This window comes from Macrosteles quadrilineatus, unplaced genomic scaffold, assembly GCF_028750875.1.
Source record: "Macrosteles quadrilineatus isolate MER2022 unplaced genomic scaffold, UCM_ALF_1.0 Scaffold_8__2_contigs__length_117827958, whole genome shotgun sequence".
Lineage (NCBI taxonomy): Eukaryota > Metazoa > Arthropoda > Insecta > Hemiptera > Cicadellidae > Macrosteles > Macrosteles quadrilineatus.
The window spans coordinates 98,042,823-98,187,001 of record NW_026542601.1 but is presented as its reverse complement, the minus strand read 5'-3'; the positions used below and the strand labels follow the sequence as shown (position 1 = coordinate 98,187,001).

Genomic DNA, 144,179 nt, shown 5'->3' with positions numbered 1-144,179 from the left:
ATTAGTTGAAGTTAGAAGCATCCGAGTTTTACTTGTTCTTTGCGAAAGTAAATAAAATAGACGTCCTATAACACTTAAAAATATATATATACGCTTATACTGTTACTCACAAGACGGAAAATATACAAAAAAGATGGTAAGTAGTGATCGATTTCTATTTGACACTCCAATCGTCATCAGACCCAATAGACGAATGACGTCTTGTAAGTAACAGTATAAGCGTAAATATATGTTTTAAGTGTTATAATACGTATCTTTTATTTACTTTCCGCAAATTTAATAACACGTACAATGCTGATCAAGAAGTTATTTACTTTTTCTTTCCCAATCCTTGAACCTCATTGGTCCGTTAAGTAAAACTTTTTGCGCTTTTTTAATGGTGGCTAAAACAAATTTCTAACTGAACCGTACTATATATGACATTGAAGAAATAATTTAAAGACTTATTTACCCTTAATACTTTTACACTAAACTTAGTAGTTTGGAAGCTACGTGATGCGGAATTAACAGGAAGTATTTTTTTCCAACGTTTGCCAAGCTCCTAACGAGTAGCTTTAGAAAAATAGCGGATGAAAGCTGTTTAAAACTGCATTTATATTCTATATCCATTGTGAAACACAATATATTCCATTATAAATGTTAAAGATATCCGCCATTCTAAAAAACGGTTGTCACTTTTGAGAAAAAGTCAAATTGACATTATAATTTCATAACAAATAGTTTAAGTTATCCAATTTATGTTTTCTCCAAATACAGTTGTTTTTAAGATACCAATGGTGGCACAGTTTAGTTGTTCACTCTGCATATTTTTAAGTTGGCTAACAGTGCAAAAATGCAGATACTTCTCACTGACGAATCTTGTAGTAAGACAAGAATTCAATATTAAATTTAAATATGAAAATTATTTACTAAATACATAATTCATGAATGTTAGTATGATCTCATTTCGAGCCAAATTTACCGTTCTAAGCCACGTTTGTCGAATATGAACACAAAATAACAAAGTGTGAGTGAGTACCAGGAGTTTTGTTTCCTCAGTCTTTAACATTATTATTGGCTTCCAGTAATATATCACAACAGACATTTCTCGTGCTGTTTTGATGCCCCAACAACGCTGCGTATTTGACCATGGAAGACAAAACTTGTCTCCAGCTCATGTGATATTCAACGCCCGCACGACGAGTTAGAACATGTCAAAGTCTTCTGGAGATGTCACAGGGCTTGAACTAACTTGGTAAGAGAATCTGAGAGGTAAAACTTAACTAAGTTACAGCCAATGACATAACTGTAGGAGAGTTCGGTGCTTTCTTTGTCAATATTATTGATAGTATGAAAAACACTTTCCAACATAACATCTGGTACGAATTTTGTATAACAGATAATGTACAAGAAAAAAATAAGCATACAATTTGTTTCCGCGTTGTAACTATTCAAATTAAGAGCCGTACAGTTATGAATATAGCTGTTTATAGTCTATGGTTGGATGATAGGAATATCGCATTAAGCTTCAAATGTTTTTTTTTTTTTTATTATCTGTAACTATGTTTTATTTAGTCAATAATTAGCGCGTTAATTGATGTAAATACAATGAATTATGGAACAAGTAAAAATTAGAACTGTTATGCATTATAAGTTATTGATTTCTTTACATTGTGCCCTGACTAACAATAATAGTGGTTGGCTTTCTAACTAAACGAAATACAAGTTGGCCATTATTTTATTTTTCCTTACTGTGATATTTACATAATAAACAAAGATTCCTGACAAAAATAACATTAGTTACTAAAACATATGAACAGTTCGTATTGTACAGTATTTTCATATATGTATAAGCGCCTCATATAATTCTTACTAGGTAGCCTTTTAAGAGTTAGCCTAGCTTTAAAAAAAGAACTTTTTTCATACTAAGAGGTCAAATCACATTAATTTTGTTCCTCAAACAAAAAGCTGTTGTGTAACTTTTTATGCAACAGGTATAAGATCAATAGTTATTTATCTTCAGTGACCTCTCGTTGCGAACTAAAGGTACAGCAGCTAGTCACTAATTTGGTTGCAACATGTTATTATAAATAAATAATCTGACATAAACTTATTGTTTACATTACTGTAACACTTTTGAACGGGTTTAAACCAAACTTAAGTTTTATGTTTATAAACAAATTTACTTAATTTAAAACCATAAACTTATTGTACAAAATGCACACTGACAGTGTTGTATACACACTGCGATGTGTCCTTTATGATTGATATACTATGACAATCCATTCAATATAGACAGCTGATAGACGGATAGATAAACAGCTGATTAAGTGACGTCACATACATGTCAGCTGATCCCGTGACGTCACATGCATGTCAGCTAAATCCCCGAATGACATATGTGTCAAAGTTAACTGTTTGTATACGTAAAAAATTGTATCGTTGTTACAGCATGGTTTTGAATACAGAATACGTTTATTACTTTATTAATAAAACCGTATTATAATTAGATTTTTTGCAATACTGTAGCAACAACGGCCCTTTTTAATGTATGATTTAAGGGTTAAAAGTAGCATTTTTACTCTTTAGGAAACCAAAATGGTGTTTAGCCTCTAGGGAGTAAAAATTAGCTGTTGTCAACTTAGTTGTAAGTTTCGATTGTAAACAACGCATTTAACGAAAGTATGTATTGGTTGTTTAATCGAGTGGAGCTTATTGTTACTTTATTGTAAAATAGTTCAACATATCGATAATATAATGTACAATGTACACTACCACAACCGTAATTGACGAAATGATTGAATACGAAACAGCTGCTTGTTTCCATAAGCAAATTAAATTGAAAACAAGTTAGAAGTAGTTTTGAGAGGTTACTTTATATTAAGAATATTTAGTTTTACATCATAGTTTGGTCAAATTATGGTGCAATATGACGAAAAATATAGTTCATCACACCGGCAGAAAGTGTCTTTTCAACCCTCGGCTTCGCCTCGATCATAATACTTGACTTCGGATCGAAAAAAGTCACTTTAGGCCATAGTGATGAAATATACTATAATATTTGGTTAATGATAGGAGATGTAGACGAACATACCTGTTGCTGCAAAACATTGTTTAAGCAATTTATTCGTAAATCTTTTTGAGAATGTGTTTGCAACTACTGTTACACCATGTAGCGTTCGTAAAAATGTAGTAGTTCCTAAAGTAGGGGTAAATAACTATCAATAAATCCCTTTGTTTTAATCAACAACCATTAAACCCTTTAAGTATTGTATATAAACTTATATTGATTGTACATAAATATTGTATATACATTTTATAGTATATACATTTATACACAAAAGTTATATATAATTAAATTTATTCTAAATACATTTTGTTGTTGTTGAATATTTGTAGAATTAACAAATCTTGCCTTGATTATTGTATATGAATCAATGTCAGGGGATTTTTGGTTGAAAATAAATAAATAAATAATGTGATTATGAACGTGTTTACAATAAATATTGCTAAATAATAAATAAATATTATTAATAAATATTTCAAACACTTTCTCGTACTATTAGATTTTTATAATATACATTTACGTATGTCAAACGGAGAAAGAAAAACGTTTGAGAAAAGAAAGCCCTTACTAAGTTATGAAAATAATAAACCGCTTTCACAATGAAGGCAGTAAATTGGTTCTGAAAACCACCGCAGTCAAATTAGCCTCTGGTGTTGTAAATGACCTTCTGCTTGCTCAAAATTAAAGTTCTCCAAACTCATACTGGATTCCAGTGCCTTGTGCAATAATTTTACACTTTAAAATTAGTAGTAAGCATTTCATGTATGTAATGTTGGTAGTAATTAAACCTTATTCTTAACTGAATAACAATAAAAATAATAATGATAATTAAAAAAATATATTTTCGGCAATAAAAATGACGACAGTCAATCTTGCAAGAAGATTTTGCTATGTGAGGTTTTACAGAATATGCTGTAAATACAGAACTCAATATCGGATCCTATTGGATTCAGCTACTTTTACGTCTTTTGTCGTAATGGGGTGATGTTTCACAGTAACACATTGTAAGGACTATAAATACATTAATATGGCTCATGAGCATGATTATGGATGTAATAGTGACTCTTTGAACGATAAAATTTGAAAATTAGTAACCAAGAGGCAGTCAACAGATGAAAAGCAGTAACCAAAAGGTAATTTTCAATCCACATGCAAAATATGACAACAGAAAAAAATCTTTTATATTACTATATGAAACCCCCTGTAGTAGTTTGCAACAGGGGGTATTTGTTGGGGAAAACTACTACCCATACTGTAATTTTAACAACACCTCTAAATAGGTTTTGTGGAGTGCCACTGATAGGAAGATCAGAAGAAGTTAGTGTTAAACTTTTAAAACTATGTGGGAGTGTCCCATACGTTACATCGAGAGACAAAAATAATAATAGACCAATACTGTAATTGGTTTACTTAAACATTTCGAACAAAACACAAGCATCCCAGTGTCGTACAGGAGCTGGGAACTCAATGAATATCCCTCCCTGCCTTCGTTGGAAGAATAATCGTGGGTGGTCTAAGACTGCTTCTGGACTAGAAAAACCTAGGCACGTTATAATATCATTCCAGCAGGAACGAAAGAACAAAAGCAAAATAATATCAGAGAAAACATTTACTAACTGAATATGACATTGATAATATAAACTCGAACATCCTTTAGCCAAACATCTTGCCGAAGGAGGGTTCATGGGGATGCCGAGTTTTAAAGGATATAAATAATGTATTTAAAGGATACTGCCCATTAGAGTGGTTTAAATACCTGTAATGCTGATAATCCAAATGGTTGTGTTACAACTAGTTTCGGATCACAAAGGAGCCTTCTTCAGGTTTTCCCAAGGACACTGCTGATTCTTCTGAGTTCGTAAATATTTACAAAACGTAGGACACATTTTACGTCTAGACGTAAACTCCCGTCGGTCACATCTTCAAAGCTAGTCATAGTCATGCATGTTGTGTGTTTTAAATGTTTTCTATGTTATTTGCTTGACTTTTTTCTGTTGTTTTGTTTTTGCCTAACATTTACTTTATATTTGTAGTTCATTCTTGTAGTACAATATGGAATTTTATTTTATCTTCATTTTTATTATATAAATAAGGCTACAGACATGTCGTCGATCAATCCTATATTTTCTAGTGGATGACTAGTTTGGAGTTTCAACCCCACTTCTAAATCATTTTCTTGACAAAAATAATAAATAAGTTACCGTTGCCAAATATAAATCATACACGAGGACACATTTACTTTTCAATATTTAAAAACACGTTAGGCCGCCAAGGAACAGATCCGAAATTCATTAGTATTGCTAAAATGTATACAGAACCACCTTCAGTAACTAATACCTAAGGGTGTTTGGTCGCAAATTTTCATGTCTGATTTTTTGTTATTGTTTAATTGTACTAAAAATTAGAGATACAAATATAGAGGAAAAAAATTATTTTAAATATTAAGCGAGATATGGAGCTTGAAAGTAGTAAATTTTTCATCTTTGGTACCAATTCACAGGGAGAATGGGTAATGCGATTCTCACCAAAATTTGCATTCAGGTGTGGAAAAATAAGATAATAATCACTAGCTATTTAAAATTAAAAATTAAAAAAAAATTTAAATTTTATTTTTTATAAACTTTTAAAAAAATTAAAAATTAAAAAAAAATTAAAAATAGCTGTTTGTTTTTAGGAAAAATGTATCTGTATGTTGGAATAAAAATAAATGTGATATGTTAACTCGTTTGGGCTGTGAATTCGTACCTTTGATGCCTTGCACTGTCGGAGCACTACTCGTTGAGAGTTTGTACACTAACACCGGGGCTTTATAATACTTTAACATCACGTAATTATTAACATTCTTTAACATTGAAAAAATACGTTTATCGTTGTATTCTAAAGCCCCGGTGTTAGTGTACAGACTCTCAACGAGTAGTGCTCCGACAGCGCAAGGCATCAAAGGTATGACTTCACAGCCCAAACGAGTTACCATATAACTTTTTTTTTATTCCAACATACAGATACATTTTTCCCAAAAACAAACAGCTATTTAAAAAAATATATATATATTTTTTAAAAATTTTTATAAAAAATCAAATTTAAAGTTTTTTTTAATTTTTAATTTTAAATAGCTAGAGATTATTATCTTATTTTTCCACACCTGAATGCAAATTTTAGTGAGAATCGCATTACCCATTCTCCCTGTGAACTGGTACCAAAGATTAAAAATTTACTACTTTCAAGCTCCATATCTCGCTTAATATTCAAAATAAATAATTTTGTCTTTTATATTTGTATTTCTAATTTTTTAGTAAAATTGAACAATAACAAAAAATAAGACATCAAACTTTTGACCAAACACCCTTAAGCTGACTGGACGAGTCGTAAAGTTTATAATAATAGATTTGGTAAGGATTTCCTCATAAAAAAAAGAAAGTTGATCCACGAAACAAATAAGGTACGTCCATAAACTACTGATTAACAAAATTTCATTTAGTTTCAAAGCAACGCCTTATATTATTTCAGTACATAACCATAATCGAAGTAATCAAACTAAATACATTGAATTTTTACAAAAGTATCAAACCATCATTACTATTTTTATTTGTGGTATTACAAGTAATATAACAACAAATATTACAACAACTATTACATTATTATTATTGTAACACATATTACAGATAACAAATGATTATCTATAATGGCCCTTTTTATTGTACCAAATTCATATAAATAAACCGTCTTCTTTTTGAAAAACATATGTTATAAGCACGTATGCTTACAACTATAAGCCAATGACAAATATTCGCTGAGTTTAAAGTTAGATAAATGGAATGTAAACAAGCGTTTGCAATAATGACAAATATCTGCAGTAACAGAACAGTTAGTGGCGTGCTCTAACCGTGGAAGGTTCAGTTTTACATCCCGTGATGTTTCTTGTTGTATTATGTTTAGTGTTGAACTTGACTTTAATAATAGGTTATGACGGAAAAGAAGGTGAACTCCGCGTTGGTCCTACACCCATTGTTTTGTGGAACGGCAAGATAAATTCTTGTGAATCAGACGAAATAACAGTTGCAACTACGACTATAAAAATGGAAACATCGTTGTCTTCTGCTTACATTAAGTGTTTAAAGTGGAAATCCAATAGGTTTTTGAAAGCAATCAAATCTGTGTTTAGGCCTATTAGTAAAAGTAAACTGGTGGACATGGCTTGCAAGATGATCGCTGAAGACAAGAAATTACAACGGGGCTACCATGCAGTGGGGTTTGGCAAAGGTGGGTTGTATTTGAGAGCAGTAGCACAAAAATGCTCAGACCCTCCTATCTTTAATCTGATAACCCTAGGAACACAACACCAAGGAAAGTTTGGCAAAGCCGAAGATGACAAGTTCTTAGCGGACATAAATAATGAAGATATAAATAACCCTAATGAACTCTACAGGACAAACCTCATCAAACTTAAAAACCTAGTACTTTACCGATTTCAATTTGACTCACAGATTGATCCACCAGAATCTTCATGGTTTGGGTTTTACGGAAAGGATTATGAACTAAGATCAATGGTCGATTCGGAACTGTACAAAGAGGACAGAATAGGGCTGAAAACCTTGAATGAGGGTAATAGGATTCATACAATAGAAGGGATGGGTGTACATCTTCAGGTTTTAGACAACCTGTTCATGAAAAGCATAGTGAAACCGTATTTGACTGAGAACTACTGGGTGGACACTGACAAGAAGTCCTCATCGTAAAGAAGAAAATTCATTTGGAGTAAGCTTATAATTATATTGACACTATTATTGTCTCCAGACAAGCTATTAGTTTTTGGATTAAAAATGTATTTAAAAAATCATTATTTTTATGCTTTTTATTTTAAAAACAATAAGATTCAAAATTATGATTTAACTGCTAAAATTTTTTTATCACCAATTTTCTTAGAATGTATTTTTTACAAATGTCATTTAAAGTCCTTTAAATAAGCAATAAATAATCGTAGGTTGTTATTGATTTTTAATTCTTTCAAAATACTTTAGTTTTTATATTTTTATTTGAATTTAAACTTTTTAGTGATTTCTTTTTGTAAATCTTTATTCGCCACCATTATTAATAAGTTCTATAAAATCAATTATAGGATACTAGCAAAGTGCCTGTTCTTCGTACGGGGTTGGCGTATAACTATAAAATGCTTATTGTAGTTATACCTGTGCTTTGCGTTTGCAATGGGGAAGGATAAGGTTTGAGAATATTTGGTTCTTTATATTATGGTATGCTATAGTACACATCTAGCATAGCCATACTGTTCTACCACTGCACCTAAACAAAAGTAAAAAGGTAACTTATCAAACATTCGAACAATATCAAGAATTATTTATTAAATTAAAAACATTAAAATGACTGTAAACAATCCTACTTTTACAGTTCTCATTGTGTATCACAGTTTTTTGATGATGCTTACTTAACATTATATGAACACTGATTCTGTTCATATGATATCTAGTATAACCTAAAATACTCCCTCCGCAGCAAACCTGCATACAAAAATAATTTTTATTTCTGAATTGATTTTCCTATAAATCTATTTAAATGACATTAGGTTTAACGAGTAACTAGGTTTGCTGCTACAAAGAATCTAAAAAAAGTGTGTTTTTTAGTAAAATATTAAAAGCCTGTATACAAATTTAAAACGAATGGTGTGTTTGGCCTCTGGGCATACCAAAAATGAAAAAGTAAATTGGTCCCGGGCCTAGGTCTTACCGTGCCACACACGGTAATAACATTGACTATATGGTATAGCCAATGTAATGTTGGTCAATGGTAATAGCTACTCCCCTATAGGGAAATTCAATAAAATTAAGTTTTCATGTAGTTAAACATAAACTCGAAACATACTTCTAACTTATTCTGTAAAATAACTCCACATAGTTTATATAATAGCATTTACGGCACGTGTGGGATTCACTCACAAAACAATTAAGATGCCAAAAAACTAACCAAGTTTACAAAGTTTTGACTCCTGGAATAAACCACAAATTAAATATGCTATATCGTTACCTATGAATAAACGCTACATTAGTAGGGTTCACCATGACTTTGATAAATTTTGTTGCTATCTACCTTCAACATTTGACAAATAGAAGGCAGCAAAAGTATGTCACAAGTGTTACCAATTGGAGTGATTAATGGCAAACATCAAACCTATTTTCGTCATCAATTGACTAGGTATTTACATATAACCTTCATGATGGTTTAGTGATGGATTTACTTCAGCAACACTGCTGAAAAACACATACCGTGCTTGTAGAATTACAGCATTGCTGCTGCAGGATCAAGCATGCCCATATTTTTTTAGTTTTTTTATAATGGTATCCTGGGTAGGCTACATACTATTTCGTGGCTTATAAGTTTTATCTTTCAAGTTAATTATACAGATTGTCACAAACATTGCGTAGCGAGCTCTACAGAATCACATTATACAGTGCATACAATATTTATATACAATAAATAGTGGTCTCAGGGTAGTTCACGAATTTGGTGTTTTTTTATCACATTGAGTATACTGTACCTCATCATCTTATCATCTGCATAATGGCCTACCCCTGCATAATTAAACCCTTTAAAAAACATTCCCAGTTTGTGGTGGCACTGAAAAATCCTTAGTTTAAAAAAATAGTCTCTACTGGCCTGTTCAAGGGATTCTGTGTCTGATTCCTGATGCGTGTGCGTGTGAAATTTGTGTACGTATTTTTTTACAGTATTTACATTTTTTTAAATAATGAAAATACCTAAACATAATAAATAAACATAAGATTAAGTTATATCTTTGTAATTTGTCCTTTGTATATAGTTTGTCAAGTGAAGTGTAAGAAAGGGCTATGTGGCCCTAACATTGCCTGAAAAAATGAGGATTTATTAATTACATGATCTTATTTTCATTTCAATGTTTTAATTTTCCAAATGACCCTAACCCTATAAACTTAACTTCGTCTGTTTATTTTCCAAATAGTAATGTGAAATAAATTAACACTGTTACTACAGGGTGACTCAAAAGTAACTAGCAGTCTAGATTTTTAACCCTTTGAGATATTTGAAATCGGTTTGCTGCAACTTTCTTGGAGGGACAAGAATAATGATGGTTAACTGTTTAAACTTTTGCCCTTAGGTAGCGGTAGGGGTTAGGCTCAACATTTTCAAACAGGAACTTTGTTTTTTGAGAAAATTAAACAATTGACTAAATAAAACACATATCGGACCACAAATAACAAAATGACACTCTAATACAATTCAAACCCAATCAATCATGAGCCCTCTAGAGCCACCCGGCTAGAAAGTAACTTGCATCCTCCTTAGCTTATTAACAATTTGAGATATTGAAATCAGTTTGCAGAAACCTTCTTAGATACAAGGGGCTACACCTTTGATGGCTATTTGTAAAAATCTTACCCTAGGGTTAGGGGACAGGCTAGCTCACGCTTTTAAAATTAGAAGTATAGTCGGATTTCATAACCTTTTTTTAGGTCTTGACAAAACTACAAAAATAACTTAAAGAAATTAGAAATCATACCACTAATCACAAAATGGCAGCTAAAAACTACTTTTAATAACCAGCGTCATAACATTTTTAGCATCTATTTTGTTATTAGTGGTCTGATTTCAATTTTATTTAAGTCAATTGTTTATTTTCGTCAAGACCTGTACGCTGATGTGAAAGTCCACTATAATGTCCATTTGAAAATTGTTAGCTTGCACCTAACTCCACTAAGGGGAAAATTTTTAAAATTAACTATTATTATTATTTACAACTTTGTATTTCTGCTGCCTATCATTCTGTATAGACAGGTGCCTGCCACAAATCTCCATTGAATTAGTAGTGCTAGAAACATTTTTTGCAAAAAAGAAAACATAAAGAAAAATATAAAATTAGGCCAGTTACTTTTTGTGTATCAATTGGACCTCGCCGACAACTTTTGTAAACTTGGCGAGGCTAAGATGTTGTATTATCATACATAAATGTTTTTGAATTTTGAATCTTTTAAATTGGATTTTTTTTATTATGCCCTTCTATGGGTAAGATTTTAAATATATCCATCATAAAATTGTAGCCCCTCATATCTAAGAAGACCAACCGATTTCAAAAATGTCTCAAATCGATAAAAATTCAAAGTGGTTTGTAAGTTACTTTTCACTCACCCTGTATAACATATCAGCAGATAGATTATTTACTACACACCGGATATCCGCTGCAGTGTAGGACAATGTGTCACAGATGGTTGGACGGTATTGTTATAACCTTCCTTCCTGTGTTATATCATAGTGATTTACAACTGGTAAAATATACACGTTTCAGTATTTCACGATACATAAACAGATGTGTATTGAGAATTTTGTTATTATTTATTTTGATACCACTTCAACCTCTTATGAAATTAAATATATACCAACTTACAACTATGAACAGTGGTTAACTTACTCAGCAGTTCAGGGGCTACAAAATGGAATTAAGTTCAATTATCTTTACTATTATATAAAAATCTAATGGTGTCTGTCTGTATGTGTGTTACTAATAGGTGCAAAAACTACTGAACCAACTGGGCTTAAATTTTACAAAAATATAGTTACCATACCAAGGAACATTATAGGACTATTCACATTTCGATACTGACCGTAGACTTTGCCCCTTTGGCTTTAAAAGTTCTGAGGTGAACATTTTAAAAGTAAATATTGATTGGTCTCCATGGCTGCGATGAGAACACTAACAATGTTTGTTTACATTTGCTTTGACATTTAAATGTAAACAAGAAGAACTGCTAAACTGCATATTTCACCATTTCAGACAGCTGATACAAAGAAATTAAATATAATATTTTCCATAAGGTAGGTTTATCTAACCTTTTATCATGGATTATTTATTCTAAAACCATGTCAATGATTATAGAAAAAAATATTCTATAACCGTTGCTGTATCAACTCCGGCTCTGCTTTGGATTTTTTAAAGCGTCTAAGTTATGAAAATAATGTTATTGATACGTTTTCATGGAAACAGTATGAAAATTACAATGTATAGATGTTTTGTATGAATTTGGAGGCTTTTTTAAATAAATTTTAACTGCTTAACATGTGTTAGATTAACTTAACATATCTTGCACATCACATTGTTTTTTATATGTATATTTAGTTAAATTAAGTTATTGTGTTTTGCTAAACCTATGCTTAAATTAAACTAAAGAATAGCATCAATAACTAAATTGTACGTTGATTTTTGTTTTCTAAAGTCTGTTGTATATGTATAACTATATTTAATTATCAAATGGTAATACATAATACTCTTATTTTATCTTAACATAGCTTTCAGTTCACATTTACTTTATTATTTGTATTTTGTCACACCACTGATTAAATTAAACCAAGGAAAATATCATAAAACTAAGCAGTACACAGTGTTTTTTTTGTTTCTAAAATCGTTTAAATATCTGTTACTATGTTTACAAATGGTAAGTGTGAAAATGTAAAGGCAATGGATGATGGAACTGATTAAAAGAACTGGTTTGTACAAAAGGTGTATATTAAGTTGTATTAAGTTGAGGTGTATATTAAGTTGTTGTTTGTTGATATTTTTGTAGAGTAGAATCAGTAATGCAATGAAACATATTCTGTATTTGCTATTACATTTTTTAGTCCTTGATGCTTTGATAATCATAATAGTTTTGTCTGCTGTCTTTAATGCTAAATTATTTGTTTGAAATTTTTATAGTACGTATGGATATAGTTTCTTAAATATTTCAAAAGACTGTATTGATAAGGCACAGCAATATTTCTAAAGTTTATAACCGCTGACTTAGTTTTGCTAATGATTTATTGTGAGTGAAGAAACTGAAGATGGAAGGATTTGTGATTTAATATAATAAGAGTGAAAAAATAAATAAATTTAATAATTAGTATTTTTGCAACTTCAAAATTGAAATTTAAAATGTCAGTAATAAATTAAAATATATGTAACTAAGGGAGATGAAGGTAAATCATGTATGTCAAAGTTTTATTCGAAGATTTGGTCAGTTTTTCTCATATCAGCCTACACAAGATTTAAAATTAATCAAAACCAAAATGGTGGTATCCACTACTTACCAGATTTATAAGTCATAACTTAAACGATTATATTAAGGCTATAAAAGTTGAATTTTGTTTCTAAAAGCATTGGCGGATGTGTAACTATTATATACAACAGATGTAAAGATTAAAATGTTTCTATTTTGTGTCCTCTTCCCGTTGCAAAGCATGGGTACAACAGCTAGTATTTATTAAAGGAGGTATATGTTGTATGTTAAATAAAACATAAACGTCTAAACCAACGTTAGTCCAAGTTGATTACGTACAATCAAGCTCTACAATAAAATAGCTTGTGATCAAAGGGACAAACACAATGCACCTTCATATTACTCACTTCACTGTATTTCCCAAACTATTCCGGAGTCGAACCACTTTAGCCAAGATTGTCGGATGCTTCGATCTGATGACTTACAAAAAACGAGGAGGTTACTTATAAAGTTCCATACGAAAGAATTTATGAAAGTCTAACATTGATTCAATATATTTCCTAAGACATCAATAGTAAGGTTTGTACAACGCATACATAAAAATATCCTTCCTATTTGGTTTCGCGTTTATAGAAATTTTTGTTTTCTATAGACGTTGTTAACATTAGCCTATTTTGTTTAACACGATAAAATTATCGGTTAGCGTACTTCAAATGATGACAAATTTAAAGAACATAGTATTTTAAAGAAATTTGGAATTCCAATCAGCTCATGGGGGAGACAAAAGTGATGAACAGAGCAATAGTGATCAGCAATCCGGTAAACGTGAAACATCCTTTCTTACCTACGTAATTTCCATTGAATTTTAATGTTGACAGAAAAATCTATTGGTGACTAAATTTGACGTCATCTTATTGTATGGTAAAAAGTACTGTTGACGCATTGGTCTGCAAACTATAGAGATATATACATTGACTCAACCTTTTGGGGTATTTTTTTTTGTTTACGTGTGAATGCTGAGTTCATGTTGGTTAAATTTTGAATATTATACCAAGTTTAAAATGAATTGGTTACAGCAGTTGGGCAACATAATTACTTTTCCTGTGGAGATAAGTAATGGGACAACTCTGTGCAAGTATTGTATGGTGTTGCTCTGTTAGGTTCTTTGTCAATTCAATCAGCTGTACTTCATTCAACTGTGTTTTATGTAAGTAAACGGCCGAAACCACAATAAAACCACAATTAAATCCCACAATATTCAATTAAATCCCACAATATTCATTGAAGAAAACTTAATAGATCAATTAGAGAAAACAACTTTTTTGGGATTAGTTATTGATGAAAACCTAACGTGGAACGACAATGTAAATCTTGTAGTTAAAAAAACAACAAGTGGTTTATATGCTCTTCGGAAAATGGCAACCTCTTGCAATATTGAAACTTTAAAAACAATATATTTTGCCTTAATCTATTCACATGTGTCTTATGGTATCTGCATCTATGGGTCAACCTCTAAATTAAACATGGATAGAATATTACTACAACAGAAAAGGGCATTAACGGTAATTTTGAATCTAAAAAAAAAAAATCTGATGTAGTTAAAAATGATTTTTCCAAATTGAAAATATTTACAGTTTACAGCCTCTTTATTTTTGAAACAATAAAATTTGTAGTATCTAACAATAAACTAACATTTGGTAATACTGTCCATAGCTATAATACAAGACCCCATCGATTGGTTGAACATCATAAATTAGAGCTTTTTAAAAAAAAAATCACCTATAAAGGAAACAAATATTTTGATCTTTTGCCACAAAATATCAAAAAAGAAATAAATAATACAAACAGATTTTTAAATTTGGCAAAAGCATTTCTAATCCAATCAGCTTTCTTTTCTATCGGGGAGTTTTGTTCTTGACTCTTTTGATTTTGACTCTCTCTTAATAATTTAGAATACAATTTAACCTTATGTATTTTTTGAATAACCATCTCACTTAGTTTTAGTTCCCATGACTCTATTTGAGGGGTTGAGAGGCCAAGGGAGATAAGTGACTTTTTAAAAAATGTCATTGTATTTTTTTCAGAGTCATAACAAATAAAATAAAAATAAAAATAAATTCACTTATACCCCTTGGCTTCCAACTCTTAGGTGTTTAGTTTGGAGGCCATGGGATATAAATGAATTATTTGTTGAAATTCCACCCTTTTTTTTAACAAAACCCGTTACCATGACAACATTTTTTAAAAAGTCACATATCTCCCTTGGCCTCTCAACCCCTCATTTCATGTACCTATATGTTTGCATATTATGAAATAAAGATATTTTGATTGATTGATTGATTGATTGAAACTCTGGTCTTGTTACTATCTCGTTGACCTGTCGTTAGAAAGCATCATTAATTGATATCAAAATGGCAAATAATGGCAACTGGGTCTGGTTATGGTCTTCCTTGGAATAAAACCAGTGATATTCAAATTTGAAGGTGAACCCTATAACCTATAATTATTTAACTATAGTTCTACCACTAAAGTTATTATAGTACATACTTTAATAGTGGAATCCAATTGGAATCGTCGATCATTTGAATACCTTGAATGAAAAACAATAGTAGGAACATAGTCTTATGATGATTATTGTTCTTAATAAATTGTTTATTATAAATTTAATCTTACGCCCAAATTTAAAAAATCTCAAAATCATTATTTCAGTGGTTAAGTGCGTAATATTAAGATATTGGTTTTAATTTTTCACTAACGACAGTATGAATGTCATCCCTGAGTTATAGTACGTGTGTGTCGTGAAAGCGGTGCATGGAAAAAGTCAAGTGTTGTTAAGGAATATAAACAACACCGTTATGTTAATTGAATGGAGTTTCATTCGGTTTTAAGATTTATTTTTGTGCCTATGGCACGACATGATTTCCATATTCCATATTCCAAAATGTTCCTATATATTTAATTCATAAAACAACTATTTAAAGCTAAATAAGGTTACTTAAATGCAATTTTATTTTAGAAAAACTTGATTATGTAAACAAATATATTAATGCATCCCATACCTTCAGGTGCCCATTGACACTATATCCCTGGCACTTGGTCTTCAATCGCTGGAGGAACGTAGACTCATTGCTGACACGGTCCTGCTGCACAAGATTATCAACGGAAGAGTCGACTGTCCTGACATGCTCCGCCAAATCCATTTCAAGACTCCTTCCAACACAAGGTCGACTGATCTGTTTATCAAGCAACAGCACCGCACTAGCTACTCAGCAAACAGCACGATGGTTCGAGTCCAGGGAGCTGGCAACAAAGTGACAAGGCATGTCGACTTTTTTCAAGACAGCGTAACTACACTGAAAAAGAAGATCATCAGTCTCAGTCAGTCCTAACTAAAAATTGTTTTTCGTTGTACCATTCAAACTAATACTACTTGTCTGTTAAAAATTTCACTTTTGTCTTTGCATTTAACTTTAGGTTTGTCGTTGCTCTTTTATCAATTTAATTTTATATTAGTCAATTTAATTTAATTTATTTTTTAATCTATATATTTATCTTTCTCATTTGTTATTGTTGTTAGTTGGTTTGTTGTTATTGTTTCATATTTTTTATTTATTGTTGTTGTTTTAAATTATTTATTTATTAGTATACCTTTTGTTATTTTGTCAGTTTTTGTTTTGTTTGGCTAGGTTTGGCATTCTTACTGTTGTTTGTTATTAGATCATTATATATTGTTGATTTTATTTCTAATATATAAGCACAACATTTGTTATTATCAATTAAGTCATCCTGAGTTTAATGTTTTGTTTTGTATGCTGTAAAATGGAGATGTCCGTTGTAAATAAATAAAAAAATTAAACCATTTAATTTACCTTAGACTTCTTAGTACAAGAAAGGCCAAATTCTCCATTTCCATGTTGAGCCTTTTATTTTGTAAGCCAATCTAAGGGTTTCTTCGATTAAGCAAATTATGTAATGATTACACATTTGCATCTGATGTCAATCTACTGATTATTAATTAGTATACATATTATTTTACCTAAAATAATTAATTATTCAATTATCTTATTAATTTGCCTCTTAGAGTTATTAAAATATTTTTACAAGAAACATTAAACCTGGCAAGCACTGGTATCAAAAACCCATTAAGTGCTTCGCCAAGGAAACAAAGTCACAGACCATTAACACTGTCAACAATAGATGTATTACCAAGGGGCACTTAGCTTCTGACTTGATCAAACTAACTATAATACTAAGTCAATAAATTCTCTCGTCTAAAATAAACATGATATTAATTCCAGTCCAAAAAACATTGTTGACTTTTGTGATTTCGTTTGCAATTTTTTTATATACTAGCTGTACTGAATATTAAAATGAATATTTTAAATTGGTCCTAAGTTTTGAGACTTTTAAAATTACTAGACAAATATTGGTCATTTTTTATTAACATTCATATTTTACTCGACAATATAGATTTAATGCGATTTTGACGATATAACTGTTATTCGTATTAAACCGAGAAATAAAATAAATTGTATTCATGATGCTTTTAAAATAAATAATACTCATAATACTTGTAAAATAAATTGCCTATTTCTACATATCAATTCCTGGAAATTAAACTCTTTGACTAACGTCAAAGGGAATTTTAAAATATAAATATATTAGCTGATTTAAGTCGCCTATTTAGACAAACTTATTTAGACTTTTATTTATTAGACTTATTTAAACTTATTTAGACAAACAAAAGTAGTAATGTATCTGACATTATTTAATAATTAATAGACTGAAGCACGCAAATATTACATTATCTTTCGTAGTATTGTGAAATATAAGTCGTCTTTGAGTGCTTTATTTCCGGTTAGCCTCTATTGGTTCATTGACGGTGGTTTACCGTTTCCGGTTAGTCTTTGAAGCGCATTGACTATGGTTAGTAGCAATTTTTTGAGTTTATTTCATTATGCACGTTATTAAGAATCCCTGGAGGCTTGAGGCCATCTTGGATAGTTTAAAACAGCTGCTAAAGAGTTATTTATTGTTAAATTTTTTTCCAAACACCAAAGTGATTATAATATTAATATTTAGTATACTGTGGGTTTAGAAATTGTCTTTGTAGTTCTGTAATTGTTTTGTGAGTTAGAATGTCTAGGCTCCAAGGACTCTAAATGCAATATGAAAAGCAGTAGTTTGCAAATACAAGGTCGATAAATTAAATTTGTTTGGAATGGGATGACGGTACATTAAGTTTTGATCTAAACGTACACTCTATAATCATACCTAGAATGGGGTGGATAAATACCCTTAATTTATCTGTGGCCATTCTAAAGGGATGACAGACCTATTAGTGAATATTTTAAATCGATGATACAATCGAAAAAAATCAGTGTCATAAGTTTGTACAATAGTACATGCTGTACTTAAATTAAATATTTTTGTATTTGAGAAAGGATTTAATAGTCATCTCCATTGATTCAGGATAACTTAAACGCAAAAATTAATTGCTTACCTTTCTTTATAGCATAGCAATAAAAGAGGGTTTAGTTGTCTAGAATATAAAATAAGATATTTTAAGTGTACATAATCAATTGTATGACGCAGTTTTTGGTTAGATAACAATTTTAGGGATTGTGAAAACAAGAATAACTTGCCTTTGTAAATAAAGCTGTAGCAACTAACAATACCTTAAATCCAATCAATGTCCAAGCAGCCATGTTACAGCTAAACCTTAACCTTTGAAATGTCTGGATTACCTAATCCCAAATCAACCTTGTACCTACATGAGATTGAAGGGATTTTAAATAGTTTGAAATGCAAAATGTTTCAATCCGTCTATTTTTATAACAGGTCGACGTTTATTTATATTTTATAAACTATCGATATGTTATTTAGTGTGGTTTGGTTTAGATTTATGTGGATACTTATTAATACGTTATTAGATCATAGTGAAGTGGTATAGTTAATTTACAATGTCTCTATAAAGTGAATACAGTTTAATAATGAATGACAAAATATAGCTAATGGTTTCCTTATTACATCACATTCACATTGCATTACATTCGTTCACATTTGTATTACAATTATTGGTAATCTAGTATATAATGTTTTTCTTATATTATCCATCTACAGATTATCGTATTAATTACTCACAGTTGCTTTGGTGGATATTTAAAATCTGATAACGATTATTTTTATAATCTTAAGAGTGGTGTAAGATATAGTTATAATTCGTTTAAAAAAAAGACTTCAACTACCATGGACTATACCTGTTTTATTAGTATTAAAAAGGAGGTTCAGAACTTTAAGAATTGCAGTTATAATACCTATTATGTAATTACCAAGTTGTAACACGTAATATGTAAAAGCCACTTTTAGTTTTAAAAAGGTAATGCTTTTAACATTGTCTTTTCACAAACAGTTCTAAATGATATTTTCCAAACATTATTATATTCGATGTAATTAATTGTTCATTACATAGATTGAACATATAGTGTAAAATTTGTTAGATCATAATACCTTGACAACTCACACTAAATATTGGTCAAGTATTACAATGAGTTTCATCGAGTTAAGCTAAGTGGACTACCGTAACATATCCCTTGTTGACAGTGGTAATGGTCTGTGACTTTTGTTTCTTAGAGCTCCTAATGGCTTTATAAATGTTTGTTGTTTATGGCTATAACCATACCCTCTCCGGAAATTTTATGATGATAAGGTAGTACTGTGATGGTTGGAATAGATCAATAAATGAAGACAAATATTAAAGAATTTTTTTTTTGTAGAGCAATAAAATATCTGACAAAATGTAATTATGCTGAAGAGATTCTTGATTGGAGATTATTGAGTTATTATCCATGGATGCCCAGAAAAATGATATTCACTTGATAAACTTAAAAATCAAATACTACACGTTTCTTAAATTAACATATGGGCCCTATTTTGTAATTATGCTTATTTACGATTGGTTATTCTTTACATTGCCGTATGAATGAAAATTAAAATTAAAGTTTCAAAGTACGACAGTTGGATAAAAAGCACGATAACAAATTATAAATTTACCACTGTATAAGAAAAGGTTGTTTGCGATAAATCTATGATATTTTTTAGTAGGCTACATGGCTAAAAATTAAGCTAGCACACATTAAATAAACTAAATTAATTAAATTGTTTTAGAGGTATTTTTTTCTGTTGGTAAACCCTCCAATACTATACTAATCAGATCCAAAAGAAGTATAAAAGAGAATAAAAACACCAAAACATTATACACTTATTTAGTCTTACATAGGTTAGTAACCCCTCTATAGAGCAAGTAATGTCCCCATTATTTGCACATAAGTGTATTTCATGTCATGTAATTATTTGTTTATTATTGTTGTAATTCCAAAATTGCTTTGTACGATTGAATGTTGTAAAGTGATATAATTATTACAAGTTCATTCGGGAACAACACTAGAACAGTAAAACACACATTACTCAACGTTGTTTTATATCTCCAGTCACGATCATGTCCTTCGTCCGATTGTCTTCTTCTTTACGTGACTTGTCCTAAGTATAATCGGCAAGTAACCTCAGATTTTTTATATTTAGTTACTACTAAATTGAACTAAATATAATAATTTGATGTAAATTTAATATTTAAAAAAGTATCGACCCTAGAAGATCTTTACAGAATATTTGAGAACAAGATATCGTCGTTACCTATTTTTCTTACCAAATGCAGTAATTTGGAGAATCTAGGATTGAAATGAAATGAAATGAAATGAAATGAAAAATGTCTTTATTTAAGAGGCGAAGTTAGGACTTGCAAGTCTTCTCTACCACTTAACCTCTAAAACATAAATAAAAAAAAACTTATTCACTTATATAAGTAAATTTAAATAATCTAAAGTCATACATTAAATTTGTAAACATGAAAAAATAAGTTAAGTAATCCTAAAAAAAAATACCATTCACACAAGCCGCCAACAACCCCTCACACCAGCGCCAGAGACTCACTCAAGCCTGCTGCTCAATATAATAGATTTAATCTCTGCCCCAAACCTCGCACGGTTACCTATGGATTTGATATGGTCAGGAAAAGAATTCCACAATCAAATTGCAGATACCAAGAAGGATTTGTTAAAAACTGTTGACCGGTGAATTGGTGTAGATAAAAGGTGAGAGCCTCTACGAGTGGCACGGGTACTGATGTCAGAAATAAAATGGAAGTTTATTGATGATGTTTATTGAGGATTGATGACTTTACTTACTACATGAACAGTAAAATGCCTTTTATAAGGTTTCAGAGAATATACCTAAAAATATTCTTGAGAGTTCAAGGCTTTTGTTTGTTGTCCGGACGAAACGACTATCTCAAGACTTGAATTGTCTTTTATCTGGTCAGGAATAAGATTTACGTATATTCAAATTGTTGTGCAGTATTTTCATTGTGTATACTTTACTTCAACTCAGTCCTGTATTTTTTATATTTATACTCCTATTCCTACACAAAATGTAGGCCTACTTTCTTATTGTATGAGTTGCAGAATAATAACGTAACAATGAGGTCTTAATAAATAAGATTATAATGTAATCACAGTTAGAAAGTAAGATATATCGTCAGGCAAACCAATAGTACAGTACACAAAATAATATAAATGTTAGCTTTCTTAATAAATAGATTTATTTAATGTATAATACTAGAATTTGCCATTGTATTCGTCCTAAACAGTAAATATCAAAGGGTGGGTTTTCTTTATCACGAGAATAATTTATTGAGGCCATTTGTTGCTGGCAAGGTCTGAGATTTCTCTTGTAGACTTTAACGAGCAAACAAACTACAATTGCTTTATATACGAAAATCAAGCCATAATTTTTCAATTGAGCTAAAAAATATACAATCGTAAATCAAATAATATTTCAATGATTTGATGAGTACTGGTTTATTTTCTTCCCACTCCCAATTTATATTAGTTAAAACACGCGTTCCTAATTTATTATGTGTACGATAACAAATATTATATGAGGTTATTCAAACAATGCTGATTAATCGAATTAGAAAAGAGCTTGTTTCCGACGTATCATTTGCTTAATTGATCGGAAGAATAAATAAGATTTTTTAGGTTAAGATGCCAAGTCGCTCAATCTGGGTTGTAAGGCTGTCTAAATAAATTTCATTTTACTGACCTATATTCTGGCAATTTACAGTAACTGTACTGTACGTCTTTAGAGTTAAATTTTTCAATTACTTAAATATTGTTGATAAAACAACAATATCTAGCATTAACAATATTAACTCATTTACATGTACCATAATTTAAAAAACCTATGTATATCTCCTTTGCAATATTTATAGAGCTAGCTACAAATTTCAGTTTATATCCGTGTGACTTTCTTAAAACTTACCTCTCACTAACTAACGTAATACTTTTTATATAAGAAAAATATAAGTGTAATGTTTACATTACTACTAATACGAGTAGGAAATAATTTTAATGATGATATATTATTGAATTAGACCATTATTTATTTTTCCAAACCCTAGTTTGAACAAAAAGCGTTGATTCAGAAAGGCTTCTTGTCTGTAGAAGAAACATTTACAGATCTTCTTTGTTTTTTCCCTTCTGAATCCCGACTTTTGGTTTCCCCAGGTAGAGTTTAACGAGTTTGCTTATCATGCTTAGCTCTTAGAACACACGTGGGGTTATTCAGTTTTGGTCAACCAAGAACTAGTGGTGGTTGTACACTTTTGATGTTACTTACGATGTACTTACGATGTTTGATGTTACGTTTGATGTACACTTTTGATGCAAATTGAATGACCCTGTAGTATGTGTGAACCCAGGCGTAGAGTTACTAGTTGTATAGTAATGGTACTGCCCTCTGGGTAATGCAGTTGGTCGATCTATAGTATCACAGTAGGTAGAGTTACATACACAGATTTGGCCTTGTCCTGGATCTCCTGCTCGGGGAGAACATGGTACATCCTCCGCTACTGACTTGCCTACAAATATTAATACTGTACTGTAAGGTACCAAATTTTAAGGGGGGTAAAAACGTACTACGAATAAATGAACACCAGAACTTACCCGATTTTTAACCACAATAGCCTACTCCGAGGCCTATGTGTTGGCCATAGCTTGGGCTATGGGCCAAAGAACGTAGGCCTATTTTTATTCACAGTGAAGTACACAAACACATCCACAACTACATATTTATTCATAATATCACTTCGTTTCACATAATAAAGTTAAACCGGCCGATTTTACAAGTATCTAACACCGACGACGACATAACCCCAAACTGGTGTTTATTTGTTGACAGACGACAGACGAAACTAGACTAGCTCAACAAGTGAATTCGATCAGCTGTTATCTAGTAGTACTAAAGTTCGCCGCTTGAGCGCGTAAGCCTCAAGCGGACAGGAACGAAGGATTTTACTCCAAGACAGGATTATTCGTTCGTACGCCGTCTTCGAAGTAACTTCGTCGTTACATTCGCCCGTTGTCAACGCTTGCACGATCATCGATAATTTGTTTACCGAAGGTTAGCTATATTAGTTAATCACATTGCTACGATTTACGTTTAAATTTCCGTTTAACATTTGCATTCCCGTTTCCAAATTCGATTTTCAATAACTAAATTTAATAACATAAATTTCGCCGACTTGATTCTCGACCCGCCAGTTCCTGCTTGCCAGTGACTAGCGGTGATTATCGTTTGGTTTGATTTAAACCAATTAGTTTCAAAATTACGATTTCTACGAATGATTATTACGTACGTTTATTCTAATTAGTTCGCCGTTTTAATGCCCCGAGACTTGTCGTCTGCGTTCTAAACCCCGTCTTTGGCGGGCGAGAGAACCTAGTCTTGGGAGTAGGCTGATTTGAACAATCAAACAGTCACGAATATTAATATTAAACCTATTTTAAATCATCCCACGATAAATTATCCGTCCAATTATATTAATTAGGCCCCGACGACTCTGTAGGGATTGGGTTTTACATTATATTCGATTCTATATTATTTACCTAGGCCTTTAGCTAATTATTTTAAAGTTCATTACGAGTAATTGAATCATATTGGCTTAAGATTGAATACTCGTCGGCCCTACAGAGTCATTCAAAAAGTTAGGCAAAATTCTCCACAACACGTTAACGAAGGCTGGGAGGATATAACTCCAACTGAGCGTCTGCAGGATTTCCTGAGCGCTTCTGGAGCTCTGAGCCTTCGATAGAATTTTAATAAATTGATCAGTCAAAGCCGTGACAACTTCGTATCGACCCCTGGATTTTTCTCGGCTCCTTCTGAGCACTCCGGGGAAGAAATTTGAGTGTGGCCAGTTCTAGGGGTAGGCCTAGCCTGACTTGGTGAATACTAGTTTATTCCCCCCCTAGAATTTTGCGTCACATCTCTGGCGCCCGAACAGGGACTCGAAAACACGGTTTTGACTTCGACATTTAAACGAAATTACGAGATAAACTAAATCTACGACGACTTCGACTACTACGACGACCATTACTCGACCCGATACGTTATCTATTAGCCACGTAACGATAGACACGGTGGAAATTCAAACGTCGACGACTACAACTACGACGAAGTTTCCGAAATAATGCCTTCGACGATGGAGAGCCTACCGAGATCGCCGATAGACACCCCGCGCGTCGGTTGGATCCACACTTTGAGCGGACGGTAATAGCTGAGATGACGAAGTATCAGCTGGGAATTGGGAGTAGCGTCGCCGAGCTTCACAAACGCTTTTGCGAGTCTTTGAGAAACCCGTTGGGAAGCATCGGTCAGCCGATGAACCCGACGGTGATTACGATATCGTGGACTACCGCCTCTGCGGCCCATGATATCCGAATTCGACCTCAATTGCTGGAACCTCCAACGCACCAGGAGACGGCCAGCATGCGAGATATACTCGGACTCCCACCGAACGTTCTTCACCCGTTCGACGAACCCTCAAAGTGTTGGTAAAGCTGCCAGCCAACATCCCGTCGCCCTGGCAAGATATTCCGTCGCGCATCACGATCTCCGGTCCAACGACGGAACACGATCACCACGTAACGTTCGATAGACGCAACGATTTACCCGACGCCGTACGACCTCCGAGTGGAGCCGTTTGCTCCATTTCATAACGCAATTCACGGGAACCGTCAGCCGCGAACGCGACCCCCAGAGATGGCCGACCCTTCGTCGACGCGGTCATCTCAGGTGAGACGTTCAGCGCCCTCGTCGATACCGGCTCGTCAGTCAGTCTGATTGGAGATCGTACGTCACCTTCGGACGTGCGGCGTCGTACCCGACCAGACTGACGTCAACCAACGAATGGACAACGCAGCGTGTGTTTCGGATCGATACCGAGTAGACGACGATTGCTGGCCAACCTTATTCGCGGGATATCCACGTCCCGGGCCTAAGTGTGGAGGTGGTACTCGGCATTCGGTGTACTGCTGACCTCGCTCTAGTCAGAGTACACACCGTAGTACGAAACCTCCACAACGACGATGTCCCCCCGCCCTTTCCGGTCAACAACATCAACCACGAAATTAAAATTTTCAAAATTACACGGAAAACAAACACGAAATTCGCAGAATTTCTGGAACACGAAATACCGCTGTTTGACAACGATTAGGGGTAGTCGGCGTTGACTGAGCAGACGCAGTGGCTCAGGGCAATTGCAACCCCAGTCAAACAGAGGTATCCCAGAAATCCTGTAACGCAATTTATCGTAAAGGACGCTTTCCCGAGGCAACCCGTGGCAAACGATGGCCAAACGGGCCTGGCCACGGTGAGTCACCTCACATCGGAGGTGGCCGACGTGCCTCGTGAACGTCCCAACGTACTAATTCGCCGAGACCGGAAAGACGACGCATCGAGGCTACCGCGACGAACGACGGCCATACGGGCCTTGTCGTGGTGAGTCACCTCACATCGGAGTCATTCAAAAAGTTAGGCAAAATTCTCCACAACACGTTAACGAAGGCTGGGAGGATATAACTCCAACTGAGCGTCTGCAGGATTTCCTGAGCGCTTCTAGAGCTCTGAGCCTTCGATAGAATTTTAATAAATTGATCAGTCAAAGCCGTGACAACTTCGTATCGACCCCTGGATTTTTCTCGGCTCCTTCTGAGCACTCCGGGGAAGAAATTTGAGTGTGGCCAGTTCTAGGGGTAGGCCTAGCCTGACTTGGTGAATACTAGTTTATTCCCCCCCTAGAATTTTGCGTCACAGTACATATGAATATGTCAGGCACTCGTTTTGAATTTACTTTGCAAATAAAAAAAATTCAAAGTGGCCTCTTTGAAAAATGATTTTCATTAACTGTCTCAACAGGGAACCTAAAGGTGAACCACACACATCCTTATAAATTTTAATTTACATTAATGTTATACTTAACACATTATTTGGCCATAAACAGAAAGTTTACCATATGGATCGTAAAATGTGAGCTGGAAATAAACTTTACCCCACTTTCAACCTTAAACTGCTGTAATAATAGATACTTCTCTCTTGCTGACACTCGTTCTCACTTATGTAAACAAAATACAGTATCTAATCTATCAACTACTACTGTACAGTAAGATCACTGTAAGTGAGAACAAGTCTCTACAAGACAGACATAAATTTTTTCAACAGTTTAAGGTTTAAAGTGAAGTAAGGTTTTTTCTTGTGTAACTTAAACCTAGAAAAATTATTCCTGGTGTAATAAAAAAAAACACCACATTATGCAATAGTGAAGCCATTTTTTTTTAGAATCTCAAAACATACTATAAAGTTTGCCTTCTTAGTCACTAGCATACGAAATTAATACACTATATTATATTGGTATATGTTAAAAGCAAAGATATACATTTTTACCCAATTTAAATATTCTAATTCCAAAATACAATTACTATCAATCTGTAAAAAGTAATAATATTTTCCATTTAACATCCTCGTATGGTTATTCAATTCACAATTATTTACTGTATTAAAACTCAGGTTTCAAATGACAAGCTTATAAGCATAAAAATACTTACATATTATAGCAACCCCTACAAGAAGTCTTTTAAAAATACGCATGAAGTAAGTTGAAGTTCCTAAAACTCTCCACAACTGAAATCACAGCAGACTAATATTTTGCACGTCTCTGATTACAACTGATAAGTTCAAGTTCAAACATTAATGCATCGAAGAGTGTTTATCTTATTTGACAAGATAATTTATATCAGTAACGTAGCTTCCTATGCATTGATTAACTTATTCAGTTTGAGTTAACAGTGATTAAATCCGATACAATCGTTCTCCAATTAATCGGCCAGATAATCAGCTATTAGGTTTAAGATTAACACAATGTAATTTAAATTTAGTCATGATCATCCGTGACGTTAAACTTTTTTTTAACAAACATACAGTTATACGTTTTATAGTTTAGAGGTCAGTCATAACTAACGTTTAATTTTTTTCTTTTCTAGAGGTTGGCGGCCGCTTTTAACCTTGCATTTGCCCGTCCACATAGACTACAGATCTGTGCGTGGAACGTATCCAGCAAAGCAAGGGGTGAGCCGGTACAGTACAAAGGTGAACTGTACTGATAAAAGTTTGTGGCAGTGACCAAGATCCGAACCCCCGACACTACTGCCTTGGGCCCGAAGTCCGCGACGCTACCAACTGAGCCACCGACTCACCAAAAAAATACAAGTTAACACACTGCAACTACAAGTTAACTTCCAATTTACTGTACTCACTACCCATTTTGCTGATTGTAATTCAACGACACAGCTTAAGAAAATGTTTCTAAGTTACAGAATGGAGCAGATAATTTTAATAAATATGAGTAGATCTTTTCAGTATTTTTTTTGCTTATGTTGTTTCTATGTATTAAGAAAGGTGTAAAGTGAAACTACCAATGTCAGAGTTTAATCCCGCACACCATCCCTCTGCCACACAATGGAGGCCATGAGTCATCACTTTCGTGTCATAAAACATTGTCATTACAGCTTCACCACTTTAGTTGTCCATTTCATGTTTCTATTGGTGATCCCCTTCAGGTAAAGTTTTATTTTACCTAAATATCGTCCGTATAGTTTGTTTTACTTTGTAAACAAATCTTTAAAAATTAATTAATTAGTGACGACTGGAATCACGTCATAAACATTTTCTGCGATTTCTGAAGATTGTGTTCGCAATCATGTAATATTGCACGGAAAATAATAACATTAAACGTTGTAAAAAAGTGTTTTAAGCGGATTATTATATAAGTTATGAAAATATAGAGGGGAAGATTGTAAGCTAATGGTTAAACGTGTAATTAAATTGCGATCTTTTGGTATTTACGTTTTGCACGTTCAAGTGGTACTCACCATATTTTCTTGTTATTTTATATCGCTAACTATAATATCAGATTTCATAAAAAAAATTAACCAACGGTAATCTTTTAAGGAAACCTAAACTTCTGCTTAACTTCATCTTCCAGATTTTGTATTTTTTACAAAAGGCTTAAAACCTATTAGGTTTTCATTATACGGTGTTTCAGAAAGGGGTAAGAAATTGCGTGCAATGCAAAACATCAGAATCTATTAGTCTGTCATGTCGTGCAATGGATCCACTTTAGCTAAAATGATAGGTGTTAAAACACGCCAATCTATCAACGCTCACGCCTGGCAAACAACACGAAAACCTGCGATAGCAGCGTTACATATACAGGCTGAATAAAAAGTCAAGACCCCCCCATCTAATATTTTTCCAAGTAAATATACAGAAATATACTTTTGGTGGTCGAGCAATCTTAGCAGGAAGTTTCATTTTATCATTTTGAAATTTTTTAGTGTCCCCCAAAAGGGGGGATTTGGGGAGCAACTCAAATATTTTAAATGTAAACCCCTTCAAATGGCACTCATTTTAAAGTGTTTACAAAAACTTAAAGAATGGTGAAAACTAGAGGTCACTATCTCTTCTCTATCCAAAATGGTAGCCCGTCAAATGTTGTGGAAAATCAATGGTAAAATTGTTAATATTGGCTGCCATTTTGGATAGAGAAGAGATAGTGAGCTCTGGTTTTCACCATTCTTTAAGTTTGTTTAAACACTTAAAAATGAGGTGTCACTTGAAGGGGGTTTACATTTAAAATATTTGAGTTGCCCCCCAAATCCCCCCTTTTGGGGGGCACTCAAAAATTTCAAAATGATAAAATGAAACTTTCTGCTAAGATTGCTTGACCACCAAAAGGATATCTCTGTATATTTACTTGGAAAAATATTAGAGGGGGGGGGGTCTTGACTTTTTATTCACCCTGTACACATAGCATCCATAACCTTTTTATTCAATCTTCATCCATTGTACATTTTTCTAGTTCAATTGACTGTTTATTTAATCTCGGATTGTTTTAATTGTATCCTATTATTTGTGACCTATTTGTATCAATATGCGTATCTTGACTTATTATTTGTATTTTTTTTTATTCGCCCCTCAAATGGCGTAGCTCAATTAATCCTTTATATGCATTACTCGTATTTACGTATTTTTTCCCAGGTCGATTTTTTATTGCATGCCCCGTTTTTTTTATAATTTTAAATTTAACTTTTTGAAACATTTTTAAAATGAATTTAACCGAGCAATTTTATATCTAAGTTATTGATAACCATATTTACATAGTTACATAGTTACACATGTTAGAATCAACAAATAGTTCTTACTAAATAATATATAAAAACTATTTATTGATGGCTTATTTTGCTGGTATAAAAAGTAAAAAAAAAAATATTTTACGAAATTAAACAACTTTAAATTGTTTATTGGAATGATAAAAAGAGGACGCATAGAGTATTTAGATGGCATAGAATTATGTGATAACCATTAAAGTTTTCACCTTTAAAATATTCTGCACACAAATATTTTATAACATAGTTTTCGGACATAAGGGACTAGAAAGGTTTTTCTATGATATTATTATAATGTTTTATTTTGTGAAATAGATATAAATACAATAGACTTGGAGTTAAAATGGTAATGAACTTTAGTCATTTTACGATCATAAGATATTTACAATCCTATAATTAGTTAGCGGTTTAGGTTTAGGTTAAGAGGAAGTGCTGCTCAATCTGGTTAACAAGGATCTATTATTCTAATTCCGTAAGGAATTTCTTGTGCACAGCAAACTTTTATTTATGGACCGATTTTGATGATTAAGGTGTCAAATTAAAGGGAATTCTATGTAGAAGTCATGGAATAACTTTTGGCACGGTCAGTTCAATGTGCTTTGCTCCATTTTGCTTTAAAGTTGTCATGTATTTTAAATATCCAAGTCCTAATTTGTTAAGGTTACCTAACATATGATTCATTTCTTAAAAGAGAAAACCTGTCTTCATAAAAATAGCCCGTTTCCCTTCTGTCATTTTAATATTTACTTTTTCTGTTTACTTATCAGTTTACTTTCAAATACAATGATAACTTATGAGATGGGATAGTTTATTGATGCAGTTTCCTTCATAGGGAGTAAAAACCAGTCTATTTCATTATGTGATTGTATTTTATTTTCAGATAATGGAGTGTTTAACGTTTTCATAGATATTTTTATGTGTCGAGTTTTCCAATTTTTAATTTTGATTATCATAAAATTCTACCTATAAGAAACAATCCCGTGTTTGTGATTCGGCGACGTATTAACAACAGAGATGGAATTATAATAAATTGTAAAAAGTTACCTATGCTGGTTTTTGAAGTTCAAAGAAATGTTATGCGACCGCTTGATTTTTTTTATATTGCACGGACAGATGCTGTCACAAAACAGACTATTTTGAGTTAGGAGATCTTAGCATACAGTACAAAACAGATTTAAATTGCCAATAAAATTAAATGAGTCAGTCTCAGTCTCTGAAATAAAATCCAATAGCAACGAAGGTAAATATTTGTAAAATAATATTATAGGATGAAGCTTCTATGTCCAATAAGTATGCTTTATCTTCTGCAGAATGATTATTGCGATATATCGCCAGAAGAGAAGGCCAAGCAAAACCTTTTGGTGGAAAGGTTTTGGAGGTAATTTCCAGCAATGAGCTATCATAGTCTCTGGTGCGAGTCGCTGTGAAATGGTAGAAAATTCAATAATTATACCACCTTTATGGTCAATGTTTAAAAATGTTTCACTTGCTAAAAACATGAGAGCAAATCCAAGGAAATCAATATTTGCTGAATATCTTTTACGAATAAGGAATGGCCAAGAGAGCTACCCTAATGGTCTTTGTGAGACATTGACAAGTCTTCCACTACAATGTATTGCGAATCAAAATATCATTGACGAGATCTTCAGTGAAGGATTCTCTGAAGTTGCTTAAAAAAAGACAAAAATCATGCAATAATTTAACTAAAGAATTAACATGGTGACCAAATTAATAATAAAATAGCAAAGCAACTAAATAATGACAGTAGAGTTTTCTACTCAGTGGACACTTTGATTCAAGAAGAGGAAGACCGGTTACATGTCCCTGATGAATTTCTCCACACTTTAGCACCAAGTGGTTATTTCTCACAAGTTATGTTTATAAAAAGGTGGAATTGTAATTTTACTAAGAAATTTAAGTCCATAAAAAGGACTGGTTAATGGAACCAGAATAATGGTGAAAGAGATTAATGACAAAGTTTTAAATATGAAAATGATTACTGCAAGTTCGGCTGGAATGCGAGTATTATTATTCCAATTAAGTTTTAATCGTTAGAGGGAAATGTTCTCCTGAAATCCAAACATCTGCAGTTCCAATGCCAAATTGCTTTTGCCATGACCATCACAAAAATTCAAGGACAGACACTTGAACAAGTTGGTCTTATCTGCCATAGCCCTGCTTTCAACATGGGGCATTGTACGTACCGCACTTTTGATTAACTAAAAATAATGGTGAAAAAACAACGAAACCAAGGTCTTCTGGTTAAAGACGTTATTAGAGTGTTTGCGGAAAAAAATCGTATGGAAAGAGTTTCACCTTTAACATGTCAAAAGTAAGATGTAAATGTTAACTGTTCTGTCAGGCAGTATTGGGTACTCTGTTAAAACCTTTATTAAAACAGTAGCCTATTGAGTATTGACTTTTGATTTATTATGTAGTGACAAGGTAACATTTTATTTAAACTATTAAAATGACTTTTAAATGTAGTTAATATTTTTAACTGGAAACAGATAGTATACTATATAAATGCAATTTTTACTGGTGAAGGGCTATTTACAATAACGGTATGTTATGACTTTAGTGAATTAATAAATTATCTAAAATATTTTTAAATTAAAAATACAAAAGTATGACATTCACATTATAAATTGCATTTGAATTTTACCATCATCCCAAAACGACATCGTTTTAGCAATATGTATAGTGTAAGGTCCCAAATCGGACCTCTCTTAAATTTTAAATTAGAGCGGGAAATGTTACCGGCAGTGTCCACCCGCCGCACTAGTAGCGTCTTAAGGTCGTAGTGGTGTCGTCGATCAACTGGCACTCGATCTGCCGGCGTGTAGCTGGTCACTTCTCTCCTCTACTGCCTCTAAACTAAGGCAGGAACCCACGTTGGTCTAACCCACAGAGTGGAATAGTAAAGGTTAAACATAGTCGTCGTCACTATTCCAGATATTGAACAGTAAGGCCCCTATTACACGAGGTAGCCTGGCGATGTCGCCAGCGGCAGTAGCTGGCGACGCACTGGCCACCAAACCTATAACCAGTTGAGTAGCCAGTTGAGTAGCCAGAATTTTACCGCCGTGGCGCCGTTGTTGTGAGTGCTTGTCTTGCACTTGTACTTGTTATGAGCGGTGTTTACAGTGAATAATGAGTGATTATAAGTATCTTCTCCTTCTGTTACTTCTGAAGAAAAGGAGGCAAAGGAAGAGAAAAATGCACGTTCATCCAATGCTTAGTGCAAGAGAATCAAAAGGGTTATATTACACCCTTTTTGATGAGCTCTGTGCGGACAATAAAAAATGTTTCAATTATTTTCGTATGTCACAATCCAGTTTCTTCGAGTCATAGAAGATGATATAGACATTTTATCAACTGAAGTGAACAATTCACACACTCACAACACAACAGAACGCAACACAACAGTGTGCAAGTACCCCCGTGATATGAACTAACCGAGTGGCGACGTGATACTGGCGACCTAGTGTAATAAGCTCCATATGCTACAACGCAGCGTCGCCAATATGGGTAGCCAGTGGCTACCACAGTGGCGACGGGGCTCGGTAGCCAGTCGGTCGCCAAAGTGTGGCTGCGTCGCTGGCTACCCTCGTGTAATAACATCCATAAGAATCAATGCCCCATGACAAGCTGAGTAGCCAGTTTGGTCGCTGGCGACGTCGCCAGGCTACCTCGTGTAATAGGGGCCTAAGTACTCCGGTATTATTTTTTCTAAATATAATATTATTATAGTAGTAGCTTTTGTCATTCCTTTTTGGTGGAAATCTTAGGTTGGCTAGGCTACGATAGTTCAATCTAAATAGGTTAAACCCTTAACAGGACTACTCAGTATTATTGCTAGTTGTGGCTGGAGCTTCAATTGTTTCTTGGCGTAGACTAATAGGGGTCTACTACAATATTTGTATTAAAAATATATTGTTAGGGGACGGGCGAAACAGCTTACGTCCATCAATAGTAGCTTAGCTCTGCACTTGCCACTCATAACCATAAATTATAGTGGTTATAGAACGTATTTAATTTTTTTGGCATTAAATCGAATTGTTAGAGGACGGGCGGAATAGCCTTGTCAACGAAATTAAATCCTAGTTCACACGACTTTCACACTATATATATTTTTACTAAATATATCGTTAGGGGCGGGCGAAAAAGCCCAGCCAATTAATAATATAACTTGAACCCTAGACACACCTGACTGTTAGCAGATTCGAGGCATTTAAGGTGTAGTTTTACCCCTCCCCCCCTCAGAATTAACACCATACAAATTGGCGCCCGAACGAAAGGACTTAATTAATTAATTATACAGTATTGTTGTAGAATCTTAAACTTTCAAAATGAGAATTTGGCGTTTGTTTTTGAAATTTTTGTTCCAGCTATTTTGGCCTACATTTTACATAAATACCCCGGATAAGAACAAGGGTGATAAGGGTGATAAGACCCTGAAAGTCGTTTCAAGTACAGCAAGTACTGTAGTACTTTGACTAGGACCAGTACTACTAGTACTGGGACAATACCAAAAGTTGTCAAACAAGCCCAGTCTGTCTAGTAGTTTTTACTATTTTGAATAACACTCATATATACAGACACCATGAGATTGTTATATAATAGTATAGATTATCAAATTAACAAAGGAAATATGTAAAGTACATCTATTTCCAGAATTTATCGTACTTACAATACATGCAACAAAAGAAATTATGTTTGTATTTTTAGTTTTATACATATTGTGGTATGGTGCAATTTTTCACTAAATAAATAAAACCTAGATTCTAATTTGTCTATTTTACCATACCCTAAAATCCACTAAAATATCTAATTTAAATACTTTCATTCAATTATACAGAGCAGCAATACTCTCATTGATGTTTATAGCCTAGTACAAGTATCGGACCCAGGCGGCGGGTGAGTGCGGCGTTGCCAGTTCGAACGTCGCGGCCTTGTATTAGAGGAGGCTGTACTTTTACTGTACCGGGGGTGGATTTGTTTCAGTTCACTATAATGCCGTTTGGTCTCCATTCGGCCCCTGCCACGTTCCAACGACTTTTAGACCAAATTATAGGCCCTGAATTAGAACCTCATGCGTTCGCATATCTTGACGATCTTATCGTTGTTACCTCAACATTTGATGACCATCTTGTTTTGCTAAAAGAGGTTTTTGAACGATTGCGTACAGCCGGCCTCAAACTAAATTACGAAAAATGTAATTTCTGTCAGACCGAATTGAAATATTTAGGACATATCGTTAACGCCGAAGGTATAAGCACTGACCCTGACAAAGTAAAAGCGATCAACGAGTTTCCTAGGCCGAAGAACGGTAAGAGCCTTAGAAGTTTCTTAGGGCTAGCTTCCTGGTACAGGCGCTTTGTAGATCGATTTGCCCGAATCACTTCCCCTCTTACGAGTCTGTTAAAGAAGGGAAACCCGTGGAGGTGGACAGATAAACAAGAGCAGGCGAAAGTGAATTAAAAAGTCGCCTTACTTCTACGCCTATACTTGCCTGCGCCGATTTTGAAAAGACGTTCGTCATTCAAGTGGACGCGTCGGACGAAGCAGCCTCCCTCACCCAACGTCGTGACAATGGGGAGGTGGCCATCGCCTACGCGAGTCGTCTGCTTCCAAATGCCGAATGCAAAGTACACCGTAACCGAGAAAGAATGCTTGGCTTTAGTCTGGGTGGTAAAGAAATTTCGCCCCTATTTAGAGGGTTGCCGCTTTATTGCGGTGACGGACCATATCGCGCTAAAGTGGCTCTTGCGTCTAAAAGAACCTACTGGACGGCTGGCCAGATGGGTTCTCGAGCTCCAGCAAAATTAGTTTGATGTCGAGTATAGGAAAGGGGCGTACAACCGTGTAGCTGACGCATTGTCGCGTTTTCCAGTCGAGGGTTTGACTACTGACGACCTTGACATGTCGGCTTGTCCCGTGGACGTGAACACCCCGAGTCAAGTGGCGAAACAGCCCCAGGACAGTGTTACAGGGTCCGTGGATAAATGGTACGACCGTCTTTTTGCGAAGGTAGCCAGAAATCCAGTTTCCAACAATAGATTCATTATTCGGGACAATAAGCTTTATAAATTGTTTAGGTGGGAAGTGTCCCACGGCGAACCGAAAGAATGTTGGAAGCTTTGCGTTCGAGTAGAGGACCGTGAAAGGGTATTGGTTGAAACCCACGACTCCCTTACTGCCGGTCATTTTGGCTTTAAGAAAAAAGCCAAACGAACTGGAGAGAGTTATTCCTGGCCGGGCTGGCGGAACGACGTCCGGGCTTACGTTAGAAGTTGTGCTACGTGCCAAAGGTTTAAGGTCGAACAGACCATGCCGGCCGGAGTTATGCATTTTCGCCCTCCAGGTGGCCCCTGTCACACGGTTTTGGCAGATCTTATGGGACCCCTACCACGTTCCAAAAAAGGAAACACGTTTATTGTAGTCTTCCAAGATCAGTACAGTAATTGGACTGAAATGGCACCACTTAGAAGTGCCACTGCCGCGCAAGTAGCCCAGAAATGTAAGGAACTGGTCTTATTCTGGCATGGGTCTCCTAAAGTTCTCATCGTCGATAATGGCACTCAATTTGGTGCTCGCGTATTCCAGGAGATAGCAAAGGACTGGGACATAACCTTTCAAAATACAGCCCCATACAATCCCCAGTCCAACCCTATTGAGAGGTGCAACCGGGTAATTAAAACCCTAGTGGCGCAAAGTATTAAGGGTTCTCAGGAAACCTGGGACGAGAGTTTTAAGGAAATCGTGTACGCTATGAATACGGCGGTGCACGCGTCTACCAAGTACACGCCCGCCATGTTGTGTTATGGTCGGGAGTTAAGGGTGCCTAAGGCGATCCGTGGTCCGTTATTTGAGGTTGCTAATGACGGGGGTGAAATAACTCTTGATGAATCACGAGCAAATGCAACGTTTAAGGGCTCTATACCAAGCGACCCAGAGAAACTTGCGAAACGCGTTTTCATCTCAAGCTAGATATTATAATATGCGACGCCGGGATGTACACTATGTGGTTGGCTAGCAAGTATTAAAACGGGCTCACATTTCATCGTCCAAAGCTAATGCCGTGACCACGAAATTGTCGCCAAAATATGAAGGGCCATTTGTTATCACCCGTAAAGTAGGCTACAACATGTATGAAATTCAATTGCCCGGTTCAAGGAAAAAGCAAACCGCTCATGTCAAAGATTTAAAGGCACTCCAGGAGCGTCCAATTGTCGACTAATTTATAAATAAATCTACACCGTTGACTAATCCTAAATGGTCCCAATAGTTAAGTTTTAATTTCACTAGTATTAAATTTGCTGTACATAGTTGGTGTGTAGCATATTTTTATCACTATTCTATCTCAAATAAATAATTGATTTCTCTTGTTTGCAGGTCCCGCTTTTGCAGTGTAGTGCTTGGCATGTGCATGATATCATAGTTCCCCCACTCTTGCTTCACGCCATACCCTTTGCACCTTAGCATGGCTACCTTAAGGCCGATAATAAAAATTAGTAGTGGTGAGCTGATTGCGCTGTACAATAATGATTGTGTGGATGGACTAGTAATTAACGCCTACTTAAGGCTCCTAGAGCGCCGAAGTCGGTATTACCGCGAAGTGCCCTCCGCTTGGGCTTTTGACACGGAATTCTTTGGAGACTGGGCGAAGGGTGGTATCCGAGCTACCAGGGGGCGCGTGAGTGAAGATGCCTTGTTCGTGCACGAACTGTTGCTATTCCCGGTACACCTTCCGGAGGTAAGTGAAGTGGGGCATTGGGCCTTGGTGGTGGTGAACACTCGGGCAAAGTTCTTGCAGGCCTACGACTCGGTCCACTTGCGCAGGGCTCCCCAAATGAAAGTAGTGCTGAGTTACTTAGAGAAAGTGGCGTTGATACAGGGGGTGGAGTTCAACCCCGAGGAGTGGTCCCTCTTTGAGACACCAAACGAGGCTCCACGACAGCCTGACAAGACGTCGTGTGGCATCTTTTTGTGTGCGATGGCGGAAAAGCTGTCCAAAAATTCGGGGATTATTAAAGACTTGACCATCAACCCATGCGAGTGGCGAAAGAAAATCGCCCGAGCCCTTCGGAGAGGGCGGTTGGAAGACGAGAACTTCGCCCTACTTGAGGTTAATGAGGCAGACGAGCACGGACGGCGTTATGCAGGCTTTCCACCTGCCAGACCCCTCCGATTATCGATAGTCACTGGGGAAGGACGTCAAATAAGGGACGATTTAATGGAGGATCAAGTCAGTTTCCGGGACTACAACTCATTTAGGGCAGCGCCCGTTTTTGGGACCAGAGGAACTTCCCGGAGAATCAGAATGGTGGCGGAGGCTGAACCGCTTCTACAAAATAAGAAGGTGAGAGGACGGGACCTTGTACCGGGAGAAAGCACTGAAGCCTCAGAACCGTAAGCCTCAGTACCGGAGGCGCGTGTACTAGTCGGGTATATAGAGAATGATTTGGTGATTTCATTTTAATGAGGAGTTTTGTTTCCCTAGGCCAAAAGGCCGTGTTTCTGTTACCAATGAGTTCCTTGTGACAGTATTCGTAAATTTTGCTAGAAGAGAAGCTTGGCATTTTTATTTTATTTGACACAGAATGTTAATTTGTACTGTTGTTTTGTACTGTTGTTTTGTACCTTTGTGAAGTAAATTGTTTTGTTACTTAAAATATGGGGCTTGTCGTTTCATTGCCTACTACCTTTCATAACCACCTACTAAGGGCAAACCAATATAAAAAAAATATATATATTAATAAACAATGCCGTCTGTTTTTTTTTTTTTAGCGAATTTCCCTATAGGGAAGTAGCTATTACCGTAGGTCTCATGGTAAGACATAGGCCCGGGACCGATTTACTTTTTCATTTTGATGTCCCCAAAGGCCAAAAACACCATTCGTTCAAATTTTTATATATATATATATATATAGATTTATATATATATATATGTGTCCGTGAACACGATAACTTGAGTAATTTGTATCCGATTTTGATGAAATTTGGTTTGAAGGTGTAAGGCGGGATAAACTTGAATGAGTTCGCGATCCAGTATGATCGGACCATGGGAACAGGGTTTTATGGGAGGTTTTATGGGGTAAAAATAGGTTTTTCTCACTTTTGACCCTCAAAACACAAAATTTCCCAATTTTTCTCTAAACCTTCTTAAAGAGCTTAAAAAAACAAACAATTCAGTATATCAAAGTGTTTTTGTACGGTTATTGATTACGGAGAAAACTAAAAAAACTGTAAATTTAAAATTCCCATGTTATTCTTATGGAGAATATTGTAAAATGTTGTAGTTTGCTTGTTTATGGATATCTTTTGATAAAACTTGGCAAATATATTCATTTTATACTAAGCAATAATTATTTTACTTAAAACACACACTTTATTAGTTTCCTTGTAGCAGCAAACCTAGGTACTCGTTAAACCTATAATGTTATTTAAATAGATCGATTGAAAATCAATTCAGCCAAATGGAAATTCACTTAGACAGCAGGTTTGCTGCGGCGGGGGTATTTTTTTTTGTTCCCGAAAGTGAGAAGAGGGTGTAAGGTCCCAAATTGGACCTCTATTAAATTTTAAATTAGAGCGGGAAATGTTACCGGCAGTGTCCACCCGCCGCACTAGTAGCGTCTTAAGGTGTAGTGGTAGGGGTAGGGCGAGAGTTCTCCAGGACCTAGGATCAACCGGCACTCGATCGGCCGGCGTGTAGCTGGTCACTTCTCTCCTCTACTCCCTCTAAACTGAGGCAGGAACCCATGTTGGTCTAACCCACAGAGTGGTATAGTAAAGGTTAAACATAGTCGTCGACCCTATTCCGGGTATTGAACAGTAAGTACTCCGGTATTAATTGTTCTTAATTCAATATTATTATGGTAGTAGCTTTTGTCATTCCTTTTTGGTACAAATTTTAGGCTGGTTAATTATATTGTTAGGGGACGGGCGAAACAGCTCACGTCCATCGATAGTAGCTTAGCTCTGCACTTGCCACTCATAACCATAAATTATAGTGGTTATAGAACGTATTTTATTTTTTGCATTAAATCGAATTGTTAGGTGACGGGCGGAGTAGCCTTGTCAACGAAATTAAATCCTAGTTCACACGACTTTCACACTATATATATATTTACTAAATATATTGTTAGGGACGGGCGAAAAAGCCCAGCCAATTAATAATATAACTTGAACCCTAGACACACCTGACTAGTGACTGTTAGCAGATCCGAGGCATTTAAGGTGTAGTTTTACCCCCCCCCCCCTAGGAATTAACACAGGAATTATACAATAGATCTAAACAAAGAGAGATGAGAGATATTTAAGAGGTGAGTCGGTGGCTCAGTTGGTAGCGTCACGGACTTTGGGCCCAAGGCAGAAGTGTCGTGGGTTCGGATCCTGGTCACTGCCACAAACTTTTATCAGTACAGTTCACCTTTGTACTGTACCGGCTCACCCCTTGCTTTGCTGGATACGTTCCACGCACAGATCAGTAGTCTATGTGGACGGGCAAATGCAAGGTTAAAAGAGGCCGCCAACCTCTTAAAAAAAAAAAAAAAAACATGTCAGTTCTGTCCGTTTAGTAAAACCTAACTCTAACATAAAATATAAATTGTTATACTATAAATATTAGAATTTTAGTCTTAAAATGACAATTATCACCGTTAAAACCATTTTTTTTTTATTAATGAATAATTTAGATAAACGTAAAACCATTTTTACTCGAATTTTATAATAGTAATGAAATAGACAATTATTGTATCAAACACTAGTTTAAATAAAATGATTGTTTGAAGAGGATATCTGTCCTGTAATAGAATAATTATTCATGGATTTTTATTTTGTCCTTTTTCTTCTGACTTCCGGTTTTCTCGGGTAGAATTTAAGCTGTAATTAAATAGGAGTGGTTGTGATTGTGGCTTTATAATATTTAGATTGTAAAACATCCTTTCCTGTGGATGTTAAAGCAATATAAAGTAAAATATAAAAGTAAATATAAAAGTATCGTCGGCATAAAGTGGTTGCTTCCTAACGTTAATATTTCAGATAACCTCCATGATTGTGATAAGCACATATAGTATAATCAAACTTTGTATTTAAACGTCATCGTTTAGGACATAACTAATTTTGTTATACTTTTGTTTTACTTTTACATCTATTCTTTATCTAGGGCAGGAACATGCTTTATAAAGCTAAAAAATAAATTACATATACATTACTTAATAATAAATAACATCGAAGTCAATTTTATCCGACGTCTGTACTTTACTGGCATCAGCAAATAACGTTACTTATATTAAGAGTAAATAAACCGCTGAGGTGGGTTCATTGCCCTAAAAGCTGGATTTAAGTTCCTCTTTGGTTAGGTATACACTCATCAACTATTTACAAATCGTTAAGATCGATAGAACTGCCAGTGTTTGTAGTTGTGTAACACAGTTCCAATTTTTTTAAACTAAAACTCTTCTACGCCAGTGCAAATTTGCCTAAGCTGTTTCACCTAAACTTAGGTGGTAAACAAGGCCAAACTTGTTGTGTAAACAAAAAAAGAGGCTAAGGGTGTTATACAGATCGCGATTCTTTCATTTCACCCAATGTGTTTATATGTTAAAAACTACTTAGTGATGCATTTAAGAATAATAATTAAACTTAGAGGCATAAAACTCGAAATAAAATTAGTTCACTGTTCTTGTTTTTACCATGATATTACTCTATTCAGTCAGCAGCTAAAGTAACCCCATTGTAACCTATATTATTCCTTGATCTTAAGTTTCACAGGCGTTAAATTGATAAATCATACTTCAGGTATTAGTAATTTATTTAAAACTACATCCAATATACAAAAGTATTTAAAGATTTCTCTTCCAGGTCCAAAGTAACAGTTCCGAGTTGAGCGATGTCAAGTTTAACTCTCGCGGTCACGTTTTTGCTTAAAATAAAAATAAAGGATTAGAAACAAATATATCAATACAAAATGATAAAAACAGCAAATATTAGTCTTTGAATGTGTACACCACTTAAAATATGTTTATTTAGAGATTTGTTTCTAAGTAGACTTTTGGGACTTTGTTGTTTTATTTGCTTAAATTTCTAATGCACGTTTTCTTAATTGTATGCGCTTCGAAGCAAATTAATAATTCAACTTCTTTTGTAATCTCTCTTGATACTGCACCACTTGAAAACTAAATACTTTTCTTCTTCTTGCAGCAATAGTGATTGTTTTCATGCATGCTTTATCAGGTTAAAGTAGTTGTTTTAATTCCTAGGGCAAAAAAGTTAAAAGGTCTGAAGTTGATAATGTAACCTGAAAACGTATTTCATGTGTATACGAAAATTTATAAATGTCTATCTATTGGTATTAATATTTATTTCAGTTAATCATCGGGTTGCATTTTACTTTGTCAATTCCATCACTAAACTAACAAATATCCAGTTTTTTTTCTTCTTATCGCGTTATTAGAGTGACTGTTATAGAACTGTATTTTCGTCAATTAGTATTGACAATACGTTTATACAGCACCCCTTCTAAGGGATAACTGCTGAAGGTAAAAACAGTACACTACTTTCAACAATGTAAAACATTTAGCTAAAAGAATTTTAGTTGGATGGCAAGCATAGTTAATCACATACATTTTTAGTATTTTAGAATAAATTAATGTTTTTTTCAAAATTTTCTATAGCGTCCATAATACTAAATTTTATGAGATTAAGTAATTAAATATTATAGTCAAAACGTATATCTTTTTCAAACTACTTTTATGACACCATTAGTAAAGATAGAATATTAACACATGTAAGTTTGTATTACTTACTTGTTTAACACAATGATAGTATTACTACCATCTGGGTTGGTAGAGGCAACACATTCCACGATCTCTGGAGCCGAGACTGGTTTAATCGCTTCTAAATTGACAGTTTCTCCAATCTTAGACTTTCTGTAGATTTCTAGAATCTTGTCCACATCTAAGTCGTCCATGTCATTATAGTCGTAAGAAGTGTGGTTTTTCGCGGTGACTCCAACCCTCTTTGACCCAGGAGGGATGAACTTTGAGAAGTGACCCAGGGCGTAGAACATCGGCTGTTTGTAGAACTCTCCTGTAATATTGTTGACGATGACAGCAGCGTCGAGAGCCAGGTATAGGTATGGACCTCCTGTCATATTTAGGGCTAAGTTCCAGTCTATGTATCCTTGAGTCCAGTGATTCAGGTTCTGTAAAATTATAATGTAATGGTTAGCAAATTGTACCATTTCTTGTGAAAAACTTAATTTAAATGTAATTTAATTTTGTAAGGATTATTGTATTGGATAGAATGGTTAAATACATTTAAATCTTAAATTAAAAGGAACCTTGTCATTTATTTGTATAGCTTTTATCAATGTCAAATAGACAGTTGCTGAAACGTGTTTTAAAGATAAATTCATCCTGCTATGCACACTTACCTAGTACACCTTCATAACAAACGATCAGCTCCCCTAACTAGCTACGAAACCAAGAAAGCAACTCTATTGCACAAAATAGCTTTTCCCTACAGTTACCTAACAATGCACATGTTCTCTCACTGATTTGAAAAAGCAAAGTGACCAAATCGCTAATCAGTGAGACAATATTAACATTGTCTCACTCTAATTACTTTGTCTCACTCCAGATTTGAAACGTGAAGGTACGAAAGTGGCCAATTCGCTCATTACTGAGACAATATTAACATTTTCTCACTCTAATTACTTTGTCCTACTCCAGATTTGCAACGTGAAGGCATGAAAGTGGCCAATTCGCTCATTAGTGAGACAATGTTAACATTTTCTCACTCTAATTACTTTGTCTCACTCCAGATTTGCAAAGTGAAGGCACGTTTCTTTACCAATTTATTTGTTTTATGGTATCTGTAGGAAAAATATAATGTGCAAAGTGCAATTGCCACACTCGAGAGAAATCCTTACTCACGAGCCGTAGGCAAAAACTCACTTTGCTCACTAGTTGCACAAATAACTGTTACCTTGATTAGTAATTGGGCCTAAAACAAATTCTTATAATTTCTCAAGAGTCAAACGTATGCAGGACTAGACACTGAATTTCATTGATATAAATAATTTTAGAGGAATCGAAAACACCTATAATCTATTTTGACATGTTTATAAATGGTTGGACGTTGTTTTGATACGAACTAACCTCAATCATATTGTGCATGTAGAGTGCCGCTCTCCTCCAAGAACCAAACTGCACTGCTGGATCTCCTGGCCCTGAAACTGTTAATTGGAAACTTACTCAAAGAACAAATATAGACAGTATATTGTTCCATAAATGTAAATAATGTTAAATTTGGAATTAAAGCCAAGGGTCATATCATATTTTTTCATATCTACATCATATTTGTGGATTGGCTTAAGATAATGTTAAGGTATTTTTCTGAAAAGATTGTTTCGAAATGTTTACTCTGTCGTCCTTTTTATTGTCAAAACCCATAGGTATTTTGACAATGTGTTAGCCTACCGTACTAAACATTTAATTGTATTGACCAATATTGTCTAACGAGCTGTTGATTAATTATAAAGCTAGTTGTACACAAAGAAACACCTGGGCAAATTATGAGCTCACTCAAAAGTGACCTACACAAAACACACTTCACAATTTGTTAACTTTTCTATGCAGAAATTAACTAAAATTAAATTTTAATCACCAATCAAGCTATCTTGGTCATTTTATCAGGATTGAGTAATACTTAAGTACTTAATTACTTAATACTAAAACAATTTTACTTAGATGGTATGTAGTATCGTATAAGTACAACTAAATTGATACAGAAGAAATTACTCATATAGGGATATTTTAATTTTAATTGCCTAAACTCTAAGAATTAACTTAGCAAACTTTAAATATACATAGTACACAATTTCATAATTGATCTATTTTAATTATTTACACATTCCTCCAAGTACGTGGTCAAATTATTGTGCCCTATGAAAAACCCCTTGATTATGAAATAACATTATGTATCTCGGTTCCTCTATTACATTACATCCACATTACACAACACGTTTGTTCAAAGAAAATGCATTTATGAATATCTATTTTACATTACAACGGCGAATAGTACATTTGTATCAAATTACTTACAAAAGACAGGGTTTATACTGCTCTCCGTATAGATGATCATTTGTTCAGGATGCTTTTCGTGAAATTTATCCAGAACAGAGGGAGGTATGAAGAAGTCTAAATACCAGTGAAGAGCTATACCACCAGACAGCTTGTAGGCTTCAGTGTCGTCTGCAAACTTTAGTTTTGTCATTAAAACAAAACAGTTTAATCTACAGAGTGAATAAAAAGTCAAGACCCCCCCCTCTAATATTTTTCCAAGTAAATATACAGAGATATCCTTTTGGTGGTCGAGCAATCTTAGCAGGAAGTTTCATTTTATGATTTTGAAATTTTTGAGTGTCCCCCCAAAAGGGGGGATTTGGGGGGCAACTCAAATATTTTAAATGTAAACCACCTTCAAGTGACACCTCATTTTGAAGTGTTTACAAAAACTTAAAGAATAGTGAAAACTAGAGGTCGCTATCTCTTCTCTATCCAAAATGGTAGCCAATATTAACAATTTTACCATTGATTTTCCACAACATTTGACGGGCTACCATTTTGGATAGAGAAGAGATAGCGACCTCTAGTTTTCACCATTCTTTAAGTTTTTGTAAACACTTCAAAATGAGGTGTCACTTGAAGGGGGTTTACATTTAAAATATTAGAGTTGCCCCCCAAATCCCCCCTTTTGGGGGGACACTCAAAAATTTCAAAATCAAAAAATGAAACTTCCTGCTAAGATTGCTCGACCACCAAAAGGATATTTTTGTATATTTACTTGGAAAAATATTAGAGGGGGGGTCTTGACTTTTTATTCACCCTGTATATACCACCGATCAAATGTCCTCACAATTGTCCTTATGATTTAAGTATAAACTAAGTTTAGCAAAAATACCCCCGCCGCAGCAAACCTGCCGTCTAAGCGAATTTCCATTTGGCTGAATTGATTTTCAATTGATCTATTTAAATAACAGTACCTGGGGACCGAGCTTTGCTCGGGGAAAATTATTACTTTACTCTGAAAAGTATTGCAGATACATTAATCCACTCCCAATCTCCACACTGCTAACCTTCACTACTTACTTCACCACTCCCTATGTCGTGGACTTGTTTGCCCTCCTTCCCTATACCATTTTAGAACTGCAGGTACATAAATGCCACAGACAGTTCCCACACTCTGCACTGCTAGCATTACTACTTCCTACACCATTTCCTACGTCATGGACCTGTTTTCCTCTCCTCCCTTCTCGTAGCATTTTAGGATTGTAGATACCTTAATGTAGTTCCCATAAACAGTTCCCAGGCTCCAGACTGCTCGCCTTTACTACTTCCTTCACCACTTCCTACGTCGCGGACCTGTTTCTCCCCCTTCCAATGGCATTTTAGGATTGCAGATACCCTAATCTAATCGTCATTAACAGTTCCAACACTCCGGGCTGCTTGCCTTTACTACTTCCTTCACCTCTTCCTACGTCGCAGACCTGTTTCCCTCCATTCCCATAGCATTTTAGGATTGTAGATACCTTAATCTAATCGGCATAAACATTTCCCACACTCCGGACTGCTCACCTTTACTACTTCCTTCACCACTTCCTATGTCGCAGACCTCTTTCCATCCCTTCCCATAGGATTTTAGGATTGTTGATTCTTTAATCTAATCGTCATAAACAGTTTCCACACTCCAGACTGCTCGCCTTTACTACTTCCTTCACTACTTCCTACGTCGCGGACATGATTCCCTCCCGTCCCATAGCATTTTAGGATTGTAGATAACTTAATCTAATCGTTATTAACAGTTCCCACACTCCGGACTGCTCACCTTTACTACTTCCTTCACCACTTCCTATGTCGCAGACCTCTTTCCATCCCTTCCCATAGGATTTTAGGATTGTTGATTCTTTAATCTAATCGTCATAAACAGTTTCCACACTCCAGACTGCTCGCCTTTACTACTTCCTTCACCACTTCCTACGTCGCGGACATGATTCCCTCCCGTCCCATAGCATTTTAGGATTGTAGATAACTTAATCTAATCGTTATTAACAGTTCCCACACTCCGGACTGCTCACCTTTACTACTTCCTTCACCACTTCCTACGTCGCGGACCTCTTTCCATCCCTTCCCATAGGATTTTAGGATTGCAGATTCCTTAATCTAATCGTCTCAAACAGTTTCCACACTCCAGACTGCTCGCCTTTACTACTTCCTTCACCACTTCCTACGTCGCGGACCTGTTTCCCTCCATTCCCATTGCATTTTAGGATTGTAGATTCCTTAATCTAATCGTCATAAACAGTTTTCACACTCCAGACTGCTCGCCTTTACTACTTCCTTCACCACTTCCTACGTCGCGGACCTGTTTCCCTCCATTCCCATTGCATTTTAGGATTGTAGATTCCTTAATCTAATCGTCTCAAACAGTTTCCACACTCCAGACTGCTCGCCTTTACTACTTCCTTCACCACTTCCTACGTCGCGGACCTGATTTCCTCCCTTCCCATAGCATTTTAGGATTGTAGATAACTTGTTTTAATCGTTATTAACAATTCCCACACTCCAGACTGCTCACCCTTGCTACTTCCTTCACCACTCCCTATGTCGTAGACCTATTTGCCCTCCTTCTTTATACTATTTTAAAATTGCAGATACATAAATGCCACAGACGGTTTCCACACTCTGCACTGCTAGCCTTACAACTTCCTTCCCCATTTCCTACGTCATGGACCTGTTTTCCTCCCTTCCCATTACATTTTAGGATTGCAGATACCTTAATTTAATCGTCATAAACAGTTCCCACACTCCAGACTGCTCGCCTTTACTACTTCCTTCACCACTTCCTATGTCGTGGACCTGTTTTCCTCCCTTTCCATAGCATTTAAGGATTGCAGATACCGTAATCTAATCGTCATAAACAGATCCCACACTCCACACTGCTACCCTTGACTATAGAATCTAGTAATCTTCAGTATAATCTTTGCTCAATAGTAACAACTGATGTTTTTCCTTTTGTACTTTGTACTGTATTTTGTTTTGCTAGTATACTGTGGATAGACAAATTACAAGCTACAAGTCTTTTGTTTACTTTTTCCTTGTTATTTAATTCAGCCAACATGGTTACCTAGCAACCCATAAGACTAATGTTAAAAAAATGTGATTTTCAATTTTATTTTTCTACGTAATTAGATTTTTGATGGCAGTTCTAATTGCAGTAAACTCGTTTTTAGGCCAGAAATAAACCATATACAACATTTGAAGAAAATCGTCGGAGCCGTTTTCGAGATCTTGGTGCAAGCATACATACATACATACATACATACATACATACAAGCAAACTTTGCTCGTATTAGAGTATAGGATATAGGATTAGGTTTACGAGTACCTAGGTTTGCTGCTACAAGAAACTAATAAAGTGTGTGTTTTAAGTAAAATAATTATTGGTTATAAAATGAATATATTTGCCAAGTTTGATCAAAATATATCCATAAACAAGCAAACTACAACATTTTACAATATTCTCCATAAGAATAACATGGGAATTTTAAATTTAAATTTTTTTTTGTTTTCTCCGTAACCAATAACCGTACAAAAACACTTTGATATACTGAATTGTTTGTTTTTTTAAGCTCTTTAAGAAGGTTTAGAGAAAAATTGGAAAATTTTGTGTTTTGAGGGTCAAAAGTGAGAAAAACCAATTTTTACCCCATAAAACCCCCCATAAAATCCTGTTCCCATGGTCCGATCATGCTGGATCGCGAACTCATTCAAGTTTATCCCGCCTTACACCTTCAAACCAAATTTCATCAAAATCGGATAAAAATTACTCAAGTTATCGTGTTCACGGACACATATATATATAAATCTATATATATATATATATATATATATATATATATATATATATCTATATATATATATATACATATATAAAAATTTGAACGAATGGTGTTTTTGCCCTCTGGGGACATCAAAATGAAAAAGTAAATCGGTCCCGGGCCTAAGTCTTACCATGAGACCTACGGTAATAGCTACTTCCCTATAGGGATATTCGCTAAAAACTCTTACTTTTTACAAAATTTACTACGAAAATACTCTAGTTGAATGAATAATATTACTATACAGTATAGAAGGTTTCAGTTGTTAAGTAGCAATGATGTGTCGATATTAGTATAACCTGTATTTATGATAAACCATTGTTGTTAAGTGCAGATACAAATCATCCTTCTTAAAAGTTTAAGCATCAACATCGGCATTACTATTCTTAAGTGTTAAAGAATAAGCCTTGCTACAAAAATAAAAGCACCTGGTTTAACCCTTATAATTATTGTCCATTATGAATAGGGATTTTCAATGTAATTCCTACATAAGAAAATTACTCTAAATATTTTATTTTTCCACATTTAAAACACATTCATAAAATGTAACGAAGATTAAAGTGTCTGACACACAAGAGATTTAAATTCCCTTTAAATAAGACAAGGGGACCCTAAAACAATAACTGGCTTAAATCAAAACACATGAAACAATATTAGGAAGATTACAGTACTTATCAACATGATTTCCATCATACTTACCCGGTCACCCCAATATAGGGCAAACAATCTCATATCGTCCATGCCCAGGAACTTGACATCACTTAGGTTGGCAGCACTTAACTGTGGGGTGAGATAATCCTTTAGCCAGTTGCGCTGGATGTTAGCTAGTTGTTGAGTGCAGTTGAGTCCTACCATAACTCCAAGCATCACCTCATTTCCTCCACTTATTCCCCAAATGTCTATCTGGTTCTTTTTGTACTCTTCGAGGAATCTAATTGAAAAAAATGAATGGGAAATTTCAAAATTCATCACTTATCTTTTATTTTTATGTCAATTTTTTTTTATCAGCCAGACTCGACATGATTGAATACTTAATGTTGTTATGGCTGTCACTGCTGTTTTGAATTAATCTTAAAACCCCTTTGTTATTTTAAAGAATAATACATTTTATTCTTCTACCTGCACTGAGACCCTAGGCGTCCCTTGATAGGTCTGTCAACCATATCTTCATAGATGTAGTAATGCAATTACATTACTTCACCTATGGTATAATGTTCCTAACGTATTTGTGTTCGTGTCACTGTTACTATGCCCGTTTCAACGGAAAAACATATGTGGGTAAATCAATTGATATCTACAAATGTGGATTACTTGATGGTGCAAACTATACCATAATATTGTTTTTAATTAATACAATTAAACTATGGAGATTTTTGTTACCATAATAATTGACCTAAAACCATTGAATAAACACTCAAAATTTATTCAAAGACTGCAGGAAATAACTATATGAACAACATACTTAACATGGTATTGTGCGTAGGTTTTCAAGTATCTTTCCCTCACGTAGCCTGCACCTCCTTTCCCTTGAGAGTAGCTTGTCTTCATCCACTGGGGAGAATTCCAGGCACAACCATATAATTTGATACCTCGGTCACTGACTGCCATGGCCTTCTGGATGTAAGGTATCTAAAACAATCAACACACAACTGAAGGTCATTGCATGTTTAATCGTCAATTTCACTGGAAGCTACAACAATCAGAGGATAATAAGTAAAAAGAAAAACTGGTCTATGTTAATTGCGTTCACTGGTTCATTGTGCAAACCATTAAGCAATTCAACAGTATATTTTGGTGGAACGTATGCGATTTATTTGAGTCGGAGGCTTAGTCGATTGAGCTTAGAACTCAAAATCCAAAGCAGCAATATCGTTGGTTTTGATCACAGTGAAATCAATTAAACCATTGAGTATACACGTACTGAATATATTTCATGCATACTGTTCGTTTATACTCAATGAATAAACCTATCATACTGTTTGTTTTCACGCTACAGACTCTTAATGCATTCCACACGGGATTTTGATGTATTCCCAGACAGAAGAATGCCTGGTAAAAATATTACACTAACCTTTTTAAACGTTTAGAGTCATAAAACCTTTAAAAAAACAATCATGATAAAATTATAATAGTGTATTGCGTACTTTGTATGCATAGTCTTCATGAGTGAGGCTGAATTGGGTCAGCCCGTCATCATACGGGACGTCATCTAGAGTATAGTAAGGCCTCCCTGAGAAGTCTGACCCACCAATAGTCGTGCGACAGAGAGTGTACTCTATACCGTCTTTTCCAAAATATGACCTAGAAACACGTTTTATATATAGTAAACTTATTTATGAACACAGAATAAGGGGTGATGGAATTTCCCACTGTCTTTCCTAAAATTAATCATATAATTTGTGTTGTATCATAATGGTTTTATGTAGATTGAAAACCCATCATATTATCATCTTAAATAAACATAGGAAATGTTCTGTAATCATTACAAGATTCAGTATCACATTTCAGTGTTGATACTAATGTTTAATCTCAATTTGGTTTGCATCATACAACTCAACCGTAGTAGGTGATCTAATAATAGTGGTATCTTGTAAATTGACATTTCTGTTTCACCAGATAGGATATTCACTCTAATATCAAGTAGCTGATTCAGAATTTACATAACATAGTAATAGCTGTGTTAAGTATGTAGCATGTTTCGTTTTGTCAATAGCAAGTATACATGAACACTGTAGACATAAGCAAATAAACATATACTGTTTGTAAGGTTTCGTCATGGATTCAAGTGAATTTCAGAATGTTCTATTGTGATGTAAGAAAAATATGTTTAAACATGTATTTAAAAACTTACTTGATCAGATTGTCTTGAGCTTCTTCTGGCAGTTCACTGATAACAATTCCTGCTGAGTCACTGAATGATCCTCCAAAACCAATGATTTCCTGGTACTGAACACTGTTATCAATCTTGAATAGAATATCTGTAAACATACGTTTCAGCATATTATAAGATTACACAATTAGTTTATTGCAGCAACTGCAAGACGTCATTGTTATTTCCAGAGGCCATATGACTCTCACTCTTCTTGGTTGTTCTTTTCTCAACTTAATAGTACTTATGAATCTAGGGACGCACTCTCACTCAAGGAATTCCCATGTGGGTTAAAACTTTTGTCTATATAAAAAAGGAGGGATGTTAGAATTTACAATTTACCGTTTCATTCATTCGTTTATTATTTTTGTTGTTGTTACAATAGGCTGATAAATGTTCAGAACGATTTAACTTAAAAATCCCAAGCAATAAAGCAAAATTGTTTGAGTCAAAACTTAAATAGTTCTATGATAAAATTCGTTGAATTATTTGATAGGTCTTAATCTGCATACCATATGAATTATCTTCATGTTGATGCAAATTGAATGACCCTGTAGTATGTGTGAACCCAGGTGTAGAGTTACTAGTTGTATAGTGATGGTACTGCCCTCTGGGTAGTGTAGTTGGTCGTTCTATAGTATCACAGTAGGTAGAGTTACATACACAGATTTGGCCTTGTCCTGGATCTCCTGCTCGAGGAGAACATGGTACATCCTCCGCTACTGCCAGACCTACAACAGTTTATATAGGCCTACTGGGTGAGTTTAAATTGTCCCCTTCAAAATTTTTTCTTTTTTTCAAATATCAATCCCAGACCATTTCCAAACATTTATGGGTAGCAAGTACTTCATTTTGACAAGTGGTCATTTCCGGCCGCCATCTTGGATCCACCATATTGGATGCAAAATATTTTTTTTTTATGTAAAGGTGGAGTTGTGACCCATTATTCCGAACCAGATTTTTACTCTGATTACAATGCCACAAACTGTTTTTTGAAAATCTTGATCCATTCCAAAGTTATGAGGGCTTTTTAAAACTTTGTTTTTAACCCAATTTGACATTGTGCATTTACAAACTAAGGCCATAATCTCAAAATAGTGCTAGATAAAGAGAAGTATAGGCCTACACTACCAGTCATTGTCGACCTATTTTCACTTGGTTATTACAGATGTATTTTGTTCAGCCGCCATCTTGGAACCGCCATTTTGAAATGTGATAAATTATTTTAAATATGAAGGGGGGTGTTGTGACTCATCATTTCGAACTTTTTTTTAGCTAAACTCAATGCCGCAATCCATTTTTGTTATCAAGTTTTATTTATGAAATATTGCAATCTTTTTGAAAAAAATGTCAATATTTCAAAATCAACAAATCAAAATGAAAAACGGATCATGGAATTGAGCTCAGCTATTTATATATCAGGTATTTAAGTTTTCTCCTTTGTACGGTAATTAATATAAAGAACAACAATTTTAAATAACTAAACGAATATATAAATCAATTATGTATAATAATTTTCCATGATTAGTTTTTATCAACAGAATCAACATTGAATCAATATATTAAAAACATCATAGGTGGACCACACACATCCTTATATTTTTAATTTTCTTTAATTGTATACTTAACATATGTATATGGCCATAAGTATAATGTTTACCATATTTATAGGTTTTTTATGTTAACAAAAGCTACTGTATAATGAATCTTATCAAGACAGAAAGATGTATATTTTAAGGCTTTTCGGTAGTGTTTTTCTCCATATGAATTGAACCACGAAACAATTCTTTATGCTACTAGAAAACCAAACTATTTTTCAATAACTATTGATACATTATGTACTTTAGAATGACAAAAATACTATGAAATAGGTAGTGCAAACTGCATTGTCATTAGTATAACCAAATACTACGCCGTATTACATTGGTATGTAAAAGTAAAAAAAAATATCACCCTATAAACATATTCTAACCTCAAATTATACTACTGATCCTTGATGAAGGATTAGCTGATATAATTATGCATTTTTCATTCGTTCAAGGTTAGTCAAAACACAATTAATGTACTTAATGAAGTGTTACCAACAGACAAGTTTTCTAACATAAAAATACTTACATATTATAGCAACCTCTACAAGAAGACTTTTTAAAAGACGCATAATAAAAATTAAAGTTCATCAAAACTTCCACAACTCAAATCAAAGCACAACGGTATTGAGCAAGTCTATGATTAGGTATGTTGGGTGTGAAAAACATGCACGAAATTGGAGAGTTTTAATCTTACTGGGCTAGATAATTGATATCAGCAAAGTAGCTTCCTTACCTTGATAAACTCGTTGAAGTTGAGTTCAGTGTGTCATTTCAACATGATACTATTGTTCTCTACTCAATCTGTCTGTTAATCAGCTTTGAAATGTTAGATTAACACATGCCATTAATGTCATTTAAATGTACCTATTATAATCCTAGACGTTAAACTTGTTGTACTCAAATTGTTTTCAAACAAACAAAATTTAACAAATTTTAACATTTGTTTTAGCGAATTTCCCTACAGGGAAGTAGTTATTACCGTATGTGGCAATGTAAGACCTAGGCCCTGGACCGATACCTTTACATTTTCATGTCCCTAGAAGCAAAAACACTATGCATTTGAATTGTTATGTTTGCCGACTGGAGATTTGGTTGTATACAAAATTGCAAAAAAAACACAGACATGTCAGCTACAGAGCTGCTAATTGTGTCATTCTGTTCACAAATGATGCCAGTAAGCGGGGAGGTGCCTAATTGTGGCATAAAAGCGAACTACGTATACGCAAAAACGGCCTTTACTTAAAAAGTTAAAAATCACCTCGTATCAACATCATTTGTCATTAAAAAAAAAATATATATATGGGTATCATCACAAGTAGCATATAAAACCAAATTACCTATTCAGTAAGAGTGAGTCTCAGTCCTCCATTAGGTTGATTGTCAAACTCCCTTGGAGTAAAATACGAGATGAGACATTTAGTGAGGAAATAAGCCGTTTTCCTTCTTTAAGGAAACAGATTTACCCATCTAATACTGAGATAGTTTTGAATTTGCTTAGCATTATGAGATATCTTTATATCTCGAATAGGAACCGAAGGATTGGTATTTTGAATATAAAGCTTACCAAAGGGAATAAAATAGGTATTATTGCAGATATGTAAAGATTATACAACATTGTAAAGGTTTCGCCTAATAAAGATTTGATAATCTATCATACTTTGAAAGACTAGCATATTCGTTAGGAAGGCTATTAGGCTTTTTTCAAAAATAAAAGTTCTGCTATTGGATATTTTTATAAGAGTATGTAAGCTACAAAGGCAGCAATTTCGATTTCTGTCACCCCTTGCGATCGGAAAAGGAAGATTTTGTACATGCCACCTTGTTTTACACTAAACTCAGCATCGGTCCTCTACTAATCCAGTCCATGTTTAACAGGGGTAGATAAGTTTCAGTAGTATATATATACAGGGTGTTGAAAATGTCTGGAACCAACATTATATCTCGTGAGTGGTTAAAGAAAAACAACTGATATTTTGTGTACGGATATACTATGGTTTTACCTATCTTTTAGTGCCTTATGAAAATTTTTACCACTAATAGGGAACGTCCTGTGGAGGATGCAGTAAAAAGTTTTAATGGAAGCCTATGGTAAATGATACATCATTTTAAAGGCCATTTTTTTCTGAGTAAGGAGCCACAAGTTTAATCTCAAAAGGACCACCCTAGCAAAAATGGCGACTGTTTGAAATTTAAAAAACCACTTATAGGGAACGGAATTTTTAAATTTCAAACAGTCGCCATTTTCGCTAGGGTGGTCCTTTTGAGATGAAACTTGTGGCTCCTTACTCAGAGAAAAATGGCCTTTAAAATGATGTATCATTTACCATAGGCTTCAATGAAAACTTTTTACTGCATCCTCCACAGAACGTTCCCTATAAGTGGTTATTTAAATTTCAAACAGTCGTCATTTTTGCTAGGGTGGTCCTTTTGAGATGAAACTTGTGGCTCCTTACTCAGAAAAACATGGCCTTTAAAATGATGTATCATTTACCATAGGCTTCCATTTAAACTTATTACTGCATCCTCCACAGGACGTTCCCTATAAGTGGTAAAAATTTTCATAAGGCACCAAAAGATAGGTAAAACCATAGTATATCCGTACACAAAATATCATTTGTTTTTCTTTAACCACTCACCAGATATAATGTTGGTTCCAGACATTTTCAACACCCTGTATATATATATTGTCTTTCGTATATAGGTTTATGTACAATTAAATAAAAGGGTTATATAAAAGGGGTGATCCATGAGTCAATAGAAAACCTTATTGCGCGGGACAAACCACCCCTGCTTGAATGCAAGACTCTACAGTAAGGCATAACTGATGCCACACAAGATGTATTGTGCTATAAACGTCTCCTTTATCGTCCTCTTAAGCATTGTCGCGTCTTGAGCAAGCAGAGCTCTAATATATGTCTCTTGTCTGCTTAAGAACTGTTAATTGTCAGGCAATAAAGTATAAATTAGTTTATAAATTTGCTACAATACAATTATAAATGTATAAATATATTCAGATTTTAGATCCAACCATGCATTAAAACTTTATGAATATTGCATTGGAACAAGTCCTTCAAAGCGGGTACAAAAGACACATTTTCACCATTGTTTCCTTTGAATATCTGACTATAAAGTGTAAATTTATTTCAGATTATTAGTTACATTATTGATACAACATAATTGTAGAATAAATAAGCAGCCTCATCCTTACTTTAACTATAAATGAATATTATATGAAGAGCTGATGACAATAATAATGTAACATCAAACAAATGTCTACTGTTTTTTTCAAGAAAGAGCTAAAAGAAAAGACTGTTTCAAATCAAGCAACCAGTACTACTCATAAACCTTTGTAATATGAAACACATATAAAAAATTTGGTGGTGGTATATCATTGTTTTGTAATATCTTAAAATAAACTAAATATTTTTGTACATGTAACCCACATAAAACTGGCTCCAGATGGATGTAAAAGAGGACAACTTTTTAATAGAGACCCTTTGAATCAAACATATCAAAAGGAGGTATATAACTTTAGTATTTTATTAATAGTATTATCAGGTAAATATTTAATTAAACAAACTTTGTTGTATTAAAGAATGGACGTTTAATTTATTACAATCTTAGTAATTACGCTATAACCATGCCATTGAATAATATTTTTAAATCTGTGCAATATGAAGTCGAATAAAAATCTGAATTTAAGTTTTATAATTCCCAATATCAAATTTCAACAACATCGCAAAGACTCCCTTATGCAAGCTATCAAAAGAAATATAAAATCTGGCCACAATGTCAGCACAAACGTTTGTATAACCACAATCCTCTCTGTGGCCCAGAATGACCTCATTGTTGACGTTTTGTCCCGCACTGACAAATTGTCACATATTCTTCTACGTCATCACCGCCACTTTAGCAGCAATTTACCTTCAACCTCTGCCTTTGTAAAAGCTGATTTCTATAAATTAAACTCATACCGATGTTAGAACAATTTTAATTATATACTAATATAAATTTGTTCTCTTTATATTGTTACTATTAGTAATTTATTATTTTTGTCTATATTCCAAAGCAAATTCTAACATTTGCGAAAAATAAAAACTAACAAATGGTGTATTAATCATAAATAGTGCATGTTTGTCATTTGATAGTATACAGTGGATAGCTTGTTATAAACACATGTGACAAGTCTTTTGTTTACTTTTTCCTTGTTATTTTGTTCAACCAAGATATTTACTTGGCAACCCATTAGGCGAATGTTACTTTTTAAAATTTCAAATGGGTTTGTGTAGTGAAATAAAGATTTTCCTGAGGTATTGGCTGTGGTCAATAAGGTTTTTATGCCATAAAAACATTATTTACATAATTTGAAGGTAATAGTCGAAGATAAATTATTGTTTAAAATATTTGAGCAAGCAAGCAAGCTTACATACATACAAGTAAAACCTTGCTCATATAAGAGTATAAAGATCAAAGAATACACCACTTTTAATCATAACGCTAAATATTACGATGAAGGTAAGCAAAGTTTTCTTGTCATACAAATTTTATAACTAAACACAATAGTCTAGATGCGTTTTATCATAACTAGTTTATGAAATATACAATTTTGTTTGTTTGCAACTTATCAGCCGAGGACATACAAAGACTACTAAAGTAACTAGCGTCGGCTTTGGCATATTAGTGGTTTATCATATAAACATTGACCACTTCACATGAGCCACATGTAGTAGCATGTTGTTACATAATCTGGTATTAACAAGGCTCTCATGCTACACTCCTGACTTTGATTTACAAATAAAAGATCAGAATGGAATTTATCACAGCTATTTGCAATGGTTCAAATCAGAATTCAGAGCTCAGTTCCAAAGGACGTTTAGCTTTTTTTAAGCTTTTAGAAATGTATCACTAGCCTTATGTAGTCCTTTATTTTTTGTGACATTAAAATGTTAATTTAAACAAATTAATCCTAACATTTGTTTATAACAAGTCATAAAAACTATACTAAAAAACTACAAAATTCATTACAAAAGAAAGTAAATTTGGCTGTATATCATGGTGCATATAATATAGTGTATTTTACTGAGGAAAAGAATAACTAAGAATGTTCAAAAAGGTAGAGGATTTTATAGCAAAAAATTATAAGATATGATATTGAACTTTGATTGTTGTCTAATATATTCAATACATTATTGCAGTTATCATAAAATATGTTGTTTTTCCTGTTCTCAAAACATCTGTAACGTGTGGCCGTTACTGTTGGCAGTAACAGCAAAGGCTTAACTGACACACTCTCTGTCCCTATGGCAGCCATTAATCTGTCGTTTTTGCCACGCCATCAACATAACTGTAGTACATTTGTCTGTACAATTTAGTTGGCGTAGTTTGAGTTGTAAATGCACATAGTTTGTTGTTGTCTTAGCGTAGCATAAAGGTCAACAAATATTATTTGAATCCCTGTTGTTTCTGCTAAGATGACATTTCATGAATGAACATTTCGACAAAAATTGTATACACGTTATATGATTTATGCAGATATTTGGTCCTATATTTATTTTTGTCAGCAAATAGAAATGATCAACAAATAAAGAAATGTAGTTCTCTGATCCTTGTATAAAAATATTTATAGTATTTTTCTAATAGTATACTGAAGATATAACAGGTATAATATAAGATAGATTCATAAAAATTCTGAATTTATGCCAAAATTCTAATTTTATTACATTTTTGAACACTATTTAAAAGAGATATTTAAAAATAACACGGTTTAACACTAGCATAATTGTGCTTTAACATTGAAAGTAACATGAACAAATTTTATCACTAAAAGTTACCTTATATATAATTTTTTTTTCTTGCTCAGCTGAAAATGTAGCAACATAAAATAAAACAGAATAATAAAATTTTACCTTCGATAGCAGATTGTTAACCCACAGCTATTAAGTTTAAATTCAAACTTGTGTCAAGTTACTTGCCACTAATTTTAATAATTTTTGTAATGAAAAAATTTAAATGCTATTTGTACAACATATTAATTGTACAAATATGCTAAGTAAAACATAACCCTATATCTGGTTAGTAATATAATATTATGGCTATTGCAACATGGAGTTGGTGGGGTTTGTTTAATATAAGTAACCGTTGATTCTTTTACACTATCAAATAGGCCTATCAAATAGTTTGTATGACTAAAAATATAAACTTTAGCAATGACAGCAATATGTGTTACTGTTAAGGTCAAGTTTGTTGTGAAGTGGCGTGAGCTGTCATTGAACAAGTGTTGGTCAAACCAGTCTCTTATTTATTTTAATTAACAAGCTCAAGTAAACTTGGTACCTTAAATATCAAAGTGGTTTTAAAAGTATAATGTAGTATTACTATTTTACCAATGAATTATGGCCCTAATATCATAGGTAAATTACAAAAATGATACAATATAGTAATTTATTAATATGTTTGATCAATCTTTAGACAGAAAAGGCCTTCAACATGTATATGTAAATATATGTTGGCTTGGGTTAGTATTACCATACTATCGTTCCGAAAAGCCCAAATAATTGTCAATTAGGACACTACAGTCCCCACTTTATTTACCAGGGTTGATGGTTCTAATACATTTCAAGAAAAAAAATTGCAAGATCACGAGTTTCTCTATACAATGTCCCTGGATAAATGTTCAATGACATAACAAATAATATTTCATATCAGCTAGTAAATATTAGGTTTATTCATATTAATCCTACCAAATCTTAAGGGCAAAACATAATATTTTTACATGTCATTGTGTAAACCTTGGATTTAAAATAAATATATTTACTGAATAAAAAATCGGTATTTTTCTGTTCTAAATATTTCACTCTCCACTTATAAAGCTTCTTCTCTAGATGTTGTCTTTATCACATCGGTTTACTAAGAAATGATTAGGTGTAATGATTAGGATAGCCATTCTGTATTGTAATAACTTAAACTGTCGATCGTACTATCTTGCTTGTTAGTTAAATAGTTTGTTTAGTTTCACTAGTATAATCGTGTAAAATTAATGCAATGTTGTAGTAATGCATGTAAATATTTGGTGTTAAAAAAATGCTAATGCAGTTTATACTGCAAGTATTAGTTGCACGGTTAAGCAATTTGCACCTACAAGATTCAGGGTAGTTTCTGCTAGGATGGACCACAAAACAGATCAAGGTTTTGTAGGGGTTGATGAAGCGCTGGGACTGAAGGGAGGCAAAACCTATACATATATAATGAGACCAGTCATCACTTAGGGGAGAGAATAAGTAAAAACATAAAACTTGGAAGGAAATATTTTTCACTATTCCACAACGAATCACAAATTTAAAACAGGATATCACCCATGTTTAGTAACGATTAGTATAAAGTTTTATGATGAGTGTCACGATTCGATAGAAATTTAATTTCATGTTTTGTTGATTTTGTAATGACCATCGTTTGAATAATGAAATGCAACACAAATAAGTAATATACATGTAAAATATTGTTTTGCTAAACCAAAGGTTCCTTAATGTATATTGTTGTTATGTGAATAATGCATGAGTGATGTTTTAACATGTTAGCAATTCTATGCGAAGTATTCATTACAAAGGCCAATGCGCTTGAGCAAATGCATTTGCCAGCCCACAGTAGTCTGTATGTTCCTTTACATTAAAAGTGCAAGTCAAACTTACATTTTTCATACAATACTTGGTAATTTGGGTAATTGTTTTTTTTTGTTTTTTTTAATCGTAAGCATGTTTAATTTTATAATTGAATAACTGTTTTTTATTGTTAAGGTAATTTTGTTTCTTTTGATTATATTAGTTGTCTCTGTGATGTATTTTATTATTGTTCTTAAAGGTACATTATAAGCTATAGTGAAATAAATTCTTAGGCTTTTCAAAAAGAGTTCAAACAAATTATAGAAATAAATAAGTTAGTAACTAACTTTACATTAAGAATTTTCGTTGAACTGAATACATAGTTTTTTTTATTAAAAAAAGGGTTGCTTCACAAAGGATGACCCTACCTAACCTATGTTATCTAACATCTTAATAGGTTGCATACGTGCTTATTGGGTTAGTATTGTGTAGGGTTAAATGTGTAAATAATATAATTGATTGGGCTTATATGGTTTGACAGTAATCAAATAATTCTTTGGCAAGATGTGTAAGAAAATATAGTTTTTATTCATTGCCTGTAGCAATACTTCCAGTTGTTTCAAAGTCGTTGAGCTGGCCTATCACGAATAAATACGTGATAACCCATATTTTCTTTTGATCTGTTGTTTAACATTCCAAATTTAATTTATCGATGGATAAACGTTATAAGCTAACCAATTTAATGATTTTAACAACCACAACTATTGCATGTTAGTATAATTTATTTACTTAAACTTATATTATTTTCAAAAGCCACTTGTTCGTTGATATTTAAATTACTAAAACCTGTAGGTGTATATAATTATATACAATGCTAAAACTGTATTTTGGCTATATACGGGTATCTATATAGTTTATCAAAATCATTATAAATAAAATTAAATTGTTTATATGTATCTAAGAAGGTGTATAGTCAAAGTGTAAACCAATGTCAGAGTTTAATACCGCACACCATCCCTCTCCCACACAATGGAGGCCATGAGTCATCACTTTCGTGTCATAAAACATTGTCATTACAGCTTCGCCACTTTTGTTGTTCACATCCTTCATGAAACCCGTTGCAAAATAGCCGTTCCATAATGTTGCATGCAGTAGCGCTTCTTGAGGATAGTTTGCATTTAAGCAAAACACTTAGTACACTTAGTCTACAATTTTAAGAGAATGCTTTTAAAGATAATATGTGACTACTAAAATTGTTCAGGAACATTTGAGGTTCGTCATTTTTAATGCACAACGTCTCTAAATTCACTTCATTTATTGATTTATCCAGAAGAAATGTACTTTTAAGGAGATGCAGTTTGCTTGGATTGTAGTTATGCTTTTAAATTCTATCCTTTGCACTTTAAATTAGCTCTAGTTTAATCTTAGTTTTCCGTGTCTTATTTGAGAATTCCTGGCCCTTTAAATGGTACTTGCGAGGATTTTATGGGACGGATTACTCTTTAAATATATTCTCTTTGATTTTTATTTTACTGTAAATAAATTTAAGCAAATATAAAACACACCTCAATAGAGCATGTTTGAGTTATGACCAAAATTCAAAATTTACTATATTAATTCAGTTAAAGTTTCTGAATCAATAATGCCAGCTTATTACACACAAACATCGCTTATCGATCCCTTTATTGAGAAAATGGAATAAAATTTAGATACAATTTATACAAACTTTCATACAACTTATTATACTCAATTAAAATTGTTGGCAATTTAATTTAATTTAAGAGATGGTTATTATAAAAACAGTGCGGAAAAGATGCAGAATAGTTGAATGATTGAATGAATACTTTTTAAAGTTTTTCTCTTTAAAACATTTTTGTTAGTGGGAAAAAAGTAAATAAATGACGTATGTAATCAGATTTAAATTTTCAAGCAAAAATTGAGATTTTTATCTGCAAATATTGTTAATTTTACATTTCTAAGAAATGTAGTATTTTTAAATTCTGAAGACATTTGGGGGTTTTTCAATCCGTGTTTTCGATATCCTTGACGCAGAATACGGCAAGCTTAGATTATTTGTCACATTCGACCGCAATAGTTACAAAGATTATCATTAGCAATTGAAATAAAAGTGCCAAAAATAACGTTTAACTTTTATTACAAATACCTAATACGCCATTCAGTATGGCAAAAAAAGAATACATGTCAAGATTAGGGAGGTAAAGTATCTATGCATACGTGAGAACACGTAAGGCTTACTTAAATACAACCATACAAAGTGTTTGTACGGCATGACTGCCAACTTAACATTGTAAGTTATAGAGGCTACCATAGTTGTACAATACATTTATAACAATACCAAATTGGGAAGCTGTTAGTAAAGTAAAACACTGTAATTTTTATGGTTAACATTATGCAATAACAGTAGCAATAAAAAATATACAAGGTATACAGCTTAATACATAGTAAACTCCCTAAAAATATTGTGTATTTATTCCTTTCCTTAATACAACAAAAAACATAAACAAATTTGGTCAAAAATGCCTAGTTTTCTTTCTATTTATCTACAAATGTATGTGACTATTATAAATGTATGCACCACTTAAAACCTCTAAAGAAATTGACGTTAAACTTAGTACATAAGTGGTAACATGAAAGGTCTACCTTTTCACAAAGTGTCACACTTCTAATTTGTAGAAATTCTAATACGTAGCTAATTCTAATCTTCTACTTAGCCTTAGTAGAAATAAAAACTAAAATGAGAGTAACATTTTTGTATGTCAAATATAATGCATGTTTCACAGTTTAAAATTATTAAAATTTTGTAACACGCGTTGACCTGATTCCTAAATTCTTTTTAAACGTAAGCTGAAAAATACTCTCTATCACTAACAAAATAAGGTTACTAACGGATCACGTACCTTTATAAGAGTTAAATTTAAATTTAATCAAGCCCAATGGTGAGTACGTGGTGTAATTAACTGTAGAATAACCCTTTAATTTGACCCAAGTGCGTAACCAATTGCTTTGCACTACAAATAAAATTATAATATGGTTGAAATTGATATCAATCTACCTTCCAGCCTAAGAGCTGATATCTCACCTCCATTAGGCCGGGAGTCAAATTCCCACCAAGTAAAATACGAAATGAGACATTTATTGAGGAAATTGACCATCTTACGTCTTTGAAAACGATTTTACCCAACTGATCCTGGAGTACTTTTAGATTCAGGTAGTATAGTAATTGATCTATCCATCTCGAAAGGTACACAGTACTAGATTTGAATATAAAAATTACCAAAGAAAAAATATAGATGTATGTTATGATATAATAAAAGTATAAATCAACTACTGTAAATTTCGTAAATTTCTATCGCACTTTGAAAGATACGCCAAAGTTGGGGAAAGTGAACAGGACTAGAATGAAAGACCACCACTCTTTTTCCATTTTCTGTGATGATTACGATACATAAGTTAAGATTATAACAAGTTAAATCATGATAACATTACCAAAAATAAAATATATGAGCTTGGGTAGTTTGACGAGACTAATTCACAAAGACAGCAAATTAGAATCGTAAATCGCTCCTTGCTTAAATAAAATGTATTTATTTTATACTACCTTGTTTTTTATATTACAAAAAAAATATCACGGTCAACATATTTTTACTACCTAAAGTGTTGGAGCTCAACTTTGCATAGCCCATTCTACATTTAACACTCGTAGACACCTTTTTAGCAACATAATATATTTCCCATTGCAATATGCTTGTACACAATAAATTAATTCAATTGGTTATCTCTAAATTTGGTTAAGTGCATCAAGAGTACACCCTATTGTCCAGTACAAACCACCCCTGCTTGAATGCAAGACTCTACTGTAAGGCATAACTGATGCCACACAAGATGTATTGTGCTATAAACGTCTCCTTTATCGCCCTCTTAAGCATTGTCACGTCTTGAGCAAGCAGCGCTCTAATTTATGACTCTTGTCTGCTTAAGAACTGTTGACTGCCGAAATGGAAAGGTTAAATTAATTCAATAATTTTTCTATAAACAATATAACGATAAATAAATGGAATCATAGGATTAGTTGGTAGCTTTATCCATAAGTTATAACTAGATTTGAATACTGTATATAGGTCCTTTAAGACTGCTGAAAAATTACCATTTTTTTAAATTGATTACTTGAAAAGTTTGACTTGAAAGTGTAAATTAATAGACAATTCGACTTAGACTACTGGGGCAGCATTATCTAAAGGCAACCTAAGCATTATGTGTCGTCAACCTACATGTATACATTGATGAAGACTTACGTCGGATATTTGACCATATTCAATTGATGTATTAAATAAGGATTTGATAATGGGACTATGTTCCCGAAACCAGTCATCCAGCATTGACTAAGTTAAGACTGAAGACGGAATAAGGTACGTAACCTATTATATTATATTATCTAAAGGCTGTACCATAGTATAAAAAAATAAGGGTGTCTGTATATGTGTGTGTTTCCTTTGTGTTACTGAATCACGTAAATTTTACAAAAATATATTTCCAATACTTAGGCCCTATACTAGGGTGATTTCAGCTTCAAAACTGGCATAGGGATATGCCCCATTGACATTAAAAGCTATTAGGCGAGGGTTTTAAATGTAAATACTAAATGGTATCCATGAAAACACTTAGGATAGTCGCAATAATTACATTTTTCTTTTACATTTACCCTTCCAGGGCTAAATTTAACGTAGCTTAATTATTGTTCGCCAAAACTCAAAAACCAAAGTATTACCATTGTGACTTTTTTCTCTATTATTGTAAAATGTAATAAACAATGCCATCTTAGATTTTTCAAAGTCAAAACTGTTTGTAAAGATGAACTTTTGTGACGTGTATGTAAAATGTAATATTCTGTTAAAAATATGATTAACGTGTCAAATTGTATGGTAACGTTTTTCTTTCTTTGAAGAGTCATTATTATAAGAAGGTTTATAATTATAATTAACTGTTATGTTGTTTATCAATCTTTTTTCACGATGTATATATATACAGTATGTAGATTTACGCCTGTAATTATATACAAATCAAATGTAAACAGGCACATTACAATAATTATGTTTTAAAATATCATAATGTTAAAGACAACTTTATATCGCACTGAAAAACAATTTTTGTCCGTTTTAAGCTAAACTAACAAATGAAACCGTAAAATAGGAATCAATGACCCAATTTATAATGTCGAATTTCAATAGCATTATACAAAAGAACATTCCTTTTTTCCCTAGTACAAACGAAATATGAAATTTGCCAACAATTGCAGGACAAACGTTTGTATATACCTCGAACAGTATATACCGGTCGAATATATATACCGGTCGAATATACCTCAAACATCGCTGTGGTCCAGAGCAGCCTCATTGTTGACGTTTTGTCCCGAGCTGACAAATTGTCACATTTTCTTTCACGTCATCACTGTAACTTTCCCAACAATTTACATCTGTCTTTGTAAAACCTTTTTCCTCCAAACCTAAAACACTGCCATTGTGGTACATATTTATTCTACGGTTCGTCAAATGTAATCATGTTTTTCTTCTTATCTGATATAAATTTGTTTATAGTTTAACCCTATTAGATAATTACCCTGTTTCCGTCGGTGGAGCAGTGAGACCTAAACCCAGGACAAATTTACTTTTTCATTGGGATGCCCACAAAGGGCAATACACACCACTCGTTAAAATTTTCAATTATATATATATATTTGTCCTCATATTTTTTACTTGATTAAACGAGTGGTTAATTTCATTGTTTTTTTATTAAATTTTCTATGAACTCCCTACATATGTATAAGGAAACTAAATGAGTTCCCAATCAACAAGATTGGGTTATGTGAACAAGATTTGGTTTATGGAATAAAGATTGAAACACAGTTTTAAACCTTTACTCTTAAAACATTAAAATGACCAATTTCTACTACAACCATAATGCAGCTTTAAAACATTGTATCAGATAGTTGTTTTGAGATTGAAGTTTACAAAAAAATGAAAAAAAAACTGTGTAAAACCCCTATGTTATTCTTATAGAGAAAACGTTAACGTTGGTAGTTTGCTTATTTATAGATATATTTTGATTGAGTTTGGAATTTGTTTTCAAGTATTGTGCCATAAACATTCATTATAAAACACGGCTTCCTTCCCTACTTAGCAGCAAACCTAAATCTGAGAAGTCTAACGAAATATTTTAGTCTAAATCCATTCAGAAAATTGAAATTCTCTTTGTCGGCAGGTTTGCTGCAACGGAGGTATTTTAGTTCTAAAAATTTTGTTCTAACTCGACAAAACAAACTATTCTTTGTCTCATTATATAATCGTATATGATTATGTAAAACATTTATTACAAAAAAGTACATGATATCAGTTAAAAATTTTTTATCACTCCCCATTATAAAAGAAGGTACTTATCATTTTTCAAACAAAAACACTTTTGTCTATTAGCCTTATAATACATTGCAGTTACATATAATGCAAAATCTATATCTATTAATAGTAACAATGTCCCTGTGCTACAATATAGGCAGAGGCTTTACAAAGACCACAGAAGTTGCAAGCGTGTGCTTGACCACACCACATATAGTAGCGTGTTGTTATAAGGTCTGTTATTATATTATACGGTCTGAAAAGTAAACACATACTTGAAGTTATGTTTACATCTTATATCAAATAAATTGTTACCTAAAGGCTGGTGGTTTCCAAAATTGTGAATAGATGGAACTTTCCTATATTATAGGCAATGTAGGATGGCACATAATTTCCCTTTCCTCATATAATAACATTTATTGGGTATCAGTTTTAAAACACAAGATAATAATTAATTTATTTAAACAGTTTTTATCATCAGGCACACTACACATACTAATATGTATTATAGACTAATAGTAGTTATCTACTAAGATGTGCATTTGTAACAAGGCGTGCCTCGTTCAAAGAAATAAACTACGGATTTCAACACTATACTGAAACGTTTTATGACTCAAATGTAATATACGGTATAAATAACAGTTTTTGACAGAGCGTTAAATTTTATAGAAGTGAATAAAATAACTCAACGCTTATTAAAACAATATAATAAAGTAAATCAGGTTTTTAAGTCCTGTTCAACTTTGGATCATATGTTTTATGCCATACAAGATTTATATATACGTCAGTATACGTAACACATTTCACAAAGGTTCACACAAAATACATACGTCCATTTACGTAATATATTTCATATAGGTACATACAAAATACATACGTCCATATTCATAATATATTTCATATAGGTACTTTCAAAATACATACGTCCATATACGTAATATATTTCATATAGGTACATTCAAAATACATACGTCCATATGCGTAATATATTTCATTATACGTTCACAGAAAATACATACGTCTATATGCGTAATATATTTCATATAGGTACATTCAAAATACATACGTCCATGTACGTAATATACTTCATAACAAGTTCACAGAAAATACGTACGTACATATTAATAATATATTTTATATAGGTACTTACAAAATACTTTTTTATTATTTTAGAAGGTTTATTATTACATGTAGAATCATTCAATAATTTTTAATTTTTATCAAAAGATACATGATTTAAATTCAGTACTATTAAAAATTGTTAATTTACCTATTGACAAAACATCCGTAACGACTGGACATAACTTTTGCCACTAACAACAGAGGCAAATTTCAAATGACATGGTCTCTGTCCCTATGGCAGTCATTAATTTGACGTTTTTGCCACGTCATCAACACAAGTAGTACATTTGTCTGTAAAATTCACCAGGGATTGTTTCATCTGAAATAAAGACAATTATTTGCGTTTGTTTAGATTTATAAATTAAAATATAAATTGAATCGATTTAGATACTAGTACGCCTGGATTTTAGCTAAAAGGCATTTTATGTATGGGCATAATTTAAAATCGTGTTGTATTATACCTTTATACTTATATTGACTCCTAGTATCAGATTTTTGCAGCTTATGTACACAACATTTTTATAGTATTACCACTTATAACAAAGGATACCAATTTTTTATATTCAATCGTCTAGGTAGTAGGGGAAAAATTACCCAATAACCAAAGAAGTTTTTAAAAATTGTCAAAAGTCGTATTACAATTGTTGTATAACAATTTTAAAACATTTTGATTTTAACTTCATATTGCAACAATTGAATTAGCATCATTGTTTAGCATTCAGTTTTTTTTCTGTAAAAAAAATAAGCTTTAATTTCGGTTAATACAAGTTGTAACAATTTTACAACAATTTTAAAATTGTTTAGCAATCAGTTTTTTTCCAGTTAAAAAAAAAAGTTTTAAAACAAGCTGTAACTATTTTACAACAATTTTAAAATGGTTGTATTTTTAGTTTATTTATAAACAATTTTAAAACAATGTTTAAATTGTTTACAATACTATTTAACAATTGTTTGTGTAGTTCTTAAAAACAAATTTCAACAATTTTGAAATAAGTGTTTAATTTGTTTGATTATTTATGTTTAATCTTAATTAATGGGTTGTATCCCTTTTTTGGCAGTTTTTAAATTTGCTTGAATTTAATTTTGATATGTACTAGATAAATAGGCTTTATCAATCATGTATAAATAACAGCCTAAAATGTTTAAATTTTTCAATTGAAAATGAAATGAATTTAGAAAAGTACCTATTAAAATACGTAAAAAAAACCATGTTTGTTGTACAGGTAAAGCATAGCAATTAAATAATTCTTCTTATATTTTTTTTTATATACAATTCTTTATAATTTCGTAGTAGTTATTACATTAGGAATATTGAATTACTTTAATAAGTAAATTCATAATGCATAAGTTACCGATTTTTGTGATAAGTTACCGATGACGTTAATTGTAATAGTTGTAATACTAGATACAGTGATGGAACACCAGCTTAACATATAACAATAATAATGCAAATATATTTTTTTCAGTTATTTGAACAAATTTTTAGTAGTTGAACAATAATTTAAGATGAATTAATGAGGAGGCACTTTTAGGGGGGGGGGAGGAATTAATCAAATAACAATAATTATAATAACATTAGCAATGTGAATTAATTCATCTATATTCAAATACCGGAAGCCTCCTCAAATCCCAGAAAATCAATTCAACAAATTGATGCCTAAACATAATCATAGTATCAAAAATATTAAGTATTACAACCATTGCAACTGTCCGCTCCTCTTTGACCGATTGAAAACATGAAATAATAACAACCACAGATAGCTCAGTGGTAAGTTAATATAAGGGGTTCGCAATCTGGAGGTCCAGTGTTCAAGACCTGGCGGGGGAAGATGATAATTTTGATTCTAGTTTTTTCTCAAAATTTGTTTTTATGAACTATTTAATCAAAATGCTCAACTGATATATATGCATTTCATACAAAATCTTTATTATATCGTGTATATGTGGGATATGCCCATGGGATGGTTGGTCCTATGTAAAAAAAACTCTTAACTTGTTGCAAAGTCAATTTTAAAATTTGTTGTAAAAACAGTGTTTAAATTGTTGTAAAATTGTTGCATTATAGTTGTAAAACAATTTTTGAACGGTTTTAAATTTTGCTAGTTGTCAACTATACTCATATTAATAACAGTTTTAATACAAGTTTAAAATTTATATCAAAACAATTTTTTCTCATTTTTCTGCTACTTAGGACTTACCTTTTTATATTAAACTATTGCTTTAAAATAGTTGTTTAGTAGTTAAGCATCTATTAATTTAAATAACCACAGTTAACTTAGTCTATTTTCCCAATTAATTTTGTAAAATACTATAATTTATCATGATTCGAATTTATTACTAGGTATGTAATATTCGGTTTAATTGGAAACGTAAATGTTATGTGATGGATAAAAAGATAGCTAATTTGTGTGGTCTGTTTACCTTCAACTATTATTCTTTATATTATTAATTATTTATGAAAATGCATCAGCATATTTTTGAAAAGGAACTTTTGTTTGTTGCCGTTTCACCTTATGCTTTTTGCTTTTCCTAAACCCTGCAGTGGTTTGTTTTAAAATAGTATTTATTTTATGACACATATATAAGATTTTCACTACACTGGTACTGTGAAATAGCCTGTTTTCGTTACATGTTTATCAACTGCGAAAATTCATTATTGTTTACTAAGGGGAAAGAATGTTTACTATGCAAAAGTAATGTTTACTTTTTTCCGACGTAAACAAAGATTTTTTGTTGTTTTGTATAAATTTTCAGTCTAAATTAAAACCAACAATGTACAACCAAAGTAAATGTTCACTTAAAATTGAAGAAATAGCTTAATATATGAGCTATGAGTTTTGTCATGTTCCTTATTGTAATCAAGAAATATCTAATGTCTATTTAAATGGATAAAATAATTGGTCTTTGTAGTGTAGCGAAAAGTAAAGTTCAAAACACGAGTGAAAGTGGGTCTATATTCTCGACCATTTAAGTGTTCGATAAATCTCGCACTTCAAACATAGACTAAAATATTGTAATGACTCCCTTTCTACTCTTGTTATGAAATATTCTATTCCTAACCGTTTTCAGTTATGTTCATTTTTGTACATTTATTCTTCTGCTGAATACAATCATATAGTATTTGACTTTGTGGTTCAATTAGCTATCTTAAATCCAAACGAATGTAAAAGAAAAATAAATTAACAAACAAAAATAATTTTATTTAAACACTAAAATGAGTTCAAAATAACATTAGTAAACACTAGAATGCAAAGCTTCATTATGTGTACACAGTAAATTTTTTGGGGCAGTTCTGACAAAAAGAAAAAGGTATTTAAATTGCAAAAACGAATCATTAGAATAATTTATTCCCTCAAAAGTAGAGATTCATGTGGATATATATTTAAAATCAATAACATTCTTACTTTTCTTACCTAGCCTTTACATCTACAATTTACTAATTTTTATGAAACAAAACATCTCTAAATTTTCTGTTAGTTCAGACAACCACAATTATGACACAAGACACAAAGACTGCCTTACATATCCCAAACTCAAATCTTCTACCTTTGAACTTTCGCCCCACTACTCTGGTATTAAATTTTATAACAACCTGCCTGATTGCATTAAGTCTGCATCTTCCCTCAGGTCATTTAAAAAAAGTTTATTTGAGTTTTTATGTAACAAGTGTTGCTATAAGCTCAATGACTTTTTCCGATTAGTGTTGTACGGCTTATTTATTTATATTATTTTTATGTTGGTATTCTTAAGAATTGACACTATTCATGTATATTTTGTACATAATGAATAAAGGATGTTTTGATTTGATTTGAATAAAGAGGCTGAAAAACTACATTTATCTCCCCAAGTAACGTATAAGTATTTTTTTTCGTTCGTTCTTCGTGACGTTCAAATCCAGAGAGATGAAACCCTACTGGACTGAGGCTGTTTAAGGACTTAGTCCTCTTCTACTTACGCACCTAAAAAGTATAAAAATTAAATATGCAACGGAAGCAGATAGGAGATAGCGGAAAAGCTGTACGAAGCAAAAATGTTAAAACCTTGACGTGTTCTTTATTAGGTTATGGTAAATTGCCACTAATCTTAATCGTCAACTTTGTAATTAAATGAAAATTATTATTTATAAGTTAGGAACTTTGAAAGGGGAGTTTGAAACAAAACTTATTATATAAGTTCTTTGCATAAACTCTTCTAGAATCCTTTGGATAATATTTATGGGCAAAAAGTCAATCGATTTTAATAAGATATGAATACCATAATAGAAAATGTTATACTTAATGCGAAACCTTAAAATTGACTAACATCAAGTGCATTTCAATAACCCTAGTCAATACTTCACATTTTTACAATTGGACAGTTTTAAAAATTACGACTACGATTCTACCTTATGATCATGTAAATCAAGACTGGATGTTCAAAGTAGAATAAAGTTTTATGCATAAAATACTTAGGTACACTTTTATCATAAGAAATGAAACTAAAAACTTAAAAAAACAATTTTCTAGCCGTATTGTTTTCCTAAGGTGTAAAGTCAACCAATTTCATACCATGAACAAGAAATCCACAAATTTGTTTAATGTGTAAGTATTGAGGATGTTCTATCATAAGATTTGTAAAGTATGAACAATAGGAATACATGATATATCTATCAACCATCAGTTGCCAGGATCATATAACACAATAACCTTTTGCAATGACAGCAAGATGATTTAGTGTAAAGGTCAAGTTTGTTGTGAAATGGCGTGAGTTGTCCAGTGAAACCAGTATCATAATTATTTCAAATAACAAGCTCAAATAAACTCGGCAACCTCATGAAACTTGTTTAAAACATATAATATTCTACTAACTTTAAGAAACCAATTAACAATAATCGTACCACAAGAGGTTAAACATATTCTATGTAGTGAGCTATAAAAATCCATATTCTTAATAATGTTTTCATGAATCTGTCGTTGAAAAAAACCCACATGTGTGAAGGTATAAATATATGTCTATTAACGTAGCATTAATGTACGACAGAGAGAAAAAAATTGATTCCCTTCCTCTTTCCAAAACTATTTACCACTTATTCCAGCAGGATCACTACTCGTTACTTAAATTTGATACTATTTTATTTAAAGAAATAATATATTTCAAAATAATCGTATCAAAGATCCTTAAATTCAGTGTTCTTGTATAAGCAACAAATGATACATCAAGAAGTAATTTAGCTCTGTCTTAATGTGTTACATACAATTTACGGGAACTGTGGGCAAAACTAAATACTTCCGATTGCCATGGTCGGACACTGGCAAACACTGGGGCGGAAATGATTAAACCAATGAATAGGAAGGTTGGTCAAATTGTGGTGTAATTGTTTTTACTCTCTATCTCCTTTACTCAGTGTTGTGTTTGTCTTTATCACATCAGAACAATAAGCTTTATCACTTTAAACTTATTGAGGGAATGTAACATGCATTGGACCTAAATGTTGATTTTAACTGACATTTGACTTTAACTGTAGCAATAAAAATGTAATAATCAAACTGGAACTTACTGAGAGGGTAAAAGTATTTAATATGTCTACTGTTTAATTTCTCAAACAAATTTGACTACAAGTAGTTGTTGCACTGTTAGGCAATTAGCACTTAAGGTTGTGGTTAGTCACTAAGCACAAAACAGGTCCAAGGTTTTGTAGGGGATGATTAAGCGTTGGGGAAGGGAGACAAAACCTCTACGTACATCACGAGACCAGTCGTCACTTACATCTGTGAAATATGTAAAAACTTACAGCATGACATTAATACGCAAGAGGGTGACATTAATACGCAAGAGCCTATAATGTGCCACTTTTCCGAAATTAATTTTGAAATCAAATCAATAAAACATTATTTAAAGAAGGAATAGCGTTTTTAGTTCATAAAAAATTAGTTTATCACAATGTTGAGTTAACGACTACATATGTCATAATAAAATGCAACAATAATAATCGACATATTTTTCATTATATATTATACAGGATTGCATTGTGATAATGATTGTTGTTGTAGAGAGTTTTCTTACGCCGTTCTATGCCCACTATTTAGTTGATGTACAGTTACGCACATACTACAGCGTTTACCGGTATGCAGGCGTCGACTGTGTTCCTTAAAATCTGAAACATGTAACAAAAGTGAAGGTAATTCGTAGAACAAGTATTATCTATATTTATAAGACAGTAGTATTGTATGTGGTCTTTTGGTCATGATTCTTCGTTCATGTTAAACTTAATTTGAAAATTGTTCAGTGTTTCTAAGCCGCAATGTAAACTATGAAATCGTCTAAGGTTCTGAAAAATGGTCGGTACGTTTGACAAAGGCTTGCTATGTAAACCAATGGCATGAACACCTGTTTTTAAATATGATAAGAGTTAAAGTGTTAAAGTTTAAATATGACAAACCCATGGATGATGGATGATCATGTTTAATAGATAAGCATGGATGATGGTATGGTGGAGTAGCTTATGAATATCCAATGAAAATGAATCGATAGGAAAAAATGTTTCCTTAAAGTAGAAATGTTAATACAAACATTTTTCTGTTATACAAATTTACTGTTTTATCAATTGTCTCAGTAGTTACCAACAATCTAACCAATAATCTAATTTAAGTTAAATTTATAATTCTATAACACTTTATAAATATAATAAATTCCTACCTTACTTACTGGTATACGCCCCTCCCATTAGTATATAAATTATTTACATAAACCAATTAAAAACATACTAACTCATGTATGCTTTGATTACTTTTTTGGAGAAAATATTTAGTTTACTCTGAGATCAGTCATTGGTCAATGTCATTATTTACCGTAAATCTTCTTTTGCAGGCTATTTCTAATTAATAAAATAGTAATATCGTAGGCTAGTTAATTGACTTTGTTATGTAATCTTTGCAGTTATGATTCTTCTGTAGTGTATAATGTTTGTTAATATTTTGATAATCATATCCGATTTTTTTTCCTAGGACGCTAGGTTCGAGCCCGGGATTGTTTTTTACATTACTTCAGACTAGACTTCATTGGCTGCGGCAGTATCAGCAGAAGAATCACATTCCATGTATATTTGACACCAAATTAGCAGTTTAAATAACTTTTTTTAGCAACCTTATTTTACTTAGTTACCAATACACTTATTTTGTCAACTAATCTACCTCTAAATAAATGATATTGTTGTATATTTTTCTAAACTGATTTTGAAGTGATATTGATGGACGCCCGCTTGATCTTTTAAACCCAACATACAGCCTAATCATGTATTCGTTCTCGTTGTAGTCAGAGTGAACTCAAAAACTATAATGTTAGGCCACTTTTGACATTTTAGTCAGTGGATTTAAATGTCCAGGAAAAATCTTATAAATTAAAAGATACACTTACTGTTTGCGTATTATTGAGAAAAAGATCTTTCCTCTCTATAACACGGATCTTGAACTTATTTTTGAAGCAGGGCTTAGTCACACCTTCAGAATAAAGGTGCCAATTCCGAGGTCGAAGTAACGAGTATAAAACATTAAACTCAGATTTCAAATATGTGGATTTTTATCACTCTTAGAAAATATCCCATTTCCATACAACTGAGGTCTGCGAAAATACCGCTTCTTCGCTTTTACCGTGTCTTTAGGCAGCTGATGAAATAAATAGCTAACTGCAACGGCCTATTTTATTATCGGAAATGTAAAAATATTAGAATTTATTTTATGTCCTAAATAAATTGTGTTATGAGTTTAAAATTTGCTAAACTTTCTGTGTAGTATGATGTTAAGTAACGTACGTTACTCGCCCGGTAAGCTTTACCTTTACTGTACTCGCACGGAAACGAGTACGCCTCGCGCGAGAACACTGTCGTGCTCGCTCGGTAAAACACCACTTACCGGGCTAGTTTAGTTACGTAATATGCTATAACATATATTTTCAAAAATACTTTAAAATTATCTTAAGATAGTAAGTATAACGTACGTTTCTTACTACTTACTACTAACAGACCTACAGTTTACCTACTATGAGGATAAAATAAAATCTACAACTCCTAGATTGGATTACACGGATCGACTAAGATCTCAACTGCAACGTTTTTCAATGGGAATTTATCCACAAGCGAAGAAAAATAAGGTTTATATAATCCGTGTACAAAAGCTAAAAACTATTCTTGTTAAAAGTGTTGAATTTAATTCCTATTAAATCAAATTCCCAACATTAAAACTAGTGGATACATTAACACCATAAGAACAACCTAATGTTAGTAATGAATCTCTCCATTCATCAGCAACTGTGGGAACAGATCGTACTACATTGTACAATTACCTGGCGACAATGTGGGCTATTTGCAGGTCAAAAGAACTCATTTGTCAGTGACGTTTTGTACTACAAGTCTCACGCTTGTCAGATCATGTTACTTGTGATGAGTCACTCTAGGACTTCGCATCAAGGTATAGTTACACTTTGCAATGAGAGAAGGCAGTAAATAAATATGGGTTGTGATTATATACAGGGTGGGGCAGGAAAGTATACCTAACTTTGAAGGTAAATTAAAAGTCAACAACAAATTTTAGAACTTAAATTTATATTGGGATCAGGTTACGTCTGTGAGTTTATTTTAATATAAATTTATTAAGTTTTGAATGACACAAGCTGCAAGTGGTGTCCCTCATTGTCAATACTCCGTTGTAGTCTAGTTCTGAAGTCCATCCAAACTCTGTGAAGGATTTGTTGTGGGGTGAGGCCAAGTTTAAAGTGAATGGCATCCCTCAAAGCATCTAGGGTCCTTTCGTGAAATACCCTAGGGTTAGCGTTAGCACCACTCCAATAATGCATATTCCGCTTATTTACCACTCCAGAAATATGGAAGTGTGTCTCGTCACTAAAAAAACCATGTAGGTCCGCATTGAATTTTGGCCTCTACGTCAATAGATGATTCCCGCAAACTCATATATTTCTATCCATCGCAGTTTTTTACATAGTATGAGAATACAAGTAAAAAAAAAAATAAAAAAATAAATAAGCCTTTACTGATTCGTTTACTTGCAAGGCCATGGTATTCACGAGTCAGTAAATACGAAAAACATATCGATTTCAGTTGGACACTTCAGAAGATGTATAAAATGAGAAACGAATGACGAAAAGAGATTAATATCAGCAATGAGAAAACGGATAAAAGAGTTTCTATAAGTATAACCTTAGGGAGTATGTTTTATCTATGGTAGTACCCATAGACTAATCTCCTTTCCCTTATGGTTACACTAGTATTTATTATTGTCATGACCTAACAAAATACATACAAAATGTAACGAGAATCCAGGTAATGTTTTAATAGAACCTGTGATTTTATAATAAAAACACTACTTAGGTAGCTGTTAAACGTGACAACTTATCCAAGGAACAGATTGCGAAATTACAAAACCTAACGTTTTCATTTAAATTGCATTAAACTTTAATCTGCCAACCGAGGCGGACATTAATGCAACGGCGGCGTAATATTAAGCAACAAATTTCCTACGCTTGTCAGTCGCGCTATTAAATTGGCTAATTCGGATCCGCGGCACCGGGACCGCGCAATATAAATTAATTTTGAGATATGACCCTAGGTGATTGAATTAGACACCCATCTTGCGACACCAGTTGTGGAGGCCAGAGTATGATTGTGATACTGTGATGCCATCAATCAGTGCTGTGGACCTTCGTAATGATTCTAAACCCCCCCCTCGACCCCACGGACCCCTCTTAGCTCCCCCCCACTAAAAAAACGACATCATGATGAACAGCATTTTTCACGCGTCTATTGTACGGGTACAAGACGTCGGCTCGTTTTCTCGGTCATTATTTTTGACGGCTTTGTACCCTTTGTACGTCTGCAAGTTTTGTAACCTTTCCCGGGCGAAGATTGGAGCACTAGCAGTATCAGTGAACAGAGTTGTGGGAAGTTATTTAACAGCTCGTATATGTATCATGTTTCATTTAAGGGACAAAGCAATTTTTTGTTCAAAGTTCGGCCTCACTAGAAACTTTGGGAACGAAGGGGTACATGGTAACATTGTCTAAAATGTGAATTCTCTCAATACTCTAAAGTGCGGGAAAATCCTAAAATTCTGATTATGGATATTGATGTCAAAAGCAAAACTAATTTTACCTACGACCGTTTTTTAAAGTAGCCATTTCAGTCCAGTTCTTAGAATTTAAAAGTTTCACTTTACAGCTGTTTACTTTCATATCCGCATAGTTTCATTTCATATCCGCATAGTTTTCTCATATCCACACAGGTAACGGACCAATGAGGTTCAAGTATTGAGAGAAAAGAATTAAAATTGTAATGCTTCGAACGTCAACTAATCAGCTGATCAGTTGACCAATTTAATTGTTGATCCGACTTGTTCATGTTGATACTCGCGTATTCTTAATTAAGTTGGTGGAAGTCCAAAAATAAATGAAATATTTGCCGAATTGTACCTGATACAATATTATTTATGGTAAGAATGCTGCTAGCAATGTAATATTTAACGAAGTTTAACAAACACGTAATTACAGGAAATCAGCTGATTATACAACAAGTCGTTGCATCACTTTCAGTGGCAATGACAATACACGAAAACATAACCTCTATAAAAAGTTATCATTAGTGATTGTTAGTAATTAAATCCAGATTGATAGTAATTAAAAAACGGTCGTAGGTAAAGTAGTGTACGCAACTCGCGTTAATAGTCTTTCCGACACTCGTAGAAGTTTTTAAGGCACTCGCCAAGGCTCGTGCCTTAAATTTTCTACTCGTGTCGTAAAGACTCACTTAACGCAATCGTTGCGTAAACTACTATTTCCTGAGGCCCTTGTAAGGCTTGATGAGAGGAACATTTATTGATCCAAACGCTCTCTCATACACCTTAAAATGCTGCTATGTTTTGGATCTCCAACAATAGAAATAGCATTTTCAACATTTTTAGTAAGGTTTATGAAGCCGAATATGATATAACACCCAATGATGTTGATGAAAAATGCATTTAACATTACCGAGAAAATATAGCCAATTTACTATCAGCACCAAAAAGTCAACAATATTGATAATGATTATAACAATTAAACAATAAACGAATCTTGTAGGCAAAATATTTGTCTTTCCACGAGTATAAATGAAAGCCTGAGTAACAGATTGAAGGAATTCCCAAACAGTGTTACAAACACAACCACAATGTTGACTGAGCTCTTCTACCTTGGGCTGACTCTACTTGATTGGAATCTATTGTGACATGATTGGTTGAAACCTCTCAAACTGTTTGGACTAAATTGATTAAACGTTGGTTTGTTTGTATTTTCTGTCTTGTTGAATGTGCGTTTGTGGATAATTATGAATTTCCATCAACATGTAGGCCTATAACTTATAGATACTTTCTTTACTTTTAATATTGTTTTACTGTTTAACAATTTCAAATATTTTTTACATGAGTATGAAGTGTAAAACCAGAACGTATTAAGTGATACGTGTTGAATTTGGTATTTTTTTGTGTTTATAGACAGATTGATCTATAAAATGTTACCAATTTACATTTCTTTCATTACCTTCTAATCTGTTTAATGCAATAGTTATATATGTGAATGGATCTAAATACTTTAATGTCAACAGTTTCTAGTATAAAATAGGCAAAACATTAAGGGAGCTTTGCTGGCCATCCTATGCTTGTCAGCGTTCAGGTGTTATATAAAATAAATAGATTCATATTTTTGTAGAAAGGTACACGCTGAATTGTGTAAGAAACTTACTTTTCGTAATTTTACTAATTTTATATTATACTTAACAATAATGCTAAGCTAAGGATGTTTTACTACTGTGATTTAGCAGAGAAAGTCGTGGCAGCAATAAATTATTATTCAAATCTTTTTATTTTTTAACTGATTTTTACATGTTTAACATGTTTTAAACTTTATTTTTGCCTTTCTTATACAAGTAATAATTACTTTATCAGTCCTAGGTAAAGTATAAATAATCTAAATAAACATGAGGTAGTCCTTTTGTAATTTTGGAAAGTATATATTTTGTATTTTTGTACAATTTTCTTTTTTTTAGGAAACAACAAACATCAGGCTCTTAAGTTTAAACCTCTCCTTATTATGTAATATCAAGTTGGCACAATCCCTGCCCTTTTATGACACAATCATGAAGAAATGAGAAGAGTAACAAGAAAAGCTTTTTTAAGATTTTGTTAGTGAAGAAAGTTGTTTCCCTGGGGCAATAATGCTCAAAGAAACCACTGACGTTGTTTTATCATCTAAATGCGTATCCTTGTTTTATGCTTAGTCGTAAATTTTAGAAAATAAGCGTGTTTACCCTAAACGTTTAGGCTTGAAAGCTTTTATTTCGTATATTCGTATTGTTGACCCGTTCTTTATGTTTGAAACGTTTATTAATCAGAATTATGTTTCTTTGAATATCAAAAGTTCTATTTAGTATCTCTTCCATGTTTTTTAACCAACTCTAACAAAGAAAAACAGTTATAAAATTAATATTAAATATGATATTAGTATGATATTGAGTTAAATTAATGATTGGTTTGCATTTGCTTTTTCAAAAGTTGAAATGTTGTAAGCATATATTCTGCGTCTTACTTCGAAATACGCATTTCTTTAAATTTTAAAATGTAACAAAGGCTAAGTATACAGAAAAACGTGTTAAAATTAGGCTACCATCAAATAGCATAAACTAATAGTCAATTGTAATCAAATTACTTATAAATAAATATGCATTTTGTCTCATACAAATGCCTTATTTAATTTAAGTTTTAAGTGCTCAATATAAAACATTATCATTAAAATCATAAAAGCGTATGAAAACCTTTTACCAATAACCAATAATTATATTGGAAATTAAAGTCAATTTATGTATATTGTAAGCCAATAATGTTTAAACAAAAGGGTACATTTATTGCTTTCATAATATTATTTTTTTATCATTTACACAATGTTTAGTTTGTTTACAGATTACCAGTTACACGAGGTTCAAAATGCATTTTATTGATTAAGGAAATATTATATATATTACTCTTCAAATAATATTATCCAAACAATCTTATTGTAATTATTATCTTTATTAGCTTTCTCTTAAACACTGATATAGTTTTAGACTGTGGTTTTCATTAACACACACTTTTAGTAACCACCAGATGGGCTATACCGCAGTGCGACAAGCCCTAGACTTTTGATTTAAGACAGCTGTAATGATAATAAAGACAAATCATTTCGAAACATTAAGATTTTAAAACAAATTTTTAGTTTATAATCTACAAAAACCAAAGCTTGGTAATTTACCACAAAAAAAAGAAGTGTACTGTTCCAGGCTATTTAAATATTTCATAATACTCAACCTGTTAATGCAATAGAAATAATGCTATAAAATCCGTTAACCCAAGACACTAAATAGTATTTTTGATTTCAGAATTATTAATTTGGCATTTTATTTTTCGTGGAGAATTATATCGAATAGAAATAAGTTCGTCTAGTAATAAGTAGTGGGGCTTTATTCTCTGAAGTGCCGGGTTTAAAACCTGCCATCACCAATGGATTTAATTTAAAGGAAAATATCGAGACACACTGAGCCAAGCCTGTCATAAATAAACGGTTCCGGACTATAGGACTACAGACTAGTGTGTATGAAGGCGAGACTCAGACATAAAATATATATAAATATATAAAAATAATGTTATAACCAATGACATTTTATGTAAAAAATATCCGTTGGTATTTATTAACACAATTTATCAATACAATTTTAAATATGAACTATACATTAAAATTACTAAGTGTTTAGTAAAAGTTTTATGTTTGTAGCAAAAACAGTGTAAAACTCCTTAATAAATTTATTTTTAATCTTACAAGCTCTAAACGTATAGTTAGTATATATATTTTTAATATAACTGTTCTTTATTATCAATTTTGTATTTTCTATATACAAACAAATATAATACGCTGTTAAAGTATTTAACGGATTACTCCGATATTTAACAAAAAGGTAAACACACATGATTTAGGATTAAAGCTCCATATACACACCGATCAGTTCTAAATACCCGCTAATATTTGCTGCGCTAATATTTATCCGGTTGTTTTGTTTCGAGAGTGTTCCGGTTCATTTGAGTTTATAATAACAATTCTTCCTCCTTTGATTTATAAAAACATCACTGGTGAAAACATTTTAATGTGAGTAATATTTCTATATTGGGTTTCAACGAAAATGTACTCTCTGTTACTGTATGTATTTGCAGCCACCGTGTTTTGATAAAAAAAATACAATTTTAAAATATGAAAATTGTGATGTTTAGGATCGTTTTCGAGACATTAACAATACTCAACATTACGGGAACAAGAAGGTGTTAAGTGGAAGAGCTTGTCCCTTCAGCCCTTAGAGCATTGCTATGTTTGCACAGCCAACGAGAATTTTTTTTTTTTAAATCGAAAACAAAATATTATTAATGGTTATAAATTAAAATTATTATCATAAAAACACTGAAATAAAATACAATTAAGTGAATCCTTTTATAATACCACTACATTCTGTTTTTCTGTTAAACTATAACCAGAACATATTTTTTATCACGTTGTATTGTAACAAAAATAACAAAGCTGACTAATATTAAAAATTAAAAGGTGGAAATAAGTATTTCATAAAAAATTAATAATAATGCTAAAGCTGTAATTGTTAAACAATAAATGGACAATATATAAAAGTATTTCCCTTTTTTCAACATCTTTACTAACTTAAAGAAAGCCAAAATTGATCTATATAGAAATTGGAGACTAAAATGAATCCCTTTTACAAAGGGATGTTTTAAAGAAAATTTTGGCAGTGTAAGGAACGATCCAGTCATCAAAGGAAACCGGTTACTTTCTCTTCAGTTCAAAGATATTTAGCTTAATGTTGTAAATTTTTAAGTGCGAGTTTCAAAATTTCTAAACAAATTTATTGGTTACCTAGCACTAATGAAACGATGTACTAGCGTGATGCTAAAAAAAGTATTAAGCCTAATCATACAGAATAAGTGCGATGAATATGTAACACAAAAATACGTAAGTGTATGTATGACTTTTACCTTTATTTTACAAAACAATAACGGAAGAAAATAATAATCTATGTTTTGTATCTTTTGTGTTTCATATATTAGCTAATTATCTGAAAACCAGGTAATTATCGGAAATGATCTGAAAAATGTAAATGGCGAATATATAAAGGAGTTTTAAGTTGACGCATATATAATTTGTTGAAGTTATGAGGGTATAACAGAGGGCTCACATGATGATTTAAAAAGTAATAAGTGACAACAATAGGCTAACAATTAAATAATACCCTTTCTAATGAAATTAAAACATTTCAATACGATAAAAATGTACATTGAACTAGTAATATTGAATATTATTTAAAAAATTATGCTGATTCCAAATCTGTTGATTCCAAAATAAATAGAAAGTAATTATTTAGAATATTAATCTGTTTTAATGTTTTAAAGAAAATAAAAATTACACATCTAACAAAGTAAAAATGATTATAACAATTCAACTATATAAATTATATATGCATTGAGTAAAATCAATTATCAGTTCAAACGTGGTATATAAATTAATATTTCCCAATTATTAACAATTTTCGATAAGCCAATCAACTGCGATGCATTTCCGAACGATATATTTGTTTGTTTATGATTGATTAATCACTATGTACTTGACTAACTGATTGACGCCAGACGTCCGTGTCAATCAGACCCGTTTGACGCTGAATGGTCAACAAGAACTGTCAATAGCAAGTTGTCAATAGCCACTGGCTAAGGTTTGTCAATAGCCACTGGCTAAGGTTTGTCAATAGCCACTGGCAGGCACGATCGCCAACTGAGCTCAGTCAATAGACAGGTGAACATGTTTGATGTGTGTTACATGATAAGTTTACACGCTTGCTTAAAGCATTGGATCTCTAATCGTTGATTAAATCCTGAATATTAAATGTTTTGTTTTAATTTTGTTAAATTGCAAACTGGAAGAGCCAGCAAAAAACCGAAAAGTATAATTATGATGCAAGTTTCACATAATTATGACAACATTTTTTTCAAAATTTGTAATAATACATTGAGTTGGAAATATTAAATTAGGTTGTTAATTTAAAATGATCAGTTTTTAATTATGATTTGTATAATAGAAAATTTATAATTTAATATTATGTGTAATAAGGATACTTAATTAGTAAAAAAATATAATACGTAAACATTTGTTTTCTTTTTCGGTTTGTCAAAATATTTGATATTATTAAATAAAATATTTTGTACCTTAAGAGCCGCCATTTTTAAATTGTCAAATTATTATTTCCCAAATACGTTTGGATTAAAACAGCTTTAAAATAATGTAATATGACATATGCTTGTATTATAGTCTACATTTGTGCGATTCGAACTTGTAAACTTGTGGTTTTGGTACATCATTAAAAAATGTACAGTATTTTTACGTTATTCCTGGGGTTTGCTTGTGTGGAAAACAACGAAATTTCATCATCGTAAAGTAAATATTTATTATAAATGAATGCTGGACACCTTTATAGATTCACCAGTATCAGCGGAACTAAAAGCCTTAAAAAACAAATTAGTCACATTGTAAATGTACCAAAAAATGCGCCAAATATGTAAAAAATATTATTGGTAAAATTCAGGAAGTACGATTAATATTTCTAAAAACAATTTTGCGCTATCCGTTAAGCTGAATAAATATTGGTCAAATAGCCGTTGTTTGCTTATTCCGATCCATTAGCTTTGTTTATGCACGGATGATTGCTTAAACAGATTCACGTTATACACCTTTATGTGTAAACGATCGCATCTAAACATATGTTGTAAATTCTCATTATTGAAATGCTCATTAATGTAGTTTTTTTATCTTTTACAGTAAAACAAAATTTTTTTTTTTTTGCTACTCGATCTTCTAAAATACATTTTGAACAACAGTTAATTAAGGGTACCAATCTTTCCCTATTCAGTAATCATGTTTAGTTCTCAAAAATAGTTGGATCTTATATATATGTCATAGGCACGATTTATACCTACTCAGAAAAGTTTGAACAGGAAATCTCGATCAAACGTGTAAAAGGAAAGAGGTAGATATTTTAAATTTTGCTAAAAAGTGTTTAGTGCTTTTGAACACCGATATCGCCACTCTTAGGTATGGCCAACAACTTCAAGATAAACATAACAGGCATATGAAGTCCCTTAATACGTACATTCTTTTTACCATTTCTCTACAGCAACTCAACCATTTCTACAGTTTATAAAGCAATCTGTATTCTAACTCAATTTGTCATGGATTTTAGGCGGCAAGAATACAATTGTGTCAATCAACCTCTTATTATGTAATGCATACTCAGTGAAAAAATTTTGCTCAGAAAAAAGGAAATAAAAATATCCTCCAATCTGCGAGCTTCCAGAATGTTACCGAAGGCCTTTGAACCTGAGAAAGATATATCCATGGTGTAGCATGCTACAGACATTAACACCTACTAGCCAATGTGACACCATGCATAGCATAATGCAGGCGTACTAAAGGGAAAATATCTTAAACATCGTATAAGATTTTCTGGATTATTGTTTCTAATGTCTATGATGTTTAATTCCAAAATAATCTGCTCTGTGCAGGATCAAGTACTGTATTTACAAACCAATTTTGTATTAAATTTCAATTTTTTTTATAATTAGTTTTTAAATTAATTTTTTTAGCTGTTTATAAAATTTACCGGATTATTCATTCAATTGAACCTCAATTTTATTAGACAGTTATCACAAAAGTTTTTAAAAGACGCTCCAAAGTACAAAAGTATTTGTACAAATAGGATATCTAGACTACATTAAATATTATTTCTTGAAATAAATTACATAAGGGGGTTCAAAAACTGAATCTAAGTCCGAATACGTCACTAAAAATTTGCTTTATATCTTACATCAATTTTTAACTTAGCAATATTCAAAATGTAATACCTTAAAGAAACGTTTAATTTAATAAATTATTGTGAACTAAGGCTACTATTATAATAGTGAAACATTTAAGCCAAACCTTTATTAACATGAAAATTAAGTAATAGTAAAGGTATTGGTAAAAAGGTAAACCTGTTACTTGAGTTTAACAGGAAAATGTTTCTTACTTTATTATTCTTAAAATCATTATCTACGCTACAAAATACAACGCAATACAGTGCTTAATAATCTTACGTTGGATACGTAGAAGCGTAGAAGCAATTCTCTGGCAAGGAAGATTTCCAGAAGTAATATATGCAGAGGCAGTGTAGGCTCGGGTATTAACAGGTATAAACTATTTACCTGCAAAACACGTGTTCTTAGAATCATTATCTTTGCTAACTTAATACACCTTTGCCTAGTATATTACACTATCTTAACTTCGATGGTATTTTTGTTTGTTTTAAGTTGGTGAAAATACAAATATGTATTTTTAGGTTATTATTAATATTTTTCATTTTATGTGATACATCAATTTAAAATTTTACTCGTAATTTGCTGTTTATAATGAAGTGAATGAGCAATGTTCGATGAGCAAATGAGTCTAATATCTAGTAATTCAATTATTGAATATTAGTTTAAGTATTTTCTATTTGTTTACCTGAATTACTACTATTTATGATTTAGGTTCGATCAACTTCCTTATAAAATGTGAATAAATTCAACACTTATCCTTAATTTTGAAAGGTAATAGCAGTTAATAGATCACTTTTTTTATCGTAAAATACCAGTAAAAGTGTGATAGTATTAATTGATTAAGTGACAATAGATATATAAAAATAAAATTATACTTCGATGTATAAACTGTGAAAATTATTAAACAATGTAACGTCTACATAAAACATCATTGACATACAGGGTGATTTGTACTCAGTGTGACAAAATTTTTTTGATGTAAGTACAAAGTAAATGAAGTGTGATGATGCATATCAAATGTTCCAAGTCTCAAAATTAGCGTCCCAAAAAATTAGTTTATGTTTTTCAAAAATAACCATGCTTTTAAACTTAATACAGCGATTACTCAATTACCTGTATATGGATTTGAGTAGATAATGTCATTTTCGTGTTCTACATTAAATTTTGAACAAGAATAATGGAAAATGAAGGAGGATCAGTTGTAAAAACTCCATTGTAAATAGATTCAAAGATAAAAATTAAGATATTTGATAAAAATTGCAAAAACAATGGTCTATTCCTTTTTTCACACCCTGTATACAAGGAAGTGTCGGAATATGTTAAAAACTGCGCCATTTTATAAGCTTTCCAACCATATGCTACAATATTGAGGTTTAGATATTTTTTTGTTTGTTTTAGTGGTTTGAATACCAGAAAACAGGGAACTTTTTACTGTTTTTACTGTTCAAGCTGAATCAAAAATACAACTTTTGCTTAATACATGCCAACTTTCTATGTTTTAAATGCTAAAGACACCATGTTTTGTAGCCTTCAAACCATTAAAGCGTACATAAGCAGACATAAACCTCAACAGTGTAGCATATCGTTGGAAAGCTTATAAAATGGCGCAGTTTTTAATATATTCCGACACTTTCTTGTATACAGGGTGTGAAAAAAGGAATAGACCATTGTTTTTGCAATTTTTATCAAACATCTTAATTGTTATTTTTGAATCTATTTACAATGGAGTTTTTACAACTGATTCTCCGTCATTTTCTATAATTCTTGTTCAAAATTTAATGTAGAACACGAAAATGACATTATCTACTCAAATCCATATACAGGTAATTGAGAAATCGCTGTATTAAGTTTAAAAGCATGGTTATTTTTGGAAAACATAAAATAATTTTTTGGGACGCTAATTTTGAGACTTGGAACATTTGATATGCATCATCACACTTCATTTACTTTGTACTTACACCAAAAAAAATTTGTCACACTGAGTACAAATCACCCTGTATATCTTCGTTTAAACAGATGAACTTCAAAATATCCAAGCTTTAATAATCAGAATATTTTTCATTTATTTGGACCTCATTGACCATTTTCAAACAGTTATGTTGCATAAAGACAAAAAATACATTTATCATAACCTTGCACATTAAGATACCTACAGTAAAGATTAAAGTAAAGTATAATATTTCTTTGTCTGCAAATCCCGAAGTAAAAGTTTAAATCATCGATATTTTTAGAATAGGTTAAAGGATATAATTTATGACTTCAAACGTCGGGAGTTCAGGAGATCACTAAAACATGAACTGACAATTGACACACACTGGTAAGGTGTTTTAATTGTTTAATATAATTTTAGTATATTTATGAACATTATAAGTGTGGAATTAATTCTAGCTTTTATATTTAGACACCTAAGTATAAGTGTATAAGTAAAAAGGTAAAATACAACTTTTCAACATTTAAATTTAAATAAAATCATAATATATTTTTGAAGGTAACAAAAATAATATAAATAACTTCTCAAGAAAGAAATAGTAATTTTTTCATAACTAACTAAAATACAAGTTTTCCAATGTTAATAAGAGAAACTGTAGCCATAAAGAAAAAATATTAACAATTTCAAAATTTATTTATGGTTGTTTATAAATTTCTTTAATGGAAATTCAAACATATCAGAACAACATGGTAAATTCTACCGAAATATTTTTGGAAACATCAGTGGTGGATGTAAATGGCAAACCCGAGAGGAAATGATTCCCAATCGGGAGACGTCGGTGGATGAGCGCCAACGCCTTTGTGTGTGATGAAAGCTTCTCGCTGTTTACTACGGGTATTTGTCGTCCACGATTCCGTCACAAAAGGATTCAATCAAAACCGGAAGCTTATTTTTGTTTTGTATTTTGCAGGTTTCATCCGCCATTGTTTTAGTTTTGTTTTAGTTTCGGTTGCAACAAACATGGAGAGAAAAGTTCTAAAGTTGTATATAAGTAAGTCTTATACTATTTTAATTTCCTTATAAAACATTGTATTGCTAAATTGCAAGAGGGAATAAACTTTCGTTTTCAATCTTCATCTTAAAGTTTGCAAATTTACTATTTAACTAGTATCCAACCATTAAATAAAAAACAAAAACAAAACTGCATAAGTACTAAACGCCCCGTTGCAACAAACATGCAGACTACGCAAATTTCCATTTGCCTTATCTTTTACGTTGACACCTAGGTTTCCTGAAATAACCCATTAAGCAAGTAGGATTTATTCAAAACTAGCAGAGTACCCGTCCTTCGTACGGGGTTGGCATATAAGTATCAAATGCTTATAGCAGTTATGAGTGAGGACATGGTTTAAGAAATTTCGGTTCTTTTTGAAGTTCGTTCGCTACGCTCACTCACCTTTAGGTTGGAGCTCGTTCGCTGCGCTCACTTTCCTTCAGGTTAGCTCGTTCGCTACGCTCACTTGCCTTCAGGTTAGCTCGTTCGCTACGCTCACTCGCCTCCAGGTTGAAGTTCGTTCGCTACGCTCACTCACCTTTTGCTGTTGTCATAAATGTAAAAGAAATAATAGTGCTAGTGCTGCACCCTGTTGGTAATCCTTGTAACTTTTAATGCTATTGAACATCATAGAACATAACCAACTTGTTTAATTGAAACAGCTGTTAAGATTCATTAATTCCATTTCTCATAAGGTTAACATGGGAAACTCCAGAGCCACTGGGGCGGAGCCCCGAAGGATTTTTTGGGATAAAAATATGCCTATATGTTAATCGGGAATGTTAGCTATCATCATGCCAAATTTCAGCCCGATCCGACCAGTAGTTTTTGAGATTAGCTCATACAAACACACACACAGACACCACCTCTTCTTTATAATAGTATAGATTTAGTACAATTAGGTGCAATGAGAGCTTATGTATGCTTTTACAGGATGGTAAAACTATAGGGAAAGTAAAATTAAACTAAACAGTGAAACAGAAATAATTTACAATTTCTCAAAGTGAAAAGTATAAGATTTTCATTGTTGTTTTTTTACTCTATTAGTTATACCTGCACATAATATAAATGTATTTGCCAAATGGTATGCGACTATTATCATACTGAAGCAAATTTTAACGACAAAAAAAACACCAAGTGGATATGCGACATAGGATATTTTATACAAACCAAATTTGCTAACACATAAACACTAAATGCTAATAGATAAACATTGTGTTCTTAAAGAAACGTCTAAACAATATGCTCTACTCAGCGATGTACGAAGCATCCCTAGAGGATATAATCACTTCACATGTAGAAGGTAAAAGCAATTCTCTGTAGAGAACATTGCCAGAAGTAATATATCGAGCGTAGAAGACGCTGCAGAATTACAAGACTAAACTATTTACTGTCAAAGAACAACAAGAAATGAATATTGTGCTCAGTGAACTTTACATCTTTAGTTAGCTAATTTATCTTTTTTAAACGGTAAAATTATTTTTATAACTTTTAAATTATTTTAGTTTAAATTCAAGGATTTGAAAGCCATCTTATTGTAAGTTATTTTATTGCTAGATAGTAAAGTTGATAGCCCAAAAAGCTAATGGCAACTAAGGGACCTAGAGTTTATGGTGGAAACCGAACCACATTTTTCCTTGGTATTAACGAATTGGTCTAACTATCGGGATAGTACTGCGGATAGTCGTAGTACTCACTAGTGCGGAAGTTAATCTACACCAGCAAGCATCTCATACACATTACACGGTACATGCCTATAAATATCCACAATAAATTCGTGACCTCCTAGTAGCTTTTCAATCATTTCATAACTAGATTTTTTTCAAAATAACAGTATTGATAAACGTAACTATTTTATAGTGCGTACAAAAGTAAAATACTCTCTCTCTTTCTCTCTCTCTATCAATAAGCCTATGAGAGTGTATAAGCCATAATAGTGTAATCAAAAAGTTTTCGTAATTTTTAAACAGCATGACAAAATAAAAACCCCATTTACTACTGCCAAAATAAATGCTCGTTCAACCATTTATCCAGCATATCCTTAAATAATTGACATGCAACTTTAAACATTACTTACTTTAGACGTTTATTACTATCAGTTCCGAAGCATGAGTTGGCGATTTCTTTTCTGAGGCGATATTGAAGCTACAATAAAATAGGTTACAAAAAAATTATGGTTTAACCTAGAATGTGTATCGATATACATTTAACGAAACATATTATTTTTTATGTTAAAATACGAATAGAACTACGTTATACTACTGATTGGTAAAGGTAAAATTCTGATTTAGAACTTAAATAATAAACTCACTTATTGATCGTAATAAAATACAAGTACTTGTTTTTGAAGTTATCCTAAAGATTTATCTAAATTTAAGATTACATAAATATGTACACATATAATTAAAGTATTTTTATCTAGTTTTGAATATTATATCTAATTTACGTACTCAAGTAAAACAAAGAGGAAACGTAACGCGTATTTATAAGACTTGAAAGCCTTGTTAAACACCTTTGTGGCAAAGACTTTACAACAGAAAGTAATTCTGTAAAAGATTTGTTTTGCCAGAACCCGATCCATTTGTCAATTGGAATCTTTTACCTTCCAATGATTTTGAGTCCAAGCTTTTTCTACAGGGAAGAAAGTGAAAACTGTTTCAAAACATTTCTGAACAAATCTGTGTAAATCTTTTCCGAATAATGTATTAACTTTTGAGTTTTAACACTTTTTTAAAATAATGATTAGAAAATTGTTTAATTTATGCTTTAAAGTCTAACAGTCACAGTATTACATTTACGTACACAATTACTTCCACTCAATAAACACTTTTGTACGGAAGATTGAGTCTTACTATTGAAAATAATCTCCACAGAACTTGAAGAAACCATCATAGTTACCAGGAAATTAACTAACTTACAATTTTAATGTGGTCTTTTGAATTATATATGTGTTTCTCTCTAAAAATGTATGATTTGCACATACTATTTCGATTATATTAATTAATCGTTTTATAACAAAATTTAACATTAAACTAAATTACAGTAACAACACTTACCCATACGTCTCTAGAAAACATTTTTTTTTAATTTACAGACCTTGCCCATTTCGGAATCGAAAATTGAATCAACTATTAATAGAATGCACTATTATTTGGAACAAATTAAATCGAAAAAAATCCGGATTTAATGTATTTTTGCATATAAAGCACTGCAAATGGTTTCAAGTCTAGCAAGCTCCGTTTAAATTATATTATTATTTTATAATTTACTATTATAATAATTATTTATTTAAACTAATATAGTTTAACCATTTTAAGCTACTTTTTTGCATCAAGACAATGCACCACGTTCAAAGTAGTTTGTTTCACTTTCACAGAACAACGACATTCAATTTTCCCATCAAACTCTACAACTGTCTGAGACGATCTGATCTGCTCTACTAAGCCTTCTACAGCCCTGACAAGCTGTCAGTTGTCATTAGCTGTCAATCAAAGAGAAAATAGAACTCCGATTCTGATCGCGAAACTGTCTAAATAATAATGGTTACGTCACTGAAAGTATTCAATATATAGCTTGCTTAGGTTTGCAAATTTGTATTCGTAATATTATACATAGCACAATAGTGTATCGGTTGATTTTTTATTAGCAAGCATAGTGCGTTTTATATACATTTTATATACATATTAATGTTTGATTTATTTACTTCATCGGTTTCTAAACCGAGGTGTCATCATGTAAGAAACAAAGTATGGAAGAACTAAATAACCCTCTTAAATATTAATAATATGTCAGTATTCTCGCCTATCAATCGCGGTTTAATACACAGAGTGAATCTTGTAAGATCTCAAGTATTAATTTAAGACACCCATTGGTCTTAGAATGATGAAATAACACTTTTTCCCCTTAAACCAACTCAGCTCATAAGGAATATGACTTTCTATCGGATTAGAGATATTGGCGGTTTGTCAAATAAATATTGGATATTACAAAAATCTTTAACAGAACGATATGTCGTTTTAAAACATTAAAGATTATCTAATAATCAAACTAATATGTTCCTATTAAATAGAGATTTAAAATTAAGCGTGGTATCTTATAATTTCGTATTTAAGTAATTGAGTAATATTTTAAAACTGTTCCTTGGTATTAGTTTAGTGTAGAACAATTTTATTTCATGAATGTTGGACAAACGACTACTCTCAAATCAATACTGGATACCTTACGAGATTCTTCCAGTATTTTACTTCACTAATATGTCCAAGCATAATTATATGTGAAGATTCCTTCAACCTTAAAACTAACCTGAATAATCTTTATGTATACTTGGGTTTAAGGAGTTCAAAGTTCCTACAGCGTTTAAGTGGTGCTACCTTTCAAGAAGACGTAAGTACAAAAAATCAAGATCTCTACAAACACCTATCATAGACTTATAAAAATACTTTCGTACGGGGCAACATGGATTCTTGTTGTCACCTAAATAAATATTTCAAATAAAAAAAGGAAAAAAGTTGAATTCTTATACAATATAAATTTTGAAATTCCAAAATGTTTCAATATTCGTTGAACTGTGTTCATTAAATAGTCGTATGCATAAAATACTATACAAATAAAGTTTTGAAACTGCTTGTTCTAGCAGCTTTAGTAATATGTAATAATCCTTTGCACAACAAATAACTTTGAACAACTATAGTTGTAAATCTTTCCAGCTTTGACAAACATTTTCGAAATGTTAACTTCAGGAAAATACAGCCGTAAATCTATTGTTATTCTTTTTAACGTTCAAAAGCACTTTAGTGAGACTCTTATTCAAGAGTGCCAAGTAAGACATGAATATGCCATCAATATATATGTATGCCAAATAATATTGTACACTAATACTTTAAAATACTGCGAACGAAGCAGTAAGTCCTAATCACCTTCAAATGTGTGATCAAATTCCATAAAGATAAAGCAAAATTACTATCGTGACTAATTTTTATAGGGTCAATAATCGCATAACAATCTCTTCTGATTTACCTTTTCAAAGTTCTATTAGTCCAAAGACCTATACAAACTTCTCGATAGTTTTGTGTTAGGACAAATTAATATAAGATAAGAAGTAAGCTCTTCGACCAAAAATGTATAAACAATAAACCAATTTCACGTAAAAAAGTCTTTTATGTTTGATGAGTTGCTTTCCGTGACACTATATCCCATGAAAATAAATTAATTTCGTACTCTATCAAACATTCAGAGTTAGATTTTACTTTTGATAAACCTGAGTAAATTAGGCAGATACTAAATAATCCGAAAACAAGGAAAATATATGTAGGCCTTCAAGTATATCAACCGGGTTTAATTAAATTTTAATAAAAAAGGGAGCAAACACTGTTGTTCATTATTTAGTAATCTAGATAACACACACAAGCGGAAATGTAAGTAAGATGTGGTAAAAGAATTGATTTCTTACTAGTCGATATCCAGCCTCATCAGCTGTTTCCCTGTTAAGTGTATCAAACCCGATCAGCTGTGTTCAGTAGGTCAGCTGTTTGGCGGTGACGCTCGTGCGATTTCCACGCACGTCGCTGCCGCGTGTCTCCCGGCACGCGAGTATGCCACGTCACGTCACCTGTTTGGTCCAGTTACCTTGTTCTTGCCGCCAAAATGTGTTGGAAATACCATTGACTTTCAATACTGTAAGTAGACTTGATTATAAAGCTATAATACAGTATAGCCGTTGAAATGGAAAATAGATTTAAAACTTTAAGGAAATATTGGTTGGAAATACATCCAGGTAAATGGAAATTTGTGTAGACTGCAGATTTGCTGTGGTGGAAATATTCTTTAAAGGCATAAGACTATAGATCCTAACTAATTAGTGCATCAATCAATATAAATATTTGTATAGATAAATGGTTTGCAAAGGCGATAGGGGCACTATAGTGCATACGTTATATCGTTAGTACATTATGTAGGCTATATAATCATCATTGCAGTTTTTCATAAGGTGATAAATATGGGAAATAATAATAATGGCTTCACTAGCCCATTCATAAAACTAACATTTTCAAAATTTGTCGAATGTCGAAGCATTGAAACGTCACCGAGACGTTCCCGCGGTGCTGCCTGATCAAGCGGAAGTGCGCATTGAGCCGGAAGTAAACGAGTTTGGTTGCGTCGAGCAGCTGATAACTCAACGATGACGTCCACAACATTCTGAATACAATAAATACAAATAATATAGAATCGATATAACGGTTTTTACCATAAACGATTCATGTAAATAGTTATTTGTCAATTAAAAGATCGCAATGTGCTCGTAATACACAATATTTTTTCTACCACTACAATGAACTTATCATAGCACACAGGTGATTTTTTTTTTACGTATATAAAATGCCATTTAGGTTATGTTATTTGCTTTGTTAACCGGTTGTTAACGTTCCTGATCCGCAGTTGTGATTGGTGTAGAAACACCAATAGTGAAATAAGCTGATAATTCTGATATTTCTTCTTATAAATCTGATATTTCTTTAGTTTAGGTTTCAAAAAAGTTCATCTTGAAGTAAAGTCAAGTAGTGGAGGTGTGAACAGTTCATCTGGTTTGGATTAATCACCATTAGAACAACCCTGGCTGCGTCTGTTGGGAAATCAGCATAAATGGAAATCTTCATCTTCATCCCAGGTACAGAGAAACAGTGAGACAAGAAGATTTTCTGACACGTCATCAAGGCATGGTACTGTATTAACCCTTGTTTACAAATCTCATTTCACATAATGACGTCACAATTTTATAGATTTTACCACTTTTACGAGCCCCATGTTATTCTAATTCGAAACATTTATTTCTAATTTTGAACATTGAAATTTACTGAACCGTTTAGACACCTTTTGGAGACTTGAAATTTGAATAGGGAGTGTAAAGTCCCCTTCAGTTATCCAGAAAATTCCAAAAGTACCATTTTCAAATATAAACCCCCCAAAATCCATAATGGCGGATATCTAAAAATTTCAAAACTTCGGCTATAACTAAAAAACTGCAAGGATTTGAAAATACAGTATTTTTATGGTCAAAAATTAAATTTTCTACAAAACCCCCTTTGATGTTTTCCGAAAATCACACCCCTTCACCCACAAAAACCACCCTACTTTCAAAAATTGTTAACTTTCTTTCAAATTTTTAATGGTTCTTCCTACATTTTCAAGTAATGTTTATTTGCAAAATAATATTAATAATGTTTTGTAATCCTCTTACTTTAATTTAAATGTTAGTCTTTATATGTATTTTTGTAACTTAAAAATATAGTACCGGTAGTGTAATAAAATCGTAGTATTTCAGCTATTTCTTTTTCGATCTTTTTGAACTTGGTATCGTTTGATAGGGGATTAAATGCTAAATAAGTGTTTTGACAATGTTTTTTTTATCTGCCATTTCTAAAAAAATTAAGATAAAAAAATGTAAATGCCTACCATTTTGAAACCTTAGGGGTTTTAAACTTAACCCTTTTTTAGTGATGTGATTAGAAACTCAAATCGGCTCCTGAAGATTCCACAACGGTGGCGAAATGTACATTGGGATTAAACGTCTACAATCATCAAGATTATTATTTTTTCTTAAATAACTCTTTCATTTTTAGCGAATTTCCCATATAGGGAATAAGCTATTACCGTAGTACTCATGGTAAGACCTGGACGCGGGACCGATTTTTTTATTCGTTTTGAGGTCCCTAGAGGCTAAAAACACCATTCGTTCAAATTCATATATATATATATATATATATACATATATATGTCCGTTAGCACGATAGCTCGAGCAAAAATGATCCGATTTTGATGAAATTTGGTACAAACGTGTAAACCTACGTTTATTCGAACGAGTTCGCGATCCAGCATAATCGAACCATGGGAACGGGGGTTTATGGGGGGTTTTATGGGGTAAAAATAGGTTTTTCCCATTTTTTACTAAAAAAACATAAAATTTTGCAATTTCCTTCTAAACCATTTTGTAGAGCTTAAAAAAACAAATAATTTAGTATATTGAAGCGTTATTATGCGCCTAATGGTTACGGAGAAAATTTCAAAAAATTTTAAATTTAAAATACCCATGTTATTCTTATGGAGAATAAGTAAACTGTTGTAGTTTGCTTGTTTATGAACATATTTTGATCAAATTTGGAAAATTTTTTATTTCTTACTAACTATTAACATTTTACAAAAAAAAACAGTTTTACAGTCCCTGATGCAGCAAACCTAAGTACTTTTTAAACTAATTCTATTTAAATCGGGAATAAATGTTATATTTAAGTAGACATTTCAGTGTAAATCCAATCAGTCAAATGGAAATTCGCTTAGTCTGCAGGTTTGCTGCGGCGGGGGTATTTTACTCTTATACATACATACCCATAAAGATCCCTTAACAAAATTAAAGATGAAAATGTTTATGTAAAAAATACTAAATGGCAGATATCTGGTTAACGAAGTGATTTTGGAAAGAATTTTATTCTTGATTTTCTACTTCAAGGAATCAGTACGTAAATTATGTACCCACCTTTTTCGAACACCCTGTATACAGGGTGAGTTATTGACGCCCATAACTTCGCCAGTGGGTTCTAATGTTTAAAATAAACAAAAAAGTTGCCATAAACCCTAGTCCGAATCCGAACCGTTTGGTCGTAATTGAGAGTTTTGTGTTTTCTAAAAATATTCAACTTAGTGTACTATTTACTTAAAAAATAATAGTTTAGTGACCTATATAAGAAATAATTTTAAATTTGCTATGAAACCAAGGCTACATATAAATATATTTAATTTCATACATCGGTTCCTACTCGAATTAAAATAAAAAATATGGTATATTAATTATACTGTAATATTGTATAATATACAAATATATAAATATAATGTAAAATTAGCCAAACAGTTAGTAATACGCATATAATTCGATTCTTATTGGCTAAAGATAGAAGATACGATTTTAATTGTTCGCTTTAGGGAGTCAAGAAAACTTACAATACAAGCATTTCTTTTACCATTTATATGATTGGTGTGGGGAAACAAAATATCTTACTTTTGGTTATTTTACATGTACACTTATTTGACATTTATTAGTTAAACAACCACGAATAGTCATTAGTAGGAATCATATTCTTTCTCCCAGGCCCTAAGGCTACTAAGTAAGGGAAAGGTGGAAATCTCTTGGGAAATTAGGCGTTATTAATATCCCGGTCTCAAAACTGCCGTTTGCCTTCAGGTCAAAGATTACACTAACTGTCAAGATACAAAAGTTTAAAATGAATTCCGCGTCTTTATTTGTTTTCATACTTTTCTGTGCGGTTTCTTGCAATATTAAACCTTCTCATAATTAATACTTGTTGTATTAGTTTTGTTATTTTCTTTATATTAATTATCTTAAGCTTACCAATGTATAATTATTTATTTATAAATTTTACATTGGTAAGCTTAAAATAATTAATTAAAACGTTAAATAAATATTTAATTATTTTTAATGTGCAAGAATACTATATTTGAACAATAAAATTAAATTAAGATAGCACTAGATAAATTTATCTGAAACAGGGAGTATAATACAAACAATATTGTGTAAGCTATTATGTAAGATAGGTTGGTTACATATATCACAAATAGGTATATTCTTAAAGTCTTTTACATCTGTATGCCTAGGTTGATGAAAATGCAAATTTAATTCAAGGCTGTAATAAAAAAGTGATTGGTTTAAAAACATTTCTAGGTGTTACTAATGTATTTTAGCTTCCACTTTTAAATATAACAGAAACCCAATTTTTATAAGATAGGGTATTCAGATTGCTTATCTTTAGGGTCTATGCAACAGAGAAAATATTATAATATGATAACTGATTCGTCGGACTGTAGCGTAAACTTTAAAGCTGTTGACAAACACATATGCCTACGCAACAAACATTTACAAAAAACATTTTGTCTTACTATATAGCTAGACGACACAATTAAGCAAATAATTTGTTGATTTTCGTACATCTAAACTTTATAGAGTGGCTTTTCTTTTGGAGTTTCTAAAAAGGCAAACGCACCAAATTATCTTCATAAATGACTTTCTTCGTAAATATGCTTGCTTTGTAATCATTAACTGTTGCTGTGAATCAACTCCCGTTTACACAAAACATTGTAGACTAAAAACAAAGCAAATTAACAGAACAAATAAATGTACATACTATTTCTAAAGGCTATAAATGTGTATATATATATATATATATATCTTTAATTAACACAAATCATTGAACTGAGATCGATGCAATTGTATTACTTCCGTGCCATTGTGTTTTCACATAAAAATACAATGTACAATATTAAAATAAACATATTAAACAGAACTGGAAAACATACAATAGTTAAACAAATATATCGCTTTATTATAAAAATTTCAAACCTTAACAGTTAAATTTAATTGATTTATATAAACAATTACAAAGCACAATCAATATTCGTTGATAAATAACGTCAATTAATTAGTTGACGAGGTTGACGCGTCTGGTTTTGACACTGGCCGTTGTTGACGTTTGACTGGTGAGGGGGTTTTGTCAAACTGTCGCTCTCTAACTACTCGTATTTTCCGATATATTCAGTATACATTTCTATAAGGTCAGTTAATGTATACATATTTTGAAAGAAGTCAATTTTTCAGATGGTTAATTAATTTAACACCAAACGTTTTTACAACATACGAAATTCTCTCTGCGTAAATTGTTATGTAAACGTCATTTCTCCATTAAAATCACCCGTTATTGAATAGTTAATTAATATTACTCTTTAAGTCAATCTTTCATTAAGTAAGTAAAATATACCAAAACCCTATGAAAGAAGTGTTCAGAGAAATAGCTAAATTCAACTATTTTATATACCTTAAGTAAATATAATCATCAAAATTTGGTCAGCCAATTTGATAGCCGTGTAAAATATTAATTAGACCTACTACTAAGAGTTATTATTGTTTCTAATAAGTGATTTTCGCTAGAAATAGAGACTTGTAAAAAAAAAACGCCAATCCATTCCTAAACAAAATACAGTAATACGTTCTTTATTTTACATTGCTTTTTATGGATTTCTCACCGCGTTTCTTTTGATGCCAGCGAGTTGCAAAGCCTTAAACACACAATAGAAATAATATTACTTCTCCTGTCTGTTTCAATAATTTATTTTCTTAAAGTTTCTCGATTTAAATTCTAAATCTATTTGTTTGATTATTTTTCCTAATTTGGAAAAATAATCTTTCAGTTTACATTGTGTAGTCTTTTAATTTGAATGTAGAAAGATGACACATTAGCTGTCATTAATATAGAATGTAAAAAACTAACAACAAAGATAGTACACCCTTTAAAAAGAAATATTATGTCCATTTCTAGTCATATTATTTATTGATAACAACAAAACATACATAGATTGTTTGTAGGAACAATCTCACCACATCTATTGTGAATTTTTACATATTTGTGTTGCAACGGGAAAAGTACTGTAGCAGTCACCAAACTGAGAGAAGGAATAATCGAATGAATGTCGTGAACGAATTATTAAGAACGTGTTATGTTTAGTTGACGCTAATCCACTTGAAATTCCCTTCACGGTTGCGAGCTCTCGGCCGCCTTGAAGACGGTTTCTGAATTCGAATCTTAGCAATCCTTTAAAATATGCTCATATGAAAAAATCCAGCAAAGACTATTTTTTTATGGTTTAATACTACTTGGTTTTACCATTAAACTATATAGATGGTTATTTGTTACAATTCATTCTTTCTTTTTAATTATTTCATCCTTAAGATATTTTGAAAATAAATATTTACAAAATAAAAACTTAGTTTTTTCGAACATACTTTAAAAATTATTTGTTTGCATATAATTTATGAATAGTAACGATCGTCTTAAAAATTGAAAGGGATGGACATAGTTTTAGTTATGTTTCATAAGGAAACAATATAACTGTTGCATTCATGTTATGTGTGAGAGGGTTTCGTAAAGATATATATATATATATATATATATATATATATATATATATATATATATATATATATATATATATATATGTATATTTATGTTTCCTCATCTGAGTTGAGACTTCTTGAGACCGTATTAAAGGAGAGCTTAAAGCTAGTTGGAATAAACAGAAGGGGGGGGGGAGGGAATAACGTGAAGTAAATTTAATTTTGAATTTATTACACCAGTGCGATTGCGACATATTTTTGCGTCTTTGTTTTCTCAACCCTCAAAATATTGGGCTGTTTTGTATAAAGTTTGTGGGAATTTCAATTTCTTAAACTATTTCGTTTTCAAAACTGTAACCAATAAGGGTTCTGGATGGACATGTTTGAAATAATCACGCACCATGGCATTGCTATGTTATATATTTTATTAACACCCGAGCCAGTGGAATTTTGTATAATAGGATAGTGAACACTGTTAAATAAAATGGCGCAAAACCGTCGAAACAGAGAATTGATTCCATTCTCCTAGTGCCAAGACAAGATAGGCCAGAATCCTTTTCTCCCATTTATGGACTATATTTTAACTTGGATTTCAAACTATAATAATTTAGAAAATTAATACAATCGTTGGTACAAAAGACATAAAAAAAAATTATTGTTACTCGGCTAAAGTTGTGCAAAATGCAGTAACGACAATAAAGACAAAGAAGTAAAACAATGCGCCGAAATTAATATTAAAATCCGAAAGAAGTTTAAGCACAGAATGATAAATTTCTTTTCAACTTCAATTCAGATTCAAGTTTTACTTCCTATTCAAACTTTTATGAAATGACCGGATTACATTTTAAATCGTTTCCTTTTATTTCTACCGTTTTGTCTGAACTTTTAAAACCCGTTAAATATATAAAGCTGAAACAGCTACTCTTAAGAACTAAATTTGAGTTTTTTTTTAAGATTTCTGTTTAAATGATAATGACTTAGTGATAATGCTTGTTTTGAATAAATTACAATGTATATACAATGCTCACAGAGATTATGTTATTATACCGTTACTTTTGAAAATTGTTTTACAACTTTTACTTTTATGTTTATGAAGGTTTCTTAAAAGAACAAGTACTAGTTATTTTATTAAACATATTAATATACATATAACAATAATTATTCATTTCGATGTATAACCAATTGTCAAAAAATATTACTGTGGCGTAAAATTAACACCAAAATTACGTCAATTAGGTATAATTTAATTAAATGTACAGTTATTAATTGGTACTATAAATTCAATTGAAATGTAAATAACTCCTCTATTATCATTGCATGTGTTGTGCTAAGAAAAAAAATACGCCTTTCAACTCTTTGCACTGTATTTCTATGCTACCTCATTTCGTTCACTAACTCATTTACATCTAATGTAAATGGCGAAGGATTTGTTCTTGGCAAATCGTCCAATACCATGTCAAAATTAAATTCTTACACTTTAGAATTATATTACAATGCGTATAATATTATATGTTGACGTTGAAAAAAAATGATGATATGACAGTATTTATGTCAGTATTTCATAAGATATAACCTACGACCAAACATAATCCCAAAAAATAAGAACAAGAATGAACAGTGCTTTGTTTTATGGACTTGACATGGAGGAAGCGCCGCACACTGTACATGTCGGGGTCGACTTTTATTATTCTGGTACTGGCCGTTGGCTACCCTGCCAAGCATAGCGACTTCCGGTGAATCTCATCAGACCGGAAACGGCATCGTCTTCTTTTGACATTGAGCGGTCAAGGAATCCATTAAATGAATTATTTCTGTTTACAATAGTTTAATCGTTTGAATATTCAAGAAAGTGCTGGTGCAAACTAATTTCTTTGTTTTTCCAACCAAAGTGATCAGATTTGCTTAACACCTATAGGCGAAGCGACAGAGTGACTTTGGTGAATTCCGTGTCCTATATTTTTGTATGCAAGCTCAATTAAAATTTTTGTTACTTGTATAAACACGATAACCTCTAAACTTATGACATTGAAAAAATCTAAAGGGTGTCCCAATAAGAACGCCGGATTTGAAACGTTAACAAACCATATATTTTCACGCTAAATTTACAATATGATACATGAATCTTAAAGTATAGTATCTCCGATTAGTAATGGTATATTATGTCTTGTAAGTGCCCACCTGCTGCTTGCTGACAAGCCCGACATCTCTTGACAAAGTTTTCCATAACTTTTTCACACACTTCCTGTTGAATTCCATTAATCGCACGAATAATTTCCTCCTTCAGGTCTTGGATTGTTTGAGGATTATTGGCGAAAACAAGCGACTTTAAATATCCCCAAAGAAAGTAGTCACACGGTGTTAAATCGCACGATCTTGCTGGCCAGTTCCGATCACCATGTTTCGAAATTACACGTCCTGGGAATCGTTCGTGCAACAAATTAATTGAATCTCTAGAAGTATGGCATGTTGCGCCGTCCTGTTGAAACCACATGTTTTCCAGGTCCATCTCCTCAAGCTCAGGCCAGAGAAACTCTCGTATCATTTCCCTGTAACGTTCACCATTTACAGTCAAAGCATTTTCATCCTCGTTTTCAAAGAAGTATGGACCAATGACTCCATTTGACCAAAACCCACACCAAACTGTAACACGCGGAGGATATAACGGGTTTTCTGCAATGAGGCGAGGATTTTCAGTTCCCCAAATTCTACAGTTTTGCTTATTTACATAACCGCTTAGATGAAAGTGTGCTTCATCACTGAACAGCAAAGTTTTTGAAAACGCGTCATTTTCTTCTTGATTGCCCACCACCCAGTTTACAAATTCAAGCCGTTTTACGGGATCTCTTGGCTTGATTTCTTGTGTTAGTTGAATTTTGTAAGGGAACATGTGAAGGTCTTTTACCAAAATTCTTTGTACTGTGCTCCGAGCTAGGCCTAACTGCTGACTTCGCCGACGAATCGATTTTCTTGCGTCGTCCTCTACACTATCATGTACAGCCTCAATATTTTCAAGGGAGCGTCCTGACCGACTGCGCACTGGTCTTCTAATGTCCAAAACTGAGCCAGATTCTTCGAACTTAGAAATCAATCTTCGGACAGATGACTCATTTGGTGCATTGTCCCGGCCGAAAATAACGCGCAGCTTCCGCACCGTTTCAGCGAAACATTCCCCGTACTTGTAGTGCACTTTAACCATAACCACGCGTTGATCCGTCGTGTAGCGATTCATGACTACAAATGGGACCTAATACTGATAACATCGCTGATAGTTAGGGAATTCCTATTGAAATACAGATAAGGATAAGACGCTCCTGAAATCCGGCGTTCTTATTGGGACACCCTTAATATCATTGTTCCGTTGGTCACACAAAATCCCTTAATAAATATTTACATTTTCTTTATTAGAAACATTTACTTACCCAACACTAACATTTAGTATAATCAATCCCATGATTGTTTCATAAAATAGGAACTTTGATCAATAGATATACAGAGTGTTCTATACAAATTTTAATTACTACAATCAGGTCTTTTTATTTCGCAATAATTAAATAAGTCGATCACTGAAAGTCGTGGTCTACATAGAATTGCCGTATCACATTTTGTCTCTAGAACTTCGTCCACGTTGCGGAATCCACAAAACAGTAATGCGAAATACCACTGAAAGGTATAGGGGACATGATGTGTAAGTATGTGACTAGGCGAACGAATTTGGATATGAGTAAATTTGTTGATGGGCTTTACTAGTCTGATACTGCTTTAAAAATTACCATCTGCAACTACTCCAAAGGCCAGTATACCATGTGTACTGTGTTATCTGGAATTACTGAGAATATGGTCAATTAATCTATTTAAGATTTGGACGCCACTATGTGCGTATTTTAAAAAGTGTATGATGAGTGGCGTAATATTTTATTGTTCTAGTGACTAAGGCCGACACATTCCATAGACACAGCTGTTAATAACAGCACATACAGCAAATAGCATCTTAAGGGACTTACAGTTTATAGTGGAATCCGATCACATTTCGCCTTGTAAATAACGAATTGGGCTAATTACCAGGATAGTAATCCACAGTACATGATTATTAAATATCCACAATTCGTGACCTCCTAGTAGCTGGAGCTGGACGACGTCACCGTCCCCGTACTAAGCTATTACTACAATCACCTGCGCCTTTATTACAATCACTAATGTACACCAAAATCTTCGCCTCTTCCTTGCCCAAACACAAAGCAACAACAGACAACTGACTGGGATGCTGTTAGGCTTCTGTGAACATCTCTTGTATCTACAATCAATTAGACTCTATCAAACTGAGATGAAGGCCCTACGTCGACATCCGACAAGACCCATCTTACAGTCGTTAGTGACGTTAACGCGTTAACACACGTTTCCGGCGAGATGTTTTTAGTTACTAAACAAAATAAACGCATTATGTGAGCATTCTCAAGTCTTTGTCTGTGCATTTGAGTAGAACACCACATTTCCTGGGGTAATGTGGGGCTAGAGTGTTAAAATGCCTAGTATAAGAAAAAAAGCTAGAAACCGTTTATTTCTATACTGGACCAGTCAATAAATATCCCTGGTTAAAGAAACAGAGTTGAGACAGAAACAAATCAACACAATTCATTCCAATCTACTCAATCAATGGTCAAAAAGTAAATTGAAGTACGCCAAACAACACTTGAAACATATATTTGTGATTACTTACACGATACAAATATCCAAAGATGGTACCAAATTGTGATATGGTAACAAAACGCAATGACTATAAATGATAGAAAATGTTCTATGATCAACTTATCACGACGCATAATACCAATGCTCTGGAATTACATGTTACCCGTTACCATACGTAAGAGAAAATTACTAATAACAAATATTGGAGAGATTTTGATATCAGATCTCAATTAATGATATTTGTCTATATCTGCACATTGACTCATTCTGCCCAAGATTATCAAGACTTTTGGGATTCATCTTCCGTGCGTACATAGATGACATCCTGGAAGCTTTGTTGGAACAAGCTATTGGAGTACGCAAGCGTAGTATAATCTCTTCATCAAACTGGACACAAATATCAACTTGGAAAAATCCAAAGAAGGTATTAATTCGAGTAATCTGTACTAAATCGGGAACTGACCATTATATGTCCCTGTTTATAACGTAGACGTAGCAAACTACTTGAAGCTGACACATCTGATATGGAGACTTCTCACTGATCGACAGTCCTAAATTACACGATCTTATCACGTTTCAAACCTCAGCGGCTAATTGGATCCAAGAGTTATTCCACCGAAATAAGTGTTCAACGATTATCACAGTCCTCTAGCAAGAATTCATCGTCATGGAAATATTAGGGTTCGCATAAATTTGTAATTCGGGCGAGGAGTGAAAGGTCTGAAGAGAACTATACCTTGCACCACTGTTCGCATTTTGTCATTATTTGTAGTCCAACATGCAAACTGTATGCCAAAGGTCTGATTGGACCTTTGGGGATTTAGACCCTTTGAACTCTCGTTTACAAACCTTTATTTACACAATATATATTGTGTGCTAAAAGTATAAATCCCGCAAGGTCTAAACAATAACAGTGGTTAATTTTTTTTACCGTAATTTTAGACCCTTCGGGGTTTATCTACTGCATGTTAAGACCCTCAGCAACAAGTCCAAAATGCTAATTTTATTCCGAAGGTGAAATTAGAACTTCCATGATTTATACCTTCAGCAATACTCCCCTTTATTGGCACCACTATTATGAGTTGTTAAATGACAGTGAAGATGCACCAAGGAGGACTTTCTCGAATTATTCAAGATACAGTGGGTGCCTGTGTTATCTCTTTTTTCTGTGAATTACCATTGTGCGTGAGGTGTGGGAGCGAGCTGGTCTTGTGGCAGAGCGCGTGTCCTTGGTGTCTGAGGTCTCGGGTTCAAATCCTGAAAATAATCAATGGGTTTTATCTGTGTTATAATGCCGCTCACCCTCTAAGACTATCCTGAAGCAATGTGTAAAACAGTTCTGGGCTAAAACTAGCGTCCTATGATATACAAACAGAACGTAAAATAATTGTTTGTGAAGGGATTAAAAGCAGAGTACTGGTAATAATTTCGTGTTCATTTATCAACATGATTTTCTCCATTAGCACATTTTCTTCTTTCTAGTATCATTATTTAAGCTATTTCATGTAAATATGCTATTAAATTTAACAACACATTATTCTAGTCTAAATCATTGACGTTCAACGACTTGACTTGTAAAAATCGGCCTATGTAAATATCGGCCTCTTAGTTACCAAATAATATTGAAAATGGTTTAAAAACCTACTATAAGACAATTTACACTATTGTTGCCAAATAATTTAAAAAAAAGGTTTAAAAACCTGCGATGAAACAATCTAAACTATACAACATAATTATCCAGACTCAATTTTCGTAAAATAACATAAGTAAAAACTATATTATTAGTAATCAATAGAACTATTATTTCATACTGACATTTCGTCTCTTAAACCAAATTATACTGAAAAGTAAACTATTGATGCAAATACATTACTAAAGACTTAAACAAACCATTACATTTGGCAAGGACAAGAAATAAAGATTTTGCAAGAAATGTTTCTCGTACGAAGAACTCTGTGAGAAATGTGTTAATCCTAATAGAACGCATTTGGGCTGATGTAAGCACGGATTAAGGGATGCTGGATTAGCAGGAGGGGATGATTGAACCAGGCATTAAATCAGGGTTGATGTGTCGGTGAACCGATGATTTGTCGCCCCCATCAGACATAGTTAAACGGCCTTGCCTATTTAGGTCGCCATTTTATCTTCATTATAAAGATTGGAAATGGACCTATTTATCGGATAAAAACTGTACAGGTGAATGACGTAAGAAAATATACGGCTATGTGTGACATACGAAATTAGCTTTAGAGACCAAAACAATAGCAATTCATCTCATATAGCGGTACACAAAAAACGCGGTAATAGCGTATTTCTTTTAGATTGGTTTGCAATGAAATGGTGCAAAAAGTTAGCAGTGTGTCCAATTAGTAACAAATAAATATGATGATTTAGTATTTCTTGCAGTTTTAAGAAATTATTTTAATTTTTTTCTCCAAACTTACTCCATTTATTTTTTTATGTTTGAGCTTCAGGACGCTGATTGTATACGGCAAGAATTGGCTAAAAATGTTTGAGGAATAAATACGGGTTTTAATGGCATTCACATTCTAAAACAATCATAAAATATTGGAAGTTCAATAACGATTTTAAAGTAAGTATTGGAAAATGTCGGTCATTTTTTAAGGAAAAGTGGAATCAATATTAGAGTAAGCCTTCATGGATCTTTAATGTTTTTTATGTGTTCATTTATGTGTCCATTTAATTTGTTCTTTAAGTATAATAGTTTCTGGGTATCAATGATGTCACAGTTAAGTTGCTCACCCTGTATTTATCTATACATTCTTACTCCAGTGGCCATGTAACCCTAAGATGGTTTTTAACCACGCCAATCCACCTCCATTCTACTCTATCTTCTGTCATTTCCTCTCTTGCTCCTATTCTTCTTACATCCTTCAGCACTTGGTCCCCCCACCGCAGCCTTGGTTTTCCTGAAGCCTTCTACCATTGGGTTTGCCATTATGAGTCCGCTTTATCATATATATCTATAGAGGGTGAATATACAAAAGAATAATATTAGTGTCGAATGAATGGACATAACCTAGAATGTTGAACTCTACACACTACGTCTACCCGCCCTTTTCGTCTTCCATGTCCCGCGCTTTCAGTCTCCCAACTCTACAACTCTTTCTCCGAGGTTCTAATGCACTTGATTGTTGCCCCGAGTGAGACGTATCCGTCTCAAGGCCAGACTTCTGAGGAGGCTGACCCGCGAGTGACGTTTCAATCTAGGCAGAACCCTATAATCAAGAAGCGTAGCGAACAAGCTCCATCACGAACAGACTCATACACGCACACACATACACGAACACTGTGGGAATATCATTTGAACTGATGCCAACGTCCTGGCTCTTAGGTGATCTAGATGATTACTTTAAAATGTTTAATGAAGTTAAAATCGTAACATACTTCGAGGTGGTTTAGGCATAATGAGATATTCGAGATATTGTAAGAGAATAAGAACGGTAAGAAAGGGTTGTCAGATATTAGCAATTTACACCTTCTATTTCAGACACGATTATTGAAAGGACATAGGTAAATTTACATAATATACACGTTGTAGACTGCAGTAATTAGGTAAGCTACAACCATAAATATGCTTACATTAGTTTCGGTATAACAATGATGTGTGCATTGGTATTTTCTAACATTCCGATTATTCTCAAGCCGTAGGCAACATACTTTTCTAGCAAAGTATGTTTTAAGGGACAGTCCACTATACCCATGTCCAATTATTGTACAGATCCGGTGAAGAGCACTAATTTGGCGCCGATGCCAATGACTTTATACCTTAGCTTAGTACACTTTACACAATTTTGTGGTCGAGACAACACCAAAACAGTTGCTACCTTCTATTAAAGGAAAATAGAATAAAAAGGTCTGTGAACCTATTTTAAATATTTATCAGTAATATGAACACAATGTACCTAAATAATATTTTTAAATATATACATAATTAATTTATCTGATTTAACTAAGACATCCTGTCCAAAATATATTGCAAAGTACCCTCTGGCTCTAAGAATAGGAAACTCTTCGTCCGGAAGGCACTACACCACGTCATTCGACTTCCACAGCACTCTAGCTCTTCTTGCCTGGCTTGGAAACCGTGTTGCTCCGGACTGTGACCTGTTATGCGACACAATATCTCACATCAGAAGATCTTACAGCTTTCAAGCTCTTCACGTCTTGAACCTGCACGAGCATAAACTACCACCTGACGCTAGATTTTCACCAATTGATTTATCATGTCTTTAATGTATGCAAAATTGGTAGACTGTATTATTTTTGTTTCTTCCTGCATCCATCCTACTGTATGTTCATATCTATTGTACAATTTCACACTGTATTTTTTTATCTCACTCAAGCACTTCATACTTGTTGCTATTTATAACTTTCTATTTATGATTTTAAATATTTATATTATTACTATTTATTTGTTACTGTTCACTATTTGCTACAACCTATTAACTATTTATTTCTGTTTATTTCTAGTCGTAAATGTATTTTTACTGTAAAGTGGCTATGCCGTTGGAAAATAAAATAAATAAATAAGATTAGGCTGCTTAAAAATCACAAACAAGCATTTCATATTATTGCTATATATTTTCCTGCATTCGTCATTAAATACCGTTGCCCCTAATACATTGAAATTATGTAAAAAAAAAAACATAACACAAACTACATAGTAAGAAAAAACATAATAATGAGAAAGAAAATGTGCATTTAAATTATGGTATCGTAAATAAAAATTGAAGTCGAGAACCTCAATAACATAAATACAGTTGTGTGATCTATTTGTAGAAATAGGGCAACCTACACTTTATGTATTAAAGTACACGGTTGATAGCATTTAATTGGCTACAAAGAGTACACTTTTATCTTTTACCCTTCTATGAATTTTGTTTGACACACTTTTTCCTTATTACGTTATAGATACTAGTTTCCAACGTAAGTTAATTGAAAAATTTTCTTTTACATTGGATTAGATACTAATAAATATGTGTATATAGAATATGAATGATGTTTGTAGATTGTACTATAAGAAATGTCAAGTTTTCCTACTTGTACTTAAATTTTTAGTTTTAAACTCCTTAAGATATCGAGAACATTTTTTTAGGAAACTCCGAAAACTGTAAACTGAGCAGTTGTAGGGGAATAATAACCCCTAAATGGAGTCGTCAGTTTTCAAATTTTCAAAATTCCCAATGTCTAAGAAGCCTTAGTGTATTTTTGATATGCTAAAACTAAAACAATCATCGGTACCACTTTCATTGCTAAAAATATTTAAGCTGGAATAATGCCCTTGCTATTGTATTTCAAAACTTTATTCTCAAATAGAACTAGCCCTATCCATAGTCCGTAGAGAAATGCCGTGCTTATCAATTATTACAACACCTATATATTAGGAATTTTTTTATATTTCCAGTAGTTTGTGTGATCAGACTATTTAATTGTAATTGATTGGTAGATATTTCCGTAGATATTGCTACCTGAACAATCTTTAAACTGTATATATGAAACCGTATACGTATGGCAAGATGCAAATATTTCACCTTATAGACAAGCCGTTGCCTAACACAAGGAGATCCTGAAGCCTAGCACCAGGCAACAAGCAACAAGCAATGGCTACATTAGGCAACGACCTTAATGAGAAGGCATTTCAAATAATCAGAGCACGGTCTTACAGTCGGTTGGATAATACGGTGAAAGGGAGGTTTGTATCAGACGATGTGCTTTACGTAATTATCATGGGTCATAAGTTTCGTCAAAGTCAATTATGTGTGGTGGCTTATTAGCTACAAAGTTATCGTGTTGTACAACACAGTTTTGTATTGGTTTCGTTAGATACAATATATATTTTTTTATTTCATTTTTATTTATTTATTTATATATTTTTGGTTTAACTAAAACAAGACTCAGAGACCCTTAAAAATGGGACTTAAAAAAAATATATACTTGCTGCAAGACCAGTTGATCTTATTAACCAATTCATTGACACTCCCTCTTAACTTAAACTTTCCGTAAAATATGCACCCTTGTGTTTTGGTGTTACAATAATCTGCCACACTCAATAGGCCTAATAACATGACACCGTTTGCATATAGTTAAATCTAATACGAATACTTTAAATCCAGAATGTTTCTTAATTTGATGATTTATCAAAGATTTGCTCTTGGAAAAGTCACGGATTCTAAATGAAAAAAAAAACTCATTGAAATGTAAACCTTGAAATGTATGTTTTAACTACACATCTAAAAAATTTGGGATTAGTTTAAAAATATTCTGAAATATCAGTACTCACTTGAACGAATATTACAAAATCGTAATGATAACAAAGGTTAAAAACATAACGAGCCTATCTCACTATAACCCTTAAGTAAAGGACATTTAAAAGAGTCCCTACCTAATTAGTATTATCAAGTCTCACGTACTATCTCATATCGTTATGTAACAGAATAGTGTTACAGAGCAGCGTTACGCTTGTGTGACAAAGCGAGGGTTTAATATGCAAAAACGGATCTGCCGACCGATAGCTGCCGTAACGGGTTTAGTAATTAAACCAGCAGCAAAAACCGTGCAAGTCAGTAGCAGTTCAACCGGTGTCGTGGTTTTGTGTGCAATACCGTTCTGATGGAATGTGAACTCAGTTCATCATTTAAAGTTGAATTTGTACATTACTCCTTCTAACTAAATTTTTGGGTTTAATAAGAGATTGCGCTTTAGGGGATCAACTTTAGTTTTTAGGATCATTGTAGGATGAAACATCGGTTATGTTTTCACTAATACCAGTTTCATATTTTTATCTTTTATAAAATGGGTGTAATTCAACAGGAATTTCTTATCAACTAAAAGTCTTATTTTTTAGTTCGATGGACCTACGATTTAAGGGAATTTCCAAAAACTAATTGTATTGCTATTTTGGTAACTAGTGTCATTGAAACCCATGTCTCCAGGGTAGAAAGAGCGTTTTGTAGCAGTAACCACGTCTCTAATATCATATTGACAAAGTTCTTGCTGTCCGAGTTGATCCTACTCGGAATGAATATGTACCTGTAGTTCAATAGTCTAATCCTATTTAAAGTTCCTAATCGTTATTTGTATAACTAGTGTTAACGAACGAGTCATACGTGAGTGTGGAAAGTTTCTCGAGTGCAGCAAATGCAATTTGCACTCGTGTTACAGAGAAAAAATTTCCTAAAGTTACTATAAAGCATATAAATAATTAGTGTTTCAAACACTAAACAACATGTTTAAGGGTAGGTTAAATCCAAGCAATGAACAAAATGGGAAACACTGTTCGAAAAAAACTACGAAACAGCCAGTAGTCGACCAGGCAGCAGTCGTAGTATCTTTAAGTGTTTCCAACCTATTTCCAAGCTTACGTGCATAATAAAAGGTCGCTGTATTGTGTTGTTTGGTTGGAATACTGGTGTGCGCCAAAAAACTGTGCGGCAAAAGTAAGTAGATGCAGCAATTAGCAACTTTCTGTGCTATAGAAAATAATCTATCAGTGCAAGGAAGGCCACTTTGTCAGGTAAAGTAGGAAAACTATATTATTTGCTCAAATTTTGTAATGTGTTCAATAATTTTATAATAATTGCTAGAGCTTCTTAATGTTAAGTATACAGTTTTTTCTTTAGTGTTATCATTGACTATATATCTACACAAATAAATTCTTTGCAAAGCGTACATGGAATCTTGAGAGTATTAAAATAATAGCATTGATTGTACAAAATAACCAAATAAATATGATTCATATTGGAACATGCATTCAGTATCATAAGGATAGTCGATTTCAAACCAAGCAGGCCTCAAGGTAAGTAAATAGGGTAACAAATTGCGACGCTAAATTTACTATAAGGACGTTTCGTCGTGAACGGAATATTGAGCCGGTCCTCATCATGTATTCCTTAGAGGTATCCCCACTTTCAATAATGGTCACCACACTTCTACCTCACCCTCTCTTGGAAAACATTCCCTCCTGAGTGTTCAAGTTTCTCCCAGAGTGTTCTCTTAGGTAAACTTAAAATAGAACCTACATTTGAGAGGTGTTTAAAATAATAGTGCTCTTTTTCAACAGCTCATGGTTGAAATATGTCAATTCAGTGTTTTCGCAGGGTTTAAAAATATTTAAATACATTTTTGGAAGATTTCATTTTTTTAAGCTCATGTTTTGTGATTTTTAAACTGGTTAAAACGTGATTGGTCTGTGTTATGCGTGAATCCTAATAAGTATGTCTTAGTCTAAGTTAAAAAGTTCACTTCATAAACGATATCGCAGCAGTCCTGTGTACTAAGGCAAATCTCCAAATTGGATTTAGATCAAAAAAGTTATAAGATAGAAAGTTCAACTCATGATTAGTATATAATTAATCCAAATCGTACTATTTTTGTTGATTTTTTTCCTTTAGCCGTATGTAAAATATCCAATATCAAAGTAGAAGTTGTTGAGATCTGAGTAGTAAAATCCCTGCTTTTATTCTTATACATATAAGTTTATATAGTACCAGTACAATGCATAAAATTCCCAAAACATGTTTTGCATCAATATTTTAAAAAACTCTGTGGATTTGAATTTGTAAGCAAAGTTAGTGTGTTCAACAATTAATTGTAAATTTTGGTCGATACATTTTTAGGGACGCCGGACATGTATTACAGTGGATGAATACATTGAAACCTTCACACTCATACTTAGCCAATCCTTGCATTGAAATACATTCCCCTTATTCTCCTATATGCAACAAATTGATATTAAATACCTAACTCATCAACAGTAAGTGATCTGTGTCTTAATGACGAATACTGGTGCAATGTATCGAGCACCTATCAGCTGTTAGTTAATGACTCTAGTTTGATGGCCGCTGAGCTATAAAACCTAATGGACAACTTCAGTCGCACTGCAGTGGTTTAGCTGTACAAACAGTCACATCTGCTGGACTTCTGACCTCAACTCGTGTTGGCAACTTTATGTCCTGTATCTGGATACAGTTGAAATATTTTTATTTGGTTGTTCTCATTTAGTTTTATATTTCATTCTTTAGTGGTTTCTTACTTATGCTTATAAATGGTAAAATCCTATAGTGTACAGAATGCTGTGACATATCAATTAATTGATTAAAATAGTCACCTGTATTACCCAGACACGTAAAAAAATCATAAAAGTGTTTCTTTTATGTTTATTGTTAGGTAGCTAAACATTTATCTACAATAATACTCGTAGTTCTATCAGTGAAGATTTATTTACAACTTTAAAAAAGTTGCTATTCTCATAATCAAAAATCAAACTGTGGTAAAAGAAGGGCGGGCTCAGTCCCGGGCATATCCTTTTAAGCCTTTTATTTTATTTTTGTAAAATCCCAGACAGAAAATAGCCAAATCAAACTTTTTAACCGAACCTACCATTGACTTTGCTACAAGTAAATATTTATTTTTACTATTTTAGTCATTTTAAAAACTGGTGTTTGAAATGAAATTCAACAAGAATAGTAAACTCTCACACATTTCTCTTTGGAAAAAAAGAAAAAAATAGTTCTACAGGAGAAAATTGCTTTGCATTACACTTTACACCTAAACTCAGTTGAAATATTTGAATGACTACACTTTTTATGAATTTCGTTATACCACTATTAGTATTGCATCATATTGTTAATCAATACAGACCAATGAAAATTTTTCTGAAACGTTAGTGCAGTAAATATAAAACGTAATATTATCGAATTCTAATCTATAATCTTGACTAAGACTAAGAAAACTAAAAGGTTTTACTAATTATATGGTTAAAACAACAATATCTAAGTAAATCACTTCATCGCACACTACAGCTATAATTGTTTCAGTATTCCAAGGCAGAATATTTGCTCGGCTTGTAATACAATTGTGACGAGAGCCCTGTTCGTGCCTCTTCTCTAGACTCTCTGCTCGGCACAATGTTTGTATTAGCATCACAGGCTTGCTACTGGCTGTACGTCGCACGACTCATTAACTTAAGTGGTTCCGTTCATGGTATAGTGATGTCATTTGAGAATTAATTTCAGACATTCTCTGCTAGGCTAAAGTAGAAAGAAACTGCTATTTTGAGCTAACAAGTCAGCTAGAAATAGGGTTATAAAATGAATTTGTTTTGTGCATATTTATTTTCATTTTTAAGGTTTCTATAAAGGTTCAAAATAATTTAGATCAAGGCAAAGATATATTAATGAACAAAATCCAATGCTGTAAGCAACATGATTTGAAATGATACTTCCCATGATGAAAAAGGTGGCAAAAAAAAACGTCGGTCAGCATCTAAATAAATCTTTGGTTGTCAAACGTATGTATGCATAGCTTTTAAGATAGCAAAAGCAAGATATAATATTACTTTTAGCGTAAATATATAAATAGGCCTATACCAGAAAACTAAGCTTATACAAAAGGTTGGCAAGGTAAATTTACTAACAGTGTTAAGTGTAAAACGTGTGTAGCTTGAAACAGAAATAGAAAATTATTCGATCTTGTTTTGTTTTCAACATTTCAATCACTTTACTAATAACATATGAAACAACCGAATTCTTGGTTTCACACCTAAAAGTGCTACATATACTTTCTTCTGGTTCTATAGGCATTTTTTTAAACCTCATTAGATGAATAAGAAACCAGATACTATAAACTTTGAAGGCGAGCGCTATAGTTTATCAGCTACCAAGACGATTGCTTATATTTTTCCAAAATATGCCCTTTTAATTTCAAGAACAAACTTTCATGAGCAACTCAAACTGCCTACAGCACGATATATTCTCTGTGTAGACCACTAACTGCTAGCATCAGCTGTTATGCAGGGATTGCGGACAATAGATCGTAACTTGGCAATGATCCGCTAGAGGCGCTGGCGTCTGCAAACATACCGGTCATAATTGGTGGTTACCAGAGCCAGTGGCCGGTTACGAGCAGAGTACCGGTGCTGGTAATGGAATGGTCAAGGCAATATGCGTAGTCATCTTCCGGAACGAGCTAACGAAGATGATTACTTAGAGCATTGATTGACTTACCAGAAATAAGTGATGTAAGGTGGTTGAATTGGAGGTCACGATGTTCTTTTGCTACACTTTGGATCATTAGCTTCATATAGACATGTCAGCAGATTTCTGGTAGGCCTGGTTCGAATTTTGGTTCATATGTCTTTGATAATTGGGCTTTTAATAATTTATGCTGACTAATGAAACAGCTGATCTAGGTCAGTCAGTATCAAAGCTAAACATGTCATCTCACGCCATTCTTCTTTCGCCTTTCATTCATATTCAGTATCCAAGTAAACGTCGTAGCATTGACTATTGGATACTGAAGTAGACGTCTATATGGACCAGTTCTAGCAATTTTTTCTTAAAAAAGAACGTAGTTGTGTGAGCCAGTTACAGAATGCGCTAAAGACTAAAACTCTATTCTAGATTATTTTTTGTTGCTGGCCATGTTGATGGGTCATACAGTTTCTATGGCTCTGTTTGAAAATTCGACCGAAATCAGTAATTTAGATCAGCATAATCTGTTGTTGGCTCACATCAACTACGAAGATTTTGGTAATAAAAACTGGCTACAAATTTAACATGGGGATGAAATATCTAAAAGGTCGTAGTCTCAAGGAATTTATGATTGATGATTAATGATTAATCATTTGTATTATTAATACTATTCAGGTTTTAATCATTTGATAAATACGTTACGATTTACAGCCAAACACTTTATTCTGAAGATTAATTGGCCCATGATGAATAATGCCAAAAATAGGAATAGCCAAACTAAATCGTAAAAAAGATTTTTAGGCGTCAACCACACCAAATGTCAATTATTGTATAGTATTTCAAATAACTAATTATTTAAGGAATAAAAAATACTACTGTAGTTATAGAATCAATCACAAGTACATTATTCAATAATAAACTATGGTGTACTCTAAACAAAAGTAACAACTAAAAAGCCAAAATGGTATAAATCCCCTGTTTCAACAACATAACTTAATTTGCAAAGTACTTTACTTACAATATAAATACACTTTTGTAAAACCTGAACTGTATAAGATCGTAAATAATGATTTCAAAATAGTCATTATTTGCTAAGTACAATAAAACTAATAGTTGTTTAAGGTTATAAGAAATCTGAGAAGAAAAATAAGTATGAACCTATATATTTTGTAAATGTAAAAAATGTATAGATATATTCGTACAGTTTTCCAAACGTATTGATACAATTATCTAGTATTACTTCAATGTTTCCTATTTCACCAAAGCAAATGCTACAAATATAGTGAATGATGAGTATTTGCTCTCCATAGTTTGCTATGGCGTATTTATTTTAAACTTTTCTACTTATTCTGTTCCATGAATGTTGATGAAGCGTTGAAAGTTGACGTCTGTTAAATGAACCTGAAATGTTCACTCGGGTGAAGAAAATGTGTTTGCTATGAACATTCGTCTTCCAAGAAGCATTTTAAAATATATTTCAATCATAGTATAATAACTCGAGATATTTCAACTTTATTGACAGAAAACGAGAACTTGAAAGTGTAGTGCGACATATTATATATTACCATTTGGTATAATGATTCTTTCTCAAAATGTTATATTCGTTTTTGTAAGGATTTTTCACAAACTTTTAGGAAAACTTGGTAAAATATGGACATTTTGTGGCAGCACATAATAATCCTTATGATGACGTTTTTTCTGTAATCCTTAAAGGAACATGTCACCGGATTTGCAGTTTGCTTTATTTGTAATTTATATTAGCAAACTAGTTTCTATAGATTTGTTTAACCCTCCTGCAAAACTCAATAGTTAACTTATTTAACCATATCCTAGGTAATACAGTATATATTTTTAAAGTGTATTTTTGTTAAAAAAATAAAACCTCTTTCAATGTATTATAATCATAAATACAATTACAAAATATTTACATTTAATAATAATATTCAAGTTACATCATATTAATATTATTAATTTTAAAGCTACATAAACATGATTGTATTTTGTTTAAATAAATCAAATAATCCTTATAAAACATAATTATTACATTTGTATGTCATATATTTTAAGTCTTAAAATATGTCACTGTAACATTATCTTCTAATTGTATTTCTAAGTAATGATTAGTATTGTTCAAACAGATTGTCTGGAGTGTAGAGATGTGATGTCAACAATCCCCAGGATAAATCAAGATTATTCAGATCATGTGACAGATCGCAAACTACCTTGGTAGGTTCTTAGTAAACAATATCTTGGTGTGTTATCGTTCAATGTGATCTAATCATTACATGTACAAGATTTATCTTAATGACAGATTTATATAAAAATAAGTACTGCACAGACTATTACCTATAGTTTTTAGAGCTTACTAATTAATTATTCCATTAGGCATAATATTTTAACTATTGAAACGGCTCAAATCATGTTACACGTTGGATTTCAACTCTATAAAGTAATAACGATTTTTGACAAAAGGTAAACGTATTATAATATCGAATCTACCATTTAGGCTGATCCCTTATAAAGTAATAAAACATGCAATTGTCGTAGGGGAAAATACAGGCTCAGAAATGTTGTGTAATATTGATGATTAGACTTATGTTTCAAAGTATGCCCAAGTGAAGATATTTATACACAACGAACACATAAAATATGTTAAGCTTACATTTATAAACAAATATACAGTATTTACGAGTGTATTTATTTACAAAAGTTACATAACTAGTTGTCATAAAACTAATCCAAACTAAATAAATTATATAGAAATATAAACTATATTGAAGATTGTTAGAACATTTAAGTGTTACAAAATTAAACAACATTTTTTTTGTGAGATCTTTAAAATAATTTATTTGGAAAATGCATTTCAATTAGTAAATAATTATTTAGGTTTATGCAGTTAAATTAAGTGATAGTAAGGATAAGTCAAGTTATCGATCTGTAAATGGTAATGTATTAAGCTAGTCGAACATTCTTTTGCAGGAATTCCCCTTACGGAATTTCATATTTGAGAATGTTGGCAAACTGTTAAGTAATAAACGAAGAATTCCACTTTTGGTTTTATGGAACCAGAAGTTTGAAACTTTTAAGGAGTATTATTATGGCTGTGCAATTTGTATTTTAAAGTTTGCTTCTTCAAAATCCCACATGAAAAAATGTTGTAGTTCTAACATTTAGACATGAATCTTTCACCGTAGAACTATCATTTTTTCATTAGTTTCAAAATGTAAGTACAGATACCTTCAAACATTTTGAGTAAAGTTGTGACGAAACTATACTTATCGATCCTCAATTCTAACCTATTGATGGTGTGGTATAGAGCATTTATAGCACGCATGTGGCCATAGGCTACTACATTAGAGATCAGGTCTATAACCGTGTGCTCACAACAAAATAAAAGTTTTATACTCGTGAACTAGTCCCCCCCTAAGTTTATAACATTACAAATTTAACACTTTGGTTTTTGAAGATCATAAACAATAAAACAACAAAACTCTGGCAATTAAATTTGAGTTGAAACTCTTTTAAACACATCAAATAATATTCGCAATGAAATAACATCTGTAATATATGACACGGCACAATTGGGTGTCAAATTTTATTTTAAGGTATTTTTTCCGGACTAGCTTAGAGAAAATCTAGGTTACATTACATCAACGATGGAACGATGTATATAAAACGTAATAAATAACGTCATAGCTAACCCAATAAAATGATAAACAATATGCAGTGAAGTAAGCAAGTGTGTACTTTGTATAAAATACCGCATTGGATCTCACGTTTTCAGTTTCATCAAATGATTTCTCTAGGGATTTACACCACCTTTTAGGGATCAAGGTAAACTTAGGTAATAGTGTACAACATACATTGACTTGCTAATGGCACATTGGACTTGCTTAATCTATTATAGCTTATAATACTTGAAATTTGGCGTACACCGTATACTATGATGTAGGTACAAATAATAAATTTCATAATGATAAAATTAAATAAAATTCTTTTAAAATATTGACAACATTCTTGTTTACTATTTATAATGAGGAAATTGTTTCAGGGTATTTAAAAGGAAAAACACCATGTTTCTTTCATAAATATTCAATTGTTAATGGAATGAAATGTTTACGTGTCTGAAATTAAAAGACCAAATGTAGTTAGTCTACACAAGTTTTATATTTTTTTATCAGTTAGGCAGCCCTTTTTTACCATGTATTTTTTATCCTTGTTTGCATTATAAATAAAAGGAACGTTTGAAACTAAATAAAGGGCAGTTCCCCCCAATATAAGAATTTAATTTATTAAATTATACACTTTATACATTTTACTGCCACAACCAGTTTTAACCAACGCCACTATTGCCTTGATTTTGTAGTCTGTCACACTACATAAAGGCCCTTGACTCATCAAAAATTTACGAATAAATCAGAAATCATAATGAAAAAAATACTGTTTTAAGCACTTCCTTTTTATGCAGTTAGTTTTCAAACAAACGCAATTAAACATATTATTATTTAGAAAACGACCCAAGTGTTTAAGCTTAAATTTGTAATGCTATTGACTTCAAACCGTAAGTTAAAGAATCAACTGAAGCCAGTTTGAATTCAATACTCATACTGTTATTAACTGTTGGAATCGTTTGACCTTTATGCGAGGTGTGACTCAGGGCTTGGCCTGCCTATTAGTGACTTGGACTCACTATTAGTGTGACTGGACGTTTGAAAGCGATACGCCTCGATTTGATCTGACCTGACATTTACAGTCCCAGAGATTAATGTCGGTATGATGACTGGCTACTTGAGACCTTAGTTGCTGCTGGCCACATCTCTCTCTCTCTCTCTCTCTCTCTCACTCTCTCCCTCTCTCTCTCTCTCTCTCTCTCTCTCTCTCTCTCTCTCTCTCTCTCTCTCTCTCTCTCTCTCTCTCTCTCTCTCTCTCCCTCTCCCTCTCACTCTCTCTCTCTTTCTCTCTCTCTAACTCTCTTCCCCTTACCTGTACTAGGTAAGAGGAGAGAGAGTTAAGGAGGCACAAAATGTGCCTGGAAGGGCAAAGATTGAAGCTGATAGCAGGAAGAGGAATCCGAAGATTTTTCAGGAAAGCGGCCTGGTGAATAAGTCTCTGACTTAAACCAGGGGTGATGGACTGTTTTAATAACTGTTTTAATTTTGTTTATACATATTGTAATATAAATTGGATAGGCCTAGTATTTGTGGCGATTAAATTTGTATATTCACATTTTAGATTCAATTCATCAATGATAACTTGTATAGTTTGACAACTATAATAAACATAAAGTTAACCTAATATATTTATAAACATATAACAAATTGTACATAAAATTGCGGTGTAATATTGTTTATGGAGTTGTTTTGAATCTCGCATCTCATCATACCTTAAACAGAGTCATTACAGAAATATTTTGGTTAACGTTAAAATATTATAGTATATATTTTGCAAAACAAATTTAGTTAAGAAATTTCCCATGATATAAAAAAAGAATTGCATTTAATTGAAATATATATATATATATATATAAACAAACTGTAAGAGACACTACTTTTTAAGCATTTACTCAACCAAAAAAGTTAAACAAATTAAAAATATTAAATTTCTAATGTGAATCCGTTATTATAAAAAACCTTCGTCGTTGTCTATATACTTGGCTCCGACTCACTCGTCACGGCGGATATATATGTGAGACTCATATAACTTCCCTCTCTTGTTTATACAGAGTCATATTGAAGCTTGATCTTCCATATCATCACAATCGAGGCATATTGCATGTCGTACGCAGATCTGTTTGAATGAACAACTCCTCTGTTTGTATCAACAACATTACCAACAGAATGTTGTTTTGAGTAGACTGAATATTGAAATATTGCAATTTGACTTATTACAGTCTTTTCTTGTGTATGAATAGTCTTCCTTTTTCTTTATTTAGTGCAGTATATTGAAACACTTTATTAACATACTGGTCTATATGTTGAATTTAATATTAGTTGAATTTGTAGCCGAAGATTATTATTATTATTTATGTTTGTGGTTTTTATGTTGTGAATCATTCTAAGAACCAATACATAGTAGTTTAACTAAAGTCTTTACAACTATTTCTTAAATAGTTAACATGCTGTCAGAATAACTTGTGATAATGGATTGTAAACCTTCACCTCTTGGTTTGAGCAATACAGCCTCAGCCAAGAAAGAATGGAGAGTATTTAAGAAGCAATGGGGAAACCCCCTGGTACTAGCAGAGGCAGGAGTAGTATGTGGCTGATGGCTAAGTACACCAAGACTCAAACTAGCTATGTTCAACTCATTGATAGGTAAAGAGGGCCTTAAATTGATTGAATAACTTGTAGATACCAACAATACATATCTTGCTGGTTTCATAGAAGCATTGGATTCATTTTTTGTAGGAACGACAAATCCCTTATATGAAAGATTTCTGTTTAACAAAATAATCCTACACAAGAATGGAAATATAAAGGATTTTATAGGAAGGTTGAAAAAAGGAGCTAAAGGTTGGGGTAATGATAGTTTGTCAAGTTTAAATAAAAATGAGTTAGAAGAGATATTAATATGTGACCTTCTTGTCATTGGCCTAGAACTGAAAAAAGATTTGAAAGTAAATGATGCTATGAAAATTTGTTTGCTGCATGAAAAAAAACATATGTAAAACACATAACACATACAAAAAAGCAAAAAGCTAGCTGGTTGTTTTTAGACACGTTTTGGTTGTATTTACATTCCTTTTAATATAAAAAGGTTTGGCTTCATTTATGTTATGAAACATGGACTTATAAAAACATTCAGTGAATATTTCCTGTTAGTGATGAATATAATTTTTCTCAATAAAAAGATAAAATACAATTGATAGTTTATTTAACATGGTTTGAGAAAGATCTTACTTTTGTAAGTTCTTTTGGTAAGGAAAGAAATGTTTACAGACTACTAACGCTCATTGCAACATGTGATCTTATTAACTGATTTAATTACGGTAACTTAATACAATATAGCAACACCAGCTGATGGTTCTACAAGCAATTGAAACTATTTTAATCATTTGATCAATGTTTCCGTACAACATTATTTCAATAAATTCAAAATTTCTTTGCAAATGCAAAAAAAAATAAAATGGTAACAAACAATAAGAAATTACACAACGATAAATATTGAAAACATATATATTACTTAGGCCTACTATTACTTTTTAAACATAGTTACTACCCAAACTATACTGCTTTCAGAGTGAACTAATGATTTTCCCCGAGCAAAGCTCGGTCCCCAGGTACTAGCTACTTTAACTAACAAAAGAGTGACTGCTTCATCTGAAAATGCAAATTCAAGTCCTCGACGTGAAGAACGAATCAAAGAAACTCGTCTAGATCCAATCGGATACGGGCGGAGTCTAATTGAAAGGGAACGTGAGACCAAGCAAGACGGCTAGTGACACTAATAAAGGTTCCGAACACGCAGCATGCTGCATGGGGGGCAGATTATGGAGGCATTAGCATCGCGATTGTGATTAGAGTTGTCACGAGGAGCATGAGGAGTAAGAAGGGGGTAAAGAAAGGGGGGTACGAGAGCAATCAGGATCAAGCTGTGCGCAACCAATCCTCCAACCGCCAAAATTGCTCTGGTTCGTCTCATCTGGTGCATTCTCATGACACTGGACCCCCTGGAGTACTACACGGTAGCATCTTCGGTCCGCTTTTCTTTCTTTCTCACGAGATGTAAAACAGGATATGACAAACACATCTTTTGTTGTGTGACATATGGTGATATACAGGTGTTATCGACCGGAGTGGAATCCTTCAATTTAGGAGTAGTTACACACATTTGGAGTGTTTTATTGTGGTTTTGATTTAAACTATACAAATAAATCGTCAATAAGGTTTTTGTCGTGGTTAACATGGTCGAACCGTTTAACATAACTATTAAAAAGTGTTTACGATCCGAGTGCAAGATTATAGAAACAATATCTCCTACATAAATAATTATTTGTCTGAGTAGCTAAGTGGTTATAGTTCTCGAACTCAAACCTGAAATTCACTAGTTTGATCTCGATAGGAATTGATTCTGGTCCAGACTCATTTTTGTAGCTTTGAAAAAAGTGTGTAACTTCTTGCAAAAATGCCGACGTTAGTAGAAACAAGTCCAAGGTTCAGTTCGTCCCTTTATAACAAAGTACAGTTATACAGAACCTTGATAACAAGACTCTCATTGGAATTGTAAAATAAGACTTGTTATCAAGGTTGACTTCTTATCAAGGTTTGTAATAATATGTGATTAGGGGTAAAAAAGATTTAAGGGGATTTGAAAAAGACACTTGTTATCAAGGTTCCACTGTATTAAGAATCCAATGTCAACGATAAACTTAAAAAATGGCATCTGGCACACAAAGTACGAAATGAAAACTTGGCACACTGTTTCCTTGTAATATGCTTCAGGACTAGTTTCGCGACTGAAACTGAAAGTGCGACGAATTACGGATGACAAATGGACGATATTGCTCCGTGGTGTTATAACAAATCGGGCAGTTTGCGCCAACATTGTAGCAGAAGGTGAAAGCACGTTACAGCAATGTCTGCATCTACATAACACCTGGATTTCTTTATGCCGTGACTAATGTACGAGAAGTAATCTGCCACACATGACGAGCTGCTGGTGTGAACTGGCGGTTGTTATCGTGGGAAGTTGTTTCTCTCAAGAAATATTTTGCCTCGAAAAGTTGTAGAAGTGACAAAAAAAACCCACTTTTTAGTTAAGTTTGGTTTCATTATTTAATAATTATGGATGATTAGTTCACATGACGATTTACTTACTATGTTTATTCTTACTATGTTTTTAATAATGGACAGCAAGACATCGAACGTATAATTGAAATGGCTCCATAAGCATTGAACATATATTAGTATAGTAATTTTAGAATATAAACAAAACAGAACAGCACATATCAGAAATATACATATTGCATATAGAACAAAGTCAAACAAAGATCAAATTTTTTAATAGAATTGTTTACAGTAGTAATTTATAATAATTAGATTCTTAAAAATGAGTCAAATAAATTGAGTTACTAAAACTACTATATTACAGATACCTCATAGGTGTCGCATGCTTTACTAAGTTATGTATAGATGAAACAGTTCATGCCACTTCAATTAATAACTCCAATCAAGAGAAGTGTGTATACAGATGACAGAGTAAATCAACACACAAGCCTGTTTAGTGTTTATGTCCCTGTTTCTAGTGGGTAGAACAAAAAAATAATGATTTAGTTTCAAATTAACCAATATATTTTGTTTAAACATTTAGTAATTTATGAAAATGAAATAAACGTTTGTTAAAGTACCTTCGGGATTTGTTTGCGATATAAGCAACTCTGTGGTAAACCAAATCGAAATCGGAATTTGAATATAAAATCGGTTTTATACTATTTCTTGCATAAGGCACGAACAATCATACTGCGACGTGGAAGATATTTCAGGAAGATGAATAAATTTGTTTATTGGAGCAGCTTTTGAAAGGAGAAGAAAACACAATAGATGTCTCCAGATGCTCTGAGTTTGATCCGAGAAAAATCTGAATAGGAATTGGAATTAGTTCATCTTTGTCTGATTGTGTTTAGTGAACTTGGTTTCAACAATGACTTCTGTGTTGTCGTTTGAAAATAAATGTGACATTGTTTGATTTGATTGTAGTTTATTTCAATATTTTTTTAATTTGTATCTTTTTGGGTAAATGTGTGATTTTTTTTAGGCATAATACAATACAACTAAAAACAATATCATAAATCTCCAGTAATTTATATAAAAATTATAAAACCAAAATCATTAATTGTGTAAGCTAACATATAATCCAAATTTAAAAAAATTACATTTTAGCTTTTTGTTTTTGGAAGAGTTGTTTTTAGGTTTTTATTAGACACTTATTATACTATCCATAGTACATGTTTTTGTAACCCATTTTTTACCAATATAAGTTTCAAATGTAGTACATTGGTTCCTCTTAATTTTTTTTTAAACGAATTGTTATAGGAATCTCATACATGTATACACGAGTATTAAAAAAATTAATGTAAACGACTTTCATAACAACTATGCTTTCAAGAGACATCCACACATAAATATACTCAGGAAACAAATATCCTACTACTATAATGTTTTTTCTAATCCCCCTAATAGACTTTTGCTCGTTTTTTATCAACTAAAATAAAAAAAAAACTGTAACTTGTCCTCTGTAGTCAAGTTGAAAGTAAACGTGAAAGAACCAATAACACGTTACACACAGAACGGAAACAGCATTGTCTCACGTAAATGAACAATATATTCACATTTGTTTGCAGAAAACAGCCATTGTTTCCATGAAACACAAATGTGTTATATTGGTTCTATTTCTCTAAATCATACAATGTACTACAAAATGCTACAAAATGTATGTTGCTTCTAGGTAAATAGACCAAGACCATTCTAGCAAACGTATCGCAGCTGTCCGCATGGATAAACAAATGGAATAATGAACGTGTGGTAGAGCTGTGAGTAGCATATGATGTAAAATGATTGATAGGGGATACTCATAAACGTCAAAGTTTTACAACATCATCTTTTAAAGGATATATTTAAAAATAAAAATCATTGTAGTTTTGGATAGCTTTACAGTGCTACCATTTTTGTCTCAGTAACTAACCTATCACATTTAGAGAGAGCCTTAAACAAAAGGCTTGTAATCTTTGTTTGGTAGTTAAAATTAGTAGTTATACGTGTTTTTATAAATAGGCATCACTAACCATTAGAACCATTTGAAGACGTTTGCTGTTTTAAGTTTAACTAATTTTGATAAACCACAAAATGGTGAATTATTTTTTTTTTAATTTACTTATGTGCTATGTAGTTCAAAATGTCTCAGATTTAATTATTAAAGAAAGAAATGCGATAAATAATTTTTTTATCGTAGTATTTTTATCGTAGAATGTAGTGTACGATATAATAACATTTTTACAAGTAAAATAAACGTCAAAACAACATCGAATGTTTGTTTGTTCCAGCAGTTATAAATTTCTTACTATTTCCTGAGAATTATCTACTCAATTCTCTAATAAGTTTAGTTGTTGTTCTGCCCATTTTACATTAAAATTATATGTCCCTAATCAACAGAGAAATATTGTTCGAGAGTATTGTTTGCCAATACGTTTTGTTTATATAAATCAATTGAGTATATTACAATTTTTCAAACATTTATATATAACTGTTAACATTTTTATTTTCCGGTTACTCAGAAGAATCTCACTAGGCAATTTAAGGAGTCTGGGAACTTCACGTTTCCAATTAACAAGAATCACTTTATCAGCTGATTCCAAGTAGCTGATGTCTTTTGTAATAAATCAGTAAATTTCAGGGCTTACCCGAAGATATTTTACAAAACTGGTGCATGAGCAGTTTCAGACTTTGAAGTGAAACTTATTGTATCACTAAAGTTTTTCGTCGTTGAACGTAAGAATATATTACTCTAGATAATGCTGACTTGAATATTAGGCCCAAAATTGATACAATAAACGATATGATAATTACAGTACCATTAAAGCTACAAATATAAGTTTTAAATATTTGGAAAGAAAAACTATACTATACACAATAACTTAACAAGTATTTTTGTAAATAATATAAAAACTGTGAATATTTTCAGTGGAAATATCTGATCTCTTTATTTTCTCTATTTTTGCACTAGGTGTCCTATTTTCACTTACTATATTTCAAATGAAGAATCAAATCACTCGTAGACCAGACACCTGCCATTTTGTATTTTTACATGAACATCTTTTTCATTATTGTTCCACCCGTTTTTAATGCAACTTGATTTATATGTGTGGGTAGAAGAGACCACTTTATAAAAAAAGGGAACTAACTTTGTCCAATTCAGAATTTGAAAACGGTGCCGGTGGTCCCTTTAATGTTTATACTTCAATTACAAAAATTTAGAACGTATAAAACTGTTAAAATACCTATAAATCGTGGTATTTTACCTTTTCTTAATTGCATATTTTAAAACCTAAGATTACAATTGTAAATTATAAGATACTACGTTTAATTTTATCAACGTATAAATCACTGAGATTCTAAAAGTAAAAATAATTTTTAGATGGTTTAAAAAGTGATATGAAAAATTACAATTTAATTTGAAACACATAATTTAATTAATCTCTAAAAGCTGTACAATTTACAAATAGCCTTTTTTTACAAATAGACAATTTTTTTGCAGTCATATCCTTACATTCTTTCAACACACAAAAACTGTAATAGTATTTAAAATGTGTATTAAAATTGCATTCTATTTAATCAAATTCTGTATTGCAATCAATGAAATGTCGTGGTAGTATGGCCTTTGTGTTTTGGCCTGCCTCTGACAACATCTCTGTAATTGATTACAATCAAACACGAACTATCTTAATTACTTCCTAAACATAATCAAACAGAAAATTAATCACGGTCCGCAAGCATTCTAGTACCCTAATAGTTAAAGTTATGTTTATACAAGAGAAATCTTTAACTAAACTTCAATACGTTTATGTAAAAAGTAGAAACCTCATTGTAAGTTTATTTTGAGGAGCTAATGTGACCTTAAAAAATAAACCTTGCTTAAAAGACAACATTAATGACCTAGTCGGTTCTTCGTTTCTAAAAAACTTCTGTTTCATATTGTTGTTAATAAAACATCAGATACAAATTTCTTAGGTTAAGGTTTTTGTATAATTAACCAAGTTTTATAAATTATCTAGAAACAGCAATGTAAAAGCCATTCAATAAATGTTTATCTAACATAACTGGAAATTAAAATAGGTCATAAGGTCATTAGTATAAACATACGGATAAAAATTACTTATTTAATAATAATAACGGACTTCTTACGAAGAGTATGATAACAGAATAAAAATAAACATTTATGAATAAAAGAATGAGCTGCGTGTTTCAATCTGCATTAGTTCTTTGACTATCGAGACCATAAATAATACAAATTATATTAACGGTATCGACACTTGACTCATATTTTCTCCCATTAAACCGTCCAAAACATTCTTCATAGATAAGTGGTAGTAGTAACTATATTTCATGGGTAAAATCACCTTTATTGCTGCACTTAATGTTACATAAAGTGGGTTTATTCAGGGCAAGTTATCACTAAATAAAAAGTTGATAACTCTAAACTATATCTAACAGTTACTATGTATATATTTGAACTAACTACGCCACAAAACTACTTGCTAGAAGTTGACTGAGGTCACCTCTGGGGAAACAGTGGGTGTATTCTCGACCGTTCAAAGGGATCTAAACATTATGAATACCTCAGTGGAGAGAAATGTTTATAAACTTGAAAGTTTGATCCCACAGGAACTTTGTCGTTTGGAACTCGTTTGGTTGGTCAAAGGACTCAGCATCAAGAGAAAACTAGAACCCACGAACAAAAATAGTTTGAGACTTAAGAAAAAATTTACTAGCTTCGCAAATACATTTTATAGTAAATTTACAGTTTAATCAAATTTTTATTTAAAAAAGATTACAGTAGGAATAACCGGTGTTGTTATTTTAAAGAAACCTAAAAAATGGATTAATTTTATTTATTTGCAATAAACTTCATTATTACTACTACGCTTGAAAAACTGTTTTCCGTACATAATTTTTACTGAAGTTTGTACATTAAATATAAAAAAATTACAATCCCGATCCATAATTTCTACTACACCAAAATGTATATTTAATAGTTATTTTACATTTTTTAATTTTCTAAACCTAACTATTTCGGGGAAAACTACTAATGAAATAATATGTTGTACTCAGGAAATACACGAAATAAATTATACTCATTGTATCAATGATAGTTCTGCAAAAAAAGTAAATTTTTTTCTAAAAGAATAAGGCTCATAATAAAAAGTTATAAGCTATTAATCTTTTACTAAACGTAAAATTTGGATAATTAGTAAAAAACTGAATAAATATGTGTTCTTTATGAAAATAAATAAAGTTTAGTTTTCTTAAAACATTATAACTTCTGAGATACCCATGTTGGTTCAATTACGTTATTCACTCTGAATACACAACCATCTTTTTAAACATTACCATAGATACAGAGTTTATTGGTTGACTTTTCAAGAATTATTCTTGGCAATTTCCCGGTTCAAATACAGACCTGTTTGTGATTTCAAATTTTTTACTGTTATTGATCAATATTCCCTGGGTAGGGAACGAATCAAACGAATCAAGCTAATGCACACTTTGCAATTAATGAAAGAAATGGGGAAAAAATCTGGCAATGCTGAATTTTCGTTTCCCCATTACCGACTAAAATTTGTCAAATTATAATCATTAGTTACCTCAGTGTTTCTACATTGTGCATTGTATATTGTTTACAAAAGCTTGATAAGGAATTTAACGTACAAAACACAACACTATAAAATATTCTGTAATATTTTGAAAAAGAAAAAACATAATTTGAGGTGTAAAAGACTGTCAGGATCAGCACAGTCTCACAAAGGCTCTGCATAGAAGAACCGACATACCTGAACAATATGTTACTTATGTCTGTGAGTTAAAACACGAATGTATAAATTTCTATACAAACCTTAATGGATGCCTTAGGTCAGACTGAAGGTGTCAACCAACATGTATTTTCCAGTGGGGTGAAGAATCTTCAGACTTAGGTCATCCAACAATTAATCTTGAAATTAGAATTTGTATAATCTCAACTCAACTCTCTTGTAAAATGGCGTTTGCCATGTATGTAATAAATAAATAAATAAATAAATAAATAAATAAATAAATAAATAAATAAATAAATAAATAAATAAATAAATAAATAAATAAATAAATAAATAAATAAATAAATAAATAAATAAATAAATAAATAAATAAATAAATAAATAAATAAATAAATAAATAAATAAATAAATAAATAAATAAATAAATAAATAAATTAATTAATTAATTAATTAATTAATTAATTAAAATAACTATAGGGATACAATGAACAAAATGCAAATAATCCTTAACCTAACCGCAACTTGGTATCATATAATACGTTGACCTTAAAACAATCAGTAACAAACTGGCTTACAGTTTAACTTTCGGATTATCGCACTATTTTAATTTTACAACCAAAAACCACTTTGTTTTGTTATACAGTTTCAGTTATTTAATTTAATTAAGTAATACATTGTACACAATTTACAGTTTTGGCTTGAATTAAACAATGGTGTTCGTTACTACTTAACTCAATTTAGAATAAAATGTAATTAGACAATGATAATTAACAAAAGGATGAAGATAAATGGTTTATTTTAGAGATAGAATCAGGAAATAAGCTCAGCTGAGATTGTTACTCTTGTATCTGCTATTCTTAATTATGAAAGACTGGAGAATATTCCATTCACAGCAAATGAGTACTATACTAATACTCATCCTTAAAATCAATCATACTACCTCAAAGAGTACTAAAAAATTATACTGTTTATCTAACATAACACACACACAACAGAATTCAGGGGAAAGCATCACGTTATATGACGTGATAATATATAACACACACAAACTTCATTAACAGTTTTTGCTCATAAACTATCACCACCAAGTTTTATGTTTATTAAGGTACTGTACGTGTATAATGTATGTATAATGTTAAGAAGAGTGATATGGTTGTATAATGCATATAAATTAAAATCCATATGAAATGTTCCCCCAATTTTACAATGTGACGTACAATCATGAGTAAGTACGTGTATTTAGTACTTGTAAATCAATACAAACTGACAGTGATACATTGTTACATGTTGGTACATTACAATCAATCATAGAGGAATATTCGTTGTATCTAGTGCTTGAAAGTATTTTTTTCATCAAACTATGATGTTTCTAGCCGTTTTAAAACTTTGATTAGAGGCTGAAAGCTACGTATTGCTGCCCATGACAGATTTCATCGTCATTTGGGGACTGAGGAGGTTTTTACGTCCGTAGTCCCGAAAATTAGCTGTTAGCTTATTTACTTAAAACATTCATTTATTAAATACTCACCCAGTATCCATATTATGCATTGCAAGACTTGTTTTATTGTCTACGCTGCCTAGCAACTATTCATTGTTTTTGACTGGAGTCTAAACCTTCGCTAAATCATCACGATGTTGTCCCCTGGCGCTGCGGAGTGGGGGAAATGATTCTCCCTCCACCTCCCCTCTAGACGGCGTCCAAACAAGCCCGCGTTGTTTAACATGCATATCATATACCTATGCTGCAGTTTTTCAATAAATTAAAAAATGAATATTTATAAAATTAAACTGTCATAAACTAACCTAACCAACCAAACATGCTGATTATATAAAAAATATATAAAATAATAATCGAATGAAGGTTTACTAATCGAAAAAATAGTTCTGTTCATAAAATAAAATTATAAATGCCTTGAATTCAATTTTAGAATTTATTAATTACAAAATTAAACTGTCATAACCTAACCAAACCAACCAAACTTGCTGATAATGAAAAATCGAACAAGGTTTACTAATAGAAAAAAATAGTTCTAAAATTATAATAGCTCAAATTGAATTTTATAATGTTTTAATTAACAAATTAAACTGTCATAACCTAACCAAACTTGCTGATAATGCAAAAATCTTAGACAAAAAGTTAGTGCTACCGAGAGGATTCGAACCTGGTACCTTCAGATCCTCAGCCCGGCACGTTATCCATTAGACCACCGAGGCCGGTGGCTATAAACCGTATCATTGCGGTAATGGTGTTCCCTCAGCCAATAGAATGCTTTGCTTCCCCCACTCCACAGTGCCAGGGGACAACATCGTGATGATTTAGCGAAGGTTTAGACTCTAGTTTATTTTTGATGATTACTCTAAATATTCATTCCGGTATGTTTTTTCCTTCGTGATGGCATAACCTAAGAATAACATACTCTAAATATTTCTTCACATAACTATAAAGTTGTTGTGTGCATTAATTGTTTATATTTTCTCAATTGCGTAGAGAGGTAAAAAATAGCGTTCGTACCACGGGCCGAAGGGGTTTTGCAGTCTCGATCGAACTGATCTCGAGCCGGCAAAACCTAATTTTCGGCTCTAGGTACGAAATATACTATTGTTATGCATGTATCTAGCCGTAATTAGCGATTAAATTTATGGAGTTGTAAAACCAAAATAAAAATCTAAGCCTAATTAAATGACCAAGACCTAATGGGTTATTTCAAGGGGAAATCTTCTGTAAAAATATCAAAAACAAAAGAAATAATAAAGAATACAATGGAAACATTCCGTATGCAAACTACACTTGGAGCGAAGTCTTGAGCGAGCTGAGGGAAAAGGTTGGATGCTATGCTAATGTCCAATGAAGGTAAAGCAAATAAACGCTTATGAACGAGTTGTTTAGTTCTTGGTCTTAAGAGAAATCCTTTTTTGTACAATTTAAGTGTTCCCACACATATTTAATTAAGATCAAACTTTTGGTCTACTTGTGTTTTATTCAACGGAAATTCACAATTATTGTAAACATTTATGTTTACCCTTTCATGTTTGTACTATTACTTTAGAGTGTTTGTTCAATAATTTGAAAATAAAACTATTGTATTTATCTGTAAAACTTCTTGATTTAACCAACCATGAACCAAACGTAATGCCAAATCAAGATTGTACCTTTCTTTGTGTTTTTTATATGTTGAATAAAACGAGCATTATTAAAAATAGTTTTGAAATATTTCAGTATATGTAATAAATATTTCTTACAAAATACATGCTGTACATATTTCACAAAGAGGAAGAAAATACGATAACTCACTCACCACAACCCACTTACGAATGATTCATTGCAATAGCATGTAGTGTGCATAACTTCCCTTTAGGAGGGCACTTAGTTTGATTAGTGTTATTGTTTACGAATAGTTGATACTCTATTCTATAATGAATGTGGTTGGTATAGCATAATTTTGTGAACAAAGTTATAAAACTGTGCTGTTCGTTTCTCCTAGTGAATGTTCAATTCGATATTAAAATTTAGCATTAGAAAACATTAGGCCTACTATATAAGTCATGTACAAAAAATAACAATTACATCATTTCGATTTTAACATATTTTTTAATTATTGTGTTTACCGGTAATTTATAATTTTTTTCAAATATTTCATGCACGCCATACATGACACTTTCTTTCTTTTTCTAACCTTTATGGATCAATATAATTTTGACTAATGCAATCTATAAAATACCATATTATTTTCAGTTTCGTTAAAATAACAAAAACGATATGATATAAATAAAATGAGCTTCGCTATTAAATTACCATTTTACTTGAAATTTTTTCTAACTTAGTTGCAGTTTTCACTAACCAACAAAATATATTTGAGATGTTTATATATATATATTATATATATTATTTATATATATATTATATGTATATATATATATATATATAATCTAGGCACTTACACTGGTAAACTAATAAATTTGACTAGTCTATTTAGAGTAGTTTAAATAATAGAGTTATCCTTTAGCAAAGGTATTATTTCCTGTCTGTAGGCTTACACTGAACATCTGAGAAATTTGAAGATTTACTAAAAACCCTCATAGAAGGTAAACGAGATTTTAAATTTGCAATATTTACTGTATGAAGTTCAAGAATGGTATTTATTTAGTAATGTTAAGAATAAATAACCAATATGAGCAATTTCTGTGTCATGTAAACACTGGTTGTTCTGTACAAACAAAGTGAATATATTGTTGATATACGTGAGCCAATACTGTTTCCGTTCTCTGTTCGACGTTTGTTCATTGGTTGTTTCCTATTGTCAACTTTACTGTAACGAACTGCAATTGTTGAGTATGAACATAAAACCGATACAGGAAATAGGGAAGTAAACACAATAGTTTATCAAGAATATTAAGTAGGCTTCTTTCAATTATGGTTATTGGGGAAATTAGGATAAATTGGATTAAGTAAAGTGTATCAAGACGTGACACTGCCAAGCTCATTAGTTTATAAAGTGAACGAACTAAACAATACTTTGCTAAAAAACAATTTAACTGAACAGAAACAAACACAGCGAACGAATTAAACAAGTCATTGTTGAAAGACCTACGAAGAGAAGCAGATAGAAAGAACAAATTACACAAGTCTCTGCTTAAATACCCAGTCATCCAGTTAGCTAAATATAAGCAGATATGGTGAACGAATATCTCTACTGAAATCAAGGCTCTGCTGAAAGACCAAGTTAACTGAACAGAAGCAGATAGAGTGAACGAATTACACAAGCCTTTGCTGAAGGACCAAGTTAACTGAACAGAAGAAGATAGAGTTAACGAATTACACAAGTCTTTGCTCAAAGACCAAGTTAACTGAACAGAAGCAGATAGTGTGAACGAATCACACAAGTCTTTGCTGAAAGACCAAGGTAACTGAAGAGAAGAAGATAGAAAGAACAAATTACACAAGTCTCTGCTTAAATACCCAGTCATTCAGTTAGCTAAATATAAGCAGATATGGTAAACAAATATCTCTGCTGAAATCAAGGTTCTGCTGAAAGACCAAGTTAACTCAACAGAAGCAGATAGAGTGAACGAATTACACAAGTAATTGTTGAAAGACCAAGTTAACTATACAGAAGCAGATAGAGTGAACGAATTACACAAGTCTCTGCTGAAATACCAAGTTATACGAACAGAAGCAGATAGAGTGAACGAATTACACGAGTCTTTGCTGAAAGACCAAGTTAATTAAACAGAAGCAGATAGAGTGAACAAATTACACAAGTCTCTGCTGAAGTACCAAGTTAACTGAACAGAAGTAGATAGAGTGAAAAAATTACACAAGTGTCTGCTGAAAGACCAAGTTAACTGAACAGAAGTAGATCGAGTGAACGAATTACACAGACCCTGCTGAAAAACAGAATTAACTTAACAGAAGCAGGTAGTTGAACGAATTACACAAGTCTCTGCTGAAAGACCAAGCTAAAAAAAAAAAAAAACAGAAGCAGATAGAGTGAATGAATTACACAAGTCATTGTTGAAAGACCAAGTTCACTGAAAAGAAGCAGATAGAGTGAACAAACTACACAAGACTCTGTTGAAAGACCAACTTAAATAAACGGTATCAGCATTCTGACACATACTTTCTCCCATAAGCTTGTCAACAACCTTTATCATGTGTAAGCGGTGAGAGTAAATATACGGAAATTGGATTTGTACAATTTTCTTCAGAATTTAAAGGACTATAACATACTAAATTTTTATCAAAATCGTTCGGGCCATTTTTGGAAAAATCCGATTTTTCAGTTTTTTTTTGGGTTCTTATGGGAAAATAACATAATTTACAATAACTTTTGAACCGTAATTTTTACAGAAATGGGATTTGTACCATTTTGTCCAGAATTTAAAGGGCTACAACATACTAAATTTTTATCAAAATCGTTCGGGCCATTTTTGAGAAAATCCGATTTTTCCGGTTTTTATGGGTTTTTATGGGAAAATCCCCATTAAAAATCAAAATTTCAAAAAAATGAAAAAAACGCCTGGAGATACCATGGACTAGAACCTACATACCAAATTTCATCGAAATCGGACCACAGGTGTAGTCTCTAGCTCTGTACACATCCAGACACACAGACACACACACACACACACACACACACACACACGCACACAGACATCACTTCGAAAACCACTTTTTTGGGTCCAGGGGGACCCAAAACGAATATATCCACTCAAAACTCAAACTCGAAAATTTTGACGAAAACAATACTTTCTCCATATACTATGGTATAGGGGGAGAAAGTAAAAAACAGAAGCAGATAGAGTAAACGAATCACACAAGTCTTTGCTGAAAGACCAAGTTAACTGAACAGAAGCGGATAGAATGAACGAATTACACAAGTCTTTGATGAAGACCAAGTTAACTGAACAGAAGCAGATAGAGTGAACGAATTACACAAGTCTTTGCTGAATGACCAAGTTAAATGAACAGAAGCAGATATAAATAACGAATTACACAAGTCTCTGCTGAAGACCAAGTTAACTGAACAGAAGCAGATAGAATGAACGAATTACACAAGTCTCTGCTGAAGACCAAGTTAACTGAACAGAAGCAGATAGAGTGAACGAATTACACAAGTCTCTGCTGAAGACCAAGTTAACTGAACAGAAGCAGATAGAGTGAACGAATTACACAAGTCTCTGCTGAAGACCAAGTTAACTGAACAGAAGCAGATAGAATGAACGAATTACACAAGTCTTTGCTGAAATACCGAATTAACTGAACAGAAGCAGATAAAGTGAACGAATTACACAAGTCTCTGCTGAAATACCGAATTAACTGAACAGAAGCAGGTAGTTGAACGAATTACACAAGTCTCTGCTGAAAGACCAAGTTAACTAAAAAGAAGCAGATAGAGTGAACGAACTACACAAGTCTTTGCTTAATGAACAAGATTTTATAATTTCGTATAGCTAGTTGCGGTATCAATATTTTCCTTTTTGCCTAATTTATCTGTTATCTTTTCTCTTAAAGGCTCTGTAGACTGTGTTACATATATTTAATATGTATAAGTTTGTCAATTAAGTGTATGGATAAAATCGTGAATGTGAGGCTTTAACATAAGGTAGTGTGATGTCTATGGCGTTAAGGTTTGTTACTAAATTTTACCAGTACAGTTTACTATTCTAACCTGGCTGGCCCCTTACTTTCATGGATATGTTACACTCACAGATTTGAGGTCAGAACAATTAACATTATCCAATTGATAAAAGTTATCTTTGAAAGTTTTGTTAATAAAGTACAAAAGTCCTTAAATATGTTTTTACCCTTTCAAAATGGAGGTACAAAATGGAGGAACACTTTAACTGAATCAATTAGGCCAAGGACCAAAAGGATCAATTCTCTATTCAGCAGTAATGCTGTTTTGCCAGTAAATCATAACTTGGCGATACGCTCCTTTTGTCAGCGCTGTATTTTGACAATTTCCCTGAGTGTTAACATATACATTTGCTTTTACCCATGTGTTTTGTTACAAAAAATATATGTGTGGGTAAAATCCAAGTCGTGTAAAGCTCTAGTGCAGCAGACCTGTTTGAATAAATGGAGCCTACTAACTATGCAAGAAATATAAATATAAATTATAGACATTGTACTATCTATAAATATAACATTCACAAATTAATTACATTAAGTCTATAAATTGACATTTGATTATGCTTTCTTGTACACATTTTATGTTTGTAAACGATGGATTTTCAATTACACCTAAATTAGAAAAAAAGAAGGCAACTAAAAAAACTTAAATACAGGTCTCTGGAGGAATATTAACCCTTAGATAATAGCTGATTCATCACCAATATGGGTGGTAGATGTTGGTTTTTGTGGTGCAATACCTTTATTATCCCTTGAACCAAAAATAATTTTTAACCAAAAGCAAGGAAAATATTAGAATGGGAATTATTGTTAAAGGAGAAAGGGGTAACTTGACGTAAGTAAATGTAACTTATTCACTAGTCCGTCTGATATTTATATTAAAGTGTAGGATAAAAATCAAAGAAACTATAGGACGACTTTTTATAATATATCATAAATTAACCTTTTTTTAAAAGTAAAATGGAGTTACAAAAACAAAGCCACTACATTTGTTACATCAGCAACAACATTTGCAACAACAACAACAAGCATTTGTGATCAGCAATGATAATTTTAATGAAAATATAAAGTCTTTGTTGTTATTGTTGAGTTGTATATGCAGGACTAATTTAGGTTTTTCCAATCATTCCAGAACTACTATCTAAAACTATGAAAACACATATCGAATGTAACTACTTCGCTTAAATATGCAATATTTAATAATTTAATAAAAATGCTGTTGTGAAGCCAACATGTAAACATCCACTTATTACCGACATGCTGATTAAATATCAACGGAGCATAATTACACGAATTAAAAAACACTTGCGCAAAAGTGTTGCTGGCTCACTTTAACAGTGGAACGTTTCACCAAGCATCTCGCGATGTTTCGTGTTGTTTTGTGTGTGATGTTAACGTGTGTTGTTATGGTTAAGTCTGACAAAGAAGAATACGAGACTTACACCAATCCTACACCTATTGTTTTGTGGCATGGTATTATGGATACCGCTCGATCAAAAGAAAACATGGAAGGAATTATTGGAGATATAAGAGCTGTAATACCAAAGGCCCACATCCATTCTTTGATGATCGGTGTGACTGCTTTTGGGGACAAATTTAATTCGCTGTTTATGGATGTGAACAAACAAGTAAAGCTAGCTTGCAAGATGATCCTCGATGACAAGAAATTAGAAAATGGCTACCACGGCTTGGGGATCTCGCAAGGAGGGCAGTTTTTGAGAGCAGTAGCACAAAGATGTCCTCACCCTCCTATGTTTAACCTAATAACCTTAGGATCACAACACCAAGGATACTATGATGTAGGGCAAATCAAGTATCATGATAAGGCGTTATACCTTGCAAAACACATCTCATACTGGGTTATCATTCGGAGCAACATTGTAGTTGCGCAAAACTGGCACGACCCGATTGACTACAAGACTTACGCCAAGAAGAACACGTTTATCGCAGACATTAACAATGAGAAAAAGAAAAAGAAGGAGGAGTACAAGACGCATCTACTGCGGCTTAAAAACTTGGTGCTTGTCAAGTTTACACGTGATGAAAAAGTGGTTCCACTAGACTCTTCTTGGTTTGGATTTTACACTAATGGGCAAGATGAGGACATAACACAAATGACAGAATCGCAACTTTACAAAGAGGACTGGATAGGGTTGAAAGAGTTGGATGAAAAAGGAAGACTTCACTTACTTGCAAAAGCTGGTAGGCATCTTGAGTTTACGACTAGGTGGTTTAAACAAAAAGTAGTGAAAAAATGGTTGGCTCCGACATACTGGAAGAAAGAAGGGGAGGAGAACCCCCACAGTTGAAATGCTATCACTGACAAGCAAGTATATGAACATATTATAATGTGCTTTTTTTAAGTGAATGCATATTTGGAAAGTTATGTGTTTGTCGTTTCATAATAAAGGCTTTATATGGAATAACCCGATTAATCATTTAAACACGTTAACCTGTAAGTACCGTGCCTTATTCAAATTATTATAACTACTTTGAGTTGGGTCCTATTTGTATAAACTCAATCAATCAATTCAATTCAGTTCATTTATTTATTTTATTAATACATAATGTACAAAAAACACTCAGAATTTTTTTCAAAAGTTAACTGAACAGAGCAGATAAAGTGAACGAATTACAATATTCAGATTTATCTCGGATCAAACTCAGAGCATTTGGAGTCATCCATTGTAATTTTTTTCCTTTTCAAAAGCTTCCCCAACAAACTAATTCATTATTCTTTTTTAAATATATTTCTTTGTGTTGTACGATTAGTTGTGCCTTATAAGAGAAATAACAAAAGTGTATAATCCAGCTAACACCTTTATACAGGGCAATTTTCTTTACTTTAGTTTATCATTCTCAAAAGTTATTGTCAATTTGTTAATATAAAATATGCTTGAATCAAATTAAAAAATCTGTAATGTTTAATGACACCTGTAACTTATTGAAGGTAAACAAGTAACCATCTATAGAGGCCGATTTTTACTGATATTTGATTTCATATCTAAATGCATTTAGATGGTATTTTCTTTAAAAGATTTATTTCACAAGTAGCTTGAAATGTGAATAGTTTAGCAATCAGATGCTCGATGGTTTTATACAGTTATATTAAATCGCTTTAGGAATTTTAATCAATCTCTCAACAGTACCAAACCCCAAAATGAAAACTGAAAAATATTATATAAATATTATGAAAAAGTTATGATTAAAATTAAGTTGAATATGATGCACGTTTAAGATCTGTTGAGATGGCAAACGGTCTTATTAGGAAACACTTTTACGATGTTGCTTCTATTAGATTTGCTCTGATAAAAATATATTTCAATACTAATATTTACTTTATACAGCAATAAATATTATAATTAAACAATTATTTTCTCTGCAAAGCATTAAATTGGATCCCTCCCGGCCCCTTGAAAACTTAATATTTTTATTTTAGCAAAACTGAGGCGTTTTATTTATTACTAGGTGAAACCCGTCGACATAAACGGTTGGGGGCCTCCTTGTTTATATGGTCGTGTGGCTTCATTGGCAACAAATAATGCAAATCAAATAGCAATATGGCATTTCAAAAGAGAAAGCCATACTGTTAATTGGCTGTTACGTAAATATTGACGTTTACAGGCATTGTTAATCAACTTATAAAGGATAATGTGATCTAGTTTAAAAGAAATATGACCTTTCTGTCATGACAGTAGCTGCTTAAATAGTATATACTCTTCCAGCCAAAATATCGTGTTACTTTCAATGATGTTACCAACCCAGTGGGCCACGGTCCGTAATATAGGCCACTGCAAATAATGTGTCAAGATAGGTACCATTTTAGACAAGGTTTTTATGTTTGGATGTTATTAGACACGATAAGAGCACACTGAACTTCTTCTGAAAACTGTTGACATAACTGTTGGATAAATATAAGCCGATTCATAAATTAATGTCACAATGCGAGTTTGAGCATTTTGTAACTATATGAGAAAGTTACATAGTATTTTTTTGACTGCTGCTCAGTGCACTTTAAGAATATGTTTTTTAGAGATAAATTAAATTATTTTTGTTGCTGAGTAGCGCTAGTAAACATGCACAACGCTTTTTCGTTAGCCTAATAACATTCAAAGGCTCTCTAAGAGTTCAGAAAACAACATTGCAAATACTTCCTTTGGACAATTCAGTAACTCTCAATAAATGTGTGTTGTTTAAAATACTATTTAAAAATGAACAGCTGTTTAATTAAAAAGTATTACCACCACCATGGCCAAAATGTAAAAAAAATCTGTGGAGGTACCTTTTAAAGGCTTCTGAGGCAGAGCCCTAAGGGAATTTACTTCGTTTTTCTTTTGATAACTCATCTACAGACCAAGACATTTCTTTGGACACCTCTACTAAGTTTCTATGTTCTCTTAGTAGTTTTCTAAGTCGGTCTCCTAATTTAGTGGAGACAAAGTTTCCAATTAAATATTTAGATTCCCCCATGTTAATCTTATGGGAGGAAATCCAACTTTGATGGAAGATCCAGCCCGAACTAATTAAGATTTCAAAAATATAAATACACTTTGCAAAATTACAGATCAGGGCCATTCTTTTGACACTTTAATCATCAAAATTGGTCCAAAAATAAGGGAGGAGTTATGTTTACAAAAATCGGCTTAACGTATTATATATATAGATAGATGTTTTGATGTGCAGATGAATACGTTTCGGGTAGGATTAATGTTTGGATTCATAGCATTGAAACAAACGTGTTGAACTATCACATGCATATAGGTATTCCCTGTTGAATTCTCTCATACAACTACAAGAGTTTACAATACACTTACAGGTTAGTAGTTATTCTATCAAAATACAAGGCACTATTTCAATGCTACTAACAGTGATACTAGGAAGTAGGTATACAATACCAAGAATTCAATTTACGTGTATTTCTTTAATCACACACTAATCTTTATAGGTAGACGAGTTGTTGATGTTTCAGATCTACGAGATATATTTTAGGTTAAACAATGGCCATTCCTTTTATCACATGTATGTATTAGGTATTTGTTGTGTTGCAATACGGTTTTTTGACTTAGTAGAGTTTATTTATGCTTAACATCATTGTTTACTTACTAATGGCATTGTTTAAGGTACGTTGTCACTGGTGCGGCTGGAACTGCAGTCGTTGGACGATCGTCGTCGCGGGCGATAATCGTTGCAGTAGGCATTGTCACTGGTGCGATTACTATACAATCGTTCAGTTAATTCTTGAATGTTGCAGAGTTGAAGTAGGGATAGTGAATTATTAGTTTATATGCTTTAACAAAACACTATTAATTTATTTGTTACTTGAAGATCTAGAAGATGGAAAAAATTTGGAAATGATAAGTGTTCCAAGACTTAGCACACATTCACACATAGTATAATTACAAAACGAACAGATGAAGGGTACTTCAAAATATTAATAAAAAATTATTTGCAAGCTGATGAGAGAATGTTATCTGGGTTCTTCAGACTTTCAAAATGTCAGTTTAAGTTTTTGTATAGTTGATCAATGAGGGTTTTTAGAAGACTTCTTAAAACTACATTCCCTATCCAATCACAGGAGATGAGAAGTTTGCTCTTACGTTAAGGTAGGATAGTTTATTTATAATAGTTAGATTTTTTACCAAGCTAATAAACTAATAGAATATTTCGGTATTAGATATATATATTTTCCTTTTTAAGAATAAAACATGTTCAGTATAAAAAATAGTAATACCCCAGTTGCAGCAAACCTGTGTACTCGTGG

General features: G+C 32.5%; 3 protein-coding genes across 3 annotated transcripts; 2 read left to right on the top strand and 1 right to left on the bottom strand.

Annotated features, from left to right (window-relative positions):
* The first annotated feature begins 7,236 nt into the window (after positions 1-7,236).
* LOC129000596 (palmitoyl-protein thioesterase 1-like) lies at positions 7,237-7,782 on the top strand. Its single transcript, XM_054427557.1, has one exon. The coding sequence runs from the start codon at positions 7,237-7,239 to the stop codon at positions 7,780-7,782; it is 546 nt and encodes a 181-aa protein (XP_054283532.1).
* A 33,699-nt stretch (positions 7,783-41,481) lies between these two features.
* Positions 41,482-108,730, bottom strand: LOC129000595 (putative glucosylceramidase 4). The gene is made up of 10 exons (XM_054427556.1): positions 108,661-108,730; positions 52,012-52,230; positions 51,482-51,608; positions 50,775-50,931; positions 50,093-50,259; positions 49,330-49,561; positions 44,795-44,951; positions 43,850-43,926; positions 42,494-42,891; positions 41,482-41,610 (listed from the first exon to the last, which is right to left on the bottom strand). Exons 1-10 carry the CDS (start codon positions 108,728-108,730, stop codon positions 41,508-41,510), a joined length of 1,707 nt encoding a protein of 568 aa, XP_054283531.1. The 3' UTR covers positions 41,482-41,507.
* A 31,094-nt stretch (positions 108,731-139,824) lies between these two features.
* Positions 139,825-140,727, top strand: LOC129000594 (palmitoyl-protein thioesterase 1-like). The gene has a single exon (XM_054427555.1). It carries the CDS (start codon positions 139,825-139,827, stop codon positions 140,725-140,727), a length of 903 nt encoding a protein of 300 aa, XP_054283530.1.
* Positions 140,728-144,179: the final 3,452 nt, after the last annotated feature.

What these genes read in the sequence shown, in the direction of transcription:
- LOC129000595 (XM_054427556.1), bottom strand. Translation starts at nt 108,730, where the DNA reads ATGGCAAACCCAATGGTAGAAGGCTTCAGGAAAACCAAGGCTGCGGTG. An exon ending in GGGACCAAGTGCTGAAGGAT is followed by an intron (nt 52,231 to 108,660) that starts GTAAGAAGAATA and finishes AAACTGTTGTAG; the next exon opens with GTCTGGCAGTAGCGGAGGAT. An exon ending in ACATGAAGATAATTCATATG is followed by an intron (nt 51,609 to 52,011) that starts GTATGCAGATTA and finishes GTATGTTTACAG; the next exon opens with ATATTCTATTCAAGATTGAT.
- LOC129000594 (XM_054427555.1), top strand. Translation starts at nt 139,825, where the DNA reads ATGGTTAAGTCTGACAAAGAAGAATACGAGACTTACACCAATCCTACA.
- LOC129000596 (XM_054427557.1), top strand. Translation starts at nt 7,237, where the DNA reads ATGGCTTGCAAGATGATCGCTGAAGACAAGAAATTACAACGGGGCTAC.